The sequence below is a fragment of the Mustela erminea genome, chromosome 14 (genome assembly GCF_009829155.1).
Source record: "Mustela erminea isolate mMusErm1 chromosome 14, mMusErm1.Pri, whole genome shotgun sequence".
NCBI classification, from domain to species: Eukaryota; Metazoa; Chordata; class Mammalia; order Carnivora; family Mustelidae; genus Mustela; species Mustela erminea.
Window position 1 is genome coordinate 44596274 of NC_045627.1, and position 122977 is coordinate 44719250.

The following is a 122977-nucleotide window of genomic DNA, read 5'->3' on the forward strand; positions in this document are numbered from 1 at the left end:
CCACATCACAGTCCTTATGTCATCATTGCTGCCATAATAGTCAAGTGGGGCAGCCACCTGGCCTCCCAAGGCACATGCTTCTCTCGTCACATAATCACAAGAGATAACGTGATTCATTGTGATGTCACAGCATGGCAGGCGTTGCTAGCATTCCATTTCCCACTGGCAGGTAGTTTAGAGCTGCCTTCAAGCCCAAAGATACAGCCAAACAAATCTCTAAATCCCATCTTTGTGGGGTTATCTCCTATGACCACTGGCCAGTGTTCGTTCTATATTGGTCAGGGTTCAAACTGGATAGAGAAACAACCCAATTATTCTAAGAGGAAAGGTTGCATATAAAATTTATATACTGGCACAAGAATAGACACACAGATTAATGAAACAGAATAGAGAGTCCAGAAATACACCCATGCTCTTATGATCAATTAATTTATGGCAAAGGAAGCAAGAATATACAACAGGGAAAAGACAGTCTCTTTAATAAACTGTGTTGGGAAAATAAGGAGCTACAGAATGCCAAAGAATGAAAGCGGGCCAGTTTCTTACACTATACACAAAAATAAACTCAAAATGGTTTAAAGACCTAAATGTGAGACCTGAAACCATACAATTTGTAGAAGAATACATAGGTGGTAATTTGACAACAGCTGTAGAAACATTTTTCTAGATATTCCTCTTGAGGCAAGGGAAACAAAAGCAAAATTAAACTATTGGGACTACACCAAAATAAAACACTTTTTCACAGCAAAGGAAACCATCAACAAAACAAAAGGCAGCCTACTGAATAGGAGAAGATATTTGCAAATGCTGTATCCAATAAGGGGTTAGTATCCAAAATATATAAAGAACTTCTACAACTCAACACCAAAAATCTATAATCCAATTTAAAAATGAGCAGGGGATCTAAATAGACACTATTTTCAAAGAAGGCATACAGATGGCCAACAGACACATGAGAAGATACTCAATATTGCTAATCATCAGGGAAATGCAAATGAAAACCACAATGAGATATCACTTCACACCTGTCAGAATGTCCAAAATCAAAAAACATCAGAAACAATAAGTGTTAGGATGTGAAGAAATGGGAACCCTCTTGCACTGTTGGTGGGAATGCACACTGGTGCAGCCACTGTGGAAGGCAGTATGGAGGTTCCAAAAAAAAAAATTAAAAATAGAATTAATATAGGATCCAGTAATTCTACTACTGGGTATTTATCCAAAGAAAATGAAACACTACTTTGAAAAGATATATGCACCCCTATGTTTATTGCAGCATTGTTTACAATAGCAATTATCCATTGCTAGTTGAATGGATAAAGAAGATGTTGTATACATACACTGTGGAATACTACTCAGTCATAAAAAAGAATAAAATTTTGCCACTTGTAACAACGTGGATGGACATAGAAGGTATAAATGCTAAGTGAAATGAGTCCATCAAAGAAAGACAAATACCATAAGTTTTTGCTCGTATGTGGAATTTAAGAAACAAACAAAAAACCAGACTCTTAAATACAGAGAACAAACATGGTTGCCAGAGGGGAGGTGGGCAGGGGATGGGTGATCAAGGGTATTAAGGGTACACCTATCGTGGTGAGCACTGAGAAATGTATAGAACCGTTGAATCACTATATTGTATACCTGCACCTGATATAACACACTATGTTAACTATAATTGAGTAAAAAAAAAAAAAATGAGGAAGTGGTGATGCAACATGGGGGCTTAAGTGGGTAGGAGAAGAATCAATGAAACAAGATGGGATTGGGAGGGAGACAAACCATAAGTGACTCTTAATCTTACAAAACAAACAGGGTTGCTGGGGGGAGGGGGGTTGGGAGAAGGGGTGGTGGGGTTATGGACATTGGGGAGGGTATGTGCTTTGGTGAGTGCTGTGAAGTGTGTAAACCTGGCGATTCACAGACCTGTACCCCTGGGGATAAAAATACATGTTTATAAAAAAATAAAAAATTAAAAAAAAATTAACCATAACATGGGTTTATCTACTAAGGGAAAAGAGAACTCTAAAGAATAAAATGTCTCTCCAGTGATCTCTACTGATAAAGTTTAATATAATTCCAGATGGCACAGGAGAGCTCTTAGAGTATCACAAACAGGGCAAGGGAGAATTTAGAGCTAAGAGAAAACGATCACATGTGTTGCATTGAGCTTTGCTTTCTTATCCAGTCTGACAATCTCTGCCACTCAACTAAATGTTTAAACCATTTATATTGAATGTAATTATCAACATCATTAGATTTAAGTTGACCATCATGCTATTTATTTTCTCTTTGTCCCATCTGCTTTTTGTTCCCTTCTTTTTTTTTTTTTTTTTTTTTTTTTTTGGATTGAGCTTTTCTTCTCTCAGATGATCCCATTATTATTGACTTATTAGACTTAATTCTTCATTTTCTATTTTTAGTGGTTTCTCTAGGGCTACAATATATAGTTTAACTTACCACAGATTACCTGCAAATATATTGTACTGCTTTACATATAGTGTAAGAATCACTGGATCATATAGTAATTATCTGTTTACTGTTTTGAGGAACTGCCAAACTGTTTTTCAAAGTGGCAACAGAATTTTACATTTTCACCAGCCGTGTATGAGAATTTCAGTTTCTCTACAGCCTCACCACACTTCTGATTATCTATCTTTTCAATTCTCACCATCCTAGTTGGTGTAAAGTATTATCTCGTTTCAGTTTTGGTTTTACTGATGATGTTGAGCATCTTTTCATGTGGCCATTTTACTGGCCATTTGTATGTCTTCTTTGAAGAAATGTCTACTCAGATCCTTTGTTTTAAAATTGGGTTATTTGTCTTTATATTGTTGAGTTGTAAGAGCTCTTTATATATTCTAGACACAAGTCCTTTATCAATAGATTTGGGATTTGCAGAGATATTTTTGCTGAGTTAAAATTCTAGGTTGACAGTTTCTCCTCTAAGTAATTTAAAGATGCTGCTTCCCTGTCTTCTGGCTTAGATGTTTTTTTCCCCCTTATGAGAAGCATGGTACAATTTTAATCTTTGTTCTTCTGTATGTAATGTACCCATTTCCTTCTATCTTCTTTTACGATTTTCTATCTGATTTTAGGCAATTGGATTATGGTGCAATATATGGTTTTCTTTATATATTTCTTGAGTTTATTGTCCTCCTTTGATTTATAGATTGCACAAATTTTGAAAATTTTTAGTTAATTATTTCTTCATATATCGTTTTGTTCTTCCTCTCCTTTGGGGATTCTTAATTTGAACAACAGGAGTTGCCCACATCTCATTGATGCCCTGTTCTTTTTTTCCCCCATCTTTTTACATTGGTGCATTTCATTTTGGATAGTGTCTATGACTATGTCGTCAAGTTCCCTAATCCTTTCTTTTTTCTTTTCCTTCCTTTCTCTTTCTTTCTTTCTCTCTCTCTCTCTCTCCCCCTTCCTTTGTTCCTTTATTCCTCCTTCCCTCTCTCTCTTCTCCCCTCTCTCCCTCCCTCTCTTTCTTTCTTTCTTTTCCAGACCACCACCATAGTTTTATTCTTAAACAAATGCTCGGTCTAAGGCTAGGTTAAGCAGACAGGTGGGCCTAACGCAGAGGAAGTACAGGTTTTACTAATCCTTTCTTCTTTTTATTTGATGTTAATTTCCAGTGTATTTTTTGTATCAGAAAAAAATTTCATCACTAAAATTTGAGGTATTTAAAAATATTGTTTCCATGTTTCTTTTTAACATGTCTTTACTTTCCTCTACCTTCTTGAAAATACAAAATCCAGTTACAACAACTGCTTTTATGTCTACTCATCCATTATCTGTGGGATTTCTGTCTGTTTTTAATTATTTCTACTTCTTTATATGCCTAACTTTTAATGGATGCCAGACATTTTACCTCATTAAAATGTTTTGGATATCGTTGTGTTCCTGTAAACATTCTCAAGTTTTGTTGCGGAATGCAAGTAAGTTACTTGGAGGCCATTTTATTTCTTTGAGGCTTGGTTTTGAGCTTTGTTGAAGAGATGAGCTCACCCTTAGGGAAGGACTAATTTAGTCCCCCTTCTGAGGACATGTGGTTCTCAGTGGTCTGCCCTGTTCATTATGAGGTTTCCCGATCTGGCTGGTGAGGACTCCAACCATTTCTGTCCCCATGTGAGACTTGGGGATTTGGTTTTACCTGATCCTTCTGGGCTTGGGAGAGGTCCTGTGGTCATCTTTGGGTCATCTCCTCACACATATGCACTGATCTGTTCTCAGCTAACTGGGTGAGGGGGGCCCTCTGCACGGGTCTGGAGACCTCTCTGCGGGATCTTCCTCCTCTCCACGTCACTTTCCATTCTCAGTGCAGCTGTCTTCTTTCCAGTGGTTTTTTTTTTTTTTTTTTAAGATTTTATTTATTTATTTGACAGAGAGAGCGCACAAGCAGGCAGAGCAGCAGGCAGAGAGGTGGAGTGTGGGGGGAGAAGCAGGCTCCCTGCTGAGCAGAGAGCCCAATGTAGGACTTGATCCCAGGGCCCTGAGATCATGAGCTGAGCCGAAGGCAGAGGCTTAACCCACTGAGCCACCCAGACGCCCTTCTTTCCAGTGTTCTGCTCCGAAAACTCTACGTAGCCTCTGCCGCCTGAGTTCCTCAAGTCAGGGAGCTGGCTGGGCTGTGTGGCTTCCCCCGCCCAGCTCGGCTACCCGAGACCGTCCAGGCAGCACGCTCTGCAACCACAGGCCTCACCCCATTTGCTTGTTTTTCCCTTTTCTTAGGATTCCCTGTTCTGTCCAACAGCTGGACACCATTGTGTCACATATTTTGTCCGTTAATTTAGTTGTTTAAACCGGGAGGGTGACTCCCGTCTCTCTGACCCCAGAAGCTGAAATCTTCTGCATCGCTGGAGTTGTTTACGAGGAGAGTACTTTCTCTTCTTACTTGGGTGATACACAGGTCAGCTCCGGGGAGGAGGAAGAGGCTATAGATGCCCACGGTGTCCTCTGAGAGAAAGCAGCCAGCTCAGCAGCCCTCAGCCAGCTACAGGAGAGGAGCGAGCATCAGAGCTCACGCTCCCTCACCCAATACGGGGCAGCGGGCGGCACCCCAGCCTGTCCTTCGCAACTGTCCGCGTTCCCACTGGGTCCCATGCATCTTCCCTGCACCAGCCCAAAACCTGTGTGGGTGATCCTGGGACAGCCTCTGGGGTCACAGCCCAGAGCCGTCGTCACAGTGAAGGACTCCAGATGGAGCCGGATGCCCTGCTGTGTAGGTGGGGAAACGGGCCTGGAGAGGCACAGGGGTGAGATCCATGACAGTGGACAGAGACCTGTCAGGTCAGATCCTGGCTCTCCTGACCCCAGACCTTCCGACTGCACAAACCGGAAAGGTGATTAAGAAAAAAAGATCGACCGATCAACGTGATACGTCACATTCATAAAAGGTTGAGAACCATAGGGATCCTCTCAACAGGTGCAGGAAAAGCATTTGATGAAGTACAACAACCATTCCTGATAAAAACCCTCGACAAAGTAGGTTTAGAGAGAACACACCTCAACATCATGAAGGCCTTTTATGAAAAACTCACAGCTAATATCCTCCTCAGTGGGGAAGATCTGAGAGCTTTTCCTCTCCAGTCAGGAACAAGACAGGGGCCGTCTACTCTCACTGCTTTTATTCAACACAGTACTGGAAGTCCCAGCCTCAGCGATCAGACAACAGATAAATGGCATCCAAATCAACAAGGAGGAAGTCAGACTTTCCCCATTTGCAGAAGAAACGATACCATATATAGAAAACCCGAAAGACTCTGCCAAAAAACTACTAGAATGAATAAATGAATTCAGTGAAATTGCAGCATACAAGATCAATGTACAAAAATCTATTGCATTTCTATACACTAATGATGAAGCAGCAGAAAGAGAAATTAAGGAATCAATCCCATTTACGATTGCATTGAAAATAATAATATCCAAGGAATAACCCTAACCACAAAGGTAAAAGACCATACTCAGAACTATCAAACACCAATGAAAGAAATTGAAAATGACACGAAGAAAGGGAAGACATTCCATGCTCCAGGATTGGAAGAACAAATATCGTTAAAGTGTCTCTATTACCCAAAGCAATCTACTCAGTTAATGCAATCCCTATCAAAATGCCACCAACAATTCTAAAATTTGTATGGAACCACAAAAGACCCCAAATAGCCAAAGCAACCATGAAAAAAACAAAGCTGGAGGCATCACAATTCTGGACTTCAAGTTACGTCGCAAAACTGTAGTGATGAAAACAGCATGGTACTGGCACTAAGACAGACACATAGACCAATGGAACGGGATAGAAAACCCAGAAACGAACGTGCAATTATATGTTCAATTAATCTTCAACAAAGCAGGAAAAAATATCCAATGGGGAAAAGAAGTCTTTTCCACAAATGGTGTTGGGGAAACTGGACCACTTTCTTGTACCATAAGCAAAAACAGACTCAAAACAGATTAAAAACCCAAATGTGAGACCTGAAACCATAAAAATCCTAGAAGAGAACACCGGCAGTAACTTGTTGACACCAGCCATAGCAATTTCTTTCTAGATATGTCTCCTGTGGCAAGGGAAACAAAAGCAACAATAAACTGTCAGGGCAACATCAAAATACAAAGCTCCCGCACAGCAAAAAGAAACACCAAAACTAAAAGGCAACCTATGGAATGGGAGAAGATATTTGCAAATGACCTACCTGATAAAGGGTAAGCATTCAAGATATACAAAGAACTTATTAAACTCAACACCCCAAAACAGAATAACCCAACTGAAATAGGGGCAGAAGACATGAATAGACATTTTTCCAAAGGAGACATACTCATGGACAACAAACACATGGTAAGATGCTCAATATGACTCATCATTGAGGAAATGCAAATCAAAGCTACAACGAGATGTCACCTCACACCTGTCAGGATGGCTCAAATCAACGACACAAGAAACAACAGGTGTTGGCGAGGATGTGGAGAAAGGGGAACCCTCTTGCACTATTGGTGGGAATGCAGGCGGGTGCAGCCACTCTGGAAAACAGCATGGAAGTTTCTCAAAAAGTTAAAAATAGAGCTACCCAACAACCCAGAAATTGTACTACTAGGTATTTACCCAAAGAATACGAAATTCTTTGTAAATTCTAAAACAAAAATACTAATTCATGGAGATACATGTACACTGATGTTTACAGCAGCATTGTCTACAATAGCCACACTATGGAAACAGTCCAAGTGTGCAACAGTTGATAAAGAAAAAGATAAAGAAGATATATGTGGATATATATATGTGGATAAAGAAGATATATGGATATATCTCACTCAGCCGTAAGAAAGAATGAGCTCTCGCCATTTGTAAGGACATGGATGGAGCTAGAGTGTTTTATGCTAATCAAAATATCCATCTGAGAAAGACAAATACCATATGATTAGACTCTTGTGGAATTTAAGAAACAAAACAAATGAGCAAAGTGAAAGGAAAAAAAAAAAGAATGGGGAATGAAAAAACAGACTTTTAACTATAGTGAACAAACTGGTGGTTACCAGAGAGGAGGGGGGTGGGGGATGGGTGGAATAGGGGATGGGGACTGTCATGATGAGTGACAGGTGTTATAGGGAAGTGTCGAGTCACTATATTGTACACCTGAAACTAATAGTACATTATATGTTAACTAACTGGAGTTTAAATAAAATCTCTTCTTTTTATTCATTTATTTATTTTTAAAGATTTTATTTATTTGAGCAAGAAAGAAAGAGCAAAAGAGAGCATGAGTGGAGAAGAGAGGGAGAAGCAGGCTCCCCGCTGAGCAGGGAGCCCGATGCAGGACTCGACCCTAGGACGCTGGGATCATGACCTGAGCGGAAGGCAGATGCTTCACCGACTGAGCTGCTCAGGTGCCCCCAAATAAAACTTTTTTACAAAGATAAAATGATTGACTTTTATAAACAATAATGCTTCAAATCCTTCTAAAAGAAAATGACAAATACATTACTCAACAAAGAAGTGCAATCAGCTGTTAGACAAATGAGGCAGACTGTGTGCTAACAGGGCAAGAGGATGATTTAGACAATGCTGGTTACAGAATAGCATGTCAAGTATAATCCCATTAACGTGTGTGTGTGTGTGTGTGTGTGTGTATGCATGCCTGCGTGTGTGTGTGTACATCCCACGCACACAGATTTACGGAAGCAAAAAGGCTGTGGAACGGTGTGGTCAAACCCCTGACAGTAGTGATCTTTGGGGAAAGTTGGGCCTCTGGGTATTTTCACATCCTAGTTCCTATTTCCCTGTGTTTTACCTACTTCATATCGTGCATGCATTATTTTTATAATAAAACTCAAGTATTTGCACTTGACAGTATTGTTCCTAGGTGCATAAGCGATGAGGAAGGTAGCCCTGTGCCGATGAGGTCAGGACTTACCTGGAATTGGGAAGGAGAAAAAAATTCCCCCAGCAGGAAGTTGCTGTTCTCAGACGTAGCCACCAGAGGGCAGCAGAAGAACGGCCCATTGTTTCGAGAGACCTGCGAGGCGGTGGGGCTTAGCGGGGCGGGGCTTCTAAACGAGCGAAAATGTCAGCAGAGAGAGCATGACCACAAGGTTTGAAGCCGACTCCACTGTGGTGCGGGGCTGGGGTCAGGTTGCAAAGGAGAGGAGGAGATATATTTTAGGCAGAAGCCTTTTGCCTCAGCCCTAGGAGGAAACTGAGGCAGAAGCCGAGTCAGCCCTGAGCAGGGTGTGGGTGCCTGGGGAGCCGAGGAGGATGGCCTCCTGCCCTAGGAACTGACACATCCAAGTCCCTTCCCAGAAGCCAGGCCTGGGCTTCACCTCTGCCACCAGGTCCAGGGGAAGGTCTCAGAACACAGAGTGGAGGGGGACCCTGGGGAGCCCACTTCCGAGGCAGCACAGGCCGGGGGCCGGCAGTAGCTAACAGTTCCTGAGCACATTCTCGCTGCCAAACACTCTGCCTTCTTTTAATCGTAACAGTGACCTTCAGGGAGACAGACCGGCATTATCCCATCTTACGAGAGAGGAAACCGGGGCTCGGAGGGGGCGGTGACTTGCTCAGGACGACAGCTGAAGAGCTGTGGTTCCGTGTCCAGTCCATCTCACCCCGAATCCCGGCCAGGATGAGGGTGGGCAGGCAGAGATGGAGGTCAGGGCAGGGGCCATAGTCCCAGACTTGGACCTCAGATGGCCCCAGGGCGGGAAGGGGGGGGGGGGACGCAAGAGCTGTGCGAAGGGGCCCTGGAGGCTCAGCCCGGCCTCAAGGTGTGACCAGAGGTGGGACCCCAGGGCGGGAAGGGGGGGGGGACGCAAGAGCTGTGCGAAGGGGCCCTGGAGGCTCAGCCCGGCCTCAAGGTGTGACCAGAGGTGGGAGCGGGGGCTTGCTGAGCAACTGGTAGAGGGGACGGCTGCTCGGCTCCCAGCGTGGACTGCGTGGGGACAGGAGAAAGTGCCCTTCGCTTCCTGGCCGAGATGCAGGATGTGGGAAGGTAGCTGGCCTGCGTGTATGGCTCTGGGGAGAAGGAAGAGCAACAATCTCGGGGAGGAGGTACAGGTGCTGGGCCTGGCCTGGCCTGGCGGGCCCTGGGGGTGGCGGAGGCAGAAGCAGTGTTCCCCCTCGTTGCCCTTAAACTTTTCAAGGACAGAGGTGGCCGCCAGATTGGGGGGCTGTGAGGGGGCTGGGCCCGGGCTCTGGTCCCACACAGGCCCGCTCCCCACTCCAACAGGACTCCCCGCGGGCCGCAGCCGGTTGTGTCTGTGGGCGGGTGTGAGTGCCTGTGTGTGAACGTGTGTGAATACGTGTGTGTTGGGGCGAGGTGAGCGTGGGGCTTCTGACAGCTCTGGATAAAGTGAGTGAGTTTAGAGGGGCCTTTGTGCCTGAGGACAGACTGTTCCTGGCTCTGCACAGAGTTCCAGGAAACAACCAGATGCCTGATTCTGGAGGGGGCAGCCCTCCCCCAGCAGGCCGCCTCCCCTTGTCCCAGCCCCTCCTGCCCCTTCTCCCTCTCCCAGAAGCCATGGGGGAGCCTGGCCAAGGCAGCACTGGCCTGGGAACCGCTTGGGTGGTGTTTGGATCCCTGACCCTGGTTTCCCAGGCCACGGGGAAAAGGGTCAGGGTGTCAGAAGGCAGGCAGGGATCTGACTCCCAGCTCACTGGGGGGACCAGCCACAGCTCAGGGCCCTAGACCTGGAGCTCAGGCCCAGCGCTGCCTCCACACCCCCGCGTGGGGATGGAGAACTCGGGGTTCAAACTCTGCCACTGCCACCTACCTGCCGGGTGACCCTGGGCAAGCCTTTCTCCCTGGGGGCCTCACCATGGCCCCGACAGAAATGTGAGGGGTACAAATGGGTGGGAGGGAGGAGCCGGCCCAGCGCACGGCCACCTTCCCCAGCCCGCTGACACCCCTTTCTGAGGTGGACTGTCCACTCTGTCTGGGGCCTTGCAGCCAGCTGTCTCTGGACACGGACATTAAGTCTGACCGGAAATCCTTCCTGTCCAGGGGAATTACTGGTTTGCACAGCTCTGGGAGATGTCGAAATGCAGGCTGTGTTTGCTTTGGGTTTGTTTTCTTTCCACGGAAGACAACACCAAACACACATACGGGCGCGAGCACCCTGGCACACCAGGGCAGATAACCGAATGTTCGCCCCAAAGCCCCAGCTGTTGCACAGAAGGCTCCCTGTGATGCCTGCAGGGCCGGTCAGTGGACCTGGGGGTCCTGGGCAGGAAGCTTGGCTCCCACTCTGACTTCTGTGTCACTCTGACTTCCTGTGTGATCTCTGGGAGGTGTCTCTGCCTGAGTCACAGACAATGACATTAAGGGCACCACGTCCCTGGCAACCCCCCTGGGTGCCAAGCCAGGCACTGGGCCGTGTGCTTACAAAGCCCTCTGATCTGTCTGATCACCACACTATCCCTGGGGAGGCCCAGGGCTCAGAGAAGTGGAGGAACATTATCCCCAGAGGTGGCAGGGCTGTGCAGCACAGGGGCACTCTGACAGGGCAGGGCTCTGGTGCTCAGATCTGTTGGGATCCCTACTGGGGAGGGCAGTGAGCACCACACAGGCACTCTGAGGAGATATCCCCTCCTCCTCCTACCGTGTGGGGGTTGGGTCCCCTTCTCCACTGCCCTGCTCAGCTCTGATTCTGAGTTCAGGTTGACTCTGGCCCTGTCAGCCACGTCACCCACACTGAGGGTAGGCATCTGGGGGTGAGTGTGCCAGCAAGCAGGGAAGGGCTGGTGGCTTCTAGGAGTCACTGGGCACTCCAAATAACACAGGGGGAACATTCCCTATTCCTGAAGTTGGGGATCTCTGCTCCTGCCTGTCCTGTGCTCCTCCCCCACTGTGGTCCCTAATCCCAAGGACCCACACTTTTTCTCTGCTCTCAGAGGCTGCAGTCTGGAGGTGAGGGCTGGCCCACAGACACATGATCAGACCTATATACTATCTATAATTTCAGTAAACTAGTTGCCAAAATTTAAAATTGGAAAATTTCACATAACCACCTGGCTTTCTAGGACCACCGCCCTCCAAGTAGCACGTTCTTAGATAGCAGTACCTGGCCGGAGCTGAGGATGGGGAGCGGGGGGCGCCACCAGGGTGGCCAGAGCCTCTGCCCATCGGCTTCCCCACCCCTGACATCACCACTGGCCCTACAGGACCGCGAGAGACCATTTCAAAACCTGGCATTTCTCAACCTTGTACATGGGACTTCTCTGGGGAGCTTTAAAGACCTGAGGACACAGGCCAAGTCCTCAAGCATCTCTCAGGTGGGACCACAGTGCCCATCGTGATTCCAAAGAATAGAAAGGTTGAGAGGGACCAGAGCACTGGCCCCGATCCGAGGGGCCCTGTGTGTGGGTAGCTTCTCAACATCCATGGCTTTCCGTCCGTGGCTCTCAGCTGAAGCCTCACCTTGTGACAGCTCGGCCTTATCCTGGCTCATTCAGAAGAGAGATCCTCTGTTCCCTCTCCTGGGGACTTCCCAGGGGGCCTGGACATTTCCAGTTGCTCATTGGGTGATGCTCAGGGTCTGAGGCCCAAATCCCGGGCCTGGCAAGAGGGCCAAGTGTGGCCACGGGCGGTGGGGCCCGGGGTTGTTGCCTCCAAGGAAGATTCACTCCTATATATGGTCACCCGGGAGTCCCATTGCTGAGCTAACGCGTGACCTAATGTGCTGACAATCTCGCCCAGTCTGGGCCTGAGTTGGGAAGGGCCCTGAGTCTGGAGAGAGTGTCCACGTGGGGGCAGAAGGGCTGGGAGCAGGCAAATCAATGGCATGGAGGCAGGGCAAGGACGAGGTGCCCCAGACCTGGGACAGGAGAAAGGCAGCTCGGAGTCCTTCCCACTCGGCTTGGCCTCACGAATCTGTGACGACGTCCAGCTCCCCGTGATGCTCTGCGTAAACAAGGAAACCCACGAGCCACTCTTGCTTTTAAAAGTTCTTTTAATACAGCATGAAAAGGCTATATTGCTATAGGCAAGCCGTATACAGATTTTCCAGGAATAAGGCACACAACGGAATGCCATCCCGAGGGCAGCCCTTCGGAGAGACCGGGAACCTTCTCCACGCACCCTCCGAGCCGGGCCCACGGGTTCTGTTTGTCTTTTTAGCTGGACACACACGTATTAACAGATACAGACATGGACAGGGTCACCACACGGGAGCGAGGAGGTCCGACGGCAAGGTTGGCAACAGACGGCGATGGGCCCTTCTGCCACCAGCCCTTGGGGACGGCTCAGCCACCTCCCTGAAGGCCGGAACGCCTCCCACACTACCGTTTAGTTGTTGTTCTGGGCTACAATGTAGTGATGTTGGATTAAATATGCATTTAGAGTAGATTCAAGTCTATTTGATGCTGGAGGCAGGTGTAAGGGCTCTGGTTGGCACATCCCAGTTCAAAGAGCATGGGGTCCAGAGGCGTGGCTCCGATGACAAAGCTCCAAAGAGGGCCGTGGAGAAGTCAACCTCCTGTTTCCTCTTCCCTCCTGGGCCCTGCTGACCGGAGCCCTCCACCAGGCCAAGGAGGCCATCTTTGGAGCTGGCCGACCACAGAGGGGCTGGTGAGTCACCTAAGCTGGCTGTGTAATACTGTTAGGCCCCCTCTTCCCCTGGCCCACTCCCTCCCCCCCCACAAAGTTAATAACCATAATAACAAGATAATAATAAGAAGGTGCAAAAGAACAGATTACAATGCTGTGTTTTTACCCTCAGCTGGAGAGGCTCAAAGGGGTCACTATTCCCTTTTTGGCTACATTATCTAATAATAGCTTCCCTTAAAAAAAGCAATACTTTCCAAAATACACACATGTATAAATACAGGACACGAACATATTAATAAGTCTAAGCACTCGAATAATATGCTTGGCTACATAATACTGATATTTTCATCCAAGGAAAACAACACAGAATAACAATATGGCTTAAAGAATTGCAAAGATTTTTTTTTTCCTCATCAGAATTATGTACCAACTTCATATAATATTCTATGTAGACAATATTTCCTTCTTAATGTAGTTCAGTTGCATACTTTTTACAGATCAAAGCATAGTAAAAAATCAAACCAAACACAAAATGAAACAAACAAAAAAAACCAACAACAAACCCAACAATAGGAAAAAAGAGAAAAGTTCTCACCATAAATATTTTCTTGCAGCTCAAACAGAAGGTTTGCAAAAATACTTCCAGACATCTTCATTTGATATTCTGGTGCCCTCCTGAAAGCTCCGAAGTTTTTGAAAATGCCTCTCTTTTTTTTTTTAAATCTCAAAAATCAAGCAATTATATTTTTCTTTTTCTTTTTCTTTTTCTTTTTTTAAAAAAAAGGCCCTCAAATATATACAGACAAAGATAACCGTGAGGATTTTTTCTTTTTTTCGGGAGAAGGTAACAAATTCAGTGTTGTGAGAAAAATTGGTAACCAGAAGAAATTTTAACATCTATGATTTTTTTTCAAAATACACACATAGTATTTTTCTTAAAAAAAAAAAAAGGAATTCTGTGTCAAGTATAACTCAAAATAAATACAAATTCACAAGTAGAACTATCGAATACTTCATACGGGTTAAACGCCGTTATCTCTCAACTAGGTCACCAGATCTACTAACTGCAGGCGATTGTCCCTTTTGAACATACAAGCCACACACTTTCTTGTCTCCCGGGCTCTCGGGCCCTCTGAGCACTTAATTCTCACAGTACCCGGCCAGGGTTGCCCACAGAGAGCCCCCAGATTCAGCCAGAGCCATGCAGGGGTGGGCAGTGCAGAGAGGGGCTGCCTTGGGCAGGAGGGCCCAGCCCCCACCTCGGCCAGCTCTGCACAGACGACAGACAGGCCTACTGGGAAGGTCACTTTGGGGGGATATCCCATTTCCTACTGGCCCCGGGGAAGGTCCCGGCCTTCAGCAGTCTGGAGACTTCGTTCTTTTTAGGGTGTGGGCTGCCCTCACCACCGCAGCACGGTTGGCAGGCTCTGGGTCTCCTGGGACCCGGTCCCTGGAAGGGCTGGGTCCTGGTCCTCACAGCAGAGACCAGCACACCGCCCACCACTGCGGACACCACCTTCCGCACCGCACCAGGGTGACTGACAGTGACAGCTTCTCCCGGCGGACAGAGAGCCTTGGGCCGGGATGGCTACAGCTCCCCTCGCCACCATGGAGAAGACAGGGGACACTGGGAGGGACTCCGCGGTGGCACTCCCAGTGGGAGGTAGGGTGTTCAGTTGGCTGCGGGGCCCTCTGCCCCTGTGGGCAGCGCGGAGGTGGTCACGGGCTCAAGCTGGAGCAAATAGCCTGTTGTTAAGTGCTCAGAGGACACGCCCCCCCCATCGCCCCTGCAGGCCCGCCCCCCGCCCCCCTCCCCGGCTGCAAACACACTCACACCATCTCTTCAACTTGCTCCCTGGACCCCTGGTTATCACTTCCCTCTAACCCCTCAGTTGTACACAGCATTTTCATTTGAAAACAAAAGGCGACCAGGCCCCAGTTGGGTGACCTTGAGCCGTGGTAAACACTGAATTTCAGGCCCATTGCACGGTCTGAATTGTTTGTTTGTTTGTTTGTTTGTTTGTTTTTCCACAGAGGCATAATGTTGGGGAAAAACCAAGTGACCCGGTCCCGCCAGCGGCTCTCTCCCGCTCCCTGGGAGAAAGGAGAGATGAGGGGGCAGTAAAAATAGGGCTTCTCACGGGGGAGAGAGCAGCGAGGCGAGCGTGATCCCTCCCGCAAGCCGGGACCGCGGTCGCCCTGACCAGCGTGACTTGCCCAGAGGCCTCCCTGCTCCCTTGGGAGGTAGGAAATCATTGTCCCATTTTATAAACGAGAGGTTCTGTGGCTTACGACAGGTCGGCCTCGCGTGAGGGGGATTCTTCTCCCTCATTTTTGCAGAGGTGGGATGGGGACATCAGGAAGGGCAGGGGTTACAGGTGGTGACAGGGGAGGACAGGCATCCCTCAGCTGTGTTCAAAGTGACCGACGGGGGACCCTGTGCAGTGTGGGGCTTGGTGGGCCTCTCCGGACAAAGCTTCATGGGAACCCCACAACACCAGAACCGAATTGGGCCTGCGCACCCCGGAGACCCTCCCTCACTTAACTAGCGGGCGCCCTGAGGGCCAGAGTCGAGAAGTCCTTCCTGAGGCCTCGTAGTGTGTGAGCAGCAGGGCTGGCACATGAACCTAGGTCTCCAGACCACCAGGCCGGTGTCTGTCCTGCCAGAGGGCCTTCCACACCGGGCCCTACGGCCTCGATCAGGGGGTGGACCCCAGTGTGGGTGTGGGTGAAGGACAAGGGTAGGGAAGGGGCCTGACACAATCCAAGCACAAAATCTAATCCCAAGTGGGGGGAAGTGTGTGGTGGGGGCGGGGAGAGGCATTGTCTGATGTGTCCCAGGCCACACTGTGGGACACTGGCCAACATTCAGCGCCTCCCTGTCCCTGACCTCTGGGTCTAGGGTATGCAATTCTAATGACATCACAGGCAGTGGGGTCTGGGGCTCATGGTGGGCAGAGGGCAGAGATGCTCACTCCCCAGCAGCTGCTAAAACAGGGGTCAGCTCGCCAGGATTGCTGACTCAAACAGGACACAAACGTAGGGCTTTTCTGAGAGTGGCTTTGCACACATGGCAAACTGGAAGGTTGTGGGCAGAGAAGGAGGCCTGGCTAGTCTTGGGGAGACAGTCCCCTGCAGGCTTTGGGATTCACAGTACATTTAGTGCACTTGTGGCCAATACAAGGCTGCTCACCCCAAAGGGAGTCTCAGAGGAAGACCGCCGGCAGGGGACACCAAGAGCTTTATGGGGTCCTGGGTGCTGACCTCTGCTTACCCCTGTCCCCTCCACACAGACCCCAGGCCCACCTGCAGAGAGCCCCAGCATTCGGTGGGGGCAGCCATGTCCGTAACACTGTTTGGCAACACATATGAGACGAGAACCTAAGACACCCCTGCCCAGGCGTGTAAGGCTGCAGGACACACGGCAACGAGGAGAGGCACAGGGAGTGGCGTCCCCTCCGGCCGCTGGGCGGGCGGGCGGCTGCGGGCATGGTGGGCTGGCTCACTGCACCCGGCGGCAGTAGTAACCAAGCACCTTGCACTTCTCGCAGAGGTGCTGGGGGTGCTCCTTGCTCTGGTCGGACACGTCCAGGCCGTCGGGCTTCTCCAGGGGTCTCTGCAGAGAGGAAGGGGGAGGGGAGAGAAAGACAGGAACACGAGAGATGCAGGGAGAGTGAGACAGATGCAGAGAGAGATGGAGAGAGCACAAGATAGACAGGGGTGGGGGTGCCCAGAGACAATCTGGGGTCACCGAGGTTGTTTCCCTAGGGACCCGGGCCCTTCCTGCCTCTGGCCTGTGGCAAGTGCATAGCCCAGGAAGGAGGGGCTCTTGGACCCTCAAGGTCTGGATGCCACTTTGGCCTCACCCTGGACTGTCAGAGCAGCCACCCCTGAAGCTCATGAAAGCCCAGGACACAGGCAGGACGGTGGTGCACAGACATTACCCAGATGAGGAAAGTGAGGCCCAGAGCAGGGAGGACCCAAGCCCATGTCTCCTAACCCAGCACACTCGGCACTCTTTCCCAGGCGACCCGTCACTGCCATGCTTCGGGCTTGGGGTAAATGAGCTCTTGGCTCTGTGAGGTTGGTAGCCAGTGTCCCTCACCCCAGGGCCTGGCACAGTCCTTGCCCTCTCCGTTGAGGGGCCAAAGGAGCAGAACTCCACTGTGTCCTAACAGGGAAACTGAGACCCAGAGAAGGGAGGTGGCTTGCCAGACCTGTGATGCTACTCACGCACTTTGTGACCTCAGGGGGGCCTCAGTGTCTGCATCTGGAAAGTGGGCCTCATCGGACCTCAGTGGTGGAGCAGTGGGAGGAATTGGATGTCTAGATGTTTGTAAACTAGGCAGCATTAGGCACGCAGGAGAGCACTTATGGGACATACGGAGCTTCCTGCTCCCTCTTTCCCTCCCATCCTGGCTCACAAAAGCCAGCAGAGACTTGTTTCCCTGGAAAATTTATGGAGGCTATTAGGCATACCTCCTGAGGCACAGAGTCTCTTGGCTGGCAGTCGAAGCCCCCGCCCAGAACCCCCACCTGCAGAAGGGTCTCCTGCCTAGATGTGGGGGGATGCAGAGGAAGCTGGTCAGGGACAGCTGGGACTTACATGCTGAGGAGAGGGGACAGGAAGCACAGGCTGCTGTGGGGCCACGGACCTTGATGTCAGTGGCTGTGACCGGAGATGGTCCTGGAGGGAAGCCACGGGCAGACTGTAATCTTCCCCAAAGCAGTACAGGGGCTTTTTGGGCCCGTCATGCAATCCCCAGTCTGAAGCAGACACTGAGAGCAGTCTGGGAAATGAAAGAACCCTAAACCTCCAGGAGGAGAGCACAGAGATGACGGAAGGCCAAGGTCCAAGGTCCGAGGGTCACAAAACCCACCTATGTGCTTCTAAGCCTAAAGCCACCCAGAGAAGGTTTGCAAAATGGACAGGAGCCTTGGCCTCGTCCAAAGGGCCTTAACATGACCAGCTTTCCTGGCCAGGGGAGAGGAGGAAGACTTTAGCTTTGTGTCAGACAGGGGCTTGAACAACCTACAAGCTGTGTGACCTTGGGCAAGCTACCTGGTCCCTCCGATTGTCCATGTCCCCGTCTGTAAAAGGGGAGATGGCAACACTTTTCTCGTGATGTTGTTGTTACAACTCAATGAAAAGAAAGAGCAGAGCAGAGCTCCTCACATAGTTCATTGTGATTACTGATGGGCGGGGGGGTACCACCAGGGAAAGGGGCACTGAAGCTGTGATTCCAAGCTGAGTGGCCCGGAAGGCCCCCAGACCTGCTTACCAGGCATCTCAGGAAGACCGACAGCAGCCCACGGCATGGCCTGCAAGCCAAGGCTGGGAGCTCCCTGCCAGCCAAGCTGCCTGGCTCTAATAAGGGCTTCCTGACCTGGAGCTGAAGTCTGGCTCCCTATCCCTTTTCCCACCATCCCTGCCACACAGGGGTTCCCACAGGTCTGAGAGGGACAGTCCTCAAGTCTCCCCTCCCCCTGGTCAAACTCGGCCTGGTTTCCAGCTCTCCTCCCCAACTTTCCATGCTAGCCAGGGCACCCCCCTAAACCAGTCTACCGGGTGGGGCCAGAGAGGCCAGAAGAGGCAGGTCCCACACCACCCCTGCCCCCATGGTTTACACTCCACAAAGCATGGCCATGCAGACCGTACACCTAACCAGACAACCTCGCTACAAGGGGCCTATTACTATCCTTAAGTATTACAGATGAGGAAACCAAGGCTCCAAGATGGTAAGGGTCTTGCCCAGGGGCCTGCAGCTTCCCCTATCTACCCAGGGCTGTTGGGTAAGAGCTCTCTGCTCTAGAACCTCAAAGCCCCCTTCTGTAAGCCGGGCAGAAGGTTAAGAACACTTAGAGAGTGTGCGTGACAGAGATAGCAGGGAACGAGCCGACTGCCTTAAAGCACTTTATGGTCATAAAGAGCTCTGCAAGACTTAATAATGGCTGTGTGACCTCTAGAAGCTACTTAACCTCCCTGTGCCTCAACTTCCTCTTCTATAAAATGGGGTAACTAAGAGTACCTACTTGATAAGGGGTTGTGAAGAGTAAATAAGATAATTACCTGCAGTGTCCACCAGTATTCCCACAAGGGCTTATTGCTGCTATCACTAATACTATGGAGGACTGGGGGCGGGCGGGGGGCAGGGGAGCTAGCTGAGTCCCCGGGGAAATATCCCTGCCATAGCCTCACCACCCCTCCTCCTTGGCCATGACCCCCCCGTGCTCTTGCCCTCCACGGGTCCGGGCTCCGCCGAGTGGAGGAGCTGGGGGATGCTGTCAGGACTACTCCCGTCCAGTGAAGGAAAACCTCCAGCTGCTGGGAGAGATCACCCCGGGGCTGTCCCCACCCCCAGCAGGGAGGCCAGGCCCTTCAGTGTTTTCTTCTCCTGGGGGGCAGGGGAGCTGCAGCTGGAGCCTGACGGGAAACAGATGTGGCAGGGGAAGGAGGAGAGGGAAAGTGGAGGGTTCTCAGGGGACGGATGCCGTACAGGTCAGAGCTCAGTGGGGGGTGTGGGGGGAGGGACAGGCGGCAGGAGAAGTAAAGGAGCCCCTCTCCACCACGGGGGGCTGGGGGGTGGGGACTCCAAGTCCTCCTCTCAGGGCACCCCCCCCCTCCCCAGCCCGCCTGTAATCTCCCTGAGGGAGGAGGGCCAGGTGAGAAGCACATGGAGCCCAGGAGAGGGCCCCTGTGAGAGCAGAGTTCAGCTCAAAGGCAAGTGCGCTCTTAATTCAACACAGGGGAGAAGGGGTTTTTGGACTGGGATCTCAGACCTTCTCAGGAATTGGCAGGAAATCAGGAACCAGGACACCATGTCTCCTTTAAACTGCCACCCTTGGCCCCAGACCCTGGACATGTTCCTACAATACCAGGCCTACTCAATGGGTCATCAGGCCTGTCCTGGCACTGCAGGGTCTCGGTCTCCCCCCTCGACGCCATTAGCATGTGGGCCAGGAGACCCCTGTCCACTGGACTGCCATGGCCAGTTTTGAGTCTGTTTGTCCCCGTGATGCAGTGTGGCTGATGGGAACCACAGAGACCCTGGGGTTGGGGGGAGGGGTGGTAGGGAGGGTCTGCAAACAGAGGCAGTGGAAGCCAGCATGAGGGACACGAAATCACACAATGTTTCCACCACAAGAGTCTGCTCAGACGGCTCCCTCCTTTCTATACCCGCTGCCCCCCACCGCTCCGACCGTGCTCCCGGTAGAATAAAGACCAATTTCCAAGCCAGGGCTTCGGAGCTACCCGCAAGCAGCCTGGCCCCCACCTCCAACCACTGCTTCACCCCTCAGCTCCTCCAATGCTCTGTACCTGACCCTGGCCTCCCCACTTTGCAAACGCTGTTCCCTCCCCCTCGGCCACTCCCTCCCAGTCCCCTCCACCCTCCCCCAGAGCTCAGCCAACATCAGTGCCTTCCCCAAGAGCCTCAAAATCCACCTGCCTTTCCATCCTGCCTCCAGCAGACCCCCAACCCCTGCTCCCACCATCCTTAGTGACTCAGCCTCCAGAGGGAAGACTGACCCCAGCCCTGGTTCCTCAATGCCCCTACAACGTCATCAACATGACCTCTCCCACTGCCCCCTTGGCGGCCCCCTTGGCCACACCCTGGACGTGGTCTTCTTCAGAACACTGCTCTCTGTGCTGGGCAGCCCCCCCCCCCCCACCGACCTCCCTGTCCATCGGGGCCCCCCTGGCTCCCCAGGATCACGCACCATCACACTTCTGCAAACACACCAACTCTGCAGCCTTCTACCCTCAGAACAGCAGTCCTGGCAAACCTCTGCCCTGTGCCGCTGTCCACAGACTGTGGCCCGCACCTGCCCCTGCCCCGTGACCCCCGTTGAAGCAAGTCATAGGACCAGGCTGGTAGCCCTAGTGACAGTTATGACCTCACACCTCCCTGGGCTGGGGACGCAGTTCGATCTCTCTGGGAGGCCCACTTCCTCCTTCATCCTTCTCCAAGGCCACCCCACCCCTCCTCACCTTCACATCTAGTTGAAAACCTCCTGTCCTGTTTCTCTTGAGAAGACAGAAGCCTTGGAAGGGAAGCCCGTCTTCTCTGCACCAGTAAACCCACCAACCATGTCCCTCCCTCCTGTGCCCATGGTAAGGCATTGCCCTCCTGTCCTTGCATCATCAACCTTTTGCCTCCTTCTGGCTCCTTCTCATTTACCTGTAACACACTTGAGCTCTTCCCATCTCCATCACACCTGCCTCAATGCCATCTGTGTTACCGCAGCAACTGCCCCATCGCTCTGCAGCTCTCTACAGTCAGACCCCCTCGAGGGAATGGACAGTGAAGGTATTCCCACTGCAGCCCAGTCCCACCAACCCCTCCCTCCCCGGTCATGGCTCCGTGGCTACTGCCCCAGCCAGTGGGTCGCTGTGAATCCACATCCCCACTCCGCCCTTATGCCTGACCTGCAGGGTATCGACTTCCAGGATCGCAGACCCAAGCTGCAGTTCAACAAGGTCTCTAGGTCAAAGTGATGCCCAGGAAGTTTGAGGACCACCTCCTTAGTGCCAAATCCCCAAGGCACTTCTCCATGGCCAGGATCCCTGACATCTCTACATGAGCCTCACCTGTCCCCTCAAGTGGCACGCCCTGACCCCAGGACTCTGCACTCCTAGTTCTCCTCCTTGATGGACTTCTCCTCCATCTGACCCCTCAGTGCTGGGATTCTGCAACACATAATCTGGGGAGTTCTGTCTCCACCTTGTCTACATTCTGCAGGAAATCTCATCCACTTCTTGAATACCTTAAGGTCAATGACACCCAAGTATGTAGGAATCACCTTGATTTCTCATATGAGCTTCAACATAACAAATCCAACTGCCTTCTTGACATTTTGACTTAGATTTCCAGACACATCTCAAATGTAACATGTGTATCAAAGAACTCTTGGTTTTATCTGGGACACCTGGGTCTTACTCTGGCTTGCCTACAGTCCAGGTTGCCCACCCCAGTAAGCCCACTTCCATCAACTCAGGCTGATGACCGTTCTCATGGGTTCCTGCCCCTTCCTCACTTTCCACATCCAACCCAGGGACACTTTGCGTCTGACCCAGGTCCAAGGCCACCACTCTTCCCCACATGCATGGGACTATAGCCATGACTTTTCCACTGGTCTCCTCATTTTTGACCACCCAGATGTACAACGACTAGTCTCTGCATACATCAGAAGAGTCATCTCAAAATAAAGCTGAAAGCTCTATTGCTTGTGGGTTTTGAGTGGCTCCCAAGACTGGGAAGCACCCCGTTCAGCGTCCCACCCCATTCCTCTTGTTCAGTTCACTGAGGTTTGGGCCTTGAGCATCGAAGTCCGTAAGGCCACAGGGCATTTGCACCTGCTGTATGGTCTTCTTGAGATTGCTGTCCCCCACTTGTGACAGGTCTGGCTTCCTCCCATCCTTCGGGTCCCAGAGTAAACAGACCTCCTCTTTGCAGCCTGCAGTGAGTGGATCCTCCCTGGGACAAGCTGCCTCACCACGTCTGCCACCCCCCCACCCTCCAACATGCCCATGTACACCTTGGCCACCAGCCCCACGCGTGGTGCCTGGAACACTGGAGCTGCGGGCGAGCAAATGAAGGAGACGTGTTTTCTGCAGCACGCTGCTGCCCCCGCATTCCCACCTAGCCTGCAGCGGCACCCCAAGCTCAGTTTCAGAACTCGCCTGGGTCTGCAGTCTCAGGGTCTTGCTGAACTCACCCCTTTAACCTCCTTCCCTTCCCAGGGAAGTGGTGACCTCTAACTTCCATTTCAGAGGAGACCGACAAAGGGCCAGCTTGGAGAGGTCTGGTCTCATCCTTGTCACATGCAGGTGTAAGCTGAGGCCCAACAACGATCCAGGTCAGCCCCCAGGCCCTCATGAGGGCCCCTCTGGCCACCACCTCCTCCCCCCCAAGCCCCGCCCCGCTCACCTGCTTATGCGGATACACGTTGATGTGGCACTTAATGCACTCCTGCCCCATGTTGGCCCACGAGTTCCCGCTCATCCATTTTCTCTTGCACTTGGGACACTTGTACTCGCCGAAACAGCGCTTTTTGCCCTGGTACGGGGTCAGACCCTCGCCTTTGGGGCGAGCCTAGAGGACAGGAAGCAAACACAGGGCATTGGGGCCCACCAGGCCAAAATGATGCCCCTACAGGATCCCCACAGTCTTCCCTGTGCAGGCAGGGGGTAAGGCATTTTTCACCCCCACCCGGAGAATGCCAAGGCCAGCCCCAGAGCGTGCACGCACACACAGACACACACACACACACACGCGCGCGGGAATCCCAAGGCTAGGAGACCCACACAGGGAGTCAGAGAACGGGAGGTGGTGGGCGAGTCACATCTTTTCTAGATTTCAGGGAACAAAATACGAAACCATGGCCAGGAATGACTTCTCTGACTCACAGCATAAAAAGGCAGCTAGCAGTTCCATGCACCTGCACACAGGTGATCTCTGGCATGCCCTGTCCCCTCCGGAGGTGTGGTCTGCATGGTCGTTGGTGAGACAACAGGGGTGCAAGTATGCAATCTGGGATACAGCGAAGGGGTGTCTCCCCTCCCCCGGGGCCCAGCCACCGGCTCCCCTCCTGGAGGCCACCTCCCTTTCCTTCCCACCAGCCCAGAGGTGGGCTCTGCATTTACAGACACACGCAGCACACACAGACACACATGCGTCCTTGTCCCTCGCTCCATGGGCACACCAGGCATTGATTCTGTGCCTTCCCTGTTTCACTTCATAATCTAGCTCGGGCATATTATTATTATTGTAAGATACATAATGGTCTATCTTCTCCCCGAATCAGGACACACAGTCCTACTGACTTGTGTTTAATGGCTGTACCAGTGTGGAGTCTCCAGGAGCTCCAGGGTCTGCCCGGTGCCATTACAGAGCTTCCGGGTTGGTGTACAGACAACCCTATGATGAATAATCGTGTGGATGTGTGGGGGGCGGGTGTCACATTTTGCACATGGGAGAGGACATTTGCGGGACAGATGCTCAGAAGTAAAACTGCGGGGTACGTGCACTTTCAATTGTGAAAGGTAATGACGAGTTAGTCCCAGCTTCCACCGCACCACAATGCAGGGGCACCAACATAACGTCCTATCTCCTTGCTGGAAGTTTCCGCCGTCGCCCATCTAAGAGGCAGAAAATCTTCTCAGAGTGGATTTGATGTGTATGTCTTTTATCACGAACAACAGAGAATTCCCCACGCATTTAAGAATCGTCGTGTTTCCTTTGCTGAGTCTTGGTGTATGTCCTTGGTGATATTTTTTTTCTCCTGGGGTTTGTTATTTTTCTTGTTGATTTGTAACTGCACTTCATCTATTGAAGAGACTGGCTCTCTCCTGCATGGTGTTTTTTTTCCCTTTTTGTTTTAAACCGCTTCAGCGAGATAGGACTCATACATCCCACATTTCACCCGTGTAAGGTATACAATTCAATGGGTTTCAGGATACTCACCAAGTCTAACAACCATCATTACAAGCAAAGTTTAGAACATTCTGTCATACTCTCCCGAAAGAAACCCTGTATCTATTAACAGCCACTCGACAGACTACCCCCACCGTCTCACCTTCCCCAACCCTGGGCAGCCACCAGTCTATAGATTTCCCTGTTGTAACTAGTTCATCCAGAAGAGTCATACAATAATTGTCCTGTGGGGCCTGGCTTCTGTCTGTGTAATGCTTTTTTTTTTTTTTTTTTTTTTAAGATTTTATTTATTTATTTGACAGAGATCACAAGTAGGCAGAGAGGCAGGCAGAGAGTGGGGGGAAACAGGCTCCCTGCTGAGCAGAGAGCCCGATGCGGGGCTCAATCCTGGGACCCTGAGATCATGACCCAAGCCGAAGGCAGAGGCCCAACCCACTAAGCCACTCAGGCGCCCCCATGTAATGCTTTTAACCTCCATCCAGGTAGTAGCACCTATCAGTACTTTATTCCATTTTGTTGCCAAATGATACCTCATCATATGGCTATGCCGTGTTTTATTTCCTTGTTCGTCAGATGACAGGCATGTGGGTTGATTCTAATCTTTGGCTATTACGAATAATACTGCTATGAACACTTGTGTACGAGCAGCACGGTGTTTTATAAAGTTGGATTCGTTACCCCAGTGTTTGAAAATGGAAGATGTCACCTAGAACTATGACCACATTGCTCCAGAAATCTTGGTGGTGACCATCAGCTGGGGTCAAGGAAAGTCCTCTCCATTCCGGCCAGCGGCTCCCTGCACTGACATCGTATCTTCGGGGCTTGCACGCTCCGGGTCTGAGACAAGCTTAAACACAGGTTCTACGTCAGCACTCTTCAAGGTGTGGGTCCTAGACTGTGTCCGCGGCATTCCCTGGGAGCTTGTTAGAAATGCAGACTCTCAGGCCTCACCTTACATCTACTGAATTAGAATCTGCATTGTAACGAGAGCCTCCAGGAACCCATGTGTCATTATGCTTATTACGAGGTGATCTGTTTCTACAGTAATGTTCCTCTGGGTAATTGCTCATGTACGAAGGACTGCATAAAGGTTAAGCACACAGACTCTGGATCCCAATCCTAGCTTTGTGATCTTGGGCAAGTTATTTCACAAGAGTAATGACAGGAACTACCATATAAGGCTGTTCTGAGGATTAACTGCGATAATATGCAGGAAACACTTAGAACAGTGCCTGATACATAAAACAGCGGTGTTAGTTATTATGACGATTAACGAACACAGAACAATAGCAGCACACAAAGTGATCATTGCTACCTCTGGGAATCATGTCTTATTCCCGGGAGCCAGCACCACCACTTGGTGACAGCCTACTAGAATTTCAAGCAAAACACTAAAAAGGGACATATGTGCTGAGTATGTGAATCTAAATCTAGAAAGTGACAAGAATATTGCCCTGATCTCTTGGGCCTGCGGCCGAATATCTTTTGGATCTTTCTTGGCCTTCCTGACAGCCATAATATCCTGGCGAGGAGGTTCTGTCTGAGCGCTAAGACAGGGCTGGCTCTCGGCACTGGCAGGTCGGGGAGAGAGGCTGGTCATGCCAAGCGGAGCCCTCAGTGTCCAGGCTCCAGGCGCCCTGCAGTACAGGAGTCAACATATGCCTCGGAAAGCACTTTGAGCTCTGTTGGTCTCAAGCTAGTGGGTGTGCGGTAAGCCCTCTAACCCCTCCCAGGGCTACCTTTCCCACCTGGTGCCTGGAATGTCAACATCGAAGCCACTCTAGCTTCTGTGGCCGCCCTTCCTCATAATCCTGAAAGAAGTACTACGTGAACTCTTTCCCAAGTGTCTCCACTCTCCAAGGCACCTCCATTCCAAAAGGGAATCCCAGGTAGGCCTGGGGTGACTCAGTGACTCACCAGGGGTTAGGATTTGAGACCCCTTGACTGAAAGGGGACTGCTTGATTCTGAAACAGATAGGCCCTGCAGCTGGGGCAAAGGGCGGTGGGGGTGGGGGTCAGAGGGAGGGGGCACCCAGCCGAGTGAAGGATGCCGATCCCTGGCAGGGCCGACAATTTGGTCCCAAAGGGTTTCTGCTTCAGAGACGAGCAGGAAGGAAACCCACATGAAAAAGATGATACAGAGAAACCGGCACCACAAACAGAAGCCGGCAGACGAGAGGCAGGAGTGAGGGGAGGGTCGGGAAGCAACACTACACGGTGTAATTAGAAAACCAGCCGTTCTGGAGCCATCCATCAGGGAGTGTGAACTGCTGGGCAGGGCCCAGGGATGGGGGCCCCAGCCTCCTGCAGGACCAGAGGTCCTCGGCACACCGTTCCCACCCTGGGAGGGCCCTGCTCTGACACCCCCGTGCTTGGGACGTGACCCACAGCACAGAAGTCCCAGTCAGATGCCAGTGACGGCCTTCCGCCTCCGCCCGGGACAATCTGGGGGACCCTCCATCAGTTACTCAAGCTCTCTGTGCCTTGGTTTCCTCATCTGGAAATCTGGGAGAATGGTAGGGGCCTGCCCTTCAGCGCGGCTGGAAGGGTGGGCGGCATTCATGCCTCTGAAGGGTTGGCTGGCTGGCTGGGCATTGCTAGCGCTCTCTGACCATCAGCAAGGTGATTTTCTGCTGGAGCTGGTAGCCGCTGCGTTCTGGGTGAGGCAGAGGCTAGGGCTGAGATCAGGACGTGGAAATCACGGGAGGAAAGCTCCAAAGATGGGAGGGGGTCTGGGTGGAGGGTAGGCTTGCTATCCCCGGGGGCTGGGGAGGTGGCAGGCAAAAAAACGGACTGCGTTAGTAGGTGTCTTCACCTTCTAGAATTTTCAGAAAGGAACCAAGAAAGAGAGAGGAAGGCCACGGAAGCTCTGCAGGGGGCTGCTAGCAGAGAACAGAGGGAAGAGCGAGGGCAGACACTTAGGAGGCACCACCACAGCCTGTCAGCCTCCCACTCAGCTCTTCCCATAATCCTGTGGGGTAAGAAATATCATCAACCCATTTAACAGATGGTGAAACGGAGGCATGGGGCAGGGGCAGGACTTGCCGAAGAGCTTCCAGCTTCCGGCGTGTGAGGCTTTGCCACAAGGCTATCCTGGGCTTCCTTTTGCTGTCTGTCACCCTTAAGTGATCCCCACCACGAAGCTGAAACCCTCAGCCCCTCTGCTCAGCCCAGCCTGATGGCTTTTGCACCCCTGCGGGCAGAGGGGAGAAGTGACCTGCAGGGCAGGGGTGAAGAGGCAGATGATGCAGGGAGGGAAAGATGGGCCAGCGGGCAGCTCTCTCAGCCCAGCAGCGAGAAGCCGAAGCCGCTTCCTGGAAGGACTTATCCCAACACTGTTTATGCTTACAGAGGAAGGCAGGGCCAAAGGGAGGAGGAATTTTGACGAAACAAAGGCTCCTCTACCCCCCACACTTTCCCCCTGCCTCCTCCCAGAAAGGCCGGCCTCTTCTCATAAACTTCAACATGAAACAGACACTGAGTGCCCAGCGCGCTGCAGGGGCGGCCGCCCGCCCTGGCTGGGAAGGGTGCCAGGTCTGACCTGCTCTCTTGACCCGGGCCCCTGCCACGTACCCCTCTGGGGAATCACATCAGCCAGCAACCCCGGGCAAAACTCAGTGGCGCTCAGACCCCACCCCTTGTAGCACAGACAGGGCCTCTGGGGGCCAGAGAGGCAAGGCAACTTGCTCAAGGACACACAGCAGGCCACGGGCTGAGCTGAGAGATGGGGCTGGGTCCTGACTTCCACACCACGGCTAGAATCCCTGCACGGGGCAGCCTGGGAAGTGGACGGTCGTGGCTGCTGTGGGGGAGGGGAAAGGAGCTGGGCCTAGGAGCCACAAGAGCATAGCTGGGCGGGTTGTGGGAGGAGCCATCCAGGGAAGCCTGGGAAGAGAGGCAGATGATGCTGACATTATCTGGGCACTTTCTCAGAATGGCTCCATGTTTTTTTCCCAACAGTTCATGTGATTTCTTAGGGTTGATGGTAAGATGGTGAGCTCCCTGTCACTGGGGGTATGCAAGCAGGGGGCTGGGTAAACAACTATCAGGAAGGCTGCCGAGGGGGTCTCTGTTTTGGTCAGGTTATTCTGAGGGCACTTCCCCCTCTGTAGTACTCCAGCTCTTGCTGAGGAAAGCCGACCAGCAGGTGTGGAGAGGGGGTCCTCTCAGACACTGCTACGGGTAGGGTATATTTCCTACTAGATTCTCAGAGCACAACTAGGCAACAAGCCTTTATACTTTTTAGAAATGCCCATCCCCCCAGCAAATCTATTTCCGGGCAACCATCCTAAGGAACTGATCAGAGTTGGGGACCAACAGGGTGTTCAAGAATGTTCATCATGGGGGCGCCTGGGTGGCTCAGTGGGTTAAAGCCTTTGCCTTCGGCTCAGGTCATAATTCCAGGGTTCTGGGATCAAGCCCCGCATCAGGCTCTCTGCTCAGTGGAGAGCCTGCTTCCTCCTCTCTCTCTGCCTGCCTCTCTGCCCACTTGTGATCTCTGTCTGTCAAATACATAAATAAAATCTTAAAAAAAAAAAAAAAGAATGCTCATCACAGCATGGTTTATGACGTGCAAAACTAGAACCGTCTAAATACCAACACCAGTGCTCTGGCTCCCTCAGTGATGTTACACTCATTGGATGGGTGACAGCGAACCATTAAAATACTCATGAGGAATTTTTTTAAGGGTTTGGGAAAATGTTTATAAAGAAAGCAGGACAAGTGATAGGCTATAAACGACTCCCTAAAGTAAAACCGTAAAAAGGAAAAGTGGGCATGAAAAAGGCTGTAAGGAAAAAGGTCAGAAGTGTTCAGAGGTTGCCTTTAGGAGACAGGATTCTCTGTTCTAATTAATGAATTGTCTTTAAGGAGTAGGTATGACTTTGATGGAGAGGAGGAGGATGGCTCATCCGCCAACTCCCTGGCCTGCCAGCCCCTCCTGCCCACAAGGGGGCGCCCCACGCTTTCCCACGGAGGTGGCAACCCATGGAGATGGCAACTCTGTCCATACTTGCCCCCCGCTTTGCCCCTGCAGGTGCATCCACTGGGGCCCGCGTGCTGGGCACTGGCCGACCTCTGGATGCTGGTCGTCCTGTCGGAAGAGCTGCCCTGCCCCCAGCCACGGAGCAGACTTCCCACCTCCTAGATCCTACACGCTCCCTCAACTGAGGACAGCTGGGAAGTAGCCACACCTGTCACATGACATAAGAGCTTGGCTAGTCATTCTGCTCGTCCGTTTCCCTGCCCCTGCTTCCTGGAGTCCCACCCAGAGTAAGCCTTGAGGGTGATGCTTGCTCTTCCCTCGGCCCCTTTTTAGATAGAGTCCCTTTGGCAGCAGGAGGACATTGTCACCTTGGTAACTTGTGGCAGAGAATCCCAGGGACCCAGTGCCCAGGAGAGGACAGCAGGGTAGGACTGCGGAGGCTCATGTCATGTCAGGACTCCGTGCTGGGGTCTGCCCCAAGATACACAGCCTCTGCTCTCGGGATCTAGGGTTCGGCTGTGCCCCAGCCACACCCCAACCCCGACCACACCACCCCCGCCTGCCTGGGAGGGCAGCCTGCGGCCCGCCAAGCTCTGCGACGGAGGAATGGCCACACTCCTCACAGGTCTTGCCCGGGCCAGGCTCTCTTGGTATTCTTACAAACACCACCTCCTCGGGCGCTAGGCCTGGTCTGTCCCAGTCTTCGGAAAAGGACACTGAGGCAAAAAGAGGTTAAAAGGACTTGCCCAAGGCCACATTGCCGGCAAGAGGAAGAGTCTGGATTTGAACCGAGGCCCCCTTGACTCGAGCCCATTCTCTCCATTGCCCTGCCAGGCTGGCACAAAGATGAGAAATCCACCCAGCCACGACGCGGAGAAACAGGGACCAGCTGGTACCGTCAACGCACCGGTCCTGGCACCCTGGGTGCCCTTGGGGGTCTCCCTTCCCCTTGCTGGGCCTCAGATTCCCCATCTCCAGAATGAGAGCGGCACTGACTGCTGGACCTGCTGGACAGGGTCACTTTTCTCTCCGGGGCCCGCTAGTCAACGTGCGTCTTGGCAGCCCCACTCCTACTCCCCTGTCTGCTGTGGGGCGCGAGTCCAGCCCACGGTGCGTTCAGCGGAGAGGCAAGGCCGCAGCCGGGAGCAGCAGGGGAAGGAAATAAGGACCAGATGGGCTCCTTGCCGGCTCCCCATCCCACCCTGTCTGCCTGCTCTCTGCTGCAGCCGGGTGCCTGAGGAGCTCTGGGCCCAAAGTCAAGAGAGGAAGAGCCCTGGGTTTAGGGAGTTTGAGATGCCCTTCCACAAGGAGGCCCTGTCATAGTCCCGGGACCATTTGTGCAGCTGTGCTGGCCCTTCCTGGATAGTTCAAGAGGGTTCTGGGGACTCTTTCTGGACCTTAGGGGTCCTTCCTGGAGGAGGCACTGCCCCGCTTCTGGATGCTCCTCTTCCGACCCCCCTTCCTCAGGCTTACCCTTTTGCCCTCCCTGCTGTGTGGGCCAACGTGGGTTGAACAGAGGCTGTGGCCAGAGGCCCAGGTTTGGGCCCTTGCTCTCCCACACTCACCACCAGTTTCTTCGCCTGCAAGCGAGGGGGCTGTTCGAGAGGATCTGGGACACCGACATTTAATGAGCCCTACTATGTGCCAGCCGCTTCCCAACCACAGCCTCCCCATTTGACAGAACAACAAACTGAGGCCCAGAGAGGCCAAGTAACAGGTGGCAGGTCCCACAGCCATGGAGTCTAGACTTGAGCCCAATCTGCTAGCTCCAAAGTAACCTTCCCTCCTTGTGCACAGCCTCTCCACAGAATAGCTATGAGAAAACCAGAGTACATGCCTGTTTCTAGGAACATGACCCCACCTCTGACCTCAGTCCGTGGACCCTGCCTCAATCACTCATTCATTCAACTAACAGCTATGGACTACCTAGTCTACACCAGGCCAGGTGAATACTCCAGGAAGACAGATGAGGAATGTTCTCACAGTGGGGCCTTCCAAAGGGCTCAGTCCCGTGACCCATTCTCCAACTGCGGTCTATACCAGTCACGGACATGGTCAACCACACACTTCTAGCTCTGGCCCAAGTGAGACTCACACCTGTAGAAACACTCTTGGACCCATATCCTCAGGCAGAGTCTACACGTCACCCTCCCAGGCGACAGGCATGGAGCCTGTGCGTGACGCTTGAGATGATCTCTAATCGATGCAACAGCCCTACAAAATCAAGACTCTTAACCCTAATGACAGAGAGGGAAACTGGGGCTTGGGAAGGGGCAGTGACTTTGTCCTAACTGACATAATTAGTAGGCAGTGGCACCAGGTTCTGGGCTCAAGTCTGTCCCATGCTGAGACCCACTCTTTTCCTTCCCTGCTTTGGGGACCCTCCAAAGACTCCCACACTCACGTGTCCACACACGTGGCCTGTGGAGGCAGGCAGGAGGGCCGCCTCAGTGTCTGCAGCCTGCAGGTCCACGCAGCTGCAGGGTCCACGGAGGCCCCAAGCAGGGATCAGAGGGACAGGTGGGCCGGGCTGGGCGGCCTGCAGGCTGCTGGGAGGGAGGAAGGACGCTCCAAGAGGCCACCCTGGGTTTCCTCTGGAGCCTCAAGGGCCCCCTTGTCTGAGCACAAGCGTCCTGGCCACCTCCCCCCCCCGGCCCCCTCCCCTTTTCTGGGTTCCTGCCGCAGCCCAGCATGGGCCCAGAAAGCCCAGCCTCCTGTCACCCCTCCCGCCCCGTTCCCAGCCCAAAGCCGCAGCAAAAATGCCATCCTGATTCCACAACACTAGGGTTTGTCAAAGTGCCGGGAACAATGGAAGCTTTCACAGTGCCAGGAAAAGGTCTCAGGAAAACCCTGGGGAGGGGGCACAGAGTGGGGGTGTGGAGAGGAGGGAAGAGCCCAGAGAAGGGGGAAAACAAGGCGGGGGGGGGGGGGGGTTGGTGGTACGGCAGAGAGAGGCAGGGCAAGGGGAGGCAAAGACATCAGTTAAAAGGACAGGGAGGGTGAGGTGGGGTGGGAGCCAAGAGCCCCTGTTGGGGACAGGGCAGCAGGACAGGGCGGTCTGGGAGAGGAGGACCAGGGAGGGACAGGACGAGGTTAGAGAAGGCGGGAAGCGAGCTACAAGGGAAAGCGGAAACGGACACACCGAGACCAAGGAGCCCCTCCAGGCACCCCGCCCACGCCCCCACAGGCCTCTAGCTCCCTTCCTGTGCCCCAAGGAGCCCTGGTGACAGCAGGGCAGAAACCCCTCTCTCCAACCCCACCCCGAGGCCAGGCAACGGGAAGCCTTTCAGGGCTAAACTTTTTGGAAAGCAAAGACTTTTTGAATCACATGAACAACCCCTCCCTGAGTTATCTGTTTCCTGCTTCTGGCCTTCCTCCACTAGCAAACCGCATGGATCAGAACTCAGGGGCGGGGAGGGGAAGAGGGGCCAGTCCGAAGGGGTGAAAAACATCCGAATCACAGCGATTGCAAAAGATGTGGATTTTCCTCCCCTCCTGCGCCTGCAGAGAACAGCGGCCCACACCGCGGCCGCTGCAGGAGGTGGATGGAAGACTCGCAACCAGCCTGCGGTCGGCCCATAGCTGGATGCTACCGAGTCTGAAAACCGCTGGCTCCGAGTAGGCCTCCCGGTCCCCGCACATCCCCATTTGGGTGGCCCGTCTGACGGTGCCCCCCCTTCCCCCACTGCAGACAGAACCTGGGGTCAGCAGGGCAGCCTGCCCAGCATATTTTAATGAGCACAGCAGCCTCGGACAGCGCCCCGCCCCACCCCCAACTGCAGGACTGAGGCAAAAACACCTTAGGCATTTGAGCCCCTTCCCCATGGGCCCAGATGACCTTCTCACCTTAGTGCCAGCTAGCTACTCCCCCTCCTACAAAACCTACACTCAAGGACAGCAAAATCACTTTCTGCAAGTGCCGTGTCCTCCTCCCCACCGCCACCCCTGCCCCCGGCCTCTGCTCTTGCTGTTTCCAATGCCCTAAAGGTTTCTCTACCTGGGGAATGCCCCTGCATCCTTCAAGGCCAAGCTCAAAGGCCACGCCCTCTGGCCTCCCCCATCCCAGACAGAGTTAACTGCCCTCCCTAAGGACTTACTTAGTTCTGAGTCCCAGGCTCCTGCGCTAGCTGAGAACCCTCCTACCGCCTCCCCCAGAGAAGGCCCCAGCTCCCCAAACTCCCAGGGGACTGTGTGGTCTGCACCACTCGCTTGGCTGCGGGTCATGTCCTGCCCTGACCCTGCCTCCAGCATGCCGGAGATGATACAGCATGCCAGAGACTGCATCCCGAATTTAACCACTTCTGCCTTCTTGTTTCCCACCCATCTGTATGTGTGTGGTGGGGACGGGGAGCCCTCTATATCTCCCGCTTCCCTCGGGGTCCCAGGTGGGGCTCGGAGCACGTGGGCTCTAAGGGCACACGGGCACGGACTGTGCCCATGATGGATGAAGTGTGCAGGCCAGGGCTGAAGTCACGCTGGCGGGAGGGGGCAATGCAGGGTCCCGGTGTGGGCTCTTTCGCTCACAGGACACCCCTCCTGGGAGGCACTGACCACTCTGGAGGGCCACCTCGGGCCGGCAACACTGTTTTTCAGGTTGGGTGGTCCCCAGCTCCACATCTGAGGCCATCCCTGGCCAGGCCAGGCCACATGTGACCAGCCCAGCCCCACCTGCTGGAGGAAAGCTCTGCGCTAATCCTAGGGGTGCTGCTGGGGACAGGAAGGTTGCAGTAGGGTACCTAGTGGTGATCTTCACCTGGGATGAGGCTTTGGTACAAGCGCCAAAGCCTTAGGAGGAGGGGACAGGGGAACTCAGCTCAAAATAGCGATGGGGGAAGGGTGTGGAGGGTGGCCCAGAGCCAGAAAAGAAATCTGATCTGTCCTGGCCGGTAAAACCCTGAAGTCAGCAGTTTGGGGCCACTCTGGCAAGAGCCAGTGCTGGGGCTCCCACGGCTGCCTGGAGGGAGGCTACAGGCCCGACCTCCAGCCTCAGCTCTACCCTCACACCAGTCCCTCCTCTCTCTGGGCTTCGATCTCCTCAGGCCTCGGAGGGGTGGAAAGAGAAGCAAGCTGTCCACCTCTGAGAACCTTCCACGGGTGAGTGCTGGAGCCTGAGTCGCTCAGGAGACCACAGCCACCGCAGACAGGAAAGGACTGTGCTGAACGTCCACTGCCCACCAGCACTGGCCACATTCCTGGCCTGCAGGAGGCTTCATTGTGACCCCGTTTCCAGATGAAGAAACAGAGGCCCAGAGAGGTTTTGTCACCTGTCCAAGGCCATCCAAGCAAGTAAAAGGCAGGCCTTGAACTCTAGTCTTGTTGGCTGTTGTCCAATTCCTTCATTGCCAGGTGAGGTCCCGAAAGCCACGGACTGGTTTCAAGGCCACCTGTGGCAACTGTGTTTGGGCAGAGCGGAGGTTCAGAGGCTCCCATGGGCCAGCCCAGCTAGCCACCGGCTTTTCCTGTGGTTCCACGGTGTCGGACGGAAACCAGAGAACAGGCTGTGGGCAGGGGGGTGGGTGTGCATACAGACCTGTGATGTATATGGGAGCCTCTCATGGCCACTGCCACAGCACAAACCTACCTGTGCTCTTCCCTTTCGGGGTGGGGACCTAGCAGAGGAGGAGCTGCCCTTATGGTTCATGAGGAGACAGAAGCCTCCCATTTCTCACCTCCATAGCCCAGACTGCTGCGGGCCTCACTTCTTCACCCGCAGACTACACACACCTGCAAAACCATCCCTTCCCCGCTGCCCCAGGGCAAGAGTGCTCAGCACAATGCAGCAAGGCTCCGGAGGAGCTCTGCTTCATGTCCCCAGAAGCTCCATTCCCCTCCCTGGGCCCCAGGGCCCCCGCCATAAAACCCTCACGGGTCCTGCCTGCGTGCAGTATAACCTCCACCAGCCATTCCCTCTTCACTCTGATCCCTACAGGTGAGGGATCCAAGACACAGAGAGGTGGGGAGATTTGCCTGATGTCACACAGCCAGGAAGCAGTAGATCTAAACCCAGGCCTAGCTGACTCCCACAGCACCACGTGCCTCCCAGAGGGTCTCCACTCTGATTCTGGGGAGGTGTCCTTGCCCTTGTCCGTGGCAGCTGCATATGAGTAAAGAGAGTGTGTGCCCATCACTGGAGCGGGGTGGGGGTTCCTCATGAACCATAAGGGCAGCTCCTCCTCTGCTAGGTCCCCACCCCGAAAGGGAAGAGCACAGGTAGGTTTGTGCTGTGGCAGTGGCCATGAGAGGCTCCCATATACATCACACAGGTCTGTATGCACACCCACCCCCCTGCCCACAGCCTGTTCTCACATTCCCCTCTGTGCACATCAGTCTTTCTCTCCGGCCTACCCTGTCTCCCCACCTGATCCAGAGGAAGCTTCCTTGCCCACTTTCTTTGCCCACTCCTGCCTGCAGGGACCTTTCTGGTCTCTGCACCCCCCCCCCCCGGGGCGGGGCTCATCTCGTCACTCTGGGCCACAACTCCTCAGGCAGCATGACGGCCCACTTCATACCTGTGAGGGCAAGCAGTGCCCTCGCCCCCACAGCCTGGGTGCGGGCCCCTCTGCTGGGCTTCTGAGCCAGATCCTTTAAAGTGCTGACATGGCAGCATGAGCCAGACGACCCTGCCCTCACGAGGGTCTTTGCCAGAAGAGCGGTGTGGGAACCTGGCTGACCGGTGCTCAGTGTCGCGCTTAATCAGCACTGTGGGAGGAATAGTGACCCATTTTCCTTACCAGGGAACTAAGGCTCACTTCCAGAGCCACACAGCTGAGAAGTCTGCTTTCCATTTCCCTGACTCGAGATCCGCCCACTCCTAATCCTAGAGTATAGGTTGTTTCTCTGGCTTGGGCCTGCATCTGAACCATCTAGCGGGGCAGAAGGGTCGGGTATGGGGGGTGGTTCGCTATAATATAGGCTGCTGGTCCCATCCCCACAGTTTCGGAACCAGTAGGTCTGGGATGGGCCCGAGTTTTTGCATCTCTCACAAGTTCCTTGTGCTGCCGGTGCTGCCGGTGCTGCCAGCCCAGGGACGCACTGTGCGAACCACTGCTCTAAATGATATGAAAGTAGGTATGTCGCTCAGACACTGTCTTCTCTGCCCCACTCCCTCCCCACATGCCCATTCTGTGCCCTGGAAACTGAGGCACCCAGAAGGCGAATGAGTAGTCCCAGCCATACAGCAAGTGAGGGTCAGAGCCTGGAGTGGAGCGCAGGGCTCCTCACCCCAGGAGCGGGACAGTGAGGCTGCCGGGCTGGAGCCGGGCGACAGCCTGCGGTGGGAGGAAGGGCCATCTCTTTGAAAGCAGGACTGGCGCTGGTGGAGGTGGCGGCGGGGTGCTGGGGGAGGGCTGGCCTGGCGCTCCTGGCTCAGCCCCAAACCTGTGACTCCTCAGCATCTGGAAACCATCACGGGGAACAATGAAGGGAGCAGGGGGCCTTGCTGCTTGGGGCTCTGGCCCTGTCTGTTCAGGAGAGCAAAGGAACTCAGGGCCTACAGGCACTCCCCCCACCAACCCCCGCCCCTGCTGTTTGCCTTGGCACTGGCATGCACAGCTCCCGAGGGGCCCAGCTATCAGGAAAAGTCAGTCTCTGAGCTACAGATGTGGGGGCTCGTGGCCAGGTTGGGTGCCCAGAAGTCAGGAGATTCTGGCTCAGCTCCCTGCCCAGGTTGCAAGACTCCCCTGCAAGCTCACTACTGTGGCTCTCTGGGTCTCAGTTTCCTCACAGGAAGCTCAAGTACCACCCCGACCGGGCTGACGGCTTACCATGTCCTGGCAGGTACGTGACCGGCTTCATGGCTGGGCCCGTGTTGCCCCTGGGGGTCCCACTAGTCCTCCTCAGGCCAGTGGGGACCAAACAACCAGGCCTGGAGTGGGGAAGGGGCTGAGGCGTGGTCGCTGTGTGTGTTTACCCCTCCTGCCACAGGTTCTCCCATTCATGGCCTCAACACTTCATGTACGAGTGCCAACTACCTACAAGGCACTGGAGCAGGGTGCCCAGTGGGACTGACAGAACCCTGGCCCCCAGGAGCTTACGGTCAGGTTGGAAAGAAAAACCCAAGCATCTCATTCAATATTACACTTCTGAAGCAGTGAGGGGCCACCTCAGACCGGCGGGGTCTCTTCTTCACAGGGTGGGGGGGATGGGGAGGAGATCTGTCCCAGCCTCTGAAGCCTCACACTGACAGCTGCACCCTGGCCCCAGCCGCCACCAACATGCTCTGTGACCTGAGACCAGCCCCTTCCCTTCGTGGGTCGTGGTCTCCCTTGTATCAGCAAGAGCGGGGGAAGAGAACCAGGAAGTGCTGGTAGGTCATCCTGGGTATCATTCCAGCTCCTTGCTCCCGGAGGACTGGCCTGAGGAGGATTCTCCGGGCAAGGAGGGTATGACTGGGGAAGTGCCCGTGGGCTGGGGGGTGATAGGCACCCATGTATTGTGCTGGCAATCCTGCCCTAGGTCCCTTCTGCTGCAGACGGTCTGTAAGTGGACAACACGCAAGCTGGAGAAGCAGCCAGAGTTCACGTCCCAAGGTAGAGACCATGGCTTCCTTCCACCTCTGAGCCTGTAAAAGACACCTGTCCACCCCTGCCATGCCGGCCATCATGCCTTCAAAATGGGACACAGGGTGTAGGAACACTTTATAACTACAACTCCTCCTCCTCCAGGAAGCCTTCCCTACCAGCTCTTCCTATAGACCCAGCCTTGTCCGCTGTGGGCCACTGTGCTCTGTATATCCCTGTGCAGGCGGTACGTGGGATGTCTAACTTGGTTCGTGCGTCTGTTGCCTCATCCTCTGTCCCCTCCCTGGGGAGAGAGGCCGTGTGGGATTCTTCTCTGATCCCAGGGCCCAGCATGGGTCTGGCACAGAGCAGGGAGCCTCTAGGGAGGAGGTGAAGGACAAAGTGACCATTTTGGACCTTACTATCAGCCTGAAAAAAGTAGTTAGAGGAAAAAGTCAGAAGGGGTTGGGGAGGCCTGGGGAGGGGGGCAGGCAGCGGCCTGGCGACTTCCTGGACAAGCATGCCGGCTGATGTTCCTGGTCCTCAGTGTGGCTATTGTCCCTGCTGGTCCAGAGACTGAGCTCAATAGGGCCTCTGTCCCTCCTTGGGCAGGCCAGCCTGCGCGGTGGCATCCCACCCGGGCAGCTGGGAGGCGAGGCCCGACACTTCCTGTCCCCACTGAGAGCGTTCAGAAGGGCGGGGGGGAGGGGAGGAGGCTCTCAAGACAAGTGCCCATCTATGTCCCCTAGAGGAAGGCTGCCCAGCTGGGGGAGGAGGTGGGAGAAGGGAGAGCAGGGCTGGGGACTTGCTCACTCCTATGCCTCAGCCCCTCTCCTCCCAGCCAGCCGTCTCTCTGAGCTGGAGCTTTCAGGAGGGCCACTCTGGCCCTCCTGCTCGTCTTTGAACAGGCCAAGCACATCCTTGCCTCACCTCAGGCCCCCCCTTCATACTGTTCCCTCAGCCAGGCCTGTCCTTCCCACAGACCTCTCCCATCACTCCTTCCTTGCTTCACCTGTCTCTAGCAAGCCATCCCTTTGTCAGAGCAGCTGTCCCCGACAACTCCAGCTGACCTGACCTAACCCCTTAGCACACCCATCTGTACCCATTTCTTCACCATCTGATGTCCCACTAAAGCGCAAGCTGCATTCTTCTGCTGTCTTCTTGTTCACCATGGTACATGCCCAGTTCCAGGAACAGAGCCTGGCACGTACTAGACACTCAGTAAAGCCATGTCAAATTAACAGAGAAAAGTGCCACACTTCAACAGTGATCTACGTACCAAGAGATGGGCTCTGGGGAGCAGAACCCTGTGTTCTGGGAGCACAGGACCAGGATGGTTGGGGAGGAAGCACAGGGAACGCAGCAGGGCCAGATGAAGATAAAGGGCAGGGGAACCCCTCGTGGAGAGGGCTGGGTGGCAGGAAGCATGGGGGGCTTCCGGAGAGCCAGACCACACAGGCTCCTAGGCCTACACTGCAGGGCTGGATGGTAGTCCTGGAGCCGTGAAGCACCAGGGAAGGGTTTACAATCAGGGCTGGCCAGAAGAGCCTGGCATTTCCAGAAGGTCTCTGGCTGCGCATGGAGAATGGGTTGAATGGGGGTCGGGACTGGATGTGAGGACACCAGCCAGGGAGGGGGTGTTGCCCCATGCTGCCGAGAGGAGCTGCTGGTTCATTCTGGGAAGGAGAAGTGGAGAGAGGACAGACAGGGGATAGAGATCCGCTCCCCCCCACCCCCGGCTTTGGTTGGCCCTGGCGAGGGACAGCCAGGAGTCAAGAATGACTCTGAGGTTGTCTGACCTCAACCTCAACCATCCTGCATGGCTATGGGGATGGCCAGGGACGCCCTCTTGGCCGGTGGTTGGAGCAGGGGGAGGGGGACAGGGGAGGGGAAGGGCAGTGCGCTGCAGCTGGCAGTGATGGATGCAAGGGGGACAGGCCATCCCTGGGCAGCAGGCAACAGCGGTAGATGGGACAGCCTCAGGACAGCTGTCTGTCCTGGCTCCTTCCCAGAGGTCCGCCCTGAAGAGTTGCCGATAACCCTGTCACCTGAGCTGGTGAAAGACGCCCCTGGGGACAGGGTCCACCACAGAGCTGACGTGGAAGTGGGGTCAGCTACCCTGCCATGTGCTAATTATCACACACACGCGCATGTGTGCAGACACACACACTCCCCTGCCAGTGAGCACTGGGGCTCAGGGCAGGAAGGGCCACGCTGGAAACTCCCATGCTCCCCATGGCCGGCTCGGCCCCAGAACAACTGATTCTTCAGAGCCCAGAAGGAGGAGGCAGTGGGAGAGGTGTGGAGTCCCAAAAGGGAGAAGGCCCTTTGGAAGGGGAAGGAGCTGGATGTGGCTGGAAGGAGCACCTCCTGGAACCAGCTTCTCCAGGCTGGGGCCCCTCCAGGGCTCCCGGAGGGCCTCCACGCCACAGAAGAAGGCCATTGCACCTGACTCCGGCCGCGTCACCAGGAGGGCACATCCGCCCTGACGGCGGGGCAGTAACTCGGTACAGGCACCCAAGACAAGCCCCCTGGAAGCCCACCATCCCACACGTGCTCCTTCCTGGTCCTGGTCTCCCGCCCTCGCTTCATTCCCAGCAACCGCAAAGGCCCGGAAGGCAGGGGTGGCGGAAGCACCTAGGAGATGCTGGCATGTGAAGGTCTGGAGCAAAGCTTCCTTGCTTTGCCCACAGAGGGCCATTGAGCCTGTGCACCGAGCTGGGCCCTGGGCGGCCACAGGTCTGCAGACATGCACGCACGCACGCAACCCGCACAAGGAACGACACGCACAGGAATGTCTCAAAGGCACACATCTTAAGATGACCGCCAGCTCCACTTTAAGTCAACCCACAGGGAAGCGAACGGTCAGGAGCACAGCAGTGGCCCTTCAGGCTGCTCCAGGACCCAAAGGGAGGCCGGTCTGCCAAGCTTCCTGTCCACCTCACGGCTCCCCGGGGCTTGGCAGCAGCGAGAGCCTCTGTGCGAGTGTACCAGCATATCGGCGAGGGGTGGACGTGCCCGCACGCACACTCGGTGCTCTGTGCACGGGTGCCGAGTGTGTGGCTGCACAGAGCCCCTGCTCCACACCCATCTCCACCAGCTTCAGTGCATCGGGGGGAGGCCCGGCCACAGGCAGCCCTGGACTTCTCAAAATCACACAAATGACTGTCTGGAAAACTGAGGGAACCATGCTGAAGGAAGAACTGCAACCGCCCTTCCCTGTTCTGGAAAATGTCTCTCTATGCCCTGGCGGCGGGAGGAGACGGCCGCCGTCTAGCTCCTGAGCCCACCAGGTGCAAAGTGCAAGAGGGCGCTGGCCATACGGCGGCGACCCGAGTTCGAGGCCTGCCTCTGCCATGACTGGCTACAAGCACCTGGGGGAGCTGCCAAACCTCTCTGAGCCTCGGTACAGGCTCCCCATCGCTCCAGTGGGGGAGGAATGATGCGTTTTGGGGGAGCCGAGAAGATTTAATGAGCTGATGAATGCAAAGTGCTCAGCCCAGAGTTGGGACCCAGGAACTAGCAGAGCTCATCATTGTTACAGGGACACCTGTCTAAACGCTCAGATGCCCACCATCTCTATAATCTTTCTTCCCTATCTTGCCTTGGGTAAAAACCCAGAGAAGTGTCTGAAATCCCAAATTACCACCCTCCACCCCGCCCAGGGAATATAAATAAGCCCAGTCTCCATCTCCTTCAGCAAACATGAGGAACGGGCCAGGGCTGGGTCGGTGCTGCGGGTGCGGAGTGGGCAATGGACAAGGCCAGTTTCTACCCCATCCCAGCCTGTCAGGGTTTCCTATATAGAATCTCAGTTAATCGTTTAACCAATAAAAAAAAGAATCTCAGTTAGGATCCACCGGTCCCCAGAGAGGAGCTTTCTTGAAGTGACAGGGTGAGGACGCCCACCCCACGCCCCACTGCTTCCAGCCCATCGTCTGCCTCCCAGTCCCTGAGCCCGACGCTCCCTGGTGCATGCCAGCCCCGGTCCTGGGGGAGTGTAACGGAAGACAGTGTGGTCTGACAGGCAGGAAACGGCCAGGAGAGGTCATGTGGGGCAGGGAGAGCTTCTCCTGGGCCTGGTGTGTGAGCCGCCGGCCAGAAATGTGTGATCCTGAACTGCCGGGCTGGTCCCCATCATCTCGGAGGGACCTAAAGGCTGACTTGGTCCTACAGAAGGTCCATCGTTCTGTGCAGAAAGCGAGGCTTAAGGAGGACTAGTCGGAGGGCGCCTGGCAGGGGCTGGCTTTGGCCACCAACCAGCTCCCATAGGCAAGTCACCTCCCACTTCCAGGCCTCAGTTTTCCCACCTGGAACCAGGGTGTGTGCCCGTGTGTGTTTAGGGTTGGGCTTTGGGTGGGATAGACTGTCATGTCCTGCACAAAAACTGACACCCTGGAAGATGACAGCTCAGTTTTGAGACAGGGCCAACGCACGAAGCGAGCTCGAGATGTTGCTACACGCATCGCCCACCGGCCTTTCTGCTGCGGATCAGACGTGCCCTCATACTTGCCCTGCACTCCGCTCCTCTACCGCGGGGACACAGCCGGAACCAGAGCACAGAGAGCTCTGTGGGGTCTCTGCTCTCCCCACCCCCACCTTCCCCCAAGAGAGGCCAGCCAGGCCAAGCAGGGGAGGGGGCACGCATCCAAGCTCGCACAATCACCACCTTGTCTTGGGGAGACAAAGGCCAGGCTCCGGGCCCTGGCGGCCAACTGCCTTAGATGAAATGACAGATCACAGAGTTGCTGAATTTAGAATTTCTTTTTTCAATGTTAGTACCATAATAGCTTAGATTCTTAGAATCCTGGAAAGCCCGTCTAATAATACATTAGAATCTGAGATGCAAGGGATCTTCATTTTAAAGGACAATAGTAAGAGCAGGTTGAAATCCAGAGAGCGGGGGGAGTGCAGAACCGCACTGTCTGGGTACGGAAGGATCACAGAACCTCAGGCTCTTAAAATCATATGATTCAGAACAACCAAGTGTCAGAATCATCCCGTGTAGAAGCCTCCTCCCACAGAACAGGAACACCTTATAATCATGCGATCTAAGAAATCTGGGACTGAACATCATACAGTGCTAGAGGGGGGACCCCTGGAATGTTCAGTTCCGAGTTTCATGGAATCTTGTCGTCTTCCATCCCCAGGTCCTTCCCCTGCGGCACCTGCCCGAGCTCCCCACCACTTCAGACCTGGGCGAAGATACACACCAGAATCACCTAGAGAGCTGAAAAAAAAAAAAAATGCCGTGGGTAGGCCTACCCCAGATTTCCCGCATCAGAACTTCCAGCACCAAATTTTAAAAAAATTCTCCAGGTGATTCTAATGTGAGGCTCCAATGGAGAGTTACAGATCTGGTCCATTTCCTTCCATGCAGGTAGGCAAACAGATGCAAGTAACTGGTCCAAGGACCACAGTAGTGGTCCCTACCCAAGGTCAAGGCCCTTAGCCTTCCCTTGCTTCCTCTACCTGGACCCTTCTGTCTCCAGGGGCCCTGTTCCCAACTCGTTGTGTCTATCTCACAGCCCCCTTGCTCCAGGGGTGTTCCCGATTGTTTCGGGGACCAAGTGGGCCAGGACAGAGTGAGACACCTGGAGGTTGCTGGACTCAGAAAGTCAGCCTCTCCCTCATCCCCAACAGCATGCTCCAAGCCCTCCATACCATTTCAAAGGGAGGCTGGAGGGACACTTCAAAGGTCATCAATGTCAATCCCCAGCCTCCAGAGAGACCTGTAATGAAGAAACGTGCCAGGCATGGCAAGTCGCAAGCTTGGGGTCCTCACTGTCACTACCCTGCTCTGTGGCCTTAGACAAGTCACCTGCTCTATGTCAAAACAGTCTAAGGCAGAAAGGCTGGACAGAGAACCTCTGGGAATCCCTTCCACCTCTGCCTCCTGACCTCTTGCAACATAGCTACACATTTAAGGAGGTGGGAGCCCTCAACATCCTTTGCTGGCTTGTTCCCCATCAGTAAGTTCCTTCTTATTTCCAACCAAAACATTCCAGCCACTGTTTTAGCCCTTTGCCTTTCTGCATAAAGATGGAGACTGTCTGGGCACAGAGGCCCTTCCCTTGCTCAAAGGCAACCCCCAGCTCTCCAGCATCCCAGCCGAGGATGTCCCCCTCTGCACTCCTGTTGTAGGTCTGGCCAGCCCTGCTGACTCATGGGGGGCTGCGCTCGCAAACAAATGTAGGGGGCCTGATCAGGGCTGCCAAACCACAGTGGCTGTCAGAGCCTCTGCCCGTTCCCGGTTTGAATCTGATGTGCTCCTATCAGGGGCAGAAGCCCTGCCAGGCCAGAGCACTTCCGAAAATAAGATGGGAATTTCCATGTAAGAACCCCTATCGGACTATGGAAGGGGGCCCAGGGGGGGCCAAGGCTCAGAAATGGGGCAGCGGGAGCCCAGATATTCCTTAGACCAAACTGTAATGTGCCCAACAGTCACCCAGGAGTTTGTGAAAATGCCAGTTCTGATTCAGCAGGGCTGGGGGAGGGCCCAAGGCTCTGCATTCCTGGCAGGCTCCTGCTGATGCTGCTGCTGGTCTGAGGACCACACTTTGAGACATTCATAAATAAAATCTTTTTATCCGTAAGGACTCCTTATTTTTGTTCAGCTTGGCTTGCAATTCGTTCCAGCCCTGATGGCTTGTGAGATCCACACAGCAGCTCTAAGGGGCAGCCAGGATGTTTATCACAGCACAGAAAGGGAAACTGAGGTAGGGCAAGGGCAAGCGGCTTGTTCTAAGTCACCCACCTGGCTGTGCTTTCTCCTCTAAATCCTCCTGTGGTTGGTTAGAACCACAGAGCTTATCAACGAGTGGCCTCACCCAGCGGCTCCCTGTCCTGCCTACCCCATAACTGTGTAGGCCTGGGGGTGGAAGCCAGCTCCTCTGCCCTGAGGCCTCTCGGGGGTCCCCATGAGGCTCTTGCTGAACCTTACTGGCTACTGATCCAGCTCCTGGTGGGCTGGATAGGTAGAACGGGGAGTTAGGAATCAGCGAGGCTGCAGAGCCACGCTCCTTGGGCTTACGCCCCAGCTATGCCCTTGGCTCCTGTGTGGCCCGAGGGGAATTTCTTGATGTCTCTGAGGACACTGATGAAGTGCAAGGAGCCAGAGAATGCTCAGCCTGTGTTAGTTCCCCACATTCCCCACACTGCACTTGAGTCTTGTTCATTTCTTCCTCCCTCCCTCACAAATTTATAGCAGCACAACCTCTGAAGCAAGACCGTCTGGACAGCATCTGTGCTGTGTGACCCTGGGCAAGTCACTTACCCTCTCTGTGCAATGGGGAAAATAGCATCCCCAGCCCAAAGGGCTGTGGCAGGAAGCAGGTAAGTCAACATGTGAAAAGTGATTAGAGCAGCACCTGCACGTCGTGCATGCCCCTCACATGTGCAGCTAATGTGCTTTCTCCCGGCTCCAGATGGTGGCCCCAGCTCTGCAGCAGGTGCCACAGCAGACACCGGCATCCAGACTCAAAGCTGCAGAAGTAGCTCACGTTTGCTGAGTACTCACTGCACACCAGGACTTCCAGGGCCCCTCCACCCCTGCCCCCAAGAGCATAATCAGGACACAAAACACTAAGCTGATTGTGTGCAGATCTTGGGGAACACATAAGACGGAGTAACCGGTGAATGGGCAGAGCTCGAAAGTTCAGTGGGAGGAGGGGGACCCCTGGCCCTATTTGAGCTTCATGCTCCCCAGCAAGGGGTAGAGGAGCTTGGGCTTCCGGCGGCTTCTAATCCTTGTCATCAGGCTCACCACCATGGAAATACATCCCCTTCCTCACCATCACCCCTACCTGTGGGATGAGAGACACCAGCTCCCATACAAAGCCTCCCTCCCTAGCCAAAGCCAGGGAAGTGCCAGGACACAAGGCAGTGAGGAAAGCCTGGGGCAAGAGGGGGGCACCCTTTCTCCCACCGCCTGATCATTGCCTGGGTCTGAGCACAGCAGGTGCACAGTGTGTCCTAGTGGACAAAACCATTCTTGTAGGCAGAGAGGGGCAGTGGGAAAGGCTGGACCCTGGAATGGGGCCGACTTGGCCCAATCCTCACCAGCTGTGAGACAAGTTACTTAGCCTCTCCATGCTGCTTTGTTACAAAACAAAAGAAGGAAGAAAGGAAGTGAGGGGGAGATGAAGAGAGAGAAGAAGGTGGGCAGACGGACTGCAGAAACAGCCCAGGCCACAGTGAGAATGCCATCAGCCACGGATAGACTTGCTCTGTAAGCCAGGCAGGAGGGAAGTCTCATTGCCCCTGACTCCCCACCCCACTCCAGGGGCATTCCTTCCCTGGCCCGGCTGCCTGACTTCTCTGCAGCCCGAACTGCAGCAGGTAGGGAGAAAGCCCAGCTCTTCAAGGCAGGCCAGATCAGTGGTGATCAGTCCCTGAATTCAGAGGCCAGACAAAACCACGGGGTGCAGGAGGACCCAATCAGGCTCTGTCCCTGAGCGCCACCCCAGATGCAGAGGGAAGAGAGACTGCTGCCCTCACGAATGTGCCTCCAAGGCCCGGGTGCAGAATAGGGCACTTGCCAGAAGCCCACATACCGTCTAGTCACTCAGGCAAACATTCTGTGGGCTGCACTGGGCTGCTCGCTGGGCAGTGGGGCAAATGGCGCAAGCTGACAGTTTTCAAAACACATCAGGGGCACCTGGGTGGCTCAGTGGGTTAAAGCCTCTGCCTTCGGCTCAAGTCATGATCTCAGGTTCCTGGGATCGAGCCCCGCATCAGTCTCTCTGCTCAGCAGGGAGCCTACTCCCCACCCCCCACTCCTCTCTGCCTGCCTCTCTGCCTACTTGTGATCTCTGTCAAAAAAATAAATAAAATCTTTAAAAAAAAAAAAACATATCAGCCTGCTCACCACCTCTGGGTCTCACGCAGGTTCTCACATGAGCTCCCCAGCTGACCCCATGTCCGAGGCTCAGAAAATGTGGGGGCCCAAGGGCAGGACAGGTTTGGCCAAAGTTGGACAGTGACTGAGAAGCAGGCCTGGGACAAGAGTGACCCCCAGAGCCCACACGTGCCCCCTCTGCCGGTCAAGAAGACACAGCCCCCGCCTGGGCCAGGCCCCCAGAAAGTAGGACAGAGGGTTGTGTGCAGATCAGCCCAGCGCTAGGTGGGGCTCAGCAAACCGGGGTAGCAGCAAGGCAGGGGGCATGAAGGGGCGCAGAGGATGCTCCACACGAAAGGGGACACGTGGGCTGGGCTGGGAGAAGATGGAGAGAATTAGCAGCCAAGGGTATGGCACAGGCAAAGTCCTGGGGCAGGGGAAGGCTTATACCTCAAATGGCAAACATGCAGGCATTGCTTCCTGGAGCAGCGGTGGGGCCACCTTCCGGGCCTGGGGCAGAGCACAGCCTGCACCTGAGGGACCTGCTCTGTCCTCTGGGGCCTAGATGGAGAGGCAGTAAAGGCGAGAAGCCACTGAAGGCCTGGCTTTGGGGTGCTGCTTATGAAAAGTGGAGTTCAAAGAGGAGAGCGGGTCGTCTAGGATGGCTGGAAAGGCACCTGAGGGAGGGGGACTCGCTGGGCTCTGAAAGCAGTAGGAGGAAAGAGAGGAGGGAAGGGTGCTGTGGCGAGGGGGGATAGCATGAGCTAAGGCAGAGGCTGAGAGCCCCAGGTGTACATGTGTACGCGCAGGTGTGGCGTGCACGGGTGTGTGTGGTTAAGCTTGGTGGGGGTGGGGCAGGAAAAAGGAAAGAGGAAGGTTCGGTGCCTACTGCACCCCGGGCTGCTTCTCACCTACCTCCCACCAACCCTGGGAAGGCAGGCTCTTTACAAATGAGGGCTGATTAGGCTTGGGAGGCCCCACAATGCACCGTGTACGACTAACAAGAACTGCCATTTTCCGAAGGCGGTGCAATGCCAAGCTCTGTATCAGTAGCTTTGCGCACCCATTTCCCACAAACACCCTGCAAGGTGGGTGAGCCCATTTTACAGACACCTGGGTGACGCTGTGTGACGGGCACAAGGACATGCAGCTGGGAAAAGGCAGAAGTGCGAACTGAGAGCCCAGCTCTGTGAGATTCTACTGCCCTGCTCTCTCCAGTCCTCAGTGAGGCTGAGGGGGCCAAGGGATGACCCTATCGGAAGTTTCCATGGCTCTGAGCTACTCCAAGAGGAAAACAACTGTGTGAGTGGGGGGCAGGTCAAGAGCCTGGCACACAGGAGGCCATGGGCAGGTAAGGAATTAAAGAGTGAGTGAATGGGCTCCTTCAGGTGTTCAGAGGAAAGCAGTCCCTTTGGTCTTAGAGAACAGGAGAAATCAGAGAAGCCTGCCTGGAGGAAGTGATACTGGGGAGCTATTCAGTCCAAGAATGCAACTGCTTGCCCTCTATCCACTAAGCCCTGCAGGTGGTTCAAGGACCAGGGACGGGTCCTGGCTCCCTGTTCTGCCAACATCCCTGTCCCTCAGGGCCCAGGGGCAGAGGATTGAGAAGGTAAGGCCACCTGACATGGCAAGATTGCTGGGGGCTCCGAGTCACTCTCTGTGGTCCACTTAAAAGGAGAACTGGCAGCTGAGGATGTGAAACTGGCCCTCTCGGGCTCTTTCCTGCCAGGCCCGGGACAGCAGGAAGGATGGACAAGTGGCTGCCCAAGGAGCCCCCACGCCCTGTGCCCTGCCTCCCCCCACAACCGCAGCTGCTCCCACTTGTTTGTGCCAGGGCCAGCACTTGGCTGGGCCATCCCTCGGCCTGGGCCAGAGGGGAGCTAACAGCCCAGAGGAGGCACTGGGCATCTTCCCTCCATGCCTAGCGCCCTCCTCCTGGAGCACCCACTTGGGCAAAATGGAGCCTCCAGGACCCAGTCCCTACTTTCCTGCCTTAGGACCCCTGCCTAAGAGGTCCCTCTGCCCCCATCCCAAGGCTCCTCTGCACCTTTCTGGCCCGTCCCAGAGGCAGCCCCTTCTGCCTGGAACCAGAGTGGGGTGGGAGGACCAGGCCCCCTCTGATAAGCCCACAGCCCTGAAGCACTGTCTCAGACTTCTAGAATGTCTTAAAACAGTCCGACCAGCTGAGCATAACAGGAATGATGGTCATTAAAAAAAAAAAAATCCCCCTTGGCGTGTGTACGAGGTGCCAGGCTCCCTGTTAAACAGTACAGATGAGGTAATGCATGTATCCTCATAACATCCCACGATCGCCGTCTTACACAGGAAAAAACTAAGGCCCAGGGACATTCCATTAATTTTGCCAAAGACACGCAGCTAATACATCCCAGGACCGGGGTCGATCCCAGGAGGGTGGGCATCAGGGTCTGTGCTCAGAACTACCCCGCCCCAAAAACAAAGTCTCAGAAGAGGCTGCCGCACTGGCTCTGGGGTCCTTCTCCAGCGTCAGCACCTATACGCCGATCTGGAGGCCCTCCACCCCCCGTCAACACCCATCCCGGCTAACATTCCCTGAACGCTTGAGACATTCCAGGTCCTGAGCCAAGTGCGGGACATCACAGCACAGGCCCCTTGGCCAGGCAGCCAGCCCCAGGGTCCGGAGGAACCCTGCGGAACGACTGCGTACACATGCAGGCCGCCAGCCCTGGGCCGGCCCTTCCTTGCTGGAGTCACATCATGACGCTGTTTGTCTTCCCACCTTCCCTCCCTCCCTTCCTTCCCTCTTCTCCCCTCCTTCTTCCTTCCGCACTCTATGGATCCTTCTTAACATGGAGTCCTGGCCTGGGACTGTGAGCAAACCTCAGTTTCCCCACCAGCACACCGATGGCTCTTAACTAATCCTGAGCCCAGGGTTCTGCAGGGAAAATTCTGCATGCCCTCAGTCCCTCTCTGCCCATCCTCTCCCAGTTCCAGCCCCTGTGGCCCCAGAGGAAACCCAGGCCTGCAGTGAGGTCATGGCAGGAATGGGGGGCTGGAACCCCCAGGAAAGGGTTGGACAAGGCCTAGTGGTCACAGAGCCCCACAGAGACCCCAGCCTGCTCTGGACTGGGGAGTGATCCAAGGGCTAAGGTCCAGGGGCTATAGAGATTGGGGTGGGGAAGAAGGGGGCCTGGGCCAGCCTTTGCTCTTCCCTTGCCTCCCATCCCTCATCCGAGCAAGACCCTGAAACTATTTACATGCCGCCTCTAAGGTTTCAGCTGTTCTAGGATCCTTCTCTCCCTGCTCTATTTTTCTTCTTCTTTTGCAATCTCCAAGTAACCCGAGCTGCCAGATGGGTGGGGGCGATGATTGTTTTCTGTCTGACATCTGGATTTCATTAGCAGCCCTGGGCATGCTGACTCAGGAACGGCAGCTCCCCTGGGCTCAGGCCCTCCCCGGACCCATCACAGTGCCCGGTCCTTCACTGGACACAGGAGGCACAGGTGATGACACCCCTCAGACCTCCCTCAAGGATATAAGCAGCCCCCTCCCCACCACCACCGAGAACGTCCAGGGAGTGACAGAGCCTGAGAGCTTGGAGAATGTCTGCTCCCAGCTCAGCGCCTGAGTGTGGCTGGGCCTAGCCGCCATGAAGGGTGAACAGGGGCCTTAGGGCAAGGACGCCCGTCCTGGATGTCCTGCCCTCATCCACACCCCAGCTTCCTCCTTACAGACACACTGAGTGGACCATCAGGGCACGGACCCCAAATCGCAGATACATTTTGCGATGAGGAAAGGCGGCCCAGAGGGGTCGCCATGCCCCAGAAACGGTACCTTCTAACAGTGCCTAGAATTTGTCCCCTCACCTCCAACCTCTGCTCACCCTCCCTTGCCCAATGTCTGGTCTTATCACCCGTCCGCATTACTGGACCGGTTTTGTTTGCAGTCTTGCCTCCTCCGGCCTGGCCTCCGACCTGCCACCAGTGTGAGCTTTCAAAATGCCAATCAGAGCATGTCACCTAAATCCTTGGATGGCTTCCCCCTGCCCTCCAGATAAAGGCCAAGTTTGTGCAGCTTGGCACACGGGCCCTTCACCACCTGCTGGGGCCATACCTCCCCTCCTCCCCTCAGGCATCCCACACACCAGCCACGGCCAAGGGCTCGCGCTTCCCGGAAAGCATACCCTCATTATTTACACGCTAGCTTGGAAGCCTTTCCCACCCCAGTTCTAGACTCCTCCTCTTGGAGGCTTCACATGAAGCCCCAGGCCAAGGCAGTCCTTTGCTACGAACCTCAACCAGAGCCTGGCCACCCTGAACAGCCCGCAGTGTTTCTGTCTACCCCACTGAGAACAGGGTTGGGGCCTTACAGAGCATTGGCCTGGCACACAAGAGGAGCTCCGAGAGGGCTGGGAGCCTAGCGTGTCCTGGGCCCAGCTCTGTCCTGGACAGACTGTACATCCTGGGCACAGAGATGGCACCCACCACGAAACCCCATACCCACGCAGGCTCAAGTGCAGCTGGCTCAGAACAGAACGCTGCCACTCAGGTCTTCACAGCCTGTCACGTTGGGGCGCAGAAGCCAACGTGAGATGCACAGGTGAGCCTGCAGGTGAGCCCTGCAGAGAGCAACCGTGTCTCTCTCACGGCCAGTTGGCATTCTCGCTGCCCCAGCCCACCCCGGCCTTCCTGACTGCACGAGGAGGCACAGACACCCTGGGGCTGGACCAGGGCTCCAATCTTCCAGACACAACAGCTTGGCCAGGCCGGGTCTGCTATGGCCCCTACCCACATCATCCTCATCCCTCCTCATTTCCAGGAACCCATCTTTATAAAGAACCCTGACTAAAAGTAAAGAAAGAAAGAAAGAACCCTGACATTCTGAAAACGATTAATACACTGTATGTGAACTAACTTGAATTTAAATATCTAAAAAAATTTAAAATAAAGTAAAAAAATAAAGAACACTGACTTCCTGAGAATGACAGGGGAGATCCAGGTCTGGATGTGAAGGCAGATCACAGAACCTAATTTTTAAAATATGGGCTCTGGGGATGCTTGCGTGGCTCAGTCAGTGGAACATCTGATTTAGGCTCAGGTCTTGGTCTCAGGGTCATGAGATTGAGCCCCAAGTCGGGCTCCATGCTCAGTGGGAATCTGCTTGAGATTCTCTCTCCCTCTTCTTCTGCCCCTCCTCAGCCCATCTCTCTCTTAAAAAAATAAATAAAAAATAAAAAGCATAGGCTCTGGAATGAGGAAGGCCTACATTCCAATTCTATCTTTGCTGTTTTCTAACTACGTGACCTTAGGCAAGTCACTTAACTTCTCTAGGCCTCAGTTTTATCATCTGGAAATTGATCTGATAGAGTTTTTGAGAAAATTAAATGAGTTAATGCATATTTCATACCTAGCTCAGAGGTCAATTCAGTGTGTACAGACTAGTATCACTGTTATTAATATTATTATTACCCTGGAACTCAACAGCTGCAGATACGGGGTTTTCAAGAACTGAATGGTAGACATTCTTGACTCCTGGACCTTCTAGGGCCAGTGCTGACATTGGCTGGAGATGGACTTTGGCCCAGGCACCACCTCACCCCACAAAGAGGGGCTGCCCTCTGCATCATTTGTAATTGGTTTCCACCACCTTCTGCCTCTGCTTCAGGGGGCTCCCAGTCTTCCTGTAGTGCCCAATCCCCCTCTTACTGCTCTCAGGACCTATGAGAAACCCCATCAGTCCAATGACTGAACTCTGGACATTTCTCTCCACCCTTAAGTTTGAAAAAGAATCATTTAACAGAGTACAGGGCTCCTGTACACTCTGTAGTACGTTCTAGGCCCAGCTCTGTCCTGGACAGATTGTGCTTCCCGGGCACAGAGGTGGCACCATGCCAAGCCCCCACAACAAACCCCCATACCCATGCAGGCTCAAGTGCACCTGGCTCAGAATGGAACACTGCCACTTGGGTCTTCACAGCCTGCCACACTGGGGCACAGAAGCCAATGTGAGATGCACAGGTAAGCCTGGAGGTGAGCCCTGCAGAGAGCAACCACGCCTCTCTCACACCCAGCGGGCATTCTTGCTGCTGCCAAAGCCGGCAGCCCCAACCTTCCTCGGCCTTCCTGACTGCACTGGGGGCTGCAGAGTGTCTCCTGCCTCCTGGGTGCCACTGTTCAGGCTGTTGGCAGTGAATGCCTAGGGTTCCATTCTACCCCCAGTTAGATTTAAGATTTTAAAAGCACTTAGACCACTGAAAAATCATTCCACAAAAGGAGAGGAGAGAAAGGAGCAGAAAAAATATTTGAAGAAATAATGGTTGAAAACTTCCCAAATCCAATAAAAAATCTTAATTAACACATCCAAGCATCTCAACAAAGTCCAATTAGGATAAACACAATGAGATCCACAAATAGACACATCGTATTAACTGCAGAAAGTAAAACAAGGAGAAAATGCTGCTGCAAGCAGCAAGAGAAAAAGGACACATCCTTCACAATGGAATTGCAACAATATTAATAACTGACTTCTCATCAAATATGATGGTAGCCAGAGGGCAAGGGGTAAAATTCAATGTGCTCAAAGTCGGGGGGGGGCATTAGCCAAGAATTCTATACCCTGCAAAGCTGTCTTTAAGAAATGAAAATGAAATAAAGACATTCCCAGATAAACAAAAACACAGGATTTCATTGCTGGCACACCAACCTTTCAAGAAATGCTAAAGGAAGTTCTTCAGGCTGAAAGCAAGTGACCCCAGACATAATGCAAATACACATGAAGAAAATAAGGAGCTCTGAGAAGGTGGTTATGTAATTATAAAAGATAGCACAAATGAATTCTTCTTTTCCTTTCTTCTTTTAGCTGGTTTAAAAAGCAAGTGCATGAAACAGTACATATGTAACTGTACTATCTGGTCCTATAACATTTGGAAATGTAAGATATTTGCCAATAACAGCACAGAAGAGGGAGGTAGAAGCAAACCTGTCTTGGGTTAAGGAAATGATGCCAGGTGGTCACTGGAGTCCACAGGAACAAATGAAGAGAGCAACAAGCTGGAAATAAAAGGGCTAAGATGTCAAAAGTTATGGGCATATAATTGCTCTCTTTTCTTCTTCCAGCTTCTCTGAGACACATAAAATTACACAAAGTAATGATTATAAGTATTGTTGAATTTGCAACATACAAAGATATAATACGTATAACGACAATGCTCCCAAAATCAGGAAAACAGAACAGAGCCATAAAGGAATCGCATTTCTAGATCTCATTGGAATTAAGTCAGTATAAATCTGAAGCAGATTTTACATGTTAAGATATGTAAAATAAGCCCCAGGGCAGCTACTAAGGAAATAGCTTTTAAAAAGTAGAAAAAAATCATTAAAGAAATCAAAATGTCACATTAGAAAAGTATCACTTAATGCAAAAGAAAGCAGTACAGGAGGAACAGAGGAACAAAAAAAGACATGAGTAATTCAGAAAACAAAAAGTGAAACAGCAGAATTAAATTCAACTGTATCAATAATTGCATATATCAAATGAGCATTAATAAAAGCATTAGCAATAATATGAATGGATCAAACAATCCAAACAAAAGGCAGGACTTGTTAATGTGAATAGAAAGTGAACTAAGATCCAACTGCATGCTTCCTACAGGATACACAATTTAGACCTAAAAATATGAATAGACTAAAAGTAAAGTGAACAAAGACCTATCGTGTACATAGTAACCATAAGGAAGCCAGCTATATTAGTATCAGACTAATTAGATTTTAAAACAAACAAACGAAAATGTTACTAGAGGTAAATGGGGACACCTTAGAACAATAAAAGGACCAATTCATTAGAAAATAAAACAGTTACAACATCGATGTAGCTCACAATGGAGTATCAAAATACATGTAGCAAAAATTGACAGAATCGAAGAAAAAATAGTTAATTGAACAATAATAGATATTTCAACACTCCTACACTTATAACAATGATTAGAAGAATGAGACAGAACATCAACAAGGGGACAGAAGATACCAACAATACTGTGAACAAACAGACACCTACAGAACCTTCAACCACAGCAGAATTCATTCTTCTCAAGTGCCCATGAACCATCCTCAAGGACAGCCCAAATGCTATGAAACAAACCACAACAAACTTAGAAGTGCTAAAATAATACAAAGTGGAATGAAAGGAGAAATCATTTTTAAAACACATTTGGGAAACTCACAAATATGTGGATATGAAACAACACACTTCTAAATAACCAATGGGTCACAGAAGAAGCCATAAGGTAAATCAGAAAATACTCTGTGATGAATGAATGGGAAGCGACAACACACACAATTATAAGATGCAATTCAGAGGAAAATGTATACCTGTGAATATCTATATTAAAAATAGAAGAAAGATGTAGAACCATTAACCTAACTTTCCATCTCGAGAAATTGGATGAAGAAGAGCAAACTAAACCTAAAACAAGCTGAGGGAAGGAAACGATAAAGATTAGAATGAAGAATTGAAAGCAGAGACTCAAAGAGCTATCTGCACACCCATGTTCATAGCAGTGGTGTTCACAATAGCCAAAAGGTGGAAGCAATCCAGTTGTCCATTGACGGGTAATTAGATTAACAAAATGTGGTCTACATACACACACACACACACACACACACACAGAGGAATATTATTTGGTCTTAAAAAAGAAAGGAACTTTTGAAACTTGTTACAACATGAACGAACCTTGAGGACATTAGGCTAAGTGAAATAAGCCAATCATAAAATGACAAATACTATGTAATTCCACTTCTACGGGGTCCTTAAGAGTAATGAAATTCATAGCAACAGAAAGTAGAATGGTAATTGCCAGGGGCTGGGAGAGGTAAGGGGGTTGTTGCTTAATGGGTACAGAGTTTCACACAAAAAAAGAGAGTTCCACAGGTGGATGGATGGTGATGGTTGGTGGTGGATAGTGATGGCTGTCCAACACTCTGAATGTACAGTTGACCCTTGAACCAGGTGGAGGCTGAGGTGCCAAGCCCTGGAGCAGTCAAAAATCTGTGTGTAGTGTGCCTGGGTGGCTCAGTGGGTTAAGTCTCTGCCTTCAGCTCAGGTCGTGATCTCGGGTCCTGGGATCAAGTCCCACTTTGGGCTCTCTGCTCCGCGGGGAGCCTGCCTCTTCTCTGCCTGCCTCTCTGCCTACTTGTGATCTCTCTCTGTCAAATAAATAAATAAAATCTTTAAAAAAAAAAGAAGAAGAAGAAGAAGAAGAAGAAGAAGAAGAAAGTGCTGTTTAAAAAAAAAATCAGTATGTAACTCTCGACTCCCACAAAACTTAACTACTAACAGCCTTACCGATAACTTAAATAGTCAAGTAACCCATATTTTGCATGTTACATGTATTCTAGACTATATAAATAAAGCTTGCCAGAGAAAGGAGAATGCTATTAAGAAAATCATGGAGAAAGTAGTTATTGTACTGTATTGTATTCACCGAAAAAAAAAAATCCATGTATACATTCAGACCGATGTGGTTGAAAGGTCAACTGTTCTTAATACCACTGAATTATACATGTAAGAATAATTAAGATGGTAAGTCTTATGTTCCATATATTTTACCATAATTTTTAAAAAGATTCGAGTGGAAATTAATGTAACAGAGAACAGAAAAACAGTACAGGAAGTCAACTAAACCAAAAGTTATTCCTTTGAAAAGTTCAACAAAATGGACAAACCTTTAGCTAGAGAGACCAAGGGAAAAAAGAGAGAAGACTCAAGTTATAAGAATCAGAAAGAAAAAAGGGGGACATTATAACTGACCTTACAGAAATGAAAATGATCGTAAGAGACTATTACAAACAACTCTATGCCACTAAATTTGATAACTTAGATGAAACAAATTCTACAAAACACACAAACTACAGAAACTAACTCTAGAAGAAATAGAAAATCTGAATCTACCCACAAAAGAAAGCCCAAATTCACATGGCTTCATGGGTGAATTCTACTAAACATTTAAAGAAGAAATTTTGTAAAGGTTTTATTTATTTATTTGAGAGAGAGCGAGCGAGCGCGTGAGGGAGGCAGAGGGAGAAGCAAGCTCCCCCAGTGAGCAGGAAGCCCTATGTGGGACTTGACCCCAGGACCCTGGGATCATGACCTGAGCCAAAGGCAGACTCTCAAGAGACTGAGCCACCCAAGTGCCCCTAAAGAAGAATTAATATTAATTCTTCACAAATTCTTATAGAAAATAGTACAGGACAGAACACTTCCCAAATCATGGAACTGATAAATGCTACTATGTGCATGAACCTTGAGAGCAATATACTAAGTGAAAAAAAAACAGTGACAAAAGACCACATATTATATAATTCTATCTATATGAGATGTCCAGAACAGGCAGATATATAGAGATAGAAAGTAGATTACGGGTTACTAGGAGTTGAGGAGCCAGGGGGTAGTGACAGCTAAAGCATATGAGGTTTCTCTTTGAGGTGATAAAAGTGTTCTACAATTGGGGCACTTGGCTGGCTCAGTCAGTAGAGCATGTAACTCTTGATCTCCGGGTCATGAGTTCAAGCCCCACATGGGGTGTAGAGACTACTTCAATAAATAAAATCTTTTTAAAAACTATTCTATAATAGGTCGTGGTAATGGTTGAGCAGCTCTGCATATACTAAAAGTCACTGACTTCTACCCTTTAAATGGGTCAATTATATGGTATGTGGATTCTGTCTCACTAAAGGTGTTACCAAAACAAGCACTCCCACTCCACTTTTAAATATTCTATACACTGAGCTCATAATATTTCCTTTGAAACAGAGGTTTCCAGGCTTATAAAAGCCTTGTCTGCCCATTCCTTCATTCCAGAAGGCTTACACTGAGCGCCTGCTGTGTGTGGTATCTTGGTCCAGCAGGGGAATACAGAGATGAATCCAGCCCAGCACCTGCCCCTGGAGTTTGTGGTCAGGTGAGGGCGGAGAACATCTAATAAATTCCAGCCTGCCCAAATCTCTAGTACCTTGCCACATAGGCACACTCCCCATCGTTACCCAAAGGAGGAAAAAATAAAATGCTAGCCAACATTTATTAAGTGCTTACTGTATGCCAGACACTGTGTTAAGTACTTTCCATGCATTACTTCCTTGGATCCTCACAACGTTACTCTGTGTTGGTACTCTCATTAGCTTTGTTTCACAGATGATGAAACTCTCATGACTAGTACAGGAGGTCCTTGGGCCTGCAGGAGTCTCCGATAGAATCAGGTTTGAGGTAGAGCTTGAAGAGGCCCTCTACCAGCTCGAGAGGGAAACTGAGGCCCCAGAGGTCATAGGCGTCTCAGCCTGGATTGGTATAGATGCTCAAGAAAGCAAAGAGCACTGAGGTCCCAAGCCTCGGGCTCTCATAAACACTCTGCCCTCTACCCAGCACTTCAGGTCTCTGAGACTCTGTTTCTTCACCTGTAAAATGGGCCAGTATTTCTTCTGCAGAAGAGGTAAGAGCCCTGCACGAGTGCACTCTCTATGTATCCATATAAAAGAATATAAAGGAAGAACCAGGGTTTGCACGGTGCTAGAAGTCAAGAGGCACTGAGGTCAGGGACCCTCTGTCCCCACTTTTAGGAGAGCCCTGGCCCCTCTAAAGAGAGGGCTGGGCATGCACACACACTCACCCGGACGCCTTCACTGTCCCTCCACTGCTGCCTCAACATCCCTTGCCTTTGGATACTGCTCACCCTTCTTCCAACAACCAGCCAAGCCCCCTCAAGTTCTCCTTCTCCTGGAAGCTTTCCCAGACCTCCAGCTCAGCACAGCCAACCTCCTCGGAGGTGGGAGACACCACCCCTTTTGGTGTCTGAATGTCACCTGCTGGCCGGGGTTGAAATTCCAGCACCTCCACAGACTGGCTCAATGATCCCATGTGAGTGCTTGACTCACTCAAAGCATCACTTAACGGGAGGCTAATGAGAGACTTGACACGTCGGCTAATTGTGAGCCCAGGCTGCAGGCAGAAGACAATGAGGGAAGTTTCCAAGGTATGGTAAGTGACTGAAAGTCCCCTCGGGAGAGGCTCAACTGGGGAAGGTGCAAGGGGCTGCTGCCAGGGTGGGCCAGGGGCACATCCTTGAGGACGAACGGGATCCTGAGTCGCCTGCTTGCTCCTCATCCCATCTGGAGAACCCCTGGGGGGGTGGGTAGGAGGTCTTACCCTGTGCTGGGACCTCCTCATCCCAAGGGCCTCTGGCTTCCTGCGTATACTGAGGGCGGACAGCGCCCACTGGAGTGTGGGGTCTGGAGAACAGCCATCAGTGGGCCAGCTCCCACACTCAGGGTCAGGGGTGGGCTTCCCTTAACCAAGGGTTGGGGGAGGCTGAGATCACCGGTATACACAGGTATATGTGGGACTTCTACTAAAATGCAATTACAGGCTGGGCCTAAGACTGCATTTCTGACAAGCTCCCAGGCAGCTATCCTGGCCATACTTCACACAGTGAGGACCTAAAGCACGGCACAGCTATTGCTGAAAAGAGCCACAAGCAGCAAGCACATCTTGGCCTCCAAGTGTCTGGAGGCACCCAGCCCCACCCAGCCACACCCTGGGCTCCCACCATCTGGTGGGTAAGACTACATGGATTTTCTGAGTTTCCAGGATCCCATTTCCATTACATATGTAAAATGGAAGCAAAAAATACACATTACAAAAACATTAGAAATTTTGAAAAGTAATAGGGAAAAGAATCACAGATCCATCTCGTACTGTATTGGAAATGACTTTCCCCTCTCTCCCCAGGCTGCCAGAGCCCAGCTGGCCAGAGTCAGGAGTCATTCTGCAAGTGGGACCTGCCCCCAGGAGCCCCAGCCCATCACAGCGAAGCACTGGGTGGGAGATGGGGCTGCTCCCCACATTCTCCATCGCCTGGCCCCCTTCCCACGCTGAGAGAGAGGCCCAGCCTGCAGTGCCGGAGGCCTTCACCCAGACCTACCCTGTGGGGGGCACAAAGTCAGGGGCAAGGCCCTCTCCCCTCCCCCGTTACAGGCAGGAGACTGAGGAAACACTGCTGCGGAGGAGGGAGAGGTGGGGTCTGGGGGAGGGGGTGCACATCTGGATTCCTGGCCCAGAGCCTGCATTCTTTCCCTGTGAGTGTGAGGAGATGGGGTCTCTCTCGGGAGAGCTGCGAGGAGGCTGCTGGCCCCCGTCCTGCCCCACTGTAACAGGACCCACCCTGGCAGGAAGACTGGCGGAGACGGGAAGGCCCGGAACCTCATTTGGGGGCCCTCACCCAGATTGCTCACTAGCCAGGGCAGGCCCAGGCTGGGGCTCTGTCCCATCCACGCCAGCCAGTGCCTCAGAAATACCAGAGGGGAGGAGAAGGTGGAGACCAGAGGGCACAGGGCCACTTGTTGGTGAAAGGGGCCGTGGGGGTGGGAAGGTGGGGGAGGGGGGGGCCGCTCAGCCTGTTCTACCCAGAGAAGCGGGGCGCCTTACCTGGGGGCAGTCCTTGATATAGTGTCCTTTGTTGAAGCACAGGTGGCACAGGTAGTTGGGTGGGGGCCGCTTGCTGGGCTTGCGGGTCTCAGAGGTGAGGGTCAGGTCTGAGAAGTGCTCAGTGAGGGAGCTGAGGCCATCGGCGATGTTGTTGAGGGAGCCGTAGGGCGAGGCGCTCTTGTACACGCTGCTGCTCAGTGCCTGGGAGGAGGGACAGAGATGTGAGGGCTCCCCGGGCCTGGGCACGCTTGTTTGCAGCTATGGCCTCACGAGCACATGTCCACGGGCACATGCACGCACACTTGTGAATGCACACTCTCTAGCTGCCCGGGAGCTCTGGCCCCCTAGAGCCCCAGTTCATATCCCAACTCCTGCTGTGCATCCACAGGCAAGCCAGTGAGCGGCTCTGGGCCCCCGGGGCCCTGTCTGGAAAACAGAAGTAATGAGAGCCACCTCCTAGGGTTTCTAGGAGGCTCAAGTGAGGTCACTGCATCTCCCACCTGGCACTGAGGAACCACTCAGTAAGAAGTGAGGAGGAGGAGGACGGTTCTCATTAGTTCTTTACACATTCCCAGGAGGTAAGCAGGCATAGCAGAAAGCAAACTATTGGATCTGGGGCTTTGCCATTTACGAGTGTTTTAAACAAGTCACTTATCGCTCAGCTGACTCAGTTTCCCCATCTTACAAGAAAGAGGGGCATCAGCGTACAGGATTGTTTCCATTGTACAGAAGAGAAGACTGAGGTTCCACACTCTGCCTGGTCTCCTGTGGCATGAGGCCTGTGCAGACTGTGTCCGGGGAGCCCCGAGGCTGGCCCAGGCCTGCCCTCTGTGAGCCCAGGAGGAAGTGGCCCACCTCTCCCACCTCCAGCTGACAGGAACCAGATGTCTTGCCTGGCTTCAAAGCAGACGCGGCCCAGGCCCCCTCCTGGTGTATACAGCCTCTATTTATAGGAGTCACGGGCTCTGGGCAGCCAGGCACACTGGAATTTAGCAAAGGTGGGGCCTGTGGTGAGGTTGGCAGGGAACAGCCATGGTCCCCTTTCCCTGGGGCAAGGCCAAGGCTGTAAAGAGGCAGCTCCTCCAGGAGGGTCAACGACAAACCTGGGCATGGGGCCTGGGCATCCTCTGGTCCCCGCTTAAGGTGCTTAAGGATTCCAGGAGGGAACCACAGACCTTGGGGAGCCTTGGGTCTAATGGGAAGACAGCCTTGTTCCTGGAAGTCTCCAGGCCGCTAGAGGAAGACGGCCCCTGAGAAGAGGTAGCCTCAGGCTCCCTTATGAAGACAGGGCAGATGGAGGCTCAGAGTGGGCACAGTCCCTCCTTCCGTGTGGGCAGGGAGGGAAGGGAGCGGAGAGCAGGCCCCTGGAGGTCAGGCACCCCTCCCCAAACCAGGACAGATGCCACCCCTCACACATGTATACCTCAGCCTCCCCACTTGTTCCATCTCTGGGAGCCTGGCATTCCCTCCTAGAGGATACAGTCCTCACCATCTGCAGACCACCACTCTTCTTGGCTCCCTGGACACCCTGCTCTGTGGCCTGGGGCCAGTCCTTTCCCTCTCTGGGCCGTGGTTCCTGCTCCTATAGGTTTAGACTGGAGCCTAGGAAAAAAGATGCAGTGACCACGTCTAAAAAGCATCCAGGCTGAACACCCAGTCAGCCAGCCTATGATGTCTGGGCATGGGACTCAAAGGCTCCTGAGGACCATCTCTGCTCTACCACTGCCCAGGGCTATCGTGAAACCCAGGACCAGTGCAAAATACCACACCTTGCCTTCACTGTGAGGGTGATTATCCAGCTCTCAGATGAGCCGAGAGAATGGTCCATCCTGAGAGGCAGAGGGTCTCCCATACCCGCAGGTGTGCGAGATGGTTCTGGAAAACCAACGGTTCTGGACAAGAGCTGTGGAGAGGGGTCCAGTGTCCACAGGATTTGATCCCAGTCCCAACTACTGAGCAATTACAGTGTCCCAGGGGCTGGAAGCTGTACACTTATTAAGACAGCCGACACTCACCACAACCTGTGGTCCCATTTTACAGATGAGGCAGTGTGTCCAACTTTGTACTGAGCACCTTGAGAAACTGAACCAATACAGTTTTCTTGGCCCCACCTCAGACCTACCTACCTACCAAAGTAGTCACCTGGCACCGAGAGCCTGGAGCCTACAGCTTTACTGTGGTAAGAAATTCATTACAGAGAATCGACCATTTTAGTTCTGTTTTTTAGCGTACGGTTCCGTGGCACTAAGTACATGCCCATGACTTTGCGACCACCAACCACCACCACCCACTTCCAGTACTTTTACACCACTCTAAACCGAAACTGTCTCCCCCTGATGCACTAACTCTCCGCTCCCACTTCCCCCAGCCCAGATCTGCACGTTCAAGCTCCCCAGGGCAGTCTGTCCAGAGGGCCCGGCTCTACCTGGCCTTTCCAAACACCCAGGTCTCTCCTTAGCTTGAGTGGAAGCTTCTCCTCACCCAAACAGGCCTGAGGGAGGGCAGCACCACCACAGCCTCCTGGAGAAAAGTTCATCCAGAAAAGAAACTCCCAACTCCAAATGGTGTGACTCACCCTCATGGCCGGGAAATGCAATTTCACAAATAACAGCCCTCTTCATTTTTTCCCCCCGTTCTCTCTTTTCTTTTTTCTTCTTCTTCATTTTTTTTTTTTTTTTTTCTGGATAAGATTTAAGCAAGTTCACAGGAATCGGGACTGTTTTGGCAGCAAACTGTCAAGAGGAAGGGGAAGTCTGGTGGGTGCCAAAAAGTGCATTAATTACACCCTGAACAGCCTCTCCCCTGCCTTGTGGCCACACTGCCCTGCCCACGGGTGACCCCTCGGGCATCCCTGGGCAGCCAGAGCCCTCCGAGCAGGCTGTCCTCTCCCCAGCAGCTGGACACCCGCACCCCCCACCTCACGAGGGTCCTACGAGCAGCTCCGGGAAGAGAAGTGCGGTCAGAGCTCTCCTATTCACCGCTTCTGCCCCCCTCCCTCGGGTGCTCTGGCCTGTCCCTCCTGGTGGCTCCAGCTCCCTTCCCCCAGCCTCAATTTAAGACGACACCACGTTCAACTGGAAAGGAAGGAGCAGAATAGCTGACCCAACTGCTTGCACATTCCAGATGGAGAAACTGAGGCCCAGGGCACAGACCAGGGCATACAGCCAGGCCCGAGGGCCAGGAGTCCTGCTTGCCAGCTGGCTAAGAGAGCGGGTGGGGCAGCGAGCTGTTTCCTCTCGCAAGCCCCAAGGAGCTCCGGCCATGGAGGTGAAAGGCAAGCTGCTCTCAGACCTTTCCCCGGCCGGCCTGCGGGGATGGGTCAGCACAGAGGCCAGGACACACCGTGTTCCGGCCCCTCTGGCTGCGGAGGCAGGCCTGGCCTCGGGCTTCCCGTTTGTAAACTGAACCCGGAACAGGGAAGGAAGGCAACATGGATGACCTTCGCAGTCCCGCTTTCTTAGGGTCCAGACACCAGCTACTGAAAGACCACCCCAGAGCCCAACATGCGGAGGGCACTCGGTCACTCTGGGCACCTCCTTTCCGAGTCCTGCTGCCTATAGCTGGCGGGTGAGGCCCAGCAGGAGTGGCCCTTCATCAGGGAGCCCCGAACTCCCTAACGGCTGTGCTTCTCCTCCTGGTGTCCCATGGGGCACCTGCTCTTCCCCCTCTAGTTCTACACTGGCTGTCCCCCCAAGGTGCCCTGTGTCCATCCAACCTCCTCCAGGACGTGGCTCTCGATCTGGTCATACCTCTGGTGGTGTGGCCTTGAACCCATCCCTTCCTCTTACTCAGGACTCAGATGCCCCTGCGTCCTCCAGGGGCCTCCTGGACCTCATGGCCATAGCCTTGTCTGTCAGGGCTAGGCTGGGTGGGGATCACCCCGTGACTCTGCTGCCCTTGACTGAAGGAGCTCTGAAGCCTCTTCATTTCCCCACAGGGCTGGACATATCAAAAGGCAAAAATTCTGCAACATTCCATCACCCCCACAGCCCAGACTGTTTCTGCCATCCCTCATACCTGCCACTGTCCCGGGTACAAATCATCAAAGGCAGAGAAGGGTCTGAGAACCCTACCCAACAGATGAGGCAGTGAATGCCCTAACACCTCAAAGATTCAGGTTGGGGGTCTCTGAGTTGCCACAGACGAAGTGGAAGGCACTCTCACCCCAGATTAAGCCGCTCTGGGCACTGGTTGAGGGCAGCCCCACTACTGTGGTGGATGGAAGCCACTGGGCCCAAATCACCAGCCTGAAGGAAGAGACCACCTCTCCCTCCTCCCCACTCCCAGCAGCTGGCAGGAAGTGTGGGATCCTCACACCATATCTGGGGGACGGAGCATTGGACTCCCGCCCATTCCTGGAACATCTCGGAGGCTCTGGCGTGGCTATTGGGGAAAGTTAGAGGGGAAGATGCTGAAACCTATTCTCATCCTGCTTGTGTCTTAGACATCACTGGATCCTTTCTCTTTCCTGGTCTTTTTTTTTTTTTTTTTAAAGATTTTATTTATTTATCAGAGAGAGAGAAGGGGAGAGAGCAAGCACAGGCAGACAGAATGGCAGGCAGAGGCAGAGGGAGAAGCAGGCTCCCCGCTGAGCAAGGAGCCCGATGCGGGACTCGATCCCAGGACGCTGGGATCATGACCTGAGCCGAAGGCAGCTGCTTAACCAACTGAGCCACCCAGGCGTCCCATCTTTCCTGGTCTTTTAATACTTGCAAGAACACTATTTGGATGGGCATTATTGGCTCCATTTTACAGAGCTGGAAACTGGGGCTCAGAAAGGCTGAGTAACTTGCCCAAGGTAAAACAGCCAGCATGTGGCTAAGCAGAGACTCACACCCAGATCAGCCAGCCTGTTACATTTCATCTCCCACATGGACTCCAGGCTTGGCTTCTCTTACAGTAAGGGGAGCCAAAGGAAAACACAGGGGTGGACCACTCTCCCTTGGGCCTATGACTTCATATCACCAAGCCCCTCGGCCCTGGCAAGATGAGGTACCACCTTCTCTGTGCTGCATGAGGGGTCTGGGTCCTCGGGCTGGGGGTTCTATAGAGGGACCTGGAGTGTGCAGGCCAAGACTTCCAGGGCTGACTCAAACTGCCACACACTGTTGGCCCTCCCAGGATCAGAAGAGGGTCCAGAGGGAGGGAGACAGACAGAGGTTAGGGCAAGTGCAGAGAAAACTGCTCTAGGGAGAGGAAACCAGTGCAGAGAAGAGAGGAGAGACAGCTGGCAGAGGTGGAAACACCCACAGAGAGGGACACGGCAGTGCGCAAGGCCACGAGAAGGGGAGCGTTTGAGGAAATTGACCGGAGCAAAGGCTGAGTCTTGCCTGAAACCCGAGGCCAGAGATGGCTCTGAAGGGCGCATGTGGGGGGTTGGGGGGGACTCTCCGATCCTAGTTCCCAGCTCTTCTTTCATCAGCTGGACAACTGCTTTCTCATCCCAAAATGTCACCCCGCACCCCCTTCCAGACACACGGACACATGCACACACACGTGCACACACATACGCACCCACACCCTTCTCTTTAACACAAGAAACCATTCATTTCACAAATGGCTCCACCCATTCTCCAAGGGGATCTGCACTTCTTCTACCCCTAGGGTCTGTCTGGGGCTCCAGTCCCCAGAGTCACACCCCTCCCCCATCCCCAGGAACAGGTGGATGTGTACTGCCCTTGGGAAGAGGAGACCACCCATTGGCTGATGGGAAAGTGAACTCACACCTTGACTAAAGATTTCTCAGGTGTGGTCAGAGAGCAGCTTGGTTCCTGCGGGCCAGGAAGCTGAGCTGTGGGCCAGGAAGGTAGCAGGGCTAGCCATCACCAGAGGCAGCAACCCCTCGCCCAAGAATGCCCAAGGGCCCCACAGCCTTCTAGAGGCCCATTCAAACACAGTTCCCCGTACACAGCCGGAGCTCAATGAGAGATTCTAACTTAAATAAGCAGTCTGTGTGCCTTTTGGAGGTGGGGGGGAATGGGGAGAGAGAAATGAGGAAAAGACCCAGAGAGGGAGGAGCACAGTGGTGGCAGGACACACAGAGAAGTCCCAGGGCGAGCCTCCCTCCAGACTCCATCCCTCCAGGTCCTGCCCAGCTCACGGCTCACCTGACAGGTGCCCACATTTTCCAGCCGTATGCCCTCCGCCCAGCTAGAGCATAAGCACTGGGGACCAGCTGCCTCTCGCTCTAGAATGCTGTTGTGGAATGAAAGCAGAAAGCACGAATTTGATAACCTAAGGGCTGAAAGGGACCCCAATATTCAGCCAGGCCAAGGGTACCACTGAGGTCTGCAGCCCCTACGGCAGGTGGCCTCGGTTTGGATCTGTTGTCGACACGGTGGGGTGCCAGGAGCAAGTTGAAATAACGGGAAAGGTGTGTGTCGGTGTGTGCATGGATTCCTCTGCTCTGTGCATGAGTGCTGAGGAGAACTCTGGTGATATTCAGCTTCTCGAAGAGGTCCAGAGTCAAGAACCATGAGCATACCTAAGTTTCTGCTGGAACACCTCTAGGGACAGGGCTTTCCTATCTCCCAAGTCAGCTCTTTTCCAATCAAGCAACCCATAAACATTTTGCCAGTGAGATAAAACAGGAGATAAGAAGCTGAGGAGGGAGCCCCTGGGTGGCTCAGTCGGTTAACTGGCTGCCTTCAGCTCATGTCACAATCCCGGGGTCCTGGGATGGAGCCCCACATCGGGCTCCCTGCTCAGTGGGGAGCCTGTTTCTCCCTCTGCCTCTGCTGCTCTCCCTGCTTATGCTCGCTCTCTATCTCTCTGTCAAATAAATAAATAAAATCTTTTTTAAAAAAGAGAGAGAGAGAGAGAAGCTGAGGAGATCATTCATGTTGTCACAAGTCACCCGTCTACCTAACCACTTGGTACCTGAACACTGGTCAGTCCCAGGCACTGACCAACAACAGCAGGTGGAAAAAGACAGGATTCCCACTCTCCGCATGCTGACAATGTAGACAGACCCACATACAGCGGATGCTCGTAGGCAGAAGCAAATGCTACGACATGCCTCACCGGAAGCACGTCCCGCTCTTCTGCCACAGCCTGCGGACACTGGAAGGAGGTGAGCTTCCCCGTGGCAGCTGGGGAAGGCCTCTCAGAGAAGGGGCGGCCTCTCGTGCCAGATAGAAGTTGGAATCTGTCAGTTCTTGAGGGCAGGCAAGAGCATTTGAGGTGCAAGCAGCAGTCAGTTCAAAGCTTAGTGCCTTCTCGAAGCTTTACAGTATAGAGGACAGAATAAAAGATGATGCTCCAGCACACCCACAGTCACACAGCCCAGACCAAGCCTCCTGAGACCTCGGCTAGAGCCTGAGTCCTGCCACTGATGCCCTGATTGTATCATCCTCTTCTTGAAGAGCCTTAGTTTCCCCACCTGGACAATGGGGACACTGCACAACGACTGTGCCATGAGAGAAAAGTGCCAGCAAGTGCTCATGCCCATCCTCTGACTCCCCCAAGCCAGGCCATCCCTAGACTTCCATCCCAGGGAGCCCCACGCCCGGTCTCTGGGGAGGGGCTGGAGCCATGGGTACGACTGAGGTAGGGACACAGCGCGACGGCCGGGACCCGTGATGAATGGACCAGTGCCTACCACTCCTCAAAAGGTCTGAGATTGGAGGGCAACACATCAGAGGCCCCAGAGCTTGAAAGAATGTTCCTGGGGATTGCCTGCCTTGCACTGGGGCCCCGAGAATAATCCAGGCGACAGCCAGCACAGTGAGCCACAGAGCCAATTCTAGCTGGAATATGGAGGCATTCTGCATGTAGCCCGGCCACCGACTCGCTGAAGGTGCCTTGCCAGGCCTGCTTTCTCTTCTAGAAAGAGATGAAGAAAGAGATGCCAAGAAGAAAGCACTGCCCAAGAGTAAGGGACCATGACTTGGGGCTGCCTTCTCTGCAAGGAGCCCCTTTAGGCGCTGACAGAGCGTGGCTCACTGCCACGGCTCATTACAGATTACTAACCCTGCCTGCTTTCTTCCCTCCCACCTGACTCAGAAGGTCCACAAGGTGTGGCCTCCCCTCTGAGTCCAGGCCTGCCCAGTCAACTTACTTTGACGGAGGGAGGATAGGGCCACCTCAGCCTACAGGCCCTCGAGTGACGGCCCTCCTTGTCTGAGTCAGAGCTCAGCTTCCCAGGGCTGGCCAAAGGGGCCAGGCAGACTCCCAGGTTCTGCTGGTCTGGAAGGCCCATCCCTCCTGGGACCTGGCGCTGCCCCCTTCCCACCAACACACACAGACCACGAAAGTTGCTAGGAACGAACTCCAGCCCCGAAAGCCCACTCTCAGCCCCACTGAGGCAAACCTCCATCCTCACACAGGCTGGGGCTTCGTCTGCACCTGCGCCCTGGTCAGGCAGCCTGGGCTCACCTGCACCTGTGGGCAGCACAGGTGACACACAAAACCTTCACAGGACTGTCAACACGCAGGGGCCCTTGAAAGCAGGACACCTAAGTGGCACCTTGAAGGGTCTAATAGCCCTCTCTGCAGAAGGGCTTAAACCCTGTGCATAAAGCCTCGGGATACCCCTGCTGCCTTCGGTGGACAGGCTAGCGCCGCAAAGATGAGGGGGTCTGCAGTGCTGGGGTTGAGAGCGCCAGGATCAGGGTGGGGCTGGGGAGAGGGCTTGAGTCAACAGCTCCTGGAAAAATGTCCTAAGGGTTAGAAGAGATGTGCCTTAACGGAGCCATCCCTGGGCCTGGAGATGTTCAGAAGAACACTGTCAAACATTTTATGCCAAAAACATTCTCTGGTCAAATACTGATGGAAATGTGGGGCTGACGAGAGGGAAATACGTTTCTATGCTGCGGGACTTCTCAGAGCCTTCACAGTGCTGGGGGTGGCAGGGGTGGGAGCATTGTGTGTCTCCAAGGGAAGGACAGTCTTTTGCTTTCCAGACAGGTTTGACCCCAAAGCCCTTCCCCCAGCCTCCACAAACCATGGTTTCACTGTAAAGCCACGCCTGTCTATCCCTGGAGGAAGAGGGAAAGATAACAGCCGCCCTCAGACTCTGACCTGGAGTGGGACAGCCATAGCTCCTCTTGAGGGAGTACAGGCACAACGCAGGAGGGCTTCTGGACATCCCTCTGAGGGGCCCAAGAGCTAATTCTCATTCTCACAATGAGGGGTATGTCTCCTTTTCTGGAGGTGGAGTCCCACAGCTCCTACACTGCTGTGAACTTAAATTCCAAGCTAATCTTGGCAGGGAAGACCCCCACACCACCCAAGCCCCCACTCCCTCTAAGAGCACCCTTCCTTGGTACCTAAGAGGAGAGCAAAGGGGCTCAGCCAAGAGCCCCCGGAGTCTCTCTTCAAAGACATGTAGTTGTTGCCACAGATCGGGGGTTGAAACTGAAGCTCCCAGGGCCCATATTCTAGACCGAGGCCTTTAAAAAACTGCACAAAATGTCTGTGCCTGCTTTGGCCTGGCACCTTTACCACCAGCTGAGAAGCTGAAGAGCCCCCATGGGCGTCCAAGACACCTCCTGGTGTCGCTCCTGCCCTCGTACACAGACTCTGCCATCTTTCTGCTCCTGGGGCCAGTGTTCCACTCAGAACCCTTGGCTTATCTTCAGCTTCCAGAGCTGAGGTTCCAGGGGCACAATGGGCTTCTGTGCCCCCATGTCCTCAACCCCCCCGCCCAAATCCCAGCTGCATTCATGGTGTTTTGCTATTGTGGTGGGAGCAGCCTAGGGGTGGTGCGGGAGGGGGTGGGCTCTTGGCACCGGGACCCGCGCAGACAGGCCGTGGTCAGCGGTCAGCATGCAAGTCACATCCGCAGGCACTGCCACCAGGCCTGCCAGGCCTTGTAGAGAATGGCGATGCTCCTGAATCCCTGGGTCCCTTCACAGAGTCCCCTCCGGCCCACACATGATTTGCTTCTCCAACCAGCCCCTCGGTGGCATTCAGGTGGGGGGTATTTTTTCATGCCTTCTCAGCCAGTTGCTATTTCGGAGCCATATTAGGTCACTGGCTAAGCCCTGGACGCAGGAAAGCCTAGGAGCACAGCTGGGGCTCCAAGAGGCTTTAGGAGGCGAAGTGGGTGAGGGGTGAGAGCGAGTGAGTCGAGAGCCCAGAAAGCCATCCGGAAGTCAGCCAGCACAGCCCTCCAGTCCCTCCAAGGAAGCCACTGGTCTGTCAGCGTAGGAGAAGCCCCTCTTACCTCCCCCAGCTCAGCCTGTCTGCTTACGTACGTATCTCTCAAATCCCATCCTAAGGGGCAGCAGAGACTAAATTCAACAAATGTGTAAACTGAGGCCAAGGCAGAGACAGGGCGTTCCCCCAAAGTCAGGTCATAAGAGACTTTCTTCTACCATTGCTCTGCATAACCTTTATCAGCTTCTTTTACACTGGCCCTCCTCACAAGGGAAGCTGGGGTCAGCAGCAGCAAAGTGACCAGAGACAGGTTTCACTGAGATCCAACTGAGATCTCATGGAAATGTTAGACATTTCCAACAGAAGTCACCACTTCCTACTCCTACAGAAGATTTTGGATGGCTCCAAACTTCCAAGCCTCTCAGCAGAGACCCCCATTCAGGGAAGAAGGCAACCATTGGGTAGGAACTGGGGGAGGCTCGTAGAGGATGTTTAGGGACACCCCGCCCCACTCGACCCGTGAGGGGTGAGAGAGTTCATGGTCACATGCGTCATGGTCACTGTCCTCCTTGGGATTCCCACAGCACCTGCACGAAACTACCTACCACTCACGTTGTAACTAACAATCTTGTCTGTCTTCTCCTCTGGGGCCCTCACTGATCTGTCCCTGCTTCCCCAAGGGCACACACAGAACTCAACAAATGTTTGGTAAGATAACAACTAAAAAGACCCAGGTAGTGAGGAAACACCCAGAACCTGTACTCCAGTCGCCCGTCATTGGAGCCAGTTCCCTGAAGAGGTAGCAAGTCTCTTATAAGAGAGAGGATTCCCAGCCAAGAATAACTCCTCCCGTGGGGAGAGTGCTTTACAGTTTACAAAGAGCTTTGGTAGACAAATGCTTTCACTTGGCCCCAAAGGGTGGCTCTCCAGACCCATCTCCCTGCGCTATGCCCAATGGACCCAACACAGGTCAACCAGTCCTTCTCTCAGCTCACGCGGTACTGACCCACTTCTAAGCCTCAGGTCAGCATTTTATGTCCACATCCTCCTCTGGCAGAGTTGAACACATTATGGGACCAGAAAGGGAAACCCTCTGCCTTTCCCCTCTCATCCTAGCACACTCGCACTTTCACAGGCCCTTGTCCCTGACTCATTCAGGACTCTGAGTCTCCTAAACCAAATGCCATGCTCAGGCCCAGAAGGAAAACGAACCCTCAAGCGTGTCCTCTCCTCCACCCCTTCCCCCTGCACACTTGCAGGGAGAGCTGCCAGAAGACAGATGAGTGAAGGCCACAGAAGGGTATCTGCAATTCCCAAAAGAGACCAGAGTCGATGGGAGGGGAAGAGGAGGAGTCGTCCAGCTGAAAGGAGAGAGGAGTGGTATCTAGGAAAGCTCTGGAGAAGTCCTCTGAAAAGGGGCTGGGAGGTCCTGGCAATCTCTGTATTTATCTGGCGGGGAAGACACGCTGCCCCTTCCACTTTGTAACCAAATCCACCCAACAGGCAGACTTTGCAAAGCAGCCAGCCCAGGTTTCTGGAGAAGGCACTGGGCAGCTGAAACCTCTCCCCCAGGCTAGCCCCCCTCCCAAGAGCTCAAGAGGATTTCCCTTTCATTTCCTTCCAGTCTGGGAGGGCGGGGGACAGCACAGTCTGTGGGGTCAAGCCCTCAAAAACCACTTCCTATGTGGCTGGGGGAGGGCAAGCAGCTGGAGGATGTATCTGGGGGTCCCTGTGTAAGAACAGCAGGAAAAGCCCTGCTCTCCAGGGTGCCCTTTGGGTCAGCCACCACCGAGGTCGGAGGAGAAAAGATTTTAGGCCCCTGCAGAGAAGCTCAGAGCAGAATCTGCACTCCCGGTCCCAGCGAGCGGTGGCCAAGAGGGGGATGGGGCTGGGCGTGGGAAGGACACTTGGAAGGGGCTCTCCGCCCTGGCCGCGCCCGGGCTGTCTGGAGAGAATCCGGAGCCCCCCGCCCAGCCCGGGCTCCCCCCAGTTCCCTTCAACAGGGCGCTCCGAGCTGGGAGAGGGAGCAAGAGGGCCCCGCCCGCGCCTGAGCTGCTGGGAGCCGGGCTCAGCCGGGAGGTGACGCGCTCCCGACGCCCCGGGGACATCGGGTGGCGAGTTTGGCAGAGCTGAACGAAGCCAAGCCAAGCAGGGCCGGGCAATACCGAGCCGGGCCGGGCTAGGCCAGGAAGAGTCAGGCGGATAGGAAAAGGCCCGGCGCGGTCGACGGAGGGCGGGGGCGCGCGGGGGCACCCACCTCTCCGCGCTGCAGCTGGAAGAAGCTGTTGAGATAGCTGGAGTGCAGGGGCGAGCCCAGCTGCTCCGGGCGGCCCTTTCCGAAGGCCAGTTCTGGGGGCGCGGCGCCTGCGGGCGGTTCGGGCCGAAAGGCATCGAAGGCGCTCGCCTGGTGCGTGTCCTGCAGCGACAGGTAGACCCAGTTGAGTAGCTGGGCGGGCTGGTACACCGAAGCGGCGCTCGTGTCGATCGCCGACAGCAGGCTCATTTTGCGGCGGCGGTGCCGGCCCCTCCCCGGCCGCCCGCTTGCGCCCCCCTCCCCCGCAGCGGAGGGGCGGGCACCGGGGAGCCTGCGCCCACTGCCCACCGCCCGAGCCCCGACGGCGATCGCCCAGAGCCGTGAGCCCTGCGCTCTGCCCGCAGCCGCCGCCGCCGCCGCCGCCTCCCCACGACTGCAGCCGCAGCGCGCGCGGGCGGAGGAAGGAGGCAGCGAAAGTTGGGCAGGAAACTTTTGGGCCCGCCCCCTCCGCGCCGCCCGCCCCGCCCCGCCCCGCCCCGCCCCGCGATCCGCTATCTGCCTCAGTGCTGACCCCTTCGGCAGCCGCTCCCGGGGCGGACTCCAAATGGACCACGCCCCTTATACACTGTCCTCACCTGCCATTGGCCGTCTCATTGAATATGGAGTAGTGGGGCGGGGAGAGCGAGGAATTAGGGCTCATCTGTGCTTGCCGCAGTCTGCTGGCCCGCCCATGGGCGGGCCCCTTCCAGGCCCTACCCCACCCCCAGCCCGCCCACCCGCCCTACACCCGGAGCCTGCGGGAGCTCAGGACAGCCCCGGCCTAATCAATCTGCTCTTTCTCTGCTTGGAGCTCTTCTGTCTCTCGTTCTTTCTAAATCCACTGCAATTATTTCATTTTCACTCGTTTCTCTTGCCGGATTTTTCTTCTTTTTTCATTCTCTCTCAGCTGTCTTTCAGATTAACATCTCCTGGGTCCCTGTCTCTGTCCGGCTCGTCGTCTTCTTCTGTGGTTCTCTCTTAAGTGCGTGCGTGCGGGTGTGTGTGTGTGTGTGTGTGTGTGTGTGTGTGTGTGTTCTATTTCCGTCCAGTCTGATGTGTTTCTCTGCCTCTCCTCCTCCCCTCCCAGACACACGCGAGCACACACACACGCCTCCCTCCCTCCCTCCTCTCGCTATCACCGTAGGACCCTCCCCCTCCCACTTAATTCCTTCCATCTGCGGAATCGCTTTGCGGGCCTGCTCCGCCGAGGGGGGCCCGGGTTCCTGCCCCAGGAAGGACTCCCCGCCTCCTTCCCTCGCCTCACCCCCTCCCCCTCTCCCTTCTCCTATTTCTGCTCTGAGCCGGCCTTTTCCTCCGCGCAGACCCCCGGCCCCAGCCCAACCCGGTGCTTCGGCGGGCCGCCAGGACCCCAGATGGGACACGGGGAGCTCGGGAAGACGACTATCACCCACCTTCCAGAACGACCCAGCTACTCCAAGTATGCTTGGGGGGAACCTCCGCCCCCGTCCCCTCCTCCGCCTGACACACCCCAAGCCCAGGGCCTTCACCCTCTCAGTCTGAGGTAGTCAGTCATCCCGCGCCTGCGCTAAGCCATCGCAGCTAACTGAAGGCGAGGTGTTTGGAGGGGACGTAGTCACCTCTCCCACCGCACCCCCCTGGCTCTGGAGCCATTCCATCGGGCGTTCAAGTTCCAAGTTGGCAACCCTCCAACTCAGTGACCTCCGCATGGCGCCTAACCTCAGCGAACAAGCCTGTTTTCTCCTCCGTAAAATGAGGATGGTCACCATCCTTCCTCTGGGGATGTTTATGAGCTGACCAGTTTGAGTTTGGTAAGCAGAAGACATTCCATAAAAGTCAACTCTCCACCACCCCCTTCACAAGGATTTCTCTCACTACCTACGCAGAGAGCATCTGTGGGTTTTTGGACGTGAATGGTCTTCAGGGATGTGTCCCCCTTTCCCACCATGTCACCAACCAGGAGCCCCTTCCATGATTTTGTCTCAGATCATTCGATGATGTCAAAGATTTTGTCTATCAAACAATCTAGGATTATTAATACAGATGATAGTGCATATCCCAGGTTTGTTTTAATCTATGTTTCTTTATCAGAGACCTATCCCTTTACATTTTAAATCATGTTTAGTCTATTTGTTTAAGCAGAAGGTACACTTTTTTTTTTTTTTTTTTTTTTAGAAATAAATGTAATAACTCCTGGAAATATTTGGAGTCATCTCTGGAACTCTACTACTATGTTTAAGGTTCCAAGATGGGAGGAAGGGGAATAGGACTTGAAACCACCAATTTAGACTTTCCCTGGACATTTTAGAGAAAACTGCTGTTCAGAGAGGGGGCATCTTCCAATTGCACAAGCAGGCAGCTGGGGAGCACAGAGGAGACCCTGAGGCACCCAGGCCCAGCCCCGAGCTCTCCGTCTCTGGCCCCCACTCTCCTTCTGGGTGAAGAGAGTCCTGTTATGTTGTAGTGCTGGCATTTTTCCCCAGTGTGGGTCGCACATTCACACTGCTTCACAGGCTGGGCAGGTCCCACCAGGTATAAGGCATTAAATGGGAAGTAGTGAAGTAGCCTCATGGAGAAGGGCTAGCTACTCAAAATCTTTCTGTCATGGTTCTCAGCCTGAAACTCTGAGTCTGTCACCTGCCTAGAGAGACATCTGCTCTCGGGGGCTCCCTGCTCTTCAGTGATTTGATGCTGTGAGGGCTCTTGTCATACCTGGCAACAATGCTGGTGGCCTCTGCCCCTTTTACCCCCTCCCCCCACCCACCCCTGCCCCATAGTTCCTACACAAGGCCTGCTGCATCAAAAGTAGATGATCCCCAAATGTTTGCTAGGTGGAGGGCTGGATGGAGGGTTGGAAGGGTGGCCAATTTTCCTCCCCTTTGAAACCTGAATGGCTCCTCTGGTCTTGTACTTTGCTTCCTCCTCTTGCCCACAGCACACCTGCCCAACATATACTTACTTACTTATGCCCTGTAAGTTATCAGTAAGTGTGAACAACTGCTGGGTAGTTTGCCTGAGTAGCAGCTGGTTGCTGTGAGGTCAGTCCCTCTGCCCATCCCAGAAGAGTCCCTGAAATAGCATGTCCCATGGGATGGGAGGCACTGGGGGCAGATGGCCAGATAGGTATCAGGGGCCTGGGTACCAGGCTCAAAAGACCCACCCAGGCCCAAGCTCTGTGCCTCCCCTGTTCCCCTCATGTACACATCAGGAAGCCTAGCATTTAATGTCAGAGGTCTTACCCCAAGCCTTCTCTTCAGAGAGAAGGAGGCACCATATTCCAGAGAAGGAAAGAGACTTGCCCGAGCTCAGCCAGGAAACCTAATGGCTAAGCTACCTTCTCGTAATCCACCCACATTCTCATTCCCCCCTCACTGGTCCCCATCTGGCAGTCTCCTGGTGTAGCATGGCCCCAGACACACAGGTCAGAGGGTACTCCCGGGTGAGACTTAGGTCCCTGCCTCCTTCCTTTTCTGGTAACTCTGTCCACCTCATGGTTTCCAGAATGGGACAATGGAGAAAAAATGAGATTTGGAGAGCAGAGACCTGGCCATGGGGCCTTGGGCAAGTCTCTGCCTTCTCTGTAAGCCTCCATTTTTCTCAACTACTGGCTGACTTGGTCAAGTGAGGATACAAATAGGAAGACGGTGCTTTGCTAACTCTGAATAAGCCATCATTCAAAAGGAAATTGTGGTATTAATAATTTAAGCAAGAGAAATATTCAGTTTATCTGGAGGGGTGGTTAGAAGGAAAAGCGTGCATGGAGGGGAGGGTCTGTCCCTCAAGTTCCCCAGACAACAATCTGATAGATGTTTGGGTGAGTTTCAAAACAAGAGCTTTGAGCTCAGAGAAGCAAGAGAAACTTTGGAAAGAAGGGCATGCAGAAGTCTTCATGCAACAATCAGCCTTCAGTTTGGTGTTGAAAGGCACCAGACAGGAGCCGAGGAAGAAGAGGGGGCCTCACGACCCCATGCTAACTGATTAGTGCTAACTGATGCTGCTTATTTCTCTAAAGCACATCAATCGCATGGTAATTTACAAGCCTTAACCCTCTTGAACCTGCCCCTACTCCATGCCCCAGGAATAAACAGCGAAGTGCACCCTGGGAAGGCTGAGTGTTGTCTCTCCTCCGGGCCAGGACTAGGCATTGGGTTCCTTTGGACTGTGTGTTGACACAGAAGGTGTCAGTTTACAGCAGTGATAGCAAAATGGCAAAGAGTCTCCCTGCACACGCCACTGCCCCATCCCCCCACCCAGGACAGAAGTCACTGAGTACAGAACTCTTTCCCGGACATGACTTCAGACCCCTTCTCAGCGCGGCACTCTGTCACCGTGAAGGATGGAGTGGACCCGGAAGATGAAGACTGCTATCTCCTCTTCCCCGTGGACGTGGCGTGCTTCTTACAGGGCCATATGACTGCTAGCTCAAGTTTAGCATTTTCGTGCAAGGCTCTGACAGCCAAACCATGGGGGCAGCCTGACCAGTTCAGTCCCCAGCTGCAGACTCTTGACTCTTGATAAAAGAACCACAAAAGATGAGGGGATCCATGAACATTCAACTAAGTCAGCCACTCCATGTAGGTTCTGAGCTGTGGAGAGTGCCTGGGCCTTTGGAGATGGTCTGTTTCCCAGCTATGACTTTGGCGAGTTGATTATCCTCTGCTCGACAGTTTGCTCATGTGCAAAACCTTGTCCCTATTACTTGATCCCCAGGACACAGGAGGGCATTGGACACTCTGACAGCCTTGGCCACTGGAAGGCTCTCAGAGGATGCTTGCTGCGTTTCAAGGCTGGACAATGAGCATGAGCACGAGGGGCACCAGCCTGGATGTCAGAAGCCTCAGGTTCTCTGCCCTACCGTTGTGTGTGGCCTGGGGAAGCTGGCAGTGCGCCCTGGATCTCTGGTCCCCAGAAGTCATAGGAGGAGGCCTAGTAGGCCACTGCTCCCTGAGGAATAGCCTTTAGAAAAGTGCCAAGGCAGAGATGGGGCCATCCTCATACAGAAGCTAGAGGAAGCCATGACTCTCCTTTCAATTTCCTACCTACTTTTCCTTAAAATATAGCGACAACAATAACAACAAGAAACAAACAAACAAAAAACGAGCTATATACATTTTACCAACAGCCCCTTAGGGGCTCAATCTCTGAAGATACCCTGGGCCTCCAGGGCTGGAAAGAAGACACCTGGTCACTCAGGACCAGTGATGAAAATATGATCCCATTCTCTTGTGGAGGACATGAGGGAGTGGCTCTTGAATATCCATGTATTTAGGCTTATGAAGCATCTGTTTGGAAAATGGAAATTAAAACACTCACTCTGAAGTTGAGTGCACAGTGCTGTCTATATTGTTTGGGGAAAAGTCTTGCCCATATCAAAGAATGGAGAAAGCTGGATGATGGGGACTTTGGGAGGGGCTCAACCTGCCCCTCCAGGCACCCCTTGACCTTTCTTGCCTGCTTAGACAATCTTTCCATGGCCGCCCACTAAGTAAAGTCCAAACACTGAGCATGATGTCCAAGGCCCTTTGGGCCTCTGGCTGTTGGCCACTTTTCTATCCTAATTGCCAGCCCAAACCACCTTCTAGCTCCTAAGCCCCATGTGCCACCTGCCCTCCGGCAAAATGAGACAACCAGCCTTTCCCATTCAAGCAAGGCCTTCCTTGCCTTAGGCCTTTGCACATGCTGTTCCCCTGCCTGGAAGAGCCCCCACTGTTAGTCTCTTGGCAGTCTTCTCTCACCCTTCAAAACCTAGCTGAAAAAATGACTTTCTCAAGAAGAGTTTTGTAATCATAACCCCGTTCTCACCCTCACAACCACCCATTTGATAGTCTCTTTCGTTCTTGACTAGAGGGTGTTCAAATGACATCACGATGTTCACAGAACAGTCAGTCCTCCCTTCCCACCCGCGTCCACCCGGCAACACCACTGGACTATGAGCTCCTTTGGCTGGCCCAGCACTGGAGCAGAGCATACCCTCTGTTTACTTAAGGAAGGAGTAAATAAACTCAGCAAGCCTTTGTGGTTTGTGGACTCAGAGACAGGAGACTGTCAAATCTGGTCTGGAACAGCTCAGAGACTCGAGGATTGCAGAAACACAGGAGGGCCCTGGCAAGAAAGGTCACTGTTCACTCCGCGTCCATGTCCTCCCTCCATTTCCCAGCCTCCCTTGCAGCCGGGAACTGCATGAGACTCGTTCTCGACAACCGGACAGTGAGTAGAAGCAGGGTGTCTGTCACAAGGCAGTACAACGAGGTGTGGCTTCTCCGTGGCTCGTCTCTCCCATTCTGGAGGTGGGAAGTGACCGACTCCAAGACAGAAGAGGGCAGATGGCTGAATCAGCGCTGTGGGAGATCTGGAGCAGAGAACTTCCCAGACTGTGATGGGCACTACGGACAAACTCTCTGGTGTTCGACCACTGAGACTGGGGGCTCATTCGCCACAGTAGCTAAGTCTGCTCTAACTCCGCTCGTGGAGGGACTTGAAGATGATCTGGCCCAAAAAACCTCATTTTGCCCCTTCGAAAACTAGTACTGAGAAGAAGAAAATCACGTGGCTTCTGATTCTGTGATTTGGGTTGGCCTGAATCATTAGTGGGTGGCAGCTGTCCCATCTTCTGATGTTCAATACCAACCTTGTCTCTCTCCCTCAGCCCAGGTGCACGGGAGGTCATTAACCATAGCCCTTGCTTTGTAACATTATTTTGTAATTAATTATCTATGAATGTAATCAACCCCCATGAACAAATCAGCCAGCATAAAAACTAGGTCCTGGGCAATAACTTATATATACCCATGAGGTCTACCCCTAGCCAATGGCCCAGGCTCCCCAACCCGACATAAGCACCGTCTGGAACCCTTTCCTTGCCTTCCTATTTATAAAGTTCTGTCTCCTCTATGTGTATTCTAAAAATATATCTTTGATTTGTTCTTTAACATGATCAGAATGGTGTCGTGCTGTTTGAAATCTTTGTGACTTACTTCTTCCACTTCCCATAGTACTGCTAACGTTTAATCCTGTGATAGTCGTGCCCCTGTAATTCATTCATTGGGATCGCTATGTATCCTAGCCCGTACTGTAACTCGGCGGCTCCTTCAGCCCCTCTCCTGCTGATGGCTCTTGCCACGATGTGGCTAGGACTCTTCCTGACATCCATCCATAAGATCATCTCCAGAGTATATGCATTTGCTGCACTGTGGAGACGTAGATGTTCACGTTTGCAAGATACTCCTCAATGTGCTGTAGCACAAGAGGTCTCGTGGGCCCACACCCTCCCCAACACTCAATCTCAGACTTTTTAATGTTGCCACATGTGTGCAGTCAGTCCGCGGCGGCAGGCTCCCTGATTTCCCCGGACCTCAGTTTCCAAATCTACCACAGGAAAGTGATCCTCAGAGGGTCTGCAAAGCTCCCAAATTGAAGTTAATGTGGGGACTGAGTGGTGTTGGTGCAGGAGACATGAAGCCAAGGAGTAGAAGGGCGGCCTTCCTTCCACTGTGGCCCCTACAGCGGGCCACTCGTCCTGGTTGAAGCCTGCAGGACCTGGCAGGACGCGCCATTGCAGAGAAGGAGCCCCTGACCCGCAGAGCTGGGTGGTCAGCTGCAATGCGAGAAGCAGAGGGAGGCAGAACATGAGTGCTCAGGGCTGGGAAAAGATTCAGGCCCTCCCTAGTGGCCAGCTCCTTGCAGACCCATGCTTGGGGGTTTTCCTGTTGGCTCGTGAAGTGATATGAAGTCAAGGGTATTGTTTATCCTGGTCTCTGCCATTGATAAGACAGAGAAAAACAGCTCCAACAATAATGTGGATGCCGCCAGCCCTTCCTGCCATTTGCCTTCCTGGTTAGAGTCCTCCTCTCCTGGGCTCCTTCCTCCCTCCCCTTCCAGAGACTGTGATGCAGACCCGGATAACATTTGGGGTGGAGGAGTGGAGGGTGAGCTCCGTTCCCACCATCGTGACCTCCATGAGCTCCAAGCCCCATCCAGCCTTGGATCTTCTGTCTGTCAGAGCTCAAAAAGCTCCGGGGCGATGGTGGAACTAGAGTGGGCTCACACGCGCTCGCTAGAGCAGACAGTACGTGTTTACAGATTTTGCAAGCCCATTGTTAAACACCACTATTATTAAACATTTAATTATATAAGATTACAATTAAATTACTTTGAACACAAAGATAATAAATACTGAAAACACATCAAGTCCTAATTATTTTATTATGCTTTACTGTGACCTAGGCTCTCTATAACAACAGCACTGTGTTTTCAGGGTGGAAATGCTATGTAATGGTGTGTGGCTATGCATCTCTTCCCAGGATACATTATTCACCTGAATATGACCTGGAAACTGGTGGGAGTATTAATACCATGGAAATCAGTGAATGTTAAAGTCAAGGACTTGTTTTTGGAAAGCTAGTTGTTAAACATTAACTAGGACACCACTGTTCTAGGCACTTCCCAAATGCCGCTCTGAGGTCAATAGAGGGCTTGGGATTTGCCCAAGGCCACACAGTGAGCTGTAGGTGCTACGGAGATGGGGGTCCAGGTCTTCTGAAGTCTTTCACCACCAACGTACACCACACTTGTCCTGTTGATCTGTGTTACTGTAAACTCTCTAGATACACACACCACTATCTCATTTTCCCTATTTTTAAATGAAATTCTTTTACAATAGCTGTACGTTGTCATTGTCAAAAATTTAAGCCACCTGTGATCCCACCAGCCAATGATAACCGGTGTTAACATTGTGATGTACATCATTCGAGTCTTTTCTCTATCTAGTCTTTTATCTTTATCTTTTAAGATAAAACCAGATCAAAAACTGCATCAACCATTTACTGTCTGAATCCTGTTTTTGTTTTTCAACTCTGCAAGATAATGGTGACATCTTTCCAAGTCAAGAGTCATCCTTCTCCAAAAAATTGAGTGCCTCTTTCCTTGACAAGAGCTACCTTCTGCAGTCAGGCAGAGTTGGTTTAAATCTCCACTCAGGCCGGTATTTGCTATGTGACTAAGGACAAGGAAAGTAACCTCTCTGTGCCTCTTCTGTAAAATGAAGACAGTACTACCCCCTATTCCATTGCATTATCCTGAGAATTCAATGAATATGCATATTGCTCCCAACACTGCTGGGTAGAGAGGAAGCTCTGAGTAGCTATTAACTAAATTTTTTGTATTGCCTCCATGTTTCACCATGGGTTGCTTTCTACCTGTTGTGTGCTTTCTCAGGAGCTGATGCTAAGCCTGGAGCAGGAACAATTAAGAGGAGTGAAATTGTGCTGAAATTGACACCGCCCAAACAGAACTCTTGATTACCTGCAAATCTGCTCCCTCCCCATGGTAACCCATGTCAGTAATCAGCACTGCTGTTCCCCAGCAACCCAAGCCAAAAACTAAGTCATTACTAATTCCTCCCTCTCTCTCCCTTTACATCTAATTCATTAATAAGTCCTGTCCATGCTGCTTCTAAAATATATCCCATGTCTGCCCATCTGCCTCTGTCTTCACCGCCAACATCCCAATCCAATCCTCTATCCTTTTGTGTCTGGATTTGTGCGGCACCCTCCTCGCCGGTCTTCCTGCCGCTCCTCCTGCTTCCCCCCACGCCTCCCACAACAGTTTTACACTCAAGGGCCAGAGCAATGTTTTAAAAGCTGTGTAGCGGCGTCTGGGTGGCTCAGTGGGTTGAGCTGCTGCCTTTTGCTTGGGTCATGATCTCGGGGTCCTGGGATCGAGCCCCACGTCGGGCTATTTGCTCGGCGGGGAGCCTGCTTCTCTCTCTCTCTCTCTCTCTCTTCCTGCCTCTGCCTATTTGTGATCTTTCTCTGTGAAATAATAATAATAAAAAAAAAACTTAAAAGCTGTGTAACCTGTAGGTTACAACCAATTACTGGGTGTGAAATCAATTTAGTGGGTCATGACCTGATTTTCGTTTTAATGAAATAGAAGAATTGGAACTATCAGAATACATGGCTCCAAATAGCTATTGTTTTGTGACACTTTTGTTTGATTTTGATGTGTTCGAAAAACATATGTTTATATACATACCTAGTGTACCTGGTCATGACATAACTTGTATTTCTTTCTTTCTGTGTGTGTGTGTGTGTATGTGTGAGATAGGCACACTTAACGTAAGATACACACGCTTAACAAATTTTTAAGTGTACAATACAAAATAGTGAACTGTGGGCACTCTGCTGTATGCTAGATCTTGAGGATTTATTCATCTTGTATCCCTGAAACTTTGTATCCATTTCCTCCTCCCCTTGGCCCCTGACAACCATGGTTCCACTCCGCTTCTGTGAGTTTGACTATGTTGGGTTCCTCATGTAAGTGGTATCAAGTAATAAGTGTCCTTCTGAGCCTGGCTTAGTCCATTTAGCACAATGTCCTCAACATGTATTTCTGAAGCTCTTGTTTTAAAACATCTATCAGATGCCACTCCAGTGCCGTTCAAACTCCTCCGACAGCTTCCACCTGCTCAAACCACGCCCAGAGTCATTACCCTTCCCACAGGCCCTGCAGGACCGCCTCCCGTCTCATCTCACCTTCTCTTTTAGACGCTGGCCTTATTTTCATTCTTCTAACATCCTCAGTTTGCTGGCCCCTCAGGGCTTTGGTATGAGCTGACTCTGCTGTCTGGACCGCTCAGCCCCAATTTTGTGCCTGGCTTCACACTTCATACGGGCTTCACTTCAAACCTTGCCTCCCTGCTCATGTATCTGTTCACTTAGGTGCTGGCTGTGTCCACCCCCCACTCCACCCATCTCCAAACCAGGATGTACCCCCCTGAAGATGGGGGCCTTGCCCAGCACACGGTATGCTGCCTGGCACACAGTAGGACATGATTTCCTGTTGCTGGGTCAATGCACTGACCTCAGCACCTAGGGCAGCCCTTGGTGACTTCTCACACCCGGAAGTGAGCTTGTGGTTCTCCCTGAGCACATTTGCACAGCTGTCCTTATGAACTGCTACCTCACTCACCCCCCTCCAAAAGAGATAAGGGATGCCATAAGGTCATAGAGCGAGTGTGCAGAATGAGGAGAGTGGCCACTGTCCCCTGCTGCCCCTGGGATCCCCGGCCGGTAGCCAAAGGCTCTGTCCTTGAGCCTACTTCAGGCCCCAGCCCTGTGGGAGTTCAGCTCTCCTGAACCTTTATCTGATGGTTTGACACCTTTATTCCTTTTAGCTTTGTTCTTTTATTTTGCTTGATTGTATTTCGCTTAGGCTGTATTTCATAGCATTTCAGTATTTTGTAATAACAGTCCACAGCTTCTGTGTTCCGGCGAAGGCTAATGATTTACTAGGAGATCTCGAGCTTCGGTCATTTTTCTTCTGCCTGCATCTCCCTCCTTCCCGAGTGAAAGTTCTCTCAGGCTGATTCCTCCCCTGTGCCCCGCTGGCTCAGGAAGAAGGCACTATATTCCCTGGGCCTTCCAGGTGAGTTTCAGGGTTTGCCACAGCTCCCCCCACCCACCCTATAAGAGCTGATGTCCTTCCGGAAGATCCCTTCCTTCGTGGGCCCCAACTCCAGAGCCTCGGCAAAACTTCCTTGAACCTTAGTGTTCTCATCGGCGCCTTTGGCACTGGGATCTGTGTTGTGCCTACTACCTAAACCTGAGGCGATCCAATTAAAAGAACAGATGTGAGCACTGTTTGTGGAGTCTGAGGCTCAACCTGGATGTGAGCAAGTATGCACAGTCCAAGCAGAATGCACTCTCACTTATCCCGTGGACGCTCCTGTCCCGAAGCTGACCTGGCTGGTGTTGAGTCCTTTCCCCACGCTGGTCCCCCTCCTCAGGCTGATACTCTTCTCTCAGCCATGCTCAGGCCTGGCCCTGCCCTCCCAGCCTCCCGGGCCACCAACAAGGCTTTCGGACGCATATGGCCGCTCCAGCCTCCTCACCTTCCTTCACCGTATCTGGCAACCCTACTTCAGAGGTTTCCTCAATTTGCTTTGGGTCAATCACCTACATCACATTCTGCCTTGGTTTCGTTTTCTGAAAGGAAAATGTAGCAGATAATTTTCAAGAAAGTTACGAGACTGAAAAAAAATGCTTGAGAAAGTCCAAAAACAGTATGACTCATGTAGGAGGTGGAGCACATCTTATTCTCCCCCAGGTCTAGAGGTGGTGCCTGTGTCCTCCACTGTCCCCAGCGGAGCTTCTCACCCAGGCTCTTCCGCCCCTTTAAAGCCCCTGCTTGGTGAGCTTCCTGGCATTGGTCATGCCACCTTGCCTCACTCTGTGCTCAGCTGCCTGCATGTCCCATCGGTCCCTAAAGAAGTCATCTTCCCCATCCTGTGGGCTGCCATCGGCCTAAGCAGCTGAGCCTCAGAACGAGCACAGGCCTCAGTTTGCTCAGGACAATCCAGGCCCATGCCTGTTACTCCTCTGTACACTGTAGATCCAGAAAGCCTCCTTTCCCTTGCAAAAGTAGACAATCGATTATAGGCTGACCCATCACCACCCTAGCTTTCAGTTCCTTGACCGCTTCATCTGCAGGGACCATCACCACCACTGCCTTCTGTTCCCCATACTTTCCCCACCACCACCAGCCATACTCTGGCCATATTACCCTGAGCCACCCCACCTCTGACGGTGAGAATGCAAACATCAGTCTTTGACCATAATTGCTCTCATTCTGACTGACTGGGTGATAACCCAGTGTCTCCTACTCTCCTTTTCCCTTTTTTTTCCCTCCACTACCTTCCATATCTTGGCACAGCTTGTCAATCACCCTGATAGACATCCCTCTTGTCCCGTTGGCCCTGCCGTCTCAGCTGGGTGAGAAATTCCCAGGACGGGTTCATTCATCATCAGCCTTCTCTGGACTGGTCTGGGCCATCAGGGGCTGCTGGAGAACCTCACACCATTGGACAGTCTGAAGTCACTAAATGTTTGGTCTTGGCCATGGCGGGTTGCTTCTGGAGGCTTGCCCTGGCTGCAGTGTGGAGCGGAGACTGGAGGGGAGGGCCTGGCAGGCAGGAAACCAGACAGGAGTAATCCATTCACCAAGACTTGACTAAGTATCTGCTTTTGGTCGTTATCCCAGTCATCATTAAAGCTTTAATTAATTGCATGGGCCATGAGCAAGAGCGGAAGGATGCAATCGGGAGTTGTCAAAGGGGTTTGGTGGGGTTCAGGGAACCTGCAAGAGCAAAGCTCTAGGAAATCACCCAGCTCTCTGGCTTGGGTCATTGGCTTCACGGCCAGGCCTTACTGAGATTGCAAACATGGGGATAGAAGAGAAGCAAGTCTTCAGGGAGGGATGAGGAACCCAGCAGGGATGGGCTGAGTTTGGGACATCCTAAGGCCCTAGGTGAAAAGGTGGATAGGCCTGGGACTAATTGGATATTCAAGTCTTCAGGAAAGATATCCGGGCTGAGGTGCCAATATGGGAGATTAAAGAAGAGATTAGAGCAAGATTGTACTAAAATTTGGCTCTGCAGTGATTACAACTTATCAAGCCCATCCCATCAGACATTAGACACTTACAGACCCCACCTCATCTGCTCCCACGGCCACCCTGGGACAGCAGTCACATCATTTCCCAGTGTGGGAGAGACACACAGAGGTGTCAAATGATTTACCCCAAAGTACACTTGGATTAAGTGGTGATCCAATGAAGAAACTGTTCTAATATCCAAACCCGGCTTCTTTCCATGGCCTCTGAATTTAGCAGGATCATGGGACTCTTGACCCAAACACCAACCCAAATACCCACAACACACCAGGGAGGGAGTCGAGGTCCAAGACAGGGAGCCCTGTGGGACCTGGCACGGGCGCTTGGTAGGCGCTTTCTAAATGATGCCGGATTGGAATGTGCTAGTGAGTCCTGCCAAAGCCCATGGGCGTGGGCAGCTTGGAATCTGAGGCTAGTCAGTTGTGGTCCCCATGCACTGCTCAGGACCGGTTTGCCCCGGCATGGCCTAGGAAGATCCCGAGAGTCCCACAGGGGTCAGCTGTAAGTCAGCTGACCAGAAGGAGCTGCCGCCGCAGTCTCTGGAGCCTAGGAGCTGAGCAGTCCCCATCTTCCATTCCCTGCGTCTGCCTGCCTCACACCTCACACGTGTTATTGTCCTTAGCCTGAGCTGACGGTGCTGGAGACTTGATTTTGCTCGGGGAGCACAGTTTATCCTCTCGCAGAGGGGAGGCAATGCTAACTCCCAGCCCCCATCATCCTCCCAGCACAAACTGCTGCCCCTCGTTTGGTGCAAACAGGCTTAGCGGAAATTCTGTTTACTGGTGGGCATGCTCCAAGCAGGTCAGCCACTCCTGAGCCCCCCATGGTGTCCAGGAGCCGCCCCCCTCCCTTCTCTGGAGCCTTCACGTCAAAGTCATCCTCTGTACCTATGAAGGGGAAATGGATTTGTTCTGCCAGAGGAGGTTTGACCCAAGGGAGGACCTACTGGCCTCTGGATCATTATCATCGTCATCATTAAAGCTTTAATTAATGGCACAGTGTGAACTTGTTTTTCAGAATTGGTCACTGCCCTGGGAATTTGTAATCTGAGACACATAGACTTGTTCAAGATGCTAGTAATAGAAAAGTCATTTACAAACCTCAGGCAAAGTTCAGAACTACACAGATGGAAAGAATCTGAATTTAAGGTTGGAGACTGATTATATCTTCGATATGCCACCAAAAGCATCAGTAACAAAAGAAAAAAATGGATAAATCGGACTCCACCAAAATTAAGATTTTGTACTTTAAAGATTTTGTACCATAAAGAAAGTGAAAGGGCAACCCACAGAATGGGAGGAGACATTTACAAATCGTACATCTGATTAGAAATCTGTATGTAGAACATATGAAGAACTATTGTCGCCTATTAATAAAAAGACAAATGACCATTTAAAAAAATGGGCTAAGGATCTGAATGGACATTTCTCCAGGGGTACCTGGGTGATTCAGATGGATAAGCATCAGACTCTTGATTTCAGCTCAGACCAGGATCTCAAGGTGGTAAGAACGAGCCCTGCATCAGGCTCTGCATTCAATGGGGAATCTGTTTAAGATTCTCTCTCCCCTCCCCCTATATCTCTCCCCAACTCTGTTCACTCTCTCTCTGTCTTAAAAAGAAAAAATGAATAGACATTTCTCCAAAGAAGACCTACAAAGGCCAATGAGCACACGAGAAGATGCTTCACATCATTAGTCATTGGGGAAATGCAAATCAAAACCACAATGAGCTCCCACTTCACACCAGCTTAGGATGGCTGTTTTTTGAAAAAGGAAAATAACCAGCATTGGTAAGGATGTGGAGAAACTGGGGGTGGGAATGGAAAATGGTGCAGCTGCTATAGAAAACAGTTTGGCGGCTCCTCAAAGACGTAAACACGGAGTTACCATATGACCCGGCAATCCTAGGCAGATGTCCCGAGACCTGAGAACAGGGGCTCCGACAAACACTTGTCGACACATGTTCACAGCGGTCCTCTTCCCAGTAGCCCAAAGGTGCAAACAACCCAAATGTCCATCAGCTGATGAATGGATAAGCAAAATGTGAAGATCACTGAGCCATGGAAAGGAATGAAGGTATGAAGCATGCTACAACATAAAGCTTAAAACATTCTTCTGAGCGCAAAAAGCCATACGCCTGTGTGATTTCATTAATACAAAACGTCCAGAATAGGCGAATGGATAAATATGGGGAAAGCAGTTTACGGGTAGCCAGGAGCTGGGGAGCGCAAGGGCAAGGATGGGGAGTGCTTATTAATGTGTGTGGAGTTTCTTTTCCAGTGATGACAGTGGCCTGGAACTACAGGAGGGTGATGTTTGCACACGCCTGACTACACTAAGGAACCACTGAATTGTATACCTTAAAAAGATGAATTTATGTTTGTAGGTTATATCTCAATTTTTTAAAAAAGATTGAGTGTGCATTCTCAGAACCTGCGGGGACCCATTCTCCAGTGCTCCCAAAGGGCGAATGCAGACCCTTGCCTGTTGCCTCCATCCCGGGCTGTGTCGAAGGAACAGGACAGCAGGGGTGCTGGAAGGCGGACGTGGAACAGGAGCCTTCTCAAAGTAGCTTGAGCGAGAGGGAAAATTTGCCAGAGAGATCCAGGAATAGCTCACTTTACCTGAGGGGTGGCAGGGCTGGACTCTGAAAGAGTGAAAACAGGAAGGGAAAACTGTCAGGACCCAGGGCAGGGCCCCTCCCAGCCTCCCTCGGAGCATGGCCCCAAGCTTCCCGGAGGCTTATGTAAGAGTCCTCAGGACTGCCCTTCAAAGGTTCTGTTTACCTTCAGCGCTCAGCACAGCTAACATCGGACCCTGACCATCTATACTCCAGTTCCAGGAGACACAGTCTGGTTGGTTCAGTTCAACTTCTGCATTGATTCCCCCAGGGTCAAAAGTCCACCCACAGTCCCATTAGCTGGACCTCAGAAGAGGCTGGGGGAAGTGGGCCGCTCCTTCTGTCATCTCTAGGCAGTGTGACAGGCAGAGCAGAAGAGCCCCTGAGCTCATGACTCCTTCATGCTGTGTCTTTTGTCTCTGCTTCTCTCTGTGTGTCAGCTTTGTTCTCTCACTGCAACCCGGTGCTCTCCATGTGGCTTCCAGCAGCTCCAGATCTACACGCCTTCAAGAAAGAAAGATGCTTCCACTTTCAACATGATAAGTCCCAGAGCAGAACCCTGGTTAGCCCAGCTCAGATCATGGAGAAGGTCAGGAGGTCAACAGAACCCTAGGGAATGGCGAGGCACTCCCACATAGGCACGTAAATGGGGTCAGGACAGTTTCCAAGAAGTGGGAGTGAAGTTAGAACTGCAGGTCTTCTAGAGGGTTCATAAAAGTTGGAGGCTGGGGATGGGGTAGGACCATTGGCCTAACTGATCATTATGTGAGGGTGTCTTAGAGGAAGGCAGGAGTTTGAGAACGTTTCTGTGATAGAAGAGTTACCATCTGGTGCCTTCAAAGTTGCAGGGTTATCAGAACAAAAGATTAATAACCATCTCAACCCAACCTGATGATCCGGGGAGCCTCGAGGGAAGCCTTCACCACCAAAGCTCCATAAGACACACATCTGTTAAGAACCTGGCGTATGGGTGCTCACGCTTTCCCGCAACAGCTCCCCAGATGAGTTCCTTTCCCTGTCTCTCAGATAAGCCAAACTGAGGCTCTGAGGGTCAAAGTCCCTTATGCCGGTAGAGCAAGAGTCACTGGTGGACTTCCGGCCCCAGCTTGGATTCTTCCTGTTGCTGTGTACTGCTTCCCGCTGTGCAGACCCCTGAAGCGAGGAGAGGTCCGGGCTGCGGCTCAGTGTGGGGCCTCATTGAATGTGACCAGATGGGGGCGGTCGGGACCTCAGGACTACGGCCACAGGGCATGTGGCCATTGCCAGGCACTCCAGAGCTCCCGTGGGAGGCAGGCGGGGTGTTTGTGCTTCTGGGAGGTCATATCCTCCAAGTAAACACATCCGTGAGGGAACTGGGGCTCCTCCCTGTGACTGAGACTGTTTGATTGGCTTCTGGGCAGTAAACTGCAGCTGGCCTGGAGACTGGCGGATCCTTCCGGAGAAGCAGCCCATCCGAAGCTCCAGCATCTCCGAGATGCCTGCCCGAGGACCGCACCCAGCCCCTTACTCCAGACGTCGGGGCCCTTCCGTGGCCATGATGTGAGAGATGACAGGCCTGTCGGTGGTCAGCGTGCTCCAAGGAAGTCTTGGGGGAAATGCGAGCCCTGTTTGCACATCCCTGTGGGATTCAGATTAGGAGCAGATGAAGCAAATGTGTCATGGGAGCCCCAGAGAGGACACAGGAAGATTCCCACCCGATGTGATGAGAGACTTCTAGGGGTTAGCGATGTCTTCAGGACAAGGGCAGGTTGCTGGGTGAGGAGCGGGCTCCCTGGCGTTGGAGGGATGTGGGTTGAGATTGAATATCACCGTGAGGAGGAGCAGCGTGGGTAGATTCTACGAGGTGACATCCTAGCCCTCTCCCAGCCGGAGCTTGCTGGTTCCCGTCGTCCTCTCTAGGAAGCTGTATTTCCATTCCATTCCTTTTGTTCCAGAGAATATTGTACGTGATGAACTTTGCCGTTGGCTTCCCAGCATTCCAGAACAGCGGCCATTCCGTTCTGGCAGGACTGGCCCCACCCCAGCGCCAGGGGGAGGCCTGCGTTCACCCCAGCCAAGGAGCATGACCCCATCTCTTCCCACGGTGATAGGTGGCTGGGTGGGCAGTAACTGAGCACAAAGGCAACCAGGACTGAGCATTCTCCTGGACACAGCTTTCAGTTGCTATGTGGGCATGGGACAGGACAAACCTCAGTGCACCCCAGGACTATGGGCCGCCAGCTGTGGGAAGGACTGCTCCCTCTCCCAGCGGGCAGGACAGAGGAGACACATAGTTGGGATAACAGACACACTCAGCGCCCTCCCCAGAGCCCCCGTCACATCGCCAATTGGCAGCTCTGGCTTTTTTGTTTGGTTTGGTCTTGTTTTTTGGTCTGAGGCTTTTTCTGGCTGCTGGAGCCTACTGGGCCTGCTCCCGGCGCAAGCCAGAAGTACCAGGGTCAGTGGATGGGATAAAGTGATACATGGTCCGACACTGTTCCCCAAAATTCCTCAGTGGCCATGCACTCCATTCCTCTAATTGTCTAGATAACCCTTGATGGGCTATTTCCCTTCCCAAGTCAGTTTGCCATTTTCCTATTCGTGTTTCCTGGGATCACGTCCCAAATAAACCACTTAATCTTACATCCTCGGCTCAGGATCTGGGGGAAATCTAGCAGTAAGAACCTGGCTTGCTGCTGACAGCCCTCCTGAAGCCTTGTGAGAGCTCATGTAAGGATGAGGCCAGGACCTCGGGAGACGGTGGGGCAGCAGAACAAGGCAAAGTGGGTCCCTGGGGACATCGATGAGCTCCAGGACCCACCCTTTGCTTGAAGTCTGCCTTTCCTCTAGACATTCCATTTCTGTGAACCACACGTTTTCTTTCTAGTTTAAGCCAGCTTGAGTTGGGGCTCCTATCACGTGTACCCAAAAGCATCATGAGTGATCTCATTCACAACAAGGAGAGTCTCATTCACAAGGAGAGAGGCTCCGTGTCCTTGGAGATGGGGGTGGCTGAGAGTGAATTTGGGATGAAACAGGGAAAAAGCATGCCGTGGAGGTGAAAGTCACATGGACCTCTCAGCGCGGCCACCCGGCAGAGCTGCTTACTTGGCGTCTCCAAGGCTTGCTCCTTCCTCTCCAAAACAGGATAGTATTACCAGTCTTTCAGGATTGTAGTGGGTTTTGAAAATATAACACTTGAGGGGTGCCTGGGTGGCTCAGTGGGTTAAGCTTCTGCCTTCAGCTCAGGTCATGATCCCAGGGTCCTGGGATGGAGCCCTGCATCGGGCTTTTTGCTCAGTAGGGAGCCTGCTTCCCCCCCTCTCTCTCTCTCTGCCTGCCTCTCTGCCCACTTGTGATCTCTCTGTCAAATAAATAAATAAAATCTTTGAAAAGGTTAAAAAATTAAAAAAAAAATAACACTTGAAAAGTAGCCAACCCATAGCAAACATTCAATACCCAGTAGTTATGATTGAGAATGGGAGATGGAAAAAGGGAGAAAGGAGAAGGAAGAGAGGGATGTCACCTTGCCCTTGACGACCCCATAGCACAGATGAGAGTTCGGAGGGAAACAGGGAGGGGCGTGGTCTGACTGGAAAGGAGGCTCTATCTTGGGATGCACAGGCGGTGCAGAGAGTTGGGGCACAGCTGCAGAGAACCTTCTGAGCACCAGGCACTATTCTGAGCCCTTTTCACTTGTTCATTCATTTCATCATCACGAAAACCCAAGAGAGATGTGCTATTATGACCAGCACTTACTGGTCTACAGAAAAGGAAACTGGGGCACAGAGAGGTTGAGTAACTTGCCCGAAGTCTCACAGCAGGTGCGTTGGGAGAGTCAGATTGGAAGACAGACACTCCCTGCCTAGGCTGCTCCTAACCTCTGGGCTCCCCTGACTACAGCCCCAAAATGAGGACATCTCTGCTGATGCTGAGTGGCTTTACTCACAGGACAGGACGTGTGGGCTGTCTCCCACAGGCAGCGCAGATGTACTGGTACAGGCCTGGTGACAGTGAGAACATTGCATAACCCCCCGTCATCGGTGAAATGGCTGTGGAGTCATCCTAGGAACCAGATTTTCATCCCATCCTTCCCATGGGAACAAAACCTCCTGTGTATTTTCCAACGGGGAAACCAGAGAGCTGGGAAGCTGTTTTTAACCCCACTGAGAGATGAGCTAATGATGCAGGAGGAAAAAATGGAGGTTAAAATAAACTCTAAGAAAAACTCGCACATGTCTGTGAGACCCTAAACTGTGCTGTCGTAAGAGGCTGGGAAACTGCCCTCTCCAAAGAAAGCAGACTTTGACCCATCTTAAGATGGCTTAGGCGCTGAAGGAATACCCCGAGGCCCTTAAAAAATGAACCCCAGGAGGGGAGATAGGTGTTCTCTCAAGTTTCAAGTCACACAGCTGTCTTGCCCCTCCCCAACCCCGGCAGCTCAAAGACCTAAAGAACTATAGCAAAGACATTTAAAAGCTAATAAATAAATACATAACAGTGTCAGAAAAAAGACAATATGTATGTGAACCAGAAACTTGGAGGAACCCTTCAGAAACCCAAACAAATTATGGGCCTGGATCTAGAAAGGGCCAGCATGGCACAGAACACACCTAGCTATTACACCTGGCAAACCATCACCACTCAGCTAGAGCAGGAAGGGGACTGTGGCCAGAGATACAACTCGGGAGTCCTTTGGATACAATACAGGCTGAAGTAAGGACCGCTGAATAGAAGAACTCACCAGGGAGAAGGTACTCTGGGTAGAGTGAAAACAATAAGCACAAGATTACTAGAAGATGGGCAGAGGGAGCTGATTCCATTCAATGACCAATCATTCAATTTCTTGACTATAACCCTGAACTTCACCGCTTCGGTCATTTCCCTAGAAGGCTTGCTGCAAGCAAGACACTGCTTATTGGGGACATGAGAGTGGCTGTGCCAATAGAGAGTAGACAATGGGCTACTTGCTCTCTTTGCCCCTTCCCTGCCATCCCACATTGGTGCATGTCCTTGCTCTGAGGTCTCTAGCTCAGAATGTTGAGTCTCCCTCTCCGTTCTCCATAAGTACGGGCCTTCAAAGCCCCAAGGCGGAAATCACCAAGGGCAGGGAGCTGGGACGGAGGTCCTGGCTGAGACAGGCACCAGGAGACAGATTTGGAGCAGAGGATCTTCTCCCATAACTGGATCCATATCAGCCATGACTTGACAAACGCGGGCCCTACCTACTTCACAGACAGGGAGATCAAATCGCAGCCTTGGAGAGAGGGAAGGGGAACACTGCTGGTTGCAGTTGGTGGGCTGAACACTGGCATTAGCTTTCACTCCCTCCCGCTAAAATGACAGTGAAAGGGTCAAGAGAAGGTATAAACCCACGAAGATAACGGGAGGGGAAGAGGGGATTAAGCAACATCACAATCCAGGCTGGAAAGCTGACGAAACAGTGGAACCAGCTCAGCACACTAGAGAAAGGGGAATCGCATGTGGGCAGGCAGAAAGCCATGAAGCAAGTAGATCGACACTGCAGAACCCCCCAGAAGCTTGAAGACAGGTGGCATCCCTTCCCCTGGGAGTGGGCATGAAGGTGGGGTCAAATAGAAGAATGATTGGTCACAAGTCTGTTGAATGACCCAGCTGGTCTGAAAACGTGTGCCCACACGAAACCCAGGGTGCAAATGCCTCTCTGTGGTCTTTTCCTCAAATAATACGTCATTCCTGCCTGATCACTAGAGAAACTTCAGTTGAAGGATATTCTACGAAATACCTGACCAGTATTCCTCAAAATTGTCAAGATAATCAAAAACAAGGAGAGTCTGAGAACAGTTCTAGCCAAGAGAAACCTAAGGAGATATGACTGGACACAGGTAGTTTTTTTTTAATCCATGGAAACAAAAAATGCTAGACAAGGCTAGCTAGAACCCAGAATTCTTGAAGAATCTACTTGACTAACAGATATAGAAGTATTTTTTGAGAGGAGTATATTGTTCAAGTGTACTCATTATAAGTACAGATTGAGGATTTTAAAATAAAAAGATCTTTGGATGAATGTGACCAAAAAGTATAAATTTTGGTAAAATCTTACCTTAGGATGACAGAGAAACAATTCCATCATATTTTTATTAAAAGGGAGTTATTAGAAATTGGTGTAAAGTCCATACACTCTCATATCATCACTTCTGATTTTAAAATTTAAGTCCCCAAGCACCATAAAAAGATATTAGATGTTATTCTTATGGAATATGAAAACATTGGGGGGAAATGAAATTTTCTCTTTGGAATGAACTCAATATATTACGCCCCTCGAAACAATCAACGAACGTAACCCCTGGATCCACTCCCTGCCTCGCTACGCAGGTTGGGGACTGTCTGTTCTCCAGCTCAGCAGAAGCCCGAGGCTTCATTTTCTGGAAGGGATAAAACGAGGATATCCAGACAGGAAGACAGCAGGCACGGATGAGAGGGGAGTATTAAAAGTGGGATTAAATGTAAGTTTACTTAATAGATGTTACAGTCTCCAGTCTTCTTCTCCCACTCTAATCTCGAAGTCCCAGCAGTGAGGCATGATAGGATTCAGGCACGGACCGCGTAGGCACACCCTAAGAAAATGTCTGGCCTGATTGCGTAGAGAGAAGCCCGTGGACCCCAAACAACACCCCCACAACACACACATGCTTACGCATGCACACACAACATCCAATCAGATTTTGGGGGTATTCCTTAGACAAGAAGACAGCCAAGAACCACCTATCTTTTGAAGAAAGCCTCTACTAAGAGACAAAGGCAACTTGGAAGAAACAGAGGCTGTGTAGGAAGAGGAAAACGTACGAAAAATGGTCATGAATATCTTCAGAGAGATGAGAAGGGCTATTGCATACATGAAACAAAAAGGTGAGCTGTAAGAAAGAACATCCAGAGAACCAAAAGGAGCCCTTAGAAATTAAATCCATAATAAGAACAAAAGTTCAGTATGTTGGGACGCCTGGGTGGCTCAGTTGGTTGGACGACTGCCTTCGGCTCAGGTCATGATCCCGGAGTCCGGGGATCGAGTCCCGCATCGGGCTCCCAGCTCCGCGGGGAGTCTGCTTCTCCCTCTGACCTTCTCCTCGCTCATGCTCTCTCTCACTGTCTCTCTCTCAAATAAATAAATAAAATCTTTAAAAAAAAAAAAAGTTCAGTATGTAAAAAGAATGAATAAGGCACGCCAAAGACTAGGAGAAAATGTTTGCAATACACAGATGTGGTAAAGGCTTGTATCTAAAATATACAGACTTAAAACTGAACAATGAAAACAAACAACCCAATTAAAAAATGGGCAAATGATCTGAACAGATTCCTCCTCAAAGAAGATAATACAGATGGCAAGTAAACATACAATTTGCTCCACATCGTATATCACTAGGAATTATAAATTAAAAATAGCGAGACACCATACATACTCATTAGAACGGCTAAAATCCAAAACACTGACAACACCAAATGCTGGTGAACATGTGGAGCAACAGGAATTCTCCTTCATTGCTGGTGGGAATGCAAAGTGGTACATCCACTTCAGAATGCGGTCTGGAAGTTTCTTGAAAAGCTAACCATGGCCTACCTTACAATCCAGCTACTTGGTGTTCACCCAAATGAGTTGAAAACCTTTGTCCACAAAAAACCCTGCACATGAATGTTTATAGCAACTGTATTCCTAATTGCCCCCAAGCTAGAAGCAACCAAGATGTTCTTCAGTAGGTGCATTCAAAAAGTATCCATACAAACAAGTTATTCCAAAATAGGGAAGCAAATACCAGCAGAATTATTTAAAAGAGTTGGAAGTAGTTGTTTCTGGAGAAAAATAGTGAGGACAGGGTGAAAAAGGAGTTTTTGTTGAAACAAAAGAACAATTTGCCTCTTTGACTATGTCCATGGATAACTGTGATAAAAATAAAAACAACAACAAAAAAAGGAAAATAGAAAAAGAGCTGGAGAGGAAGGAAAAGTCACACAGAGACTGAGCAGCGCTCTGAGCCAGGACTGTTCCAGACACGTCCTTGTGCTTTTCCTCACTGATTCCCCCTGCCCCCGACCACAAGCTTACCTCCCCTCCCCTGTGATGTCGGTGAGAAAAGAGGCCCACAAACATCAAGACCCTGCCTAGGGACGCACAGCCAGCAAGAGGGGCTCAATCTGTCCATCTCTCTCTTCCAACCCCTTTGGGCAGCTCTTACCAACACATTATTTTTCTTCTGAGTTAGTTCCTCCAAGGAGCAAAGGTCTGGTCCCTTCCCCAAAGCCTTCCTCCCACCCCTGCTGAGTTGGGGACATAACACTGTCAGTGGTTTAATTCGAGCCAGATGGAAGGCTCTACTTGGCTCTTAAAGCGCGCCCTCTGAGAGTGCTGAGATTTGCAGATAAACCTGGAGATGTGAGAGAACAACAAAACAGGAGGGTGACAGCATAGGAAGGTTGGGGTTGGGGGCTCATTCAGGGAGGAGTCTGAACCTGATGGAGAACCCCCTGCACAGCTGTCAGGCCTATGGCCAAGGGTTGGGCCTTGAGCCAGCAGCCCAGAATCTTAGAGGCTGAGATTCATGTGCTCCACCCATTCACAAATTCCCCAAACACTTTTGAATGCCCAGGGGCAGGCTCTGGGGTGGGAGCTCGGGTACAGTGTGGAATCAGACTTAAACATCTGCCTGGAGGAATTTATAGTCTAGCAAATAAGACGGTAACATGGGCAGACAGCTGGGTATCCAAATATTTAGGATCCAGTGGGACCTGCAAGTAACATTATAGTAGAGGCAGGGACGGTATAGGAGGAGGACAAGAGTCACAGTCTTGAAGGCATTGACATGGGGCTGGGTTATGAAAAATGAACAGGCACATGCCAGGGAAAGAAGCTGGGAGGCCCAGCCCAGGCAGAGAAAAGAGCAGGTGCAAAGGCACAGTGGCTTGGAAGGATAGTTAATCATAGAAGCAGGGTGAGAAAGAACTCCAGGGTTGCTTGGAGCAGTCCCATATAGTTCAGAGGAGCTGGTATCATGAGACAGGGCCTCCATTCCTGGTCCTTCCTCTAGCTAATGGTATGACCAGAGGAAAGTCACCTCTATTCTCACTCAGGGTCTCGGTTTCTTTATCTGTTTAATAGGGAATGTAGATTTGAATTTTTTCAAATAACATGAAAATAATATATTACACTGTATTCTTTAAAAAAAGAAAACCCAAGATATGTTATATACATGTGTGTGGTGAAAAACAAGTTTCTTGGTCCAGTCCTCCCTACCTCTGACTTACGTCTCCAAGCAAACTTTTTAAATCATTTATGTTTCTGTTTATTGAGGTCCTTAGTCTCTGAAACTCTGAATAAAATATTCATGGAACTGTTTGATTTACTGACTTTAAGTAGTCTATTGACTTCATAGTCAATGAAAAACAAGAATTTAGTTCACATAAACTCCCTTCATTGTCTCTTCCTCTCTGTTCTTTCTTTTTTCTTATCTATCTATCATCATCTAACTCTGTGTTTTATTGATTACATTTAAACACTTTTAAACAATGTACTTATAGTTCTATTTCTTGTTTTCTCAACTCTATTCAATATTTCAACAACCTGTTTGAAAACTAGGCTCTTAACTCCTCCACTTTTTATTTTATTGTCCCCCCAAACTTAAGTATTCCATTGATTATATGTGTATTTTTATATTATCAAGGTCATTAACACTGCCATTCTGTCTTTAATCATCACTAAGTTTCTACACTTTCTTTGCAAGTTATTTGAAAATAAAAAACATGGTGAATCACTAAATTCTACACCTGGAGCCAATTTTACTATATATGTTAACTAGAATTGAAATTAAAAATTGAAATTAAAAAGGTTTTAAATAAAAATAAAAACAGTATTTACATTCTTATGACTACATTAATATTATTTACTATTAAATTAATAGTATGCTATGATTACATTGCCTTTATTTTTTCTCTTGCTTTATTTTTCTTGGAGTTGATAACTGCCTTTCTTTTTTCTTTGCATTGTCTTATTTTTGTCCTATCCCTAAGTTATTCCAGGGTCACAAGGATAATATAAAATCTATGGAAATTCTAAATTGTAAGCTCCACTAGGCAGGCATTTTTATGTTTTGTTCACTGCTGTGTGTCCTCAGTCTGCTATCTTGAACCTGAAGTCAGAATAATTTTTATGTAACTTCCAAGACTATTTAAAAACTCAGTTGTGGGGGCACCTGGGTGGCTCATGGGTTAAAGCCTCTGCCTTCAGCTCAGGTCATGATCCCAGGGTTCTGGGATCGAGCTCTGCATCGGGCTATCTGCTCAGTGGGGAGCCTGTTTCCTCCTCTTTCTCTGCCTGCCTCTCTGCCTACTTGTGATCTCTATCTGTCAAATAAATAAATAAAATCTTAAAAAAAAAAAAAAAAAACTCAGTTGTGCCAAAACAACTTTTTTTTTAATCTTGACTTTTTAAAAGTTTATTTATTTATTTAAGCAATCTCTACACCCAACATGTGGCTCAGACTCATGACCCTTGAGATCAAGAGTCACATACTCTTCTGACTGAGCCAGCACCGCTCCCCTTCAAAACAACTTACTAAATGTCAAGTACTGTAAACATAGAATTATTTCCATTATCTCTATTATTATTTATCTCTATTATTATTTTTATTCAAATGTAGGAATCCTCTCCATCACCTCCCGGACTAAAGATTATTTAACATCTGTATGCAGTAACGAGAAGCTCGCTTCCTAAATTTGGGCATCTCTGATTCCGAGAACCTTCTTTCCTCTTTTAAGCTTAAAATTGCTTCCCTGTAATTTCTTGCCAGTGGGCCTAGCTCTTCTTTCTAGGGTCTCAGAGCGTCAGGCAGCTTCCTGCTTCCTGGGTCAGGCGTTTAGAAATAGCATGGCTGCCTCTTGACCTTTCTTGGGTCTGTTTGTCGTAAGAAGTGCTGTAGGTCCTCCCTCCTTCCACCCACCATGCAGGGTCCCATCCCTCACCACCTGACCGTGCTGCCCAGACAGCAGTGCCTACAACTGCCCACAGACTCGAGACCCATTTCAACACTCACAGTAAACAGTAGGTGTGCAAATGGATATCATTTTCTTAAATTTTCTTAAGCTCTTAATCCTGGGAACAGCATGAAGACCAAATATAGAAAACAGTGGCAACACTACCTGTCTTTACTTTAAAATGTCAGGTCTTGGGGCCCCTGGGTGGCTCAGTGGATTAAAGCCTCTGCCTTCAGCTCAGGTCATGATCCCAGGGTCCTGGGATCGAGCCCCGCATCGGGCTCTCTGCTCAGCGGGGAGCCTGCTTCCTCCTCTCTCTCTCTCTCTGCTTGCCTCTCTGCCTAATTGTGATCTCTGTCTGTCAAATAAATAAATAAATCTTTAAAAAAAATAAAATGTCAGGTCTTGATATGACACAAAATATGTACTGAAAGCCCAGGACTGACACTGCCTTAATATTGCAACCACAACACAGACCCCAGCATGAAGTTGCTTGTATTGGTTTGTGCCTGAAACCCAGGCCAAAAATACGAACAGGTTTGTGGTTTTTCACTTGTTTATGAGAAATAGAAAAATTGAGGACATCATAGGGAAATATTTTGTAAAGTTAAATTTATTAATTTAAAGGACTTTTCTTTATTGGGACACCCTATTCCTCTTCCTTGTTTTGATCATAAAATAAAAAATATAGACCTTAAAATTTGTATTTGATTATTTTTTAAAAGGATGAGTGGTTCCCATTTAAAAGCTCCAGGAACATTTTGGGAAAATTGAAATGCAGATCAGATTTTTTTTTTTTAATATTTATTTTTGAGTGGAAGGGAAGGCACTTATGCATGAGCAAGGAGAGGGGAGGGGCAGAGGGAGAGGGAGAGGGAGAGATAACCTTAAGCAGGCTCCCTGCTCATCTCAGAGGTGACACAGACTCTTTCTCATGACCCTGAGATCATGACCTGAGCCAAAATCAAGAGTCTCATGCTTAGCCAACTGAACACCCTGGCAGGCCAAGATGAGATAATATTATAATGGGTTTCTTGGAAGTATTAAAAGTTGGGAACGTCATTTGGTTTCCTACATTGGGAGTGTGAAGAGGGTTTGCTTATAGGCCCATGAAATCCAAAATCCAGGAACCACTGGGCTAAATAAAAGGGCGGAGAATGGAAATCCAGGTGGTCTCTGACTTTTGCTGCAATGACTTTAGGTCCAGTCCAGGCACAGGCTGTTACCTTGCTGCTCTGGAGGCCTGGTCCGGGGAAGTGGCAGTGGGGACCCACATGTGGCAGCCTTGATGGAGGAGATGGTCAACTGGGAAGATGCCCAAGCTGGCGTGCTGGCACTCGGATTATAGAAGAGGCTGGACTTGTTGGGCCCTAGAATGAGCCCTGTTGTCTTTTCTACTCTTAGAGCTGTCTCCCAGGAAGGCCGGTGCCTGTACCTCTCCTCAAAAAGAAAGGGAGGGACGAGCTTTTGTTACACTAAGATGGATAGAGCTGAGCATCCAGTAAGTGACAAAAAAGGAGATAAAGGGCAGTGATTTGAGGCAAGAGCTCTGAAAAGCCCCAGACGGGGGCTAAAGATATCTGGGAAGACTTCCTGGGGGCGGAGGGGTCTGTTTAAGCCGGTGTCTAGGTTAGAGTTAAGGGGAGGTATAGAAGTGGCAAAGTGCATCATGTCTGCAAGGACCATGCCAGAGTCTGGTCAGGCCAGACGGTAGTTGGGGTGAACTTTTCTATATGTTAGGAAGTGTTAAACTCGAGAAAGGGGGTTCCCTCTTGATTAATTTGGGGAATGGTACATTTAACAAGTCACACAGCCTTCTTTACCGCACAGCTTTTAACAGGGTGGTGGGACCTGCGAATCTCCAGTAAGCAAGTGTTGTACGTTCTCGGTTATGCACCCTTTCCTCAGAAACTGCTCGGGAAAGTAGGGAGAAAATCATGAAGAAGCTTGCCCTAAGATCAAGGCAAGACTGACGTTCTCACCCTGTGCAGGAGAGGACTGCGGGCTGAGTACTAACCGTGCAGATTCCCGGGCCCCAACCCCCTCCACTCACCTCCCCCCACAATAAGAGCTCTGGGGCAGAGCCCAGGAATCATTGCGCCTAGCAAGCTGGTGCCCATGCAAGGGTTATAGCCACTGCACTTTGAGAACCGGGAGACAGTATCAACCATCCAAAGACCTGGAAACTACGCTTCAGAAGGCAGTCACAGATTCAAGCCTCTGCGTGGCGGGGTGGGGGGGCGTGAGGGGGGTGGGCGCTTGGGAGCCCAGAGGCTCTGGTCAGGTCCGCCCCCCTGCTGTAGGGGATGGGGGTGGGGAGAGCCAAGGGGCCTATACGGCTGTGGGGTAGAGAAGGGCCCAGCAAAGCCACTTGTCTTCCCCCTGGCGTCTGAGGTCAGGTACTGCAGGTCAGAGCTCACAGACCCAGAGGGCAGGCTGACCAGCGGCTGCCCCAGGGAAAGGGGCCAAGGATCAGCTCAAACCTTGCTTCCTCCAGGAAGCCTCTCCAAACTTCCTCTGCCTCTCTCTGCTCCTGCAGCGCTCATCTCTGAAACACACCACCTCACTTTGCTACACCTCCCCCTGAGGTCTCTAAAACAGTCATTTTCGAGCTTATGCAAACACTGATAGTTTTATCTCATTAAGTGGGGAGCCTTAGGGATACTGTTGACAGCTGAAGGTCTATGGATATTAATTAGAGTTACAAAGATAGCAACCAAGGAGCAAATGCCAGGGATATAGCTGAAGGGAGAAAGGGGAGGGGAGAAAGAGAAATGTCCCTTCCAATATGATCCAACTTCAATAACATAGATCAATCAAGAGATAGCGGAAAGGCTACCCATTGTCAGCCTCATCTATATGACACTGTGGAAAAGGCAAAATCGCGGAGATGTAAATTAGCTCCGTGGTTATCAGGGAAGATCTGGGGATGAGCTGAAGACGACAATTGCTTTGCAATCATGCTTGAAGGCAGGAGGAGGGGGAACCACACGGCAGAGCAGGGGTGGGTTAGAGAAGGTCCCAGAGCACACCCTACCTCCAGAAACCACGTGGCAGTAGTGGAGAAAGATTAGCCTACTCAGCCAACACACAGAGACCTCCCCGCCCTGCCCTGGCCACTGATGAATGTCACTGGGATGCGAGAGGCCCAGAAAGTATGCTGCCAAGGATTCCATGCACAGCAGGTCACAGCATCTGGGGTAGGAAATGATATCAACAGTAAGAGCAACTGATTAGAGCTTCCCCTGTGCCGGGTATGGTGTGCGTTGGGCTTCACAGGTATTATCTCATTTAATCTTCACGACAATCTTAAGGAGTTTTACTACACCCCATGTAACAAAGGAGGGGACCAGAGCCCAGAGATGTTAGGTAATCTGCACAAAGTGACACAGCTGGTAAGAGAGGATGGGATTTGAACACGGGCACCTCTGGCTTCAGAGCCCTGGGCCTTAACCAGCACTGCTCTTCAGAGCCGCAAGGGCCAATGACAGCAGAGTCTCCTCCCGTTCTTGCAGTGCACCCATCCTGCCTTGGTTTGCACACCCCGGTTGGCGGGTACTCACGTTTTTTCCAGGAAGGTCATGCTTAAATGAACTTAAAGTTGACTTCTGAATACACGCACCCACACTCAGTCACCCCTCTGGGCCCTGAGTCAGTGTTGCCCAGCAAACATTACCGCCTGCTCCTGGGCACTGGGGAGGATTGTACTTCCTGGCCGCCAGGACTTAGGTATTCCTATATGCCTTCCTCTGGCCAAGGAAGTGGGAACAGACACTTTATAGGCCATTGTCCAGTTCCCTGCTTCCGATGCTACAGTGTTTGGGAGGCTCACGTCTGGAGGAAACCCTCCTCGGCGTGGACTCCTGAGTGACGAGGACGAGCGGAGCCTCCCTCCTGATCTGTGCGGTGATGTGAGCAGGAAGTAAGGCTTGCCTGGGTAAGCCACTGAGATTTGGGGATCGTATGTTACCGCAGCAATACTGAGCCTAGCCTGGCTAAATGAGCCACAGAGCAAGTCAGTCTCCCCCAAATCTCCTCTAAGCCACCTAGTCCCAATTTTTTAGCCAAGCCTCCCACGACTTGGTTAGCTGACTTCTCCCCTGCTCTTCTCTTCAGGATACATTACAACATGAGAACTGGACACAACATTCAGCAAAGCCTGTTGCCTCTTCCCTCCTCCTCCGTGCCCTACCCTAGGGATGCAGCCCATGATTTCACTGGCCTTCACCAGGACAGCAAGGCCAGCTCCACCCTAACCCCCAAGATTCCATTCTGACCGGCCTGGCTCTAATTCTTTGGGCCTCTACTACTAACTTAACTGGGTCACTGTGGGCAAGTTACTTAACCTCTCTGAGCCTTATTCTCAAATGAAGGATGGATATAATAAGACCGACCTTGAGATAGTGGTCCGTGTCAGGTGAAGCACCCAGCTGCTCCCTAAGGGCCAGTAGCTCTGTGCAGATGCTACTTCCCTTCCTGTCCCCCCACTCCATCTCCTCCAGGCTCCCAAGATGGGGAAGGGGGAAGGCATTTCTGGAATGAGGCCCCAGGCGACTCTTGTACTGTTGCTGGGCCCTAAGCCTCGTCTTAGACCAGTTGGAGGGGGGGCCTCCTGCCCTCCCTTGCAGGTTGCAGCTGTCTGCTCCCCCAGCCCCCATTCCAGGGGGGCTGTCCCATGGGGGTGGGGAAGAGGGAAGTGGACTCCGGGCTGCAGATGTTCAGTGCTCAGAGAAGGCTGCTAGGCTAATCCCGGGGCTGCTGGCAAGGCTGGGCCAGAGTCTCAGAAGTAGGCTTCCAAGAGGCCCTCTCCTGCCTGCCGGCTGCCTGTGGCTCGGCTCGAATTCCCGAGGCCCCCAGCTCGGGAACAGCTGCGTGGCTGCCCCTCCCTGCCTCCGATCTCTCTCCTCCCTTCTCTCCACATGAGTTAAACGGACAGGGGAGCAGTGCTAACCCAGGGTCTGGACGGAATCCAGGCGTCTCCCGGCCATGCAAACCAGTTCTCTGAAGCCTCAAGGAGCTCAGAGCCACGGGGTCTCTTGGGCCTTTCAACTTGGAGACACGTTTCTTGCTGCTCTTCTTTTGGCAGAAAGTCTCGGGTCCAGCTTTGATGCTTGCACTTTTGCCTGCCCCTCTGCTCCCTGGCTGGCCGCACTTTTCAAGATACCCTCTAACCAGGGTGGTGGGGCGGGACTGGACCTGGGGTGGGGCTCAGCAGCAACCGCACCGACAAGCCTCCCCAGCCTCCTCCCTCCCCACCCAGGTCTCTACCCGCCTCTCCTAACTGCCTCCCTTCCCACGTCGCCGTTGTCACCACCACCCCCGCAGAGGGGGGTGCGTGTGTGCGCACGTGCCTGCGGGTGTGTACTCACTACCATTTTCTGAATGTTTGTTACCGGAAAAGCTTGTGTCATTGTATCCTCCACGTTCTTGCTGCTTCTCTTTGACAAACACGGAAATAGACAAGAAGAGAGGGTGAGAATCTTGACTTGTTCACAGAAATAGGAAATGACCAAGCCAGGATGTGACCCCAGTTTTGATGCTCTGATGACTTCTGCACCCGTGTCCCCTCTCCAGCCAACCATGGAGTCTGGTAAGGACGAGTCCTCTGCGCGGGAGCATGTGGGACAGCTACGTGATGTACCTCCACTCGATATAGAGCCCCACCTGAGCCACAGATGTAGGTGCCCCTGTAGCTGAATGTGTCTCAGGAGTGACACCGAGGACAGCCTGATTTAGCCGGGGGGAGGGAGATCCCCACCATCCCAGCGTGCTGGGGTGAAGCACAGGACGGCAGAATCTGTTGCCCTCGGCTGGGTCCCCAGGCTCTGCCACTGGACTGTTCCTCTTCAGGTTGGGAATAATTCCAGGTGAACATAAGGGTACTTCTCATGAGTGACCTTAAATACAAGCCAGCATCCACCAAAGAAATCAGGTTTGAGCCAAGGCGGGGGGAATACCTGCCCTCATGGGTTTGTTGAAGGATCACGTGGAGGGGTCCACCAGGTGTCTCCTGAGATATTTCCAAGGGTGACTTTGATGCTACATGGTCTCTGCCTATGATTACAAACTAAGTCCAAGCATGAACAGTTGTCCCTTACTCGCAGGGAAATTGCTTCTGATGATGAGATCCCAGGACTGGAGAGAAATCTGGGGAAAGACTGGAGACCTGGGGCTTCCAGGGACTTTGGTCTCCCTATGAGATCCCCGGAGTTCCCTGTTGCCCTTCCCCATCTAGGTTTTCAGTGTGGGGCAAGGCACACTGCTGGACAGAGAATGGGATCTGGGCTCCAACATGGCTCTACAAGAGACCCCGGGCGGGTCACTTACGATCCACATGGGCCCCACGTTCCGCAACTGTCGGATGAGGTTGTTGGACAAGTAATCCTGCTGAGGCACTGGGGGCCCTTGGGGACTGCATCTGGAATGGGGAGGGCTCCAAACCCTAGCCCAGGGAGCGGCACGGACTCTAAGACTTGTTGTATCTTGACTGAGGCTTCCAGCAGCCTCTGCCCACTTCTGGTGGTTGCTTCTGGTTCAGGGATGGCTTCTAGATCTGCTTCCAGAGATGGTATCATCACCTCATTTTCCAGGTGAGAGAGACACCTGTTGCCCATAGGGCCTTCCCCCACCCATCTCCTTTCCAATACCTCCATCCTCCCTCTGTCTCTCTGTTGTGAAGCTCCCATGGCCCCTCAGAACCTCCCCCGACCATAATCAACTAGGTGCCCCTATGCCCTGAAGAATTGCCCCCTGTCTTTTTCCCTCTGTTTCAAAAGTCTACATTTGGGCTTGAAATAGTCATGGGCCCAGTTGCCCTTCAACACGAGCTGGTGACCTTGGACAGGTCACCTCAACTCTCTGAGCCTTAGCTTTGACATTTTGAAAGAGTGCCTAAAATAATAACAATAATTCCAGCAGTGACCATGTGTTGGGTGTTTATCATGAGCCAAGCTAAAAATCAAGTCCTTAGCATACAACTCAACACCAAAAAACCCCAAGCAATCTGATGAAAAACTGAGCAGAGGACCTGCATAGACATTTCTCCAAAGAAGACATCCAAATGGCCAGCAGACACATGAAAGGAAGTGCGACATCACTCATCATCAAGGAAATGCAAATCAAAACCACCATGAGCTATCACCTGACACATGTCAGAATGGCCAGAACCAAACGACAAGCAACGCCAAGTGTTGGCGAGCATGTGGAGAAAAAGGAGCCCTCCTGCACTGCTGGTGGGAATGCAAAACTGGTGCAGTCACTCCAGAAAACAGTATGGAGGTTCCTTCAAAAATTAGAAATAAAAAAATTAGGGGCGCCTAGGTGGCTCAGTGGGTTAAGGCCTCTGCCTTCGGCTCAGGTCATGATCCCAGGAGCCTGGGATTGAGTCCCTCAGCGGGGTCTCTGCTCGGCGGGGAGCCTGCTTCCTCCTCTCTCTCTGCCTGTCTCTCTGCCTGCTTGTGATCTCTGTCAAATAAATAAATAAAATCTTAAAAAAAAAAACTTTTCAAAAAAGAAATAAAAAAATTAAAAATAGAAATACTATATGATCCATTAGTGGGTATTTACCCAATGAATACAAAAATACTCATTTAAAAAGATATATGCTCCCCTATATTTTTTGCAATGTTATTTATAACATTATAAATATAAACATAAAATATAAAATATAAAAACATAGATATCTATATATATATCTTCGCGTGTGTGTGTATATATATGTATACATATATATTCATATATATGAATATTACTCAGCCATAAAAAATAATGAAATCTTGCCACTTGGAACAACGTGGATGGATCTAGAGGGTATTAGGCTAAGTGAAGAAAGACAGAGAGCACCCAGCCTTGGAAGCCAAAAGTCCTGTTGTCATCACTTGGGGTGAGCAAAGCCCCAGCCAGAGTCATCCCCATAAAGTGCAGGGGGACAGTGAGTGTGACAAGCCCGTCAGGCACCGTCCTGCCTGGACAGCATTATGACTGCCATGGGGGCTTGCTGGGGCAGCTGCTGGGCAGTATGTCCTGAAGAGCTTGACTTGCTTTGGCCTTTATTCAGATCCCGTGGTCCGGGGCTGAAGGAGAAGAGGATGGGAAGAGACCGGAAGGTGGGAGGGGGAAGGGGTGAGAATGAGCTCCCAAAGAAGCCTCCGCGGCTGCTGGCCAGTGGGTGGAGCCCATGGTGTACAAAGCCTCATTGCGTGGGCCCGAGTCTTATTGGAGTCCTCCTGAACATGATCACCTGGATAGGACGTGGGCTGTCCAGGTAGGGAAACTGAGTCCCTGGAAGCAGCAGAGGCTTGCCCAGTCGATAGCCAAGCCAGGGATCAAAACTGGATCTTCTGATTCTCAGTTTGAGCTTGATTTGCCTTCTAGACATCAGCGTGGGGCCTGGGTGCAGGCTTGCAGGGGCTGTCCTACTTCCCCCCTGGGCCCGTTCCATAGCTATGGAAGGAAACAAGGAGGCCAGTCCCCTTCCGTACAGTGGGGTGGGGATGGATGAACCAGTGCTGGTTCCAGCTGCCCCCCAAGGCTCCCACAAGCTTTTTCTGCCCTAGCAGCTTCCCTCTCCCTCTGCAAAATGAAGAACTTCAGTTCTCTGGCGGGTAGTTGCGGGGTCAAATGAGAGCATACCTGGGAAAGGGGGTTGCAGGCTGTAAAGCCCTAACCCGAGGGAAGGGGAGCTTGCTAATGTCTCTGGCACATCGGGGCCCCTGGGGAAGGTGAGATCGGGCTGTCCTGTCCTGCTGGAGGAAGGACTGGACCAAGTGTGTACTTACCTCACCCCGCTCTGGGGTCGGCTTCAGGCTCTGTGGGCCAGGAAGACAGTTGAACCAAAGCCTGGCCCCCAGCCCTGGAAAAGAACTACACACAAGGTGATTTCATCTGCCCACCTCCCCAGACATGGGCTAAATTAAGGGCATCCCAAGCCATAGTTCCGTTCCTATAAACTGAATACAATCTTCCTCCCGCCCCCTCCTGACTGCAGCTGCGCCTTCCTTCCATCAGAGCGGTGGCTACAGAGTTGATAGGAACCCCAACCACAGCCCCAGGGGCTGCCTCTGACCCCTGGCTGTTCCTGGGTGGTGAGTGAGTGGGGGGACAACATGGGGAAGGGAGTTGCCCCCAGACCCTCACCACAGGCCAAAGCCCAGGTGGCATGTCGGGGCAAAGTACCCCCAGCCTTCCCCTGTTGCTTCCACACATACTTTTCCAGCCCCTTCTAAATGTTGCGCCCTCTCCATCAGGTAAAATGGGTCCCTGCCCTCAAGGAGCTTACATTCCTACCAGAGGCTCAAAAAGGGGACCTCCTGGGTAAATTAAGCACTGTTACAAGGTGGCTAGTGCTACTCTGGAAACAGAGAAGAAAGACCCCTCTCTGAAGGGGCCAGGAGAGCCAGTGGGGTGGAGGGGGACGAGGAGGCATTGCAGTTTGAAAGAGGGAGGTCTGGACAGGCTTCCTGGGGACGACGGCAGCCAAGGCCCCCGACCAAGGGATTTAAAGTTTTCAGTTGCTGGCATCTGGCGTTCGTTTTGCCTTTTCTCAGGAGTGGGAGGACATAGAGTGTTTGGCAGGGCTATTCTGGGTCAAGCTTGGGGACAGCTTCTCTGTGTCCTGGTCAGGGGGAGGCTCGTCTAGGGGCAGAAGTCGCCCCTGGAGCTCAAGGCAGCTGGTGTGCCTCAGGGAGACCTGTGGTGGGGATCAGGCCAGAGTGAAATCCCCATCCGTGCCAAGCATTTGGGCCTTATTTAAAACAAAAGACACTCCAGTGGACACCCTGAAGACAAGCCTCGTCGGGGCGTGCTGTCCTAGCTGGGCTGGGGCCCCGCAGCGCCTGAGGTCCATGAACTAGGACGCGAGTGCCACTAGAGCCCAGCGTGTTTGTCCCAGCCCTGCACGTGCTCCCACACACTCGCACACACTCACACATACTGCTCATCACACATCTGTCCCCATGATGAGAACGTAGCCACCACATATACACACACACACACCTACCACAGCACCCAACTCAGAAGGACCCCCCCCACGCACGCTCACACAGACGGATCCCCACGTGGCGTAGACCCACAACACATATACGCACCCCACACACACATACACAGTATGCCCCAGACCATCTCACATGCACGCATGCACACACGCCCTCACAGACACACATCGTATGTCCACCCACCACCACATATACACACACAGGCTGCACGCCCCCGCACTTTATCGCCCTTAAGGAGCAGGCCTGATGCGGCTACAACAGCTCTCGAAACCGTCTCTGTCGCTTACGTAGCTGGGTGAGTTCTGACTCCTTGACCCGGTCCCTACAAGGTATCCGTCTGACAACCACTTTAAGATTTAGTTAGTGAGTTAGTTGGTTGAGAAAGGGGGGGGCAGAGTGAGTGAGGGAAGAGGCAGAGAGAGAGAATCTCAAGCAGACTGAGCGGGAGCCCGTCGATGCCACTTGGGTCCGATCTTAAGACCCTGAGATCATGACCTGAGCAGAAACCAAGAGCCGGGGGCTTCTCCGACGGAGCTGCCAGGTGCCCCCTCCCTGACTACCACGTTATCTCTGTTCCAGGGCAGCTCGGAGTGAGAAGGTCAGAACTGTCTCTGTGTCGCTTCATAAAATGCCCAGCAAGGAAGGGACTTTTTCTTCCATCTCGTGGAGCTCTCTGGGACAAGGCGAAGATCCTCCAGCACAAATGTCAGAAACTAGGTTTTACCCCTAGCCTGTCGGCTGCCGGTTACATGCATGTCACTGGGTAAAGACACTTCGCTCCTCGAAACCTTAGTTTCTTCATCCACAAAATGGGAATGGAAACCGCGTTTTCCAAACTTCTCAACGGGGGTGAAACTCCCTGTGAAATGGCCTTGCAACCTTGAAGTCATGCCGATACGAAATGGGATCACCAGTAATTTGGACGAATTGTATAGGCGTTGTTGCCTAAGCAGGCAGGAAGCACAGGTGGGTGGATGGAGACCATGTCTTCTTGTCCTCTGTCTCCCTGCTGCTTCCAGGAGGAGGCTTGAGGGAGTCACGCGAACATGGAGACGGTGCTCCACCGTGGGCCACCTCTTCTCATCCCAGGACCCAGCAGAAAGTGCTTTTTGCCAACAACCATTCTCCGGTGGGGTGTCCAGGGCCGAGAAGCTAGGGATGGGGAGGGAGAGCAACAAGGCAGGGCAGAGAGCCTAGCTGGGGAGGAGAGACAGAGAGCTACAGCGTCACCAGGTCTAGTCTGCCTTCCTTGATCGGGGCTGATGCCAGCCCACGTTGCAGAAAGCACTGGAAGGCCACCTGGACTGCAAGAGAGCTTTTCTGTGTGAGGTTATAGTTGCTCTGAGCGGTCGCAGGGCTGGGGGTCCTAGGCAAGAACATGACTAGGTCCTGGGGTACACTGTAAAAAACTACAGTAAAGCTCTTAAAGCTTCCTGGAAAATGGGGACTCTGTCCTTCTCAAAATCCACAAAACGTTGTAATAGTTTAGCTGGGGGCCCCAGGTTGGCAACTCTGAGCCACTGCTACTTAGTTTGGGTCTCTCTCGTGTGACAATCCTAATGGCACCTTCTGGAGTTGAGGCAGCAGCCTTGCAGCTCTGGGGACAGTCTTACTCATTCTAGTTTCTAAACTCAAAAAGTGAAATAAATAGAGGAAAATGTTGATGAGTACCACTACTGTATTTGTCTTCTACTGCTGCATAACAAATTCACCAGAGTTAAAAAGAGGAACCATCTGTTGGTTCACTAATGAGCAGCCCAGAAGCCCACGCACAGCGTGGCAGGTCCTACAGGCCAACGCCAAGGAGTTGGCTGGGCTGTGATCTCATCTAGAATTCTGGGTCCTCTTCCAAGCTCATGGGGTTGTGGCAAATTTAACTCCTTGAGGTTGTAGGCCTGAGGTCCCTGGGCCCTCGCTGACGGTCAATCAGGATCTGTTCTCAGCAACTAGAGATCATCTGTATTGCCACAGAGGCCCCCTCATCTTCAAAGCCATGTATGTCACATCTTTCATGCTTTGAATCTCTGACTTTCTGTTTCTGATCTCTAGATACAGGTTTAAAAGGACCTTAGGACTTGGTCAGGCCGACCTGGTTAATCTCCTACTTGAACTCACATGCAACTGGTTAGTTACCACAGTCACATCTGCAAAATTCCTTTTGCCATATAATATGACACAATCGCCAATGATACCTGTCATATTCGCAGGTTTGGTCTATACTCTGGTGCTGGACATCTTAGCATTCTGCTTACTACAACTACATTATCATTCATAACTTCAAGTCTTCAAAAGACATTCATAAGGAGGAAAAGAGATAACAATTTATCAATATACATAGATGATAAAAGAGTTGTATCTCAAATATAGTTTATAAACGTCTACAGATTAATGGTGGTGGGGGGAGACAAAACAAGAGAAAACCAGACAAGGAAATAATAAACAGGCATTTCTCAGAAGGAAGGCAGAATAATGAATGTATGGAAACATGCTCATTATTAATTGGGAAAAAATAAATGAAAACCCAGTAAAACACCATTTTACCCTCACCAAATTAGCAAAATTGTAAAAAAATCTGACAGCATCAAGTACTTGCAGTGAATATGGAGTAATGGGAACCTGCACACACTCCTAATGTGAATTTTCATTGGCGCAACCTCCTGGGATAATGAAATGTAATTATTTCTGAAGTTGAAAATGCACATGATCTATAACCCAACAATTACACTCCCTAGGTATGTAGTTGACAGAAATATACCCACATGGATGTCCAAGGCAGCAAAAATCTGGAAACAACAGGAAAGAATTCAAATGCCCTCCACAGTAACACGTATAAATAAATTAAAATATATTCATACAATAGATGACTTCAGAGGCAATAGTATGGTTCCATTTCTTAAAACTGGTGGAGACTACACAGGTGTTGGTTCCATTGTCCCTTCGGGAAGTCTTTCCAACTCCTTTGTCCCTTCCCCTGAGCAGAAAGAAGTCAGAGGAGGACAGGTGTTTAGAGATCCGGAGCCTAACCCATGGCGTCACAAACAAGGAGACAAGGGAAGAAGATACGTGTCAGGTTTTCCAAGGGCTTCTCTTGATCCGTCCTCCTTCCCGTCTCAGTATCCATCTATAACATTCTCTTCATCTTTCAAGGTCTTCCCTCCGGATGCTTGGAGACCATCCTAGCCCATGCACCCAGTGAGAAGCCCAAAGTTCAGAGAGGTTGAAGGATGTGCTCAAGGCACACAGGCACGGGGAGGCGGCTCAAGCTCTCTGGAGTCCGCGCCGTCTTTACTGGCAGCATTCAAGGCTAATTCATATCTCTACTCTATAGCATCCTCAAAGATGGTCCCTATAAACTGGAAGTGCTCAGTTAATGCAGCCCTGCCCATCTTGGGTTTGCAACTCTTGTTTTGCAACTTTTGCAACTCTTTGCAAAAGAGCTTTGAACAAGAGCTTTGCAACTCTTATTTTGATACTGCTACACAGGAAATGACCAGCAGATGGTAGCATTTCCCTTTCCTGGCTCCTAACTCTTCCCAATTGCAAGTGTAAAGAGGAAAATTGGCTTTTTTCCCTTCTGTTCTCCAAACTCGGATGTCAGTATATCCCAAGGGCCTATTGCTCCCATTCAAAGCATGCATCTGCTTACTCCTTTGCTGGGAAAAGCCTACTTCGTATCTGCAGAAACTCCAGTGTAAGACACTGAAGGAGGAGAGCATGGGGATGTGCAGCAAGCACATGAACGAAGCCTTATGAAATACTGATTCCCCCCCACTGGGATACAGTGGGCAGAGAATGCGGCTTGCTTAAGGTTCCCATTTTCCTTCGGGGAAACAGGCTCAGAGAGGTAGGGCAATGTGATCAGAATCACACAGCAAGGTCAGATTTTCTGACTCCCAATCCAGTGCACCCTGTGAGTTTTGCTAAGTTAATTCTCAAAGGCAAAACCTGCCCTGAGGGCATTTTTCAACCTATATATGCAGACAGGAGATCTGAAAGTTAAAACACAATTCAAAATGCTATATGGTGAATAATAAGGGAACAGCATAGGAAAGAAGTGGGGGCTCAGAGGAGCAGACCTTACCATTTTCAGCGTGGGGGTGTGTGTATGTGAAGACCTGTGAGGTCACGGAAGAGCTCCTAGAAAGAGAGGAGCTCTTACCCTTGAAAGTCAAGATGTACAAAAGACAAGGAGCCATGGTGGAAACTGTAGATCAGGATGGCAAATGTGTGACCTGGGTCTGCAACTTTCTTTATTCTTCTGCACCCTCCATCCAGCACCCGTGCCCATGGTAGTCATCATTAATCGATTGTTGGACTCTTTCCCCATGTGCACTGGGCCTGCCCAGGATCCGTTCTAGCACAGGGCTCGGGGCATCCCCTTCTAGCCCATCACAGGTGGCCTGGCAGATGAAAGCTGCTTGCTCCTCCCGGGCCTGCTCTGCCGCCTCCCTGCTCGCTTGCTGTCCTTTATTGCTCACGCCCTGGGGGGCCAGAAGCCACGCTGAATCATTTACACACACCTGCCATTCAATCCACTGGACAACAAAATCTCAGGTTTACAAATAAGTGAAACTTATTTGTAAGTTTGAGGCACAGAGGCGCTAAAAACCTTTCCGTGGCAGAACCAGGATGCACCCCCACGCCTGTGTGCCTCCCAAGCCCAGGCTCTGAGACTGCTAGAGTGCTGTGTAAGCCAGTGCGGGAGAAGGGCTGCGGTTTAGGCCCTTGTTGGGAAGGTAGTAATGAGACTAATGGGGCTTCAGTGGACACCGAGTCCCAGAGAACAGGGGGCATCAGAGGTGCTTTGTTTGATCATGCATTCCTTTGGCATATATTTATTAAGCACCTACTGTATGCCAGATACCTTCTAGAAGCTGGGAGTATAGCTATTAACAAAGGAGGCAAGACACCCCGCCCTCAGTTGGGGGAGTATAACAAGTGCGCCATATGTCAGGTACTGTGGGGAAAAGTAAAGACTGGAGAGAATCATGACGAGTTATACGGGTTCTCAGCCCTGGGAGATAAGGGATGGCCTGGGCGCCTGAGCTTTCTGGAGTGAGTGAGGCACATGGACATAAAGCCCTAAGGAGGCAGATCCTGATGGCCTCAAGGCAAATAATGGTGGTGAGGAGTCCGTGTGCGGAGGAAAGAGTGGGGCCTGCCAGCAGTATGAGGGATTCCAGAGGCCTTCTTTGCTCTGCCGAAGGTGATGTGGCTGCGGGAAAGGCGGTCTTTCAGAATACACAGGCTCCTGGGCCCCCTCGGACGCTGGCCAGTGTGGGATGGAGGCAGAGTTCCATGTACGCCTCATACAATATACGAGCACCTAACGGAATCGATTTCATTCTTCAGGGGTCTCTGACCACCGCCCCGTGGATGGGGCTGGAGCAGGGTGGGAGGTGAATTTTCAGCCTCTGGGCCCTCACTCCCAACAGGGCACTGGGAGGAACTCCATGCCATGAACAGTGGAAAGCATGGAAACGTGCTGGTCACTATCGACAAGATGCTTGGTGTTTAGTTGGTGGAGGAAAATGACTTTCCAGGAGTCTGTTCAATAGGAAGCCAGGAAGTCTGTTGTTCAAGCGCAGTGCCCTCTGTGTGCCCAAGCTCACAGACAGATTAGCTAGGCTTTGGGGAAAATAAACATGCAGAAATAAGATGGACTTGGGTGGCTCAGTCAGTTAGCATTCAAATCTTGATTTTGGCTCAGGTCATGATCTCAGGGTCTTTGGATCGAGCCCCGTGTCGGGCTCTGTGCTCAATATGGAGTCGGCTTGTCCCTCTCCTTCTGCTCCTCCCCTGGCTCACATTCTCTCCCTCCCTCCCTCTCTCTCTCTTTCTCTCTCAAGTAAATAAGTAAAATTAATTATTTTTAAAAAGGAAATGGGCTTGCTCTGCTAGGGTTCAGGTCTCCCTTGGGTGCATGAGCAATGTGGGAGGGAGTAGAAAGGAGGAAGAATTTGAGAAGTCTCGTGGCCAGTTCTTTCATGCCAACTTGCCCCATCTCCCCCCGCGGGTTCAGTGCTTTATGGAGGCTTTCTTGTGGCCGGCAGGGAACCATGAAGCATGTTCTTCACTTGGGCTCTGCAAGCATTCTAGGAGTAGTGTACCCTCTCAAGCAGGGGGGATTAGTATACATATGAGTCCCTGCGTGACTATAGGGATGCACACCTGTGCGCATCCAGCTTTCTTCAAATGCCCCTAACATGTCTATGCTAGTTATCAGTTTATGACTTTTCAGCTCCAAGTTCACCCACAAATAGCTGCTGCCTGCTAATGGTCAGGACCCCCACAAGCATCTTGCCTTTATAGTGAGCGTGTTGGTAAGTCTTCTAGCAGAGTGTGCCGGGAGAACGCCACAGGAGGACGAAACTTCTGCTGTTGGTTTTGACAGCTACAGGACATCCTGTGGTTCTCTGTCCCACCCATGTGTCCGGGAGGTCCCCGAGAGACCTAAGCGTCTTGTCCAGCCTGGTGATCACCTTCCCATGACCCTCCCCAAACGGACACTGTGTGTTCCTTGCTGCCCACCTACACTGCCATCTGACCCCTTCTAGATGCCCACAGACCCCACCACCAGGTTGTGACTCACCTGCACTCAGTCAGATTGCTTCATCCTGTCTAGCCACAGAAGGCCAGCTCTGGCCAAGACACACGCTAATTCCTCCACCATCCAAGGGGCTGCCATGATGCCTTCTCCAACAAGGTCTGGTCCACAGCCTTGAGAGGTGGCCCCCTTCTGAGGCTGTACCCCCTCCTTGGGTTCCCTTTCTCAGCTGCAGGGAGAGTAGCCTTCTAGGGCTCTCTCTGCATCCTACAGTTACTCTTTTATCACAGCATAGTTTTCTTTAGAGTCAACTCCCACTGCTTTAACTGCTTACAACTCCCATTGTTTCCATCTCCTGTTTCTGACTGAACCTAGACAGAGAACAGTGCTTAGCTCCCCAAGGATCTACATAGCTAGTCTCAGGTAAAACAAAAATAGAAAACTCTCAGCTCATTGCTCAGCACACAGAAAGCTATAAACCCAAGTGGCTCTGTTACTACTCTGTGTTTGAGGTAGAGGTCACTTCCCCTGCTACCAAAGGGTTGTTGGCTCTGGAGAATCGGAGAATCGGCCTTAGGCATTTCCTCTTACCTGTTTAGCTTGAGCTGCATCTCCCCTGGGGTGGCAGGAACATAATGAGAAGGTAGAGCTATCATTTGTGGAGCACACCCCCTATAGGAAGCGGTGGGTCAAGAGTTTTGTGTGTATTATTCGTCCCATTTGCAGACAAAAAAAAAAAGGCCAAGGACTCAAGAAGTTAGAATGTTGCCCAACATTTCACAGCTGGCCCAGGCAGAGCTGGAATGTGAACTCTGTATAGCCTCTCCCAGAGCCCAGAGGCTTAACCACCATGATGAATTTCTTCGTGGCCAAGATCCATTGCTGTGTCCGGCCCTGTGCTAGATGAGTCACAGAGGTTACATAATGTGTCTCCATAACAACTGGGTTTGGCACGCAGTGTTTTGGTTCCTGTCACACAGATCAAGAGACTACATTTCTTACCCAAGGCCACTCAGCTAGTGAGCACGGAGGCAGGATTAGAGATGGGCCCTCTGGCTCCAGAGCTATGCATTTAACATCTAGAGTATGACTGCTTCCCTGAATCCCGTAACGGAAGTGAACATTGGGGGCAGGATGTACGTGGATCTAGAGAGCGGGCTGGGTGAAGCATTGGGAAACACTTGACATGGCACCTGACTTCATATATGGTGTCCATGCATTTCCAACCATGCCATGTGGCATCAAAGATGAAAAGCTAGGGAGAGAGAAGGATAGAAGAGTCGACAGCCTTCTCTCCCTGTGTCATCGCCCTACTATACCTGTCCTAACCCCAGCTCTATGTGAGAGGGATCATCTGCAGGCATTTCTATAAGACTAGTTTGGAGACAGACCTGTGTTGGTTTCCAGCCCTCTTCTAGGGAGGGGATTGCCCAACACTCAAGACGGATGGCACAGCCCCTCAAGCACCTTGCCAACACCCAGGTCTGATTCCATTTCACCAATGGTGCCAACCTGAGTGACTAGTTCCCTTTGGACAGTTTCGTGCTTCTTTATCAGCTTAGCCCTAAGACCCTAGCAGCAGATACAGAGAGGGAAGTAGCACCTATTGTAAGATCTAAGAGTATTTACAGATTCCAGAGAGTGAGGCCAAATAACACATTCATTTCTATAAGTTGTCCTCTTGGAGAGGTTGCTATGGACATAACAAGCCCCGTGCTCTACAACATCTCTGCAACAGGAGAGGGATCCATGTTCAAAGCTGTATTTTGCATCATGTTGCTCAGTATAGATTGAGGGCCTCCAATCAAAACACAATCCACTAAAAGTTAATCTTTAAAAAGACACAGGAATTAAATAAATAAATAAATAAATAAATAAATAAAAATAAAAAAAAATAAAAAGACACAGGAAGCACTCAGGCGCTGAACTCTGCGGCTCCGGCTGAACTGGTATTATATGTATCTAAGAATATGAGTCTGGGGTGCCTGGGTGGCTCAGTGGGTTAAGCCTCTGCCTTTGGCTCAGGTCATGATCTTAGGGTCCTGGGATCAAGTCCTGCATCGTGCTCTCTGCTCAGCGGGGATTCTGCTTCCCCCCACCCCCGCCTGCCTCCCTGCCTACTTGTGATCTCTCTTTGTCAAATAAAGAAAATCTGTAAAAAAGAATATGTGTCTAGGGATTGAATAAAATACATACTTCATAGGTACTTGTCCACAAACAGCATTTCTTTCAGCCAAACTTTTAAACAGTACATTGTGGCTCTGAGGCTGAGATTCGACTCGGAATGCTTGTACTTTCCGTTGCCATTTATGAAAGGAGCCACACGCATTAATAATAAACTGATCTGGGACTTCAGTTCAATCCTCTGAGGAAAACTGGGGCGCCAGCAAACACATGTTCCTAAAGCAAAGGCCAACACACATCCCCTCCAACGTGCGTCAAGAGAACCCCTGCCGGTGGAGCCAAGAATTGCTTTAGAAGAAACTTCCAGAGTTCTCTAAGAACACCACAGCGGGCGGGGGGCGGGGGGGGGGACTAAGACCCCACAGTTCCACCTGGGACTGTGCAATGTCAATGAAAGTCAGCCTGGGGAAACAGGACAGCAGGTGTGGAAGCACAGATCCTTTCTGAACACACAGGCAGATACCTGCAGCCCCGCTCAGGCCAAACAGCAATACCTGCCAGTCACACCGGCTGTGAAATGCACTCCCTAAGTAACTAAACAGGGTAGCTTTTCTGCACATAACTGTTTTCTCCAAATCCCCTAAAGTTGGAGGATAGCTCTTAAAATGATTGTTGGGGATCCAGAATTGGTAACCCTTGTTTCTGGAGGTAATAAGAGAGTAGTAGTGATTGTCTATTAAGACCACTCTGTGGGTGCCTGGGGGGGCACAGTCTGTTAAGCAACTGATTCTCGGTTTCTGCTCAGATCCTGATCTCTGCTGTGGTGGGACTGAGCCCCCTGTCGGGCTTTGCTACGCGGAGCATGGAGTCTGCTTGAGATTCTCTCTCTGTCCCTCCCACTCGTGCTCTCTAAAATAAATAAATAAAACTTAAAAAAAAAAAAAAAAAAGACCATTCTGAGTCCATGATATCCAAATCAGATTTCCCAGAAAATCTTCAGTGCTTCTAATTCCCTGAACATTACTTGTCAGCTTTTTTTAAAAAAAATACCAGTTTTTTCCTTTCCTGACATTTCCGGAGTTTGGGACTGAAGAGATAGACTACAGCACGTGTTCTGTCCACTATCGTGAAGGAGGAAGTCCGAGAGCCTTATTACACAGAATTTCAGCAAAATACATTTCCTGAAATTGTTTTTTAAAATATCTATTTCTATATGTTTATATGTAGTCATTGCCTATGTTGCCTTATCAAGAATATTTCCTACAAGAGAACTTCCATTTTAAATGGGCGTGGACGAGGGGTGCCCCGGGGGGCTCATCAGTTAAGCTACGCACTCGTGATTTCCTGGCTCACGTCATGACCTCAGGGTCATGAGACAGAGCCTCACTTCGGGCTCCACGCTCAGCACAGAAGCCGCTTCTCCCTCTCCCTCTGCTCCTCCTCTCACTGGCATGCTCTCTCTCTCTCTCAAATAAATAAATAAAATCTTTTAAAAATAAAACAAAAAATAAATGGGCATGGATGAGGATAAACTTTCATGCTTAAAACTTGATACATACAATGTTCGGAAGAGTTTTCCATAGACTAATTTCTGGTTCCAAACGTATCAAATCTTGTTTCTCCTTCACTGCCTACATTTTTCTGAAAACAGGTGCGAGAGGACATGTTTATTATTGAACCGTCTCGGGCTCTCCTGGCTGAATCAGAGCCATGTTCCTAGAAACCATTCCCACCCTGAAAGATGAGCAGTAATGTAACCACACACAGAAGTGACTGGAAATGGCACGAACATATCTTATTAAACTCTAACTAAGAGAATCTACAGCTTGCCTTTTTTTAGCTAAATCCCAAAAATGCCTATGGCTCCTCTGATGTGAGGGGTTTTCGGAGAACTCAGGGTAGAAAGAACCAGATGTCTTAATTGCTTGTATTTAAAATAGCTTATTTCTGCAAACTCTACAAAAACATTGGACCATAGAAAGGTTTGCTAAGCCTCTCCCATGAGGAGCTCACGGAGGTGAGGCACCCTGTAGTGCTCCCTCAGCTGAGATACAGAAGCCAAGAGAAAAAGCAGGTTGAGCAGGAAAGATGATTAGTTCACTTTTTGACATATAAAGTTGGGTTTTAGGGGACGCCTGGGTGGCTCAGTTGGTTAAGCAGCTGCCTTCGGCTCAGGTCATGATCCCAGCGTCCTGGGATCGAGTCCCGCATCGGGCTCCTTGCTCTGCAGGGAGCCTGCTTCTCCCTCTGACTCTGCCTTCACTCTGTCTGCCTGTGCTCGCTCTCACTCGCTCTCTCTCTGACAAATAAATAAATAAAAAATCTTTAAAAGTTGGGTTTTAGGAGGGATATTCTGGTAAAGGTGTCTAGGAAGCAGCTATCTACTCATGTGTTTTTAATTCTTGCAGCACCTCCCTATTAAATAAAGAAAATTCAAACATTGCAAAGGGAAGTAGGAAAAGAGAAAAAAAGATACAAAGAGAAAGCGTATTTCACATGATATTCAAAATATGAATCCACCTACCTGGCCCCTTTCCTAACCAATTAGAGACTTGGAAAAGGTGCTGAATGGCCCTGGGATAAGCATTGCCCCTTTTGTTGCTAGATCAGGGGAAAATTAAGGGTGGAGGTACTATGAGGTCTCAAGGCAACAGCTATTTACCAAGCAGGATGAAAGAACTTTGACTTTTTACAATTTACAGCATTTATCAATGTGTTTTAGGTGAATAGCAGCCCTGAGTACGTGTGTGTGCATCTCCAAAAAAGGGGCAGAAATGTCCAAATATTTCTGTAATCATTATTAATATAAACTAAACTCATCAATTAAAGGCAGGTACCCACCTGGATTTTTAAAAATTTGTTTAAAAAAAAAAAAAAAGGCGTCATTTCCAGGAGATGAACCTAAAGAACAGGAAAGCCTGAAAACAAGACAGGAAAAACACACCATACAAATACTATCTTAGCAATACTGAAAGCAGGCCTAATAATTTTTTAAGGAGAAAAATGATAAAAGAAGGTAAGTCACCAAAAGATAAACCAATTATGAACTTGTGTGAAGCTAATAATTTGTTCTCAAAATTATAAGGCAAAATGAGAACAAATTATAGGGGGAAATTGGCAAAGTATAATAAAGGTAGGAAACTTTAAATCAGCCTTCTTGGAAATCAACGGCTGGAACAGAAAAAACCTGGGGTATAAACAATCTGAGTAACTAGCACACTGGAGGGAAAAACACATAGAAAGAAGCCTGTGCATTCACAAAAACTGGGACATTAAAAAAAAGAAAAATCCGTCTGTCAGGCCACAGAGAAGTCACAAATTCCAAAAAGAGCACCTTTTCTCATCTCTAAGCATTAAAATTAGAAATTCATGACAAATTTTTTTTTTGTTAAAGATTTTGTTTATTTGACAGACAGAGATCACAAGTAGGCAGAGCAGCAGGCAGAGAGAGAGGAGGAAGCAGGCTCCCTGCTGAGCCACCCAGGCACCCCCAAAATGTTTTTTAAAAAGCTACAGAAACACGCTTCTAAATAATACATGAATTAAGGATAAAATTCTAATTTTAAAAAAACAAAATATTTAGAACTGAGAGATAACAAAAGCATGGCATGTTAAAACTTGTGATATGTAGTTAAAGCAGGATGTACAGGGAGATTTATCATCTTGGATACATTTATCAGAGAACAAGAGAGAGATTTGGAAAATGACCCAAATGTTCAACTCTAGATACCAGAAAAAGATCACTAGGGCAAATCCAAGGAAAGAAGGAACAGAACTACAAAGATAAAAACAGAAATGAAAGCAGTAGATAATATTTTAAAAAGAATGAATATAATTTATAAAAAAAATTAGGGACGCCTGGGTGGCTCAGTTGGTTAAGTGTCTGCCTTCAGCTCAGGTCACCATCCCAGAGTCCTGGGATCAAGTCCCTTGTGGGGTTCCCTGCTCAGCAGGGGCCTGCTTCTCCCTCTCTCTGCTGCTCCCCCTGCTTGTGCTCTTTTTCTCTCTGACAAATACATTAAATCTTTAAAAGATTTTTTTTTTTTTTTTGGAATAAAAAGGGGATTGTAAAGTCTGGCCAGACTGATCAGAAGCAGCCTTTCCGGACCCCATCCTCTACACTTTCCTCTCCCATCCTTGACCCTAAGGTTCCTCTGTACAAGCCCGTGTTTTGTGAGGTATTTGCGATTTGTTTGTTTCCCCACTGGAGAAGAGCTGTGTTTACAGCAATAGAGTGTTCTATAGCCCCTCTTTGTGTGGCATACCTTGGCTGTACGCAAACCCTGTCTGAGCAATGACTCAAGGCTCCTGCTCTATTCAGAGCCGTGCAGCACCTGACCGGTTTACAAGGGGTTCACTCCCCCCTTAGCTCAGCTCATGTTTGTGTCAGACCCTCGCCGCGATGAACCAGGGGTTACTTTGCAGATTTTCATAGACCATTTTGAAGATTTTCTAAGCGAGAACACCGAGGCTCAAAGAACGGATCACTTCCAAAGCGACAGGCCCCAGGTGTTGGCACACCAAACCCAGAGTCTTTTCCCGGACACAAGTGTCCTCACGGAGTCCGAGCCCAACACGACGTTTGTTAAAAATAAACGGTTCGGGGCGCCTGAGTGGCTCAGTGGGTTAGGCCTCTGCCTTCGCCTCAGG

At 51.6% G+C, this 122977-nt stretch overlaps 1 protein-coding gene across 4 annotated transcripts; it reads right to left on the reverse strand.

The window, feature by feature from the left end:
* Positions 1–12430: 12430 nt before the first annotated feature.
* On the reverse strand, positions 12431–73073 carry ZCCHC24 (zinc finger CCHC-type containing 24). Of its 4 annotated transcripts, XM_032312244.1 has the most exons (6): positions 72604–73073; positions 60246–60446; positions 22970–23134; positions 22758–22876; positions 22578–22618; positions 12431–16656 (listed from the first exon to the last, which is right to left on the reverse strand). In XM_032312244.1, the coding sequence occupies exons 1-6, from the start codon at positions 72847–72849 to the stop codon at positions 16283–16285; spliced, it is 1146 nt and encodes a 381-aa protein (XP_032168135.1). In that variant the 5' UTR covers positions 72850–73073; the 3' UTR covers positions 12431–16282. The 4 variants fall into 4 exon arrangements, with proteins under 4 accessions (XP_032168135.1, XP_032168134.1, XP_032168133.1 ...); XM_032312243.1 differs by lacking the exon at positions 22758–22876 and having other exon boundaries at positions 16321–16656; positions 72604–73023; XM_032312242.1 differs by lacking the exon at positions 22578–22618 and having other exon boundaries at positions 16321–16656; positions 72604–73023.
* Positions 73074–122977: the final 49904 nt, after the last annotated feature.

Bases quoted from the DNA above. Each gene is read 5' to 3' on its own strand.
- ZCCHC24 (XM_032312244.1), bottom strand. From the start codon at position 72,849: ATGAGCCTGCTGTCGGCGATCGACACGAGCGCCGCTTCGGTGTACCAG. The intron at 23,135-60,245 runs GTAAGGCGCCCC...CCTGTCCTCTAG, and splicing joins ATATCAAGGACTGCCCCCAG to GCTCGCCCCAAAGGCGAGGG. The intron at 16,657-22,577 runs GTGTACATGGGC...TCCTCTCTGCAG, and splicing joins GCGTGGGGCTGGTGGCCAAG to AGACCCCTGGAGAAGCCCGA.